Source organism: Pongo abelii, chromosome 18 (genome assembly GCF_028885655.2).
Source record: "Pongo abelii isolate AG06213 chromosome 18, NHGRI_mPonAbe1-v2.0_pri, whole genome shotgun sequence".
In the NCBI taxonomy this organism is placed as follows: domain Eukaryota; kingdom Metazoa; phylum Chordata; class Mammalia; order Primates; family Hominidae; genus Pongo; species Pongo abelii.
Window position 1 is genome coordinate 33,873,672 of NC_072003.2, and position 144,179 is coordinate 34,017,850.

The 144,179-nt window shown below is 41.2% G+C and overlaps 1 protein-coding gene across 22 annotated transcripts; it reads left to right on the plus strand.

Moving 5' to 3' along the window:
- The first annotated feature begins 25,298 nt into the window (after positions 1 to 25,298).
- KRBOX5 (KRAB box domain containing 5) lies at positions 25,299 to 107,122 on the plus strand. Of its 22 annotated transcripts, none has more exons than XR_010137747.1 (13): positions 25,334 to 25,495; positions 26,415 to 26,606; positions 27,305 to 28,134; positions 28,987 to 29,142; positions 30,150 to 30,220; positions 30,472 to 30,592; positions 30,690 to 31,580; positions 31,695 to 38,233; positions 47,315 to 47,441; positions 47,947 to 48,042; positions 78,139 to 78,273; positions 85,862 to 85,977; positions 86,318 to 87,304. XR_010137747.1 is itself a non-coding variant. In XM_063717275.1 (13 exons), the coding sequence occupies exons 10-13, from the start codon at positions 47,408 to 47,410 to the stop codon at positions 80,088 to 80,090; spliced, it is 1,530 nt and encodes a 509-aa protein (XP_063573345.1). In that variant the 5' UTR covers positions 25,334 to 25,495; positions 26,415 to 26,606; positions 27,305 to 28,134; positions 28,987 to 29,142; positions 30,150 to 30,220; positions 30,472 to 30,592; positions 30,690 to 31,580; positions 31,695 to 38,220; positions 39,304 to 43,758; positions 47,315 to 47,407; the 3' UTR covers positions 80,091 to 85,624. The 22 variants fall into 22 exon arrangements, 21 of the variants coding, with proteins under 21 accessions (XP_063573344.1, XP_063573340.1, XP_024089761.1 ...); XM_063717275.1 differs by lacking the exons at positions 85,862 to 85,977; positions 86,318 to 87,304 and adding exons at positions 39,304 to 43,758; positions 78,826 to 85,624 and having other exon boundaries at positions 31,695 to 38,220; XM_063717268.1 differs by lacking the exons at positions 85,862 to 85,977; positions 86,318 to 87,304 and adding an exon at positions 78,826 to 85,624 and having other exon boundaries at positions 30,690 to 30,837; positions 31,114 to 31,580.
- The last annotated feature ends 37,057 nt before the right edge of the window (positions 107,123 to 144,179 follow it).

Here is a 144,179-nt window from a genome sequence, read left to right on the forward strand (position 1 = left end):
TGTAAAAACTGACAGTAGTTTGACAGGAATAGCATTGAATCTGTAAATTCCTTTGGGCAGCATGGCCATTTTGACAATATTGATTCTTCCTATCCATGAGCGTGGAATGTTTTTCCATTTGTTTGCGCCATCTCTGATTTTTTTCCAGCAGTTTTGTAATTCATGTTGTAGAGATATTTCACCTCCCTGTTTTGCTGTATTCCTAGGTACTTTTTCTTTTTGTGGCTATTGTGAATGGCATTGCATTCTTGATTGGGCTCTCTGCTTGGGTGTTATTGGTATATAGAAATTCTAGTAATTTTTGTACATTGATTTTGTATCCTGAAATTTTACTCAAGTTGTTTATCAATTCTATGAGCATTTGGGCAGAGAACATGAGGTTTTCTAGGTATAGAATCATATCATCAGCAGAAAGACATACTTTGACTTTCTTTTTCCATTTGGATGCCTTTTATTTCCTTCTCATGCCTAATTGCTCTGGCTGGGACTTCACGTACTTTTGAATAACACTGGTGAATGGGCAGCCCAGCTCTGGTTCTCAAGGGGAGTTGGTCAGGCTTTTGCCCCTTCAGTATGATGTTGGCTGTGGATTTGTCATAGATGACTCATTATTTTGAAATATGTTCCTTCAATGCCTAGTTTATTGATGGTATTTAACATGAAGAGATATTAAAAGGCTTTTCTGTATCTATTGAGATGATCATGTGGTTTTTGTTTTTAGTTTGGTTTATGTGATGAATCATATTTGTTGATATGCATATGTTGAATCAACCTTGCATCTCAGGAATGAAACTTGCCTGATAATGAATAATTTACTTTTTGATCTGCTGCTGGATTTCATTTTATGAATATTTTACATCTATGTTCATCAGGGATATTGACCTGAAGTTTTTTTGTAATTTTTGATTATGCCTCCACCAGGTTTTGGTGTCATGATGTTGCTGGCCTCATGGAATGAGTTGAGGATGAATCATTCCTCCTCAAATTTTTGGAATTGTTTTAGTAAGATTGGTACCAGCTCTTCTTTATATGCCTGGTAGAATTTGGCTGTGAATTTGTCTGGTCCAGGACTTTTTCTGGTTGATAGGTTTTCTATTACTGATTCCCTTTTGGAAGTTGTTATTGGTCTGTTCAGGTATTCAACATTTTCCTGGTTCAATCTCAGGAGGTTGTATGTTTCCAGGAATTTACTCATTTCTTCTGTTTTCTAGTTTGTGTGCATTCATAGTAGTCTCTGAGGGTTTTTAAAAAATATTTTTGTGAAGTTAATGGTAATGTTACCATTGTTATTTCTGATTGTGTTTATTTGGATCTTTTCTTTTTGTTTATTAGTCTAGCTAGTGCTCCCTCAATATTATTTACTCTTTTAATGAACCAATTTTTTGTTTCATTGATTTTTTGTATGGATTTTCACATCTCAATTTCATTCAGTTTATCTCTGATTTTGGTTATTTCTTTTCTTTTGCTAGCTCTGGGGTTGGGTTACTCTTGTTTTTCAGTTCTTCCAGATGTGATGTTGGGTTTTGAATTTGAGAGCTTTCTGACTTTTTGATGTAAGCATTTAGTATTATAAACTTTCCTCTTAACACCACTTTAGGAGTGTCCCAGTTTTCATTTGTTTCAAATAATTTCTTGATTTCTGCTTTAATTTCATTCTTTACTGAAAAGTCATTCAGGAGCAGATAATTTTCATGTAACTGTATGGTCTTGAGACATCTTCTGGGTATTGATTTCTATTTTATTACACTGTGGTTGGTATGATTTGGGGTTTTTTGAACTCATTGAGAATTGTTTTATAGGCAAGGGTGTGATCAATCTTTGAGTATGTGCTACGTGCTGATGAGAATAATGTATATTCTGTTGTTGTTGCTGGGTGGAGTGTTCTATAGAGGTCTATTAGGTCCATTTGTTCACATTTCAAGTCTAGATCCTGAATATCTTTGTTAGTTTTCTGCCTTGATGATCTTTCTAACACTGTCTGTGGGGTGTTGAAGTCTTACAATTATTGTGTGGTTATTTAAGTCTCTTCATACATCTCTAAGAACTTGTTTTATGAATCTAGGTTTTCCAGTGTTGGGTGTGTGTATATTCAGGATAGTTAAGTCTTCTTGTTTAACTTAATGCTTTATCATTACATAATGTCCCTGTCTTTTTATTGTTGTTGGTTTAAAGTCTGTTTTGTTTGAAATAAGAATAGCAGCCCTTGCTCTCTTTTGTTTTCTGTTTGCTTGACAGATCTCTCTCCATCCCTTTGCTTTGAGCCTATGGTTATCATTGCATGTGAGATGGGTCTCTTGAAGACAGCATACAGTTGAGCCTTGCTTTTTTATTCAACTTGCCACTCTGTTTCTTTTGAGTGAGGCATTTAGTCCATCTATGTTCAGGCTTGATACTGATATGTGAGAATTTGAACCTGTTATCATATTGTTAGATGGTTGTTTTATAGACTTGATTGTATAGTTGCTTTATAGTGTCAGTGGACTATGTACTTAAGTGTGCTTTTGTAGTGGCAGGTAAGAGTCTCCAAGTTTCCTATTTAGCATTCCTTTAAGAGTCTGTTTTTAGGCTGGGCGTGGTGACTCATGCCTGTAATCCCAGCGCTTTGGGAGGCCGAGGTGGGCAGTTCATGAGGTCAGGAGATTGAGACCATCCTGGCTAATGTGGTGAAACCTCATCTCTACTAAAAATACAAAAAAAAATTAGCCAGGTGTGGTGGCAGGTGCCTGTGGTCCCAGCTACTTGGAAGGCTGAGGCAGGAAAATGGCATGAACCCGGGAGGCAGAGCTTGCAGTGAGCCAAGACTGTGCCACTGCACTCCAGCCTGGGTGACAGAGTGAGACTCTGTCTCAAAAAAAAAGAATCTGTTTTCAAAATATTTTTTTCTGTAGCTTTTGGAGTACAAGTGGTTTCTGGTTACATGAATGAACAATACAATGGTGAATTCTGAGATTTTAGTGCACCTATCACCCAAGTAGTATACATTATACCCAATGTGTAAGTTTTTATCCCACACTCCTCTGCCTCCCTCCCCCTTCTAAGTCTCTAAAGTCTATTATATCACTCTGTATGCCTTTGAGTACTCATAGCTTAGCTCCCACTTATAAGTAAAAATATATGATATTTGGTTTTCTACTCCTGAGTTCCTTCACTTAGAAGGATGGCCTCTAACTCCATCCAAGTTGCTGCAAAAGACATTATTTTGTTCCTATTCAACGATAAGTAGTATCCTATGGTGTATATACACAACATTTTCTTGATCCAGTCATGGTCAATGGACACCTAGGTTGGTTCCATATCTTTGTGATTGTGAATTATGCAATAAACATACACGTGCAAGTGTCTTTTTGATATGACTTCACTTCCTATGGGTAGATATCCATCATGGGATTGCTGGATCAAAGAGTAGATCTGCGTTTAGTTCTTTAAGGAATTCCCATACTGTTTTCCATGGAAGTTTTACTAATTTAGATTCTTATCAGCAGCGTATAAGTGTATAAGCAGTTCCTTTTCACCACATCCATGCCAACATCTATTTTTTTTTGTTTTACTTTTTAATAATGGCTATTCTTGTAGGAGTAAAGTGGTATCTTTTTGTGGTTTTAATTTGCATTTCTATGGTGATTAGTGATGTTGAACATTTTTTAATATGATTTTTGGCTATTTATATATTTCCTTTTGAGAAATGTCTATTCATATCATTTGCCTACTTTTTGATGGGATTATTTGGTTTGTTTCCTTGCTGATTTGTCTGAATTCCTTGTAAATCCTAGATACTAGTCCTTTGTTGGATGCATGGTTTGCAAATATTTTCTGCCATTCTGTGGGTTGTTTGTTTACTCTGATGATTATTTCTTTTGCTGTGCAGAAGCTTTTTAATTTAATCAGGTTCCATTTGTTTATTTTAATTTTTGTTGCATTTGTTTTTGGAGCTGCAGTAGACTGGCAACAACACTGTGATGGGGGTGCTGGTGAAAGCACTTTGGCAAGATGGCAGTGAGCATCTGGGTCCCCATGTGCATGTGCACCAGTAGCAGTGGGTAGTGGCAGGTCCTGCATGCACATGCATGGCAGCAAAACAGCAGGAGAGGCTGTGGGTGAGTGTGTGCCAGTTGGAAGACAAATGTGTGCCTACTGGAGAGGACTGTTGGTGAGTGTTTGCTGTTGGAAGCCTGCCTGCAGAAGCTGTGTGACTGTTAGGCAGGGTCTGCTGGTGAAAGATCTGTGGTGGTGGCTGCTGGCAAGCACCTTGGCTAGGCAGCCAAGGCTGCACTACAAGCAGGTGTAGCCAGGCTGGGACCCTGGGATAGGCAGACAGGGTCATGCTCAGATCAGACTGGCCCCATCCTGTGGGCAAGATAGGCCTGCTGTGTCCAGATCCAGCTGCCACCAGAGGCTAAAGTCACCTAGAAGAGCATGGTGAGCCTTGGATGAAGGGCACCCCTGGCTTTGCTCCACTGCAGCCATTCCTGCACCAAATCCTTCAGACTGCATGTCAGCTGGAGTTCTGTATCTGCCAACTCACTGGGAAGTTCTCTCTACCAATTCAAATGTCCATGGGGTCATGGGGTTTCCTGCAGCTAGGATTGTTGAGGTTCATGGTGAGAGTGGGCCACTCCATGTTTATTTCACTCACTCCTTCTCCAGGAGCTGCTCAGGGCCAGGAATGAGTCCTGGTGCTCAACAACCCTGTGCAGGGTTCCCAGCTTTCTCCCTTTTCAGCCCAGGGTCTGCATCCTCCCTTCATCCCCATTCAATGCCTTATTTCCAAAGATCTGTTCAGAGAGTGCCAATCCTCTTGATGGTCTGGTTTCTCTCAGTGGAGAAGCTCTTCCTGGCTGTGTCTAGCTGGCCATCTTGGCTCTCCCTGCAATCCTTTAATCCATTTTAAGTTGAATTTTGTGTATAGTGTAAGAGATGGTTTCAATTTTATGTTTTTTTGTTTTTTTGGTTTTTTTTGCTGGTGGATTTTCCATTTTCCCACAATATATTGATGAATTTATTTCTTTCCCATTGTGAAAATTAGTTGGCTGTATATGCATGCATATATTTTTGGACTCTTTCATGGTTCTCTCATCAAACTATGTGTTTATATGCCATTATCACGCTGTTTTGGTGATTAAGCTTAGTAATATAGTTTAAAACCAGAAAGTTTGATACCTCTAGCTTTTTTCTTCTTGCTCAAGATTGTGTTGTCTATTTGGGGTCTTTTGTGTTTCCATACTAAATTTAGATTTTCTTCTATTTCTATGAAACATGCTATTGGTATCTTGATAGATATTGCTTTGAATCCACAGATCACATTTGGCAGTATGAACATTTTAACAATATTGATTCTTCTGATCCGTAAACCTGGGGCATTTTTTCATTTTAAAAATTTCTTCTATGACTGCTTTCTCAATATTTTATAGTTTTCAGTGTACAAATAGTTCACCTCCTTGGTTTGATTAATTTTTTCCTTTTTGATACTATGGTAAATAAAATTGTTTTCTTGATTTATTTTTCAGAGTTCATTATTAGCATATAGAAACACAACTGATTTTTTAGGTTGATTGTCTATCCTCTAACTTCACTGCATTAGTTTATTAGTTCTAACAGTTTTTGGGGATAATAATGAGCACACTTGACTCTGGTTATACATTAATTCATCATTTCTGTTACCATGTCATAGTGCCTAAAAATGTAATCTGTTTTATTTCTGATCTCATAAAGTCAATGAAATTTTACAGGCCTGATATTTTTCCATGTAAAGTATTTTTGTCTGATATTTGATAATGTGTGTTTTTTGCTCACTGTTCAAAAATGCTACTCATTTATCTCTATGCCTAGTCAAACTTTCTGATAAAGTTATTCAATATTTTTTATGTTTTTAGTTGTCTTAAATCAAAACAGTGAATTTTTATGATGGTTTTTATTTCACCTCATATGACAGAAAATGCCAATTTGTCATTGCCAATGAATCTTTGGGTTTCTCATTTTTAACTCTTAAGTAATGTCTATAAATGTATAATTAGTTAGAATCTTGCCTAACATATTATATGTGCTAAGTAAATACTAACCAATCTGATTCATCAAATTATCTTTTCAGGTGGTTCTTTAAATATGAGATATTTTATATTTGTTCTTATTAAAAGTATTTTTCTGACTTATCTAAATATTGATTAAAATTAGTTATTCTCAGCTTGTTTTCTTAATAAAAGCCAAACTAAATAGAAGTTTCACTAATTTCCTTATATTCAGAGGCTTATTTGCCTCACGATATAAAGATTATTATTAAGGATAACAGTTATACTCATAGTCTCTATCCTACAACAGAAGAACATTTGGATCATTCATTAATTGAGTTAAGGCCTCATTCTATATTATCATCTCATATTAACTAACTATTAAATGCATTACATATGAAAAGGTATAAATGGAAAATTAATATTTTGGTAGGTACAAATTATAAAAGCAAACATAAGAAATATATAAGAATATAGTAATATATGAATATATATAATATGTGAGTGGTCATTTAACAAGTAAAAAATTGGTTAAAATACTTTTACAAAAAAAATTCCAGGATTAAAAAAATGAAAAATTCTATCAGTGTTTAATGAATAATTAATACCAATCCTTCACAAAACCTTTCAACAATTGAAGAGGAAGGAACGTTTTTGTATTTATTTCATGAAGCCGGTATTACCATGATACCAGAGCCAGACAAAAGCATGACAGGGAAAGAAAACTATGGACCAACACGCCATATAAATATAGGCTCATACACCCTCAGGAAATACTAGAAAACTAAATCCAACAACATAATAAATGAATATACACCAAGACCAAGAATAATTGTTTGTTTACAAATGCAACTGTGACTTAATAGCCAAAAGTCAAACAGGCTAATGCCCAATATTACTAAAATAAAGGACAAAAAGTGATAGTTTAAATGCATAAAGAAAATGTCAAAAATCAAACACCCATTTACGACAAAACCTCTTAATAGCAAACTACTAATAGAAGTGAACTTGTGAGACTTGCTAAAAGACATCTATGAAAAACCTGCAGCTAATATCACACTTAATAGTGAAAGGCTGGATGCTTTACCTTTAAGATTGGGAACAAGACAAGAATTCCACTTTTACCACTCTATTCAGCATTGTACTAGAGGTATTAGCCAGAGAAATAATACAATAGAAAGAAATAACATCTTCCAGATTGGAAAATGAAAAGTAGAAGTGTCTTTATTACAGATGACAGAATCTTCTCTATAAAAATGTGGAGATATTCACTAAAATACCACTAGAATTAATAAACAAATTGATCAATGTCACAAGATACAAGATCCACATACAAAATTCAATTGTACTTTGAATGAATGCAACCAACAATGAAAATATAATAAAATGAAGAATACAATTTCATTTATAATAGCATCAAAAAATAAATATTTAGAAAAAAGAATAGAAGTGCAAAGTTTTTACACTCACTTTTTAAAATGCTGAAGTAAGTCACAGAAGATCTGAAATAATTAAAAGATATCCAATTTTCAAGGATAAAAATACTTCATACTAAGATAATACTTTACAGATTAATCTACAGATTCAATGTAATACCTTCCAATTCCCAGCTATGTTTTTTTTTGTAAAAATTGACAAGTCCCCTCTCCAAAAACAAAATAAAACAAAACAATATGGATATGCACAGGAAACCAAATACACAAAACAATATGAATATGCACAGGAAACCAAATACACAAAACAATCTTAAAAAAGAAAAGTGAAATTGAATGACTCACACTTCTCAAGATTAATTCTTATTACCAAGGATAACATTGATTCCCCCATTTTATCTAATTTTTTCTCTGTCCTGATTGAGAACTATAGAGTAACTTGACCACTCTGTGAGGTGGCCAGCTGTATGTTTTCCCCTGATGATTTAAACCCAGGCTGGGGCCTTGAACATTCTCAGGCACTGATAAAGGTGCTTAGGTTGTTGCTCAAAACCCTAAAAGATACCAGCCCTGGTCCTAAGCCAAATTTCTTAAGCCCTCATACAAACTCCATAACCAGACTCCTCATTGTGGACACACCCAGGAAGAACATCTCTAGCTCACTGTCCCTCAGGAGGATACACCATAGCCCCCCTGTGTGTATGTTCTAATACATACTTTGAACTTATCACCCTGAGGTTTAGTGCTTCTTTCTTTGGAATACCAACTGGCCCCATTTCAGGGTGGTTTGGGGCAGTCCCTGTGGGAACTCTGCTGCTACCACTTTGGAGGAAATTTGAGCCTTGGTGTGATCAATAGGATTCCAAGAAATGAGCTGGGGAAAACAGAATCCTACCAGAAAGATCTCAGAGTGCCCACAAGGGACTATGTGGGGCTCTGTCACCCATCTTCCTGATGCCTGCGGGCTGCCCCGGGAAGGCCAAGATGCCGCAAAGCTCTACAGGCTTGAGGGAGCCTCATAGAGGGTTTGTGATGGGTCAGTAGTAAGGAAGCCCAGTGGTTGGTGGGGAGGAAAGGGATAGGCTGTTCTGTGCCATGGGCAGCCTGCTCAGCTTGTGGCTGAGAGCAAGGTCCCGAGTTACAGAAGGAATTGCAACTCCAGAAAGACCTGTACTCTTCCACCATGGGCCACTCTGTTAGCTGCCCACATGGAGGGTAAGGTGAAAAAAGAGGGGCTCTGTGGAGAGGCATGTGGGGAGCCCATGGCCTTCAGTCCTGGCACTAGGGAAGCTTTGGGCAGCAGGTGCTCTGGGTTCCAACTGTTGGAAGCAAAGAGACAGAGAGTTAAAAGAGAACCACAGCCCCAGACACGACATAAAGTCCAAGGTTCCCTTCAATGTAAGGCCACTGAGGGAGATTAGAGGCTCATGTGGGAAGAACGATTCATTTTTCTGCTTTGAACTGCTTGGAATTTGGCTCTAGTGAGACCCAATCCCACAGCCCATGTTGGGTATTGAAACTCTCCTGGGAGTTGTCCTTGAAGCAGGCTTAGGCAAGTTGTGTCTCCAGGTGAGGATGCTCTGAGGGGAAGCCAAAGGGAAGCTGGTGATGTTATTCCACCCAAGAGGGTTGGTGTGTATCAAACAATATTGCCTCTCAGGAGGGCACACAAGATAATAGCTACTATTCAGAAACTGGAGAGGGTGGGATTTGTGTGTCTGCACATAGCCCACAAAATAGCCTGGTGTCATTGGTGCCAAAACATGAAGGGAACTGGAGAATGAAACCTGATTATCAGGAACTGAATAGGGTGACTCTGGCCATATGTGCTGCCATCACAAGTATGGCTCAAATATTTGAAAAACTGACTACTTGTTCAGGGCCATGTCATACTGTCCTGAATTTAGTAAATGTTCTGCAGCATATCCTTAGACCCAAAGTCATAGGACCTCTTTTTCTTCACCTGGAAGGGCCAATAATGTACCTTTTAGAGCTGTCTCCATTTTGTTTTATGTACAATGTCCAGGGATTTTAGTTGTACTTATTGGGAAAAATAGAGACATATTATATGTCTAGTCTTGTCTTCCCCAGAGCTGAAATGCTTGGTTGTGAATGGATTAAACTGAGCTATCTCTACTTTGTCCATTATCCAAGCAGAAATATCAAGTTACTGATACTAGTAACCATCTGAGACTCTACTCCAGGTAGTGGCATCCCTTCCTGGGCACTGCAGCCTTTGCTGCAGCAGCAAGGAGAGATGCTGCCACTCAGGTCTTGAGCTCTGCTCTAGCATAGTGATGTCACTGTCTGTGGTGGAGAATATGATTAACAACAAAGTCTCCGGCAAACCCAGGAAATCTCTCCAGAAAGACAAAGGAGAAAGAAAACAGTTTCATTGAAGAATCATTAAACCACATTGTGATGCACAAAACAGACAATAACTTAGCACATGGCAAGAAAGAAAGAAATCTCACCTTTGTGCATAGGCAGCCGGTTACAACCAGTGCATGTGTGTTCCCGAGATAAACAGTAACCAGTCCTCAAGGAAGAGACTGGAGAGCACTGTTTTTATATGTCCCTCAAGGGTAGCCACAGTGCTCGCTAATCGGATTTATGACAAGAAAAGATCAGTGTCTCACAGTTTATGGCAGGAGTAGGTTAGTAAGTTAGAGCCAGGCACTGCCAGAAGTTGGGCTCCTACCCTCTCACAGGAACTCTCTCCCTTAATGATTCCATTTCAGAGAGATGGCTTCCAGGCCCTTGAGAAAGATAGTCCTGGTTGGAAGCTGGCAAGAGGTTACTTAACTTTTGAAGAGACTTCCATATATCACAAAGGGACAGAGAAGAAACTCATAAGGATAATTTTTCTTTAAAAAATGCTCAGAAAGAAAAAATCAGGGTTCCTATTCCCTTTTCCACTGGGACAAATTTGTTTAATTGGTAATTACCCTTGTATCTGCCAATGATTCAATGACCTCCACCTTCTACTCTCCAGTCTTACCTCTAGTTCAGCCACTGCCTCCTACTCTCTGGTACTCAGCCCTGTGTCTTGCAGAGCTGCCTTTCTCCTTATGTTCTCAACCCTGTTTCCTTAACTCAGGGATCTCCGTGCTCTGCCCAGATCCTGCCTGCCTGCACTCCCTCCTGGATGCTCTTTGCAGGCTCTGAGCTGGGGCAGTCAGGGGGTCCCCTCTCTTGGATTCAGCTTCCAGACCACTATCCTGTGCTCCTGTCAGATACTTTCCAGGGTCTGGACATATTTGGGTCACATAGTGGATCTGACTTTCTATTTGTTTGATGCTGGAGGGAGTCTGAACCTTGTTCTTTCACATACACAGAAAGCAAAGCTCTAAATTGATTTTGAAATTCTTTGTTGTTAATTTTGGACTTAGATAAATTCTCTATTACTTTACAGTGACACAAATATTGTAGCTCAGTTCCTGGTAGTTAGAATATTAGATAATTATTTTCAGTACTATGATTTCCCATATTTAATCAACTCGTAGGCAAGGCGTGAATAGAGATTGTCTTATGTTAGAATACTTTTTTCTTTAATTTTTTGAATTAGCTCTCTTCCCACACCAACCCACAATCTTTCTGTTCTTGCCTCAGTCACTCTTGGTAGCCCTGAGTTTTTATTCTGGGCAACAAAGGCAGCTCCATAGAAGATGGGTCTATGGCTCATTATATATGGGGCTCTTGCTGAGCAACCCCTGGTGACCAGAAGGTGACTCAAGGTCTCTTCTCAGGGCAGATCACTATGCCTGAAACAAAGGAAGAACCCTTACAGGGCAGAAATAGTTAGCCTGAAAATCCTCTCATTCATTCACTTTTCAGGTGTCTTTATCCATTATTGAGCATGATGAATATCCAGACAGGTACTTCCTGACATGTCCATCAGTTTAAGGACTAGACGTTACTTCTCCCAGGGATCCTGGTTCTTGCTCTTCTCATTTAAGGTTTTATCATCTCCCACCAACAGATACGAGAGCATGCTTAGGGCTTGGCAGCATAGAGGGGGTCTTTGGAAACCACTCAACTATATGCTGTGAGTAGTTTCAAGGGCATTCACATTTCTCTGTCCCTTCCAGGCCAGTCCTTGGAGAGATCAGGAAATCCAGAGCTTTCTACAAGAATGGGGATTCCTTGGAAGAGAGTTTCACTTTGGGACAAAAAAGAAGAACCATAGTGTCAAAGGCAATTGCCCAGGGTCTCAAGAACAGGGGCATGAAGAAGAGCTGGGCTGAGGGAGTGTGGCAGTCCTGGCTACCACCTCGAATGCTACCACTGCCTCTAGAACCTCTTGAGATGGTGACATTTCTTGGTTCCAATACCTAAAATAAGCAAAACTGGGAAGATGTAAACTTCTCTATTCTGTGTCTTGGAGAAAACCCATATATCTGAATGACCAAAGAAAAGTGTGAGACAAAATGGAAAATCTATTCCAGGCCATACACAGTGTTTTGCTGATACCCTGGGATCCACATGCATTTCAAGAAGACTGAAGTGTGCCAAGCCTGCAGGACATTGAGGAACATCTGCCAGGCCTGCCTCTTAGTCCTAGAGTATGGCCTGTCCATTCAGGTTCATAATACAGAATTGTCTTTAAAAGATGACTTGGCAAAGTCAGACATCAATGAAGAGTACTATATGCAGAATATAACAGACAGAACTCAGCCAGTTGGCCGGCTGGGGAGAGTCACATACACCAGTGACGTGCTGTACAAACTGGCACAGACCACACCCTACTACCAAAGGAATAAGCACATTTGCTCCTTCTGGGTGAAAGGAGAGTGTGAGGGAGAAGAAGAGGGCCCATACAGACATGGGAAGCCTACAGATCCAGATGACCCCCTTGCTGATAAGAATATTAAAGACTGATATGGAATCAATGACTCTGGAGCAGATAAGCTTCTAAAGCAGGCTTCACCATGCCTTGTCCAGATCCACCAGAAGACAAGGTTATCACCAGACTCTGTATTGGTGATCTGGGTGATGCCATTACTGAGACAGATCTAAATAATCATTTCTAGTTATTTGAAGATCTGAGTGATCACTGTTGTGCAGACCAGAAAGTAGTGTGTTTTCATCCAGGTTTCCACAGGGCAGGCTACAGAAGTGGCTGCAGAGAAATCCTTTAATAAGTTGATTGTTAAGGGCTGCAGACTCACTGTAAAATGGAGAGGATCCCAAGCAGTCAGAGGAAAAGAAAAAGGACAGAACCACAGGCTGGGATCCAGCTAACACCTATTCCAGCACTGCCAGGAACAGGAACTCTTCCTCCTCCTGCAGTAGCAGCAGATGTATCTGCCAACCACAGCAACATACCCCCACGTGCTCCTCCAGCTGTGGTGAGCATTGCCTGGCCACCAGCCCCTGGTGTGTCCTGCTGCTACCCCCAGGATTTCAGCCACCTATGTTCCATCCAATGGGACCATTTTCTTTCGAGAGTACTCTAGGATCAATCCATTGTGTTGGATCCTGTGTTGGACTCCAGGATCAATCCATCTCAGGACCCCCAGAGGATGGGAGCTCGTTCTGGAAACCACAGCAGCCCCTGTCACATTTTCACCACCCTCAGGCTCTATGGAAGAAACATCAATTTAAAATCCCAATTAATGAACATTGGAGTAAATATTTTTTTCTTTCTTTGTGGTTCCCAGAGCATCTGAATGTGGTCAGATATGGGCAGGAAATGACAGTCATGCTTTTTCATATGGATTCAAAGGATCAATGGAAATCAAATAAGCTTTCATTAAAACATCTGTTTACTACTACAACATGACTAATAAAACCTACTGCCTGTTCCTTTCACCTCTATGGGGGAAGAGTGGCTGAGTGAGTTATAGAGTGTCCGATGGAGTTAGCATCCAATCATGTAATCATTTGTCTCTTTTTATGAGGGCAGAAATTGGCTTGAGAGGAAAAAAAAAAACCTTTTGAACATGTTCATGTCCATTGGGTATTTTCTTTTATTATATTAAAGGAATTGCTATTGCTAATTTTTGTAGTGGTGTGTGTGATTTAACTCTTTTGAAGCCACATCCTCAGAAAAACAGGGAGAGACCAGTCCCCATCACAGCCCAGATATTTTCTTTCCTCTCTTTTTCTCATTTGTCACCAAAGAAATCTGTACCCACCAAAAAGAAGGCAAAAATAAAATGTTTTTGTATTTCTATCAGTCAGATGAAAACACGAACTTCATGGAGCATTGTATCATGGGATCAGAAATTATTTTCATTTACCCAAAAATTATGGAAACAATTTTCCTTAGGTTTGACGAGTTTCCCTAAGCTCAAAAGCTGAACACAAGCATTTCCTGACATATCTTCAAGAAGAGAAACAGCCTTAAACAGATTTGAAAAACACATTAATATAGAACCCACACACCTCTCCAGAGTCTATCTCAAGAAGAGCTCCTCGGTCACACCCTAGTCCTCTGCCCCAGGCCCCAAGACATCCATGAAGCTCTCCTCATTATCTCAGGGGAAAAAGCTCCCAGGGCATTGGGGCCCTCTGGGGGTCAGTGGCCCAGCCCTGGCAGTGCATCAGGGCCTCCTGGGAGCTTCAGGCCTGCTGATGCCAGGGCCCTAAGCTGGATCATCCTATTAGAATCTCTGGGATGAGACCTCACAGGATGGTAAAACCCTCTGCAGAGAGTTCTAATCTGCACCTGGGTGTGACTCCCAGTTACTGAAGTCTTCGCCTCCCTGTGGCAAGTTAAGATGAGGAAGGACAGGCCGGGCGCGGTGGCTCAAGCCTGTAATCCCAGCACTTGGGGAGGCTGAGGTGGGTGGATCACGAGGTCAGGAGTTGGACACCAGCCTGGCCAACATGGTGAAACCCCATCTCTACTAAAAATACAAAACTTAGCGGGATGTGGTGGCGTGCGCCTGTAGTCCCAGTGACTCAGGAGGCTGAGGTAGGAGAATCGCTTGAACCCAGGAGGCAGAGGTTGCAGTGAGCTGAGGTCGTGCCACTGCACTCCAGCCTGGGTGACAGAATGAGACTCTGTCTCAAAAAAAAAACAAGATGAGGAAGCACAAAGGTCACCCCTCTCCTCAGAACAGAGCATGACAAAGATAACCCTCTTCTTCTAGGGCTGCAGATGTCAACCCAGGCTGCATGTGAGAACCGCCCAGGGAGATCTTCACAAACACGATGGTCTGCTCCAATAGAACGTGTTTCTTAGACCTGTTTCTCCACATTTCTTGGGATAAGTTTATCAAAACCATTTTACTTCTCCCCTGTAGATGCCAGTTTGACACATCTTTCCCTTGAACAACTTTTGTCATTAATATATACACATCCCCACCTTATTTTTCACTTTTCTAACTCAGAGAGATATAGAAAAAATAAATCAACCAGTGTTTTTCCTTTTTCCTTTTTCCTCACTCGACAATCAATGCAGAATACTTCTGTGACTTCTGTCACCGAAATGTATGGAGATTTCTCTGAATCAATAGCCTGGGAGTTGTATAATTCAGTTCTTTTTTCTTTTTCTTTTTCTTTTTTTTTGAGACGGAGTCTCGCTCTGTTGCCCAGGCTGGAGTGCAATGGCGCGGTCTCGGCTCACTGCAACCTCCTCCTTCTGGGTTCAAGCGATTCTCCTGTCTCTGTCTCCCGAATAGCTGGGATTACAGGCGCCTGCCACCACACCTGGCTAATTTTTGTATTTTTAGTAGAGACGGGGTTTCATCATGTTGGCCAGGCTGGCCTCGAATTCCTGACCTCAGATGATCCGCCCACCTCGGCCTCCCAAAGTGCTGAGATTACAAGCGTGAGTCACCGCGCCCGACCAACGTTGCATTCTTTTGTTTCTAATTAGCCTTTCCAAAGGCGGCAACAAGATACACATTTTTTTTCAGTGAGAAGAGGGATGACTTTGAATAGAATGGAAGGCAGGTTTGCCCTAAGCAGTTTCCACCTTGACTTTTCCCTTTAGATGAGTGATTTTGGGGTCCCAATATTTATTTACCTTTCACTGATTTAACAGACAGAGAGGAACCGGAGAGAATTCGAAAATGAAGTCAGCAGAATTCTTGCACCACAGAATCAGGGTTGCAGCCTGGGAACAGGCGTCCTCTCTCCACATGTAGAAGCAATGCCACTTCTTCACCTGGATGATACAGTCTCTTGCCTGTAGATACAATTTCACTCTAACAGACCATTTCTTAGCCCCACCCCAACCTCTGAGGAGGGAGAGAGCTGAAAGTTATTTTCATATTTTCTACTAAAAATATGAAAATTAGCTGGGCGTGGTGGCAGGCATCTGTAATCCCAGCTACTTGGGAGGCTGAGGCAGGAGAATCGCTTGAACCTGGGAGGCGGAGGTTGCAATAAGCTGAGATGGTGTCATTGCACTCCAGCCTGGGTGACAAGAGCAAGACTTCATCTCAAAAAAAAAAGAATGCAACCGTTTGTCATGCCTTTGCTTTGAGTTGTCCTGCCTTTCGGGACTGAACCAATGTTCATCTTACATAGATTGATTAATATCCCATTTCTCCCTAAAAATGCATAAAACCAAGCTCTGCCCTGACCACCTTGAGCACATGTCATCAGGACCTCCTGAAGCTGTGTCACAGGCACGCATCCTTAACCTTGGCAAAATTAACTTTCTACATTGACTGAGACCCATCTCAGGTACTTGGGGTTCACAAGTTTCACCACTAGCTCCACAGGCATCCCAGCCCTTCTCCTTTGTCTGTTCTGGCTGCAGCTTTCTCCCTGCCCTCCCCACTCCAGGTCATCTCACATGGGACTTTATCATTCTGATGAGTAGTCTGAAATTATGCTAATGATGTGAGAAATCATTTTCAGTGGGAGTTTGAGGCCATTTTTTTTTTTGAGATGGAATTTTGCTCTTGCTGCCCAGACTGGAGTGCAATGGTGCGATCTTGGCTCACTGCAACCTCCACCTCCCAGGTTCAAGTGATTCTCCTGCCTCAGCCTCCTGAATAGCTGGGATTACAGGCGAGCACCACCATGCCCAACTAATTTTGTATTTTTAGTAGAGACTGGGTTTCACCATGTTGGCGAGGCTGGTCTCGAACTCCTGACCTCAGGTGATCCGCCTGCCTCAGCCTCCCAAAGTGCTGGGATTATAGGTGTGAGGCCATTTAAAGACATTAAATACAAAATTCTGACCACTTTTTGAGAAAAAAGGAAAGCAATGTTAATTATATCACCTCAGGCCTGTTAGAATAGTTCTTATCAAAAAGACTAATGATTTCAAGTGTTGGCAAGGATGTGGAGAAAAGGAAACCCTTGTACCTTATTGGTGGGAATGTAAAGTAGTACAGCCATTCTGAAAACGGTATGGATGTTCTTCAAAATACTAGAAATAAAAGTATCCTGGCTTGGCGCGGTGGCTCACGCCTGTAATCCCAGCACTTTGGGAGGCTGAGGCGGGTGGATCACAAGGTCAGGAGATTGAGACCATCCTGGCCAACACAGTGAAACCCCATCTCTACTGAAAATACAAAAATTAGCCAGGCAAGGTGGCGCATGCCTGTAATCCCAGCTACTTGGGAGGCGGAGGCAGGAGAATCCCTTGAACCCGGGAGGCGGAGGTTGCAGTGAGCCGAGATTGCGCCACAGCACTCTAGCCTGTTGACAGAGCGAGACTCCATAAAAAAAAAAAAAAAAAGTATCCTATGATCTAGCAATTCCACTTTTGTGGTATATATCAAAAAGAATTTAAATTAGTATATTGAAGAGAGATATTTACCATCATGGTTATTTTGGCATTACTGACAATAATGAAGATATTGAAGCAACCCAAGTGTCCGTCAATGGATGAATGAATAAAGAAATGTGGGCTGAGCACGGTGGCTCACGCCTGTAATCCCACACTTTGGGAGGCCAAGGCGGGCAGATGGCTTGAAGTCAGGAGTTCAGGACCAGCCTGGCCAACATACTCGTCTCTACTAAAAATACAAAAATTGGCTGGGCATGGTGGTGGGGACCTGTAATCCTGGCTACCCAGGAGGCTGAGGCAGAAGAATTGCTTGAACCCAGGAGGAGGATGTTGCAGTGAGCTGAGATCATGCCATCGCACTCCAGCCTGGGCAACAGAGCAAGACCCTGTCTCAGAAAAAAAAAAAAAAAAAAAAGAAAGAAAAAAGAAAGGAAGAAAGAACAGAAAAGAGAATGTGGTGTATACACATAATGGAGAACTATTTTTCCATAAAAAAGAGGGAAATTATGTCATTTGTGTTATCTTGGATTTAACCGGAGGATATTCTGCCATGTGAAGTAAACCAGGCATAGAAAGACAAATACTGCATGATCTCACCTATATGTGGAATCAAAAAGGTTGATCTCACAGAAACAGAGAATAGAGACTAGAAAGGTGGCGACCAGAGGCTGGGTCTGGGGGACGGGAGGAATACGGAAAAAGAAGATGTTTATGGAAGGATACAAACTTTTATTTAGACTGGAGGAATAAGTGTGTTCTATTGCACTGCATGGTGAACACAGTTAATAATGAATTGTACATTTAAAAATCACAATATTAAATTTTTAATATTCTCACAACAAAAAAGATGCTAAATTGCTGAGTGGATGGCTATGTTAATTGGCTTGATTGAATCTTTCCATAGTGTATATGTATATCAAACATCACATCGTATCTCATAAATATATAATAATTTTTTTCAATTGAAAAGAAAAGACAGCCTGTTCTGTCTAGTGATATTTATCTTTGATCTTCAGCCACCACCTGGTGATCACCTTCAGAGTGGGGAAGAAAGCAGAGGGGTGAGAAGCTACCACTTTGCCTCTGGAGCCCAAATCAGGACTTAGCTCCTGGCTGTGGATGGGAATGCATTCTTTCACAGAATTCTCCCAAATTAGGGCCTGGCCCTCTGGAAAAACCTTGGCATCCTCCACCATGTTCCCCACCCACTGCACCTGGTCTGCTTGGTGGCTGCTCTGAAAGGAACTGAGACTGAAAACTGAGGTTGAAGAGCCACCTCCTAGGTGAGAGGATTCTGGGTTCTGGAGGGTGGTACTTTTTAAACAACTCAGAGCATTTTCTTTAGTTCAAGCAGGGAGCGTTTCTGGTACTCAGTGGCAAACACACCACAGTACACACACACACATGACACATACACAAACACCATACACACATTACACATACACAAACACCATACACACACCACACACACACGCATGCACACCCCCACATACACCCCCCACACAAACCACACACCACACACACATGAACATACACACAAAACACATGCACACAAACACACCACACACATATGCACACAAACATACACGCACACCACATACACACACACACCACACACACACATACACACACCGCACACGTATGTGCACACAGACGCACACACACCACACACCCGAAAACACCACACACCTCATGCCTGCAATCCCAGCACTTTGGGAGGCCGAGGAGGGTGGATCACGAGGTCAGGAGTTCAAGACCAGCCTGGCCAACATGGTGAAACCCCGTCTCTATTAAAAATAAAAAATTAGCTGGGTGTGGTGGTGGATGCCTGTAATCCCAGCTACTTGGGAGGCTGAGGCAGGAGAATCATTTGAACCCGGGAGCCGGAGGTTGCAGTGAGCCGAGATCGCGCCATTGCACTCCAACCTAGGCAACAGGGCGAGACTCTGTCACCAAAAAAAAAAAAAAAACCACACACACCCCACATACACACACACCACACACGTATACCAAACACTACATACACATACTACACATATATTACACACTTACACTTCACACACGCACACACACCACACACATGCACGCACAAAACATACATACCACATACACCACAGTACACGTGCACACCACACACACTACACACATACACAACAAACACACTACACACACCACACGCACATGCATGCAAACCACACACACCACACGTGCTCACACAGCACACAACCCTACACTACACACACACCACATATGCAGACACACCACAAACACCACACACACCAGAGTACACACATCACATGCACCACACAAACAACACACACACTACATACACACTACACACACATGCACGCACACACTACACACACGCACATCACACTACACACATGCCCACAACACACACACAAGCATGCACACATACACACACACACACACACACACACTGCAAGCAACATTTTAATCTATTTGAGTGTATTTCATCCCAGGAGTGATCAGTCTCATCCCCGATTCAATCTGGTTAATTTGTTTTTTTCTCATGGTAATTCACGGAAATTGAGTTTCATATGTCTGGCAAGTGTACACACTATATATGTATTTTTTATTAGTCCATTTCCACACTGCTACAAAGATACCACCTGAGACTGGATAATTTATAAATAAAAGAGGTTTAATTGACTCACAGTTCAATTAACTGTTTCCTGGGGAGGCCTCAGGAAACTTACAATCACGGTGGAAGGTGAAGCAGAAGCAAGCACCTTTTTCACAAGGCAGCAGGAGAGAGAGAGACAGGAAGCACCACACTTTAAAACTATCAACTCTGGTGAGAACTCACTCACTATTGTGAGAACAGCATGGGGGAAAATACCCCCATGATCCAATCACCTCCCACCAGGTCCTTCCCTTGACAAGTGGGGATTGCAATTCCAGATGAGGTTTGGGTAGGGACACAGAGCCAAACCATATCACTTATTTTTCTAGAACCCTGTAGCACAGGGATGTCTAATCTTTTGGCTTCCCTGGGCCATGCTGGAAGAAGAATTGTCTTGGGCCGCACATAAAATATACTAACACTGATAATACCTAGTGAGCTAAATATAAAAGTTGCAAAAAAAAAATCTCATAATGTTTTAAGGAAGCTTATGAATTTGTATTGGGCCACATTGAAAGCCATCCTGGGTCCCATGTGGTCCATGGGCTGTGGGTTGGACAAGCTTGCTGTAGCCAATTGGGACGATGTACTCGCAGCAGATTTCATCCAATCATTGCATGAAAGCAGAGATATGCCATCCACAGTATAATTAGGGTTTGATTATAGATTTTTTTCTTCTTAAAGCGAGTTTTCAAGTTTCTTTTTTCTTCACTGTGAGGAAAGAATGTTCTATGTTTCCATGAGTGGAACTTCCATTTCACTTTACACATTTTGTTTATAGTCTTCTCCTGTCACACCCACTCCAGCTTGTCATGCGGCACAGTCCTTTTCTGAGCTCATGCGCTTCTCAACTCACCCTGACAATGGCAGTCATGAACACATGCACCAACCACTTCTAGCCTGTTCTCGTTTCCCTTGAAGCATAAAGAGGACGTCCCATTTCCTGGCTCTCAGATTTTGTCAGCAGATAGAGCTTTAACGTAGTTTGGGCCGGGTGCGGTGACTCAGACCTGTAATCCCAGCACTTTGAGAGGCCGAGGTGGGTGGATCACCTGAGGTCAGGAGTTCAAGACCAGCCTGGCCAACATGGTGAAATCCTGTCTCTACTAAAAATACAAAAATTAGCTGGACATCATGATGGGTGCCTGCAATCCCAGCCACTCGGGAGGTTGAGGCAGGAAAATCGCTTAAACCTGGGAGGTGGAGGTTGCAGTGAGCTGAGATCACACCACTGCACTCCAGCCTGGGCAGCAGAGTGAGACTCTGTCTCACACACACACACACACACACACACACACACACACACACACACATCTTTACTATAGTTTGCATTTGCATTAGATGTGCTGCCCTCTATCTAGGGTGCAAAGTGGCTTGGTATCACCCATGGACTGAGCCCCAAGCACAATTCACCTGTATAACTTTTCTGGAAGGGTGTCACCCTGGTAGCTTATGGGGACTCTAGGAATACCTTCCAGAGAGTCCTGGGCTAGGGATGTCTGCCTGGGTGTGAGAACGACAACCTCCCACCCTCCATATACCTCCTGGGCCAGGACATGGGAATCTTACAGGGCACCCTGCCCCAGGCAGAAGAGGAGGGGACTAGCTTCAGAGGGTGTGGACAGTTCCCTGGTTCCTAGGAGGACTTCAAATGTATTGCAGACAGAAACTCCTTCTACCTCATTTTGAGTCCAACCAACATAATTGGTGGCTAGAGGAACTTCATGTTTCTATTTATATACATTTTTAAATATATATATTTTACACGAGATGTATGTTTAAACAACCAGAGGCCGGATTTGAAGAGGAACATATCTGGGATTCATTCTGTTCTTGTAAGTGTCACTTAGTCCTGTGTAAGGACAGATTTGCCCTATGTGTAACAGCTACATTTTAAAAAGTTATGAAATTGTCCTTAGTTTTACAATGGAATATTTCAAAAACAAAATTCTCAAATCGAACAATGTATGCAAAGATTATTATGGTTTTTTCTTCTCCCTGCAACAAGCGTTAAGGATCATTATGTTTGTTATGTTGTTAAAGTCCTGGAACATAGAGATAAGAGGTAAGTGAGCATCCCCTGGTGGAGAAAGGGAGTCTTTTTCCAGAATCAGTATTTTCCCTCGCCCTGTGTCCATTGGAAATCACTCAACATAAACTGGTGGCCATTCAGTACAATCAAACAAGCTCATCAATATGCTTGCGCAGCTACACTTGATAATTTATGTACAGTAAAGGAATGAGGAAGGAGAAAGTGAAGAATAGAGAAAGGGATACTGGACCAGTCAGACGTGGTGGAACCATATTGCAGTTTTCCACATGAGAATGTCTGCAGGAACAGAGTTCTGCGGTAAAGCAGTGAGTGTGTTCTCAGTAGACACTCCAGTCTGCTTCTGGAACACATCAACTGAATCTTTGTCCTCCATTTCCAGTTCTGCAGATGTGTCTGTTTCACTGATTGGCCCCAGTCAAAGTGGAATCTGATCTGTGTCATGGACAAACTCCGCCTTTCACCAAAGGCTTCCACTCATTCACTAAGTGGTGTTTGCCTCTTCACCATCAACTGCACCCCGGGACCATCCTACCTGCCACTTTCAAATTCACAGGATTCTGCTCTTGGCCTTTGACTCAGGCTCTTTCTCTGCCATAGCAGAGCCTGAAGGCTCTTCAGCTGCAGCTTCACCAAAGAGGTCCAGAGTGTGCACCAAACTAGTGAGCCAGCAGCCCCCGATGCCACAGGTGGAGGAGGCAGCAGAGCCTTACCTGGTGTTTTTATCACAATCCCTCCAGCAGCAGCAGCAGCAGCAGCAGCAGCAACAACAATCAAAACCACTATTTCTAATCGTGGTAATAATGATCACACTTAGAATAATGATGAATAACAATAATTGTAATTGCTGACATGTTCAGTTTATATGTAGATTTATTATTTGTAATGTTTTAAAATTTACATTTAGTAATATAGACGTTAATTGTGTCATAAATGTCAGGACCCCAAAACACCCCACCTAATGACTGATTCTCACCTATGGACCTATGGCTATCCACCTGCTAGTGTGTGTCCTCTCACTACTACACCCCCAGAACTTTGATATGTCTGGTCAACCTTCTGGGACTATGAAGTACCTGAAGCACTCATATGATCTGATTGAGGTCTTGGTAAACAGCTTGACTTGTTAGAAATCGAAGGCTGAGTTTAAGATGTACTCAGCTGTTTGGCTAAATTGAGGCAGGAGGAAATGTCTTCTTGGCAGATTTACCTTTGTGTCTCTTGTTTTCAGAGTAAAAGGTTGTTTCAGGAACAGTAGTTTAACTTAGTCTGTGTTAAAAATCAAAAACAGCCTACAAATAATGAACGGGGATGAAAATAATTTGCACACATGTTCGTGTATTCTATGTGTTTTCAGATCTCTCCTATGGTAAGAAAAGAAAAAGTTATGCCTTGATTTTTTAAACTCAGCCGTCAGCCATTTTCCCAAGTTAATCTAAATGTTTCCAAGACATTTCAGAAGTATTCTCTGGTGGGGATTACTCCTAATTGTGAAGAATCCTACTAGAAGGATGAGCATCTCAAAAGAACCTTTATTCTATTGCAGAAGAGTCACTCTTCAGGATCTCAAAGGCCTAGGGAAGCTGCTTGAGTTGTGAGGTCTATGGAGGTACATGGGCTTTGGAGTCAGGCAAAGTTGATCCAGAGTCCCAGTCCAGCCACTTAGTAGCTGTAGCGCTTTGGACATGTTCCTTGACTTGGAACAGTTATATAAACCTTGCTGTAAGAAAAGGCAGAATGATACTGATTGCAAAATGGCTCTGGTGTCCATGCCCTTTGGAATATGCTTTTACAGCTGCTCCAACATAGAGGCAGAATCTGTTTCCTGACGCTTGGATCTGGGCTGGCCTTATTTGCTCTGGGCAAAAGCTATCAATATGGCAGTGTGACAGTTTGGGGTCTAGGGACAAAAGGCCTTGAATGCTTCTGCTTTTTCTTTTAGAACCCTGCCATCTCCATGAGAACAAGCACATGTTAGCCTGCTGGAGGATGAGATCCCATTAGGGAGGAAAACCAAGGTGCCCCAGCTGACACCTAGAAGCAGAGCCACATAGTCAACCAGCAGCTGACCACACATGCCTGAAGGAGCCCAGCTGAGACCAGAAGAATGGCCCAGTTGAGTCCAGCCTAAATGACTGACCATCCCAAACATGAGCTAATAAGGTTTAGGATGGTTTTTTTTTGCAGCAATAGCTAACTGATACATACACCTGGCAGTCAGATTGCCAGGATTCCAATGACAGGTTGGTTACTACTTCTTGTTACCCGGCAAACAGAAGGCACTGTATAAGGTATTGATTTGCTTTTCCCTTTATTTAAAGTGGGGCTTCTTGTTGGATAGGGATAAATTATACAGAAATGCATGCTGACATGCTTGGTGCTTAAACTCACACAGTCCCCACACCATAGGAGGAAACAGCCCGCCATAGCCTAACCATCAGGGCCAAGGGCAAATTGCAAAATAAAAAGTTTGCCTTTATTCCCTCCACATCCAAACTTTGGAGGTCAAGGCTGTAGACAGATCTGAAGTCAGGGGTTTCCTCCTGAAGCCTGACACTCTTCATTCACTGTCTGACCTTTGGAAGGGTGAGGGAGCCCTGCCCGGAAGCAGGTGGGCAGCAGTGGTCGACCTGTGGACACCTCCTGCCTGCAGCCCTGGCTCTCTCACTGGGCACTGCCTCTCCTACCCTTGGGCGTGAGGAAAGAGATGGGCAGGATGAGGGTGTTCGCTCTCGTCTGGCAGGAAAGGGGGTCCAGGCCCTCAACTTCCCTGAGGTTAGACACGCAAGTGCCCTCAGATCTGCTCTTCAATGAGGAAGCCACTGCCCACGTGGGACTGCTGAGCTCTTTGGATAGAGCTGGTTGGAACTGAGATGTGCTAGAAGTTTAAATACAGAGTGACTTTACAAGATTTAGTACCCCAAACTTAAGAAGCATTCTCTGGTGGTCTTCATTAATAATTTCATATTGCTCACATATTCCAGTGATAATATTTTGGATATATCGGGTTAAGGTATTACCATCAATTTTACCTGTTTTCCTTTCATGATGCCACTAGACTACTGTAAATGACACATGCGGCTCAATTTTATTCCTATTGGACATTTCTGACTTAGAGGACTCCCTCTCTTTTCAAATCTCATGCGGCCTCCTCAAGGGACCAGAGGCCATGAAGGTTATGAAATCTGAAATTTTAAAAGAATCGTTATTATATAATTTTCAATTTTACATATTACCTATATTACTCATAAATTGATATAATCTTATGAGCAAAGTTAAATACCAATGTCCGGGGCAGCCCCAGGTCCCAGCACAGGGAGTCAGCCCTGCCTGAAAAGGGCTGCAGACAATCATTCATTCCGGCCCCATTCAGCCACACCTGTGATCGCATCGCCTGTCACTCAGGAGGTAAGGGGGCGAGACCTGGAGCCCTATCCATTCAGCGGCGCCGTTGTCGAGCCTGTCCAATCAGGCGCGCAGCCGAAAAAGTGGGCGCACTTCCTGTGTTCTGGGCTGATCTTTTCTTCTCCCAGGTGCGCTTCCCTGCTTTATCTGTGTACCCTGCTCTTTCTCCTTCATTCCGCAGCTTCCTTTGCCCTGTGAGCTGCAGGTACTGGACGGTCCCTAGAGAGGATACCGGGACGCTCCTGAAGCCGCGAGATGGTGAGTCTGCGGGGCTGAGCTTCCCGGGACGCGGCAGGGGTCGGCTGGGAACCGGGCCTCCCCCTGGCGGCTCCGGGGTCGGGGCCCGGAGTCTCCTCGGTCGCACGGTGCGGCTCGGCCGGCAGCTGGGACCCCGGGGGCCTCGTCCCGTCCCTGCGCGACGACCTTGGCCCTGCCCTGAGCCCTCTCTGGGCAGTTCCGCTCCGCAGCCCCGTGTCTCCCCGCGTTGTGCGGTGATGACGGGAGTGGCCTTACGGGAGAACCCCGGCTCGGGGTTCGGGCGTGGGAGGAGCTGTGGTCCGTGGGGTCCATAGTCCTTTCTTTCTTTCGTTAAAAATTAAACTGAGGTTTGGTTGAAACGTTAAAGATTTTATTTGAGCAAATAACGACCCGTGAATCAGGAAGCCATAACCATGGATTGTGGTTTGGGGTCCACCGGAGGGGCTTGAAGGAAAGGGTTTAATAAGGTGCATGAGGAAGCAAAGCCAATTCAGTAATTGGCTACAGTTTTGTAGTCCCCTTATTTGAACTGTCCAGGCGGAAATTCCCTGATTATGTAATCAAAGGTTAATTGGTGGTTTGTGGTTGGTTAAGACTGTTTTGTTTTCCTTTAAGTCATTTCTAAGAAATGCTTGAGTTACATTTTGGTTTTCTTAGCTAGAAACCCAGGGCACTACAGCCACTTCAGTCTAATTGCCTCCCATTTAATTATTTTAACACCCCACAGGGGGACTGATTTTCCCTGCATTTTCCAAATGTATGGCAAGCAGGGTCTCAAATCCACTACCCTGTTCCCCCAACCTAATTCTTCTAAGGCTTTCAGTAAAATTCTAAATTTTCACTTCCTTCCCCTGATTCTCAACTGCCAGCTTCCCCTCTGCAATTCACACCGTTATCAACTATTTGCTCTTTATTGTAGATTTCAAGCAGATGCAGCCTGACCATTAGGGCCAAGGCCAAATTGCAAAAAAAGAAGTTTGCCTTTATTCGACTCCATCCACATCTAAACTTTGGAGGTCAAAGCTGTGGACAGATCAGAAGACATAGTTCCCTCCTTCTGGGGCTCCACATCCTTCATTCACTGATCTCTGGGAAGGAGGATGGGCGGCAGGTAGGCAGCAATAGTCTACCTGTAGACACTTTCACCTAGGCCTTGAAGGATGAGTCAGTGTTTGCCCGACAGACTGAGATGTCAGGGGCAGCATGGAAAAGCAGAGAGGTGGGGAGGCAGGTTTCAGGTATTCTCAGTCCTCTGTGGTTTGGGGAATATAGACCTCCGTGGAGGAGCCGGCAGGAGCTGGGGTTGCCTTTAGGCTGGTGCCTGAGAGCACTGGCTTAAGAAGCTTGATTTTGGCTGGGCGTGGTGGCTCATGCCTGTGATCCCAGCACTTTGGGAGGCTGAGGCAGGCAGATCACCTGAGCTTAGGACCAGCCTGGCCAACATGGCCCCGTCTCTACTAAAAATAGAAAAATTAGCTGGGCGTGGTGGCGCGAGCCTATTCCACCTACTTGGGAGGCTGAGACAGGAGACTCTCTTGAACCCAGGAGGCGGAGGGTTTCAGTGAGCCGAGATCGCACCACTACACTCCAGCCTAGGAGACAGAGCAAGACTCTGTCTCAAAAAAAAAAAAGCAGCTTGGTGCTCAAAAAAAAAAAAAGCTTTGTGAGCAGTGTGTATCTTAGAAGGGTTCCAAGGGGCATTCTTGAAATAGGAGATGGGAGATTGAGGTTGGGTGACTAGATAAGTGGTGGGGGGCCTTCACAAAGCAGAGACCAGTTTGTGGAGGAAGAGGAATTTCATCCCTGCAGGATGGGTCTTCCGTGATACTGGAGGGAGAGCCACATGTTGATGCCCAGGAGACAGCTGTCTCCTTGGTCTGAAAGGCCTGATCGAGGCCAGGATTGGCTATGAGAGCTGGGAAATGGGAGCACCTTTGAAGCCACGGGAGAGAGTGAGGTGAGAATAAGGAGAGGCTGGGGCCCAACACTCCCAGCTCAGGACTGGAGGAAGAGGATGGAGCTGGAGAGGGAGGGACGAGGGTGTGGCATTGATTAGGGAGGAGAGGAAATGAGCGGTGGCCTGGGTGCTGCTGAGTGGACGGATGCACCTGGGCTGCAGAAGCCCCTGGGGGTTGGCCCTGAAGGGGGCCTTGGTGACGTGGGGAGAGTGGTTTGGACAGCGAGCTCAGGTGGAAGCCTGACTGTAGTGGGCCGAGGAGCAGTCGAGGACGGAGGCACAGGATATGAAAGGGAGAAGGCGACAGCCTGCAGGCTCGCCGAGGGTGAGTTGGGACTGTGGAGCCGAGGCTCGGGAGGGCACGCGGACACCCTTCCATACGACTTGTGCCCACCCATGTGGCGTAAGGCGGACAGCCCTCCTTCACCAGCAATGCCCATCCAACTCAGTGCCTTTCTTGTCACCCCCAGAGCCACCATCACTCATGTTCTTGAATGGGAACTGCCTGGAGAGCCTGAAGAAGGAGGAACCTGAAGGAGGAAGGAGGAGGCTGAGCCATCCCGGGAACATGGGCTGGATGAGGCCAAGCCAGGAGATGACACCACTGAATAGAAGTCACCATTCAGGATTTGGGCTTTTCTGTGGAGTTCCTGGCCCTGAGATTGAATCCTTCTCCCTGCAGGTATGATGGAGGAGGGGAGCTGGGGACCAGGGCTTGAGCCTGCTAGGGAGGATGAGGCTGGAAAACCCAACCTTGCCCTGGCTCCTCCTGGCCCCGTGCTGTAGGCAGGGAATGGAGGGCCCTGGGCCCTGCCTGGGGTCACTCTGCTAACGTGGAGGACCTGGGAATGGAGTCTGGGTTCAGTTACTGCCTTATTGCTAGAGGACAGCTACCAGATGGGCCTACCAGCCCTGTTCAGGGAGAGGAGTGGGAGTGGGTGGGTAGTGTCAGGTCCCAGGACGCCCCAGCCTCTTGCTCTGTGCCCTCAGGGAAGTCACCTCTCTCTGGGCCATGACCTTACCATCTGTCACAGGGGCCTAGGGGGTGGTATTGGGTGTTCTCCAAGGACAGAACCAACCTGGAGGACTTGCAAGCTGGTAACTTAGTGGTGAGCTGGGCAAGGCCCTCTCATGTCCTCTCTGCTCACAGGCTTGGGCCCTGGAGCACCCCTTCAGGAAGGGAAAGGCCATTTGCCCTGGGGCACTCAGCCCTTGGCACTAGGCAAGGGCAAGAGCAAGCCTGCCGTTCCCCCTCCCCCCTTTCTTCCATCTCCCTCTCCTCGGCTCGGGGGTTGCTCTTAGGCTGCAGGAAGAGTCAGTGGGGCCAGGCTGTGTCCTGCACTCAGGCACACAGGTGCCGATGGGCATGCTGTATATGGACAGGGCCTGGAATGTAAAAGCCCAAAAGTGGGAAACTGAGTATTTGAGACATTTATTCTCAGGACCCAGGTGTTCCGGGCTGGGGAAAGGGGTATGTCCTTGCTCCCTACCTTGTGGCCTCTCACCGTGGTGGTCCGGGCCTTCTCCCTGGCAGGTGTCCCGCAGGAGATGGTGCTGGAGATCCACCAGGTGTTCAGGGACCATGAATACCCATGTCGCCACATCACTTCTCACTGCATGCTGGACCACATCTCAGAGCTGCGCAGCATAGCAGGGCTGCAGGCGGGCTTGGTGCTCCACGTGGTGGAAGGTTGGTCCGGAAGTTGGGTTGCCTGCCCAGGGAGGGCCCCTGTAAGCAGGGCCAGGCAACACTGCACTGCCCCAGCTGGGGCCTCTATGTCGCAGACGAGCATGTGGAAGTGGGATTGGAGCACAGGTCTGCTTTTCAGGGCATCATACGTGCACTCTCTAACTTCATGGCCCAGGGGTGAAAAAACAGTTGAAATTCTGAAAATAAAGTCAGGCAGTATGAAGCTAGGGCTTGGAATCAGCGCGATTAAATTATGAAAAGATGAATGCTTAGTTTCCTAAAGAAACTAAATAAAGTTTCACAGTCCTTGAGTGGGGAAGTCAGCTCCAAGCAGCACCATCAGCTGGTGTGGTGAGCCTGGCTTGGTTGTCAAATAAAAGCTTCCATAGACTCAAGTTCCCTGGGTGAAGCACTCAGGTTCCCAGGGCCTGACTGCTTACTAAGAGCAATTGTGTAAAAGGTCTGTAGCTCAAGGGGGCCCACAGTTCATCACAACCTCTCCCCTCCTCCAAAACAATGACCATTATAATCCCATGAAACTCAGTGGGGGCATTAAATTTGGCAGCTCTAGAAAGTTCTCAGGTCACCCCTGCATGAAGGCTGCCCCAGGAGAGCAGGGCGAGGCTGCAGAGGCCCCGGAGAACTGAAGTCCCTGCTCACCCGAGACACTAGCGCACAAAAAGCAGGAGGCCTTTTGTGGGCTCCCCCAGGCCTGTGTGTGCTTCAGAAGCAACTGGCAGGAGGTTCTTTGCAATCAAGGATTCTTGCCCTCAGCAAGCCAGGGTGTGTTGTGTGTGGGTTTGTGTGTGTGTGTAGGTGCGCATGCACACGTGTGTATTGAAACCAAACTCTAGCTTATGTGTCCATAGTGAAATTTGAAAATGGAAGCCTAAAGTTGAAAATTAAAATTATCCATGAAGTTTCCTTGCCAACTATTTTCTGAGCTGGGTGGGTTGTTCCAGGGTGCAGGGCCCTGGTAACACCTGCCCCTCTCTTGTTCCTGACAGAGCCCTGCATAGTGCACAAGGCCCACGGTGACGAGTGCTACATCTGAGACTGCTCAGGAGCCTGGACCCAGGTGATGCAGCTCCTTGTCCTTCCTGAGCGTCTTCACTGACAGTGGCCTGGGAGATGCGGAGGCACTGGGGCCAGAGATTGGGCAGGGGGCAGAGGGGCAGGGAGCAAGGAGGCCAGAGGCTGACGAAGGGGGCTCAAGGCCAGGCCTTTCCACCTGAGGGGCCTGGGCCTGAGGAACCCAGACCAGGGCCACAGTTAGAGGCAGCTGGCCCTGGGTGCCCGTGTGCTGACCACCATCCTCGGGTCTCACAGACGGCAGGAGCAGAAAGGCTTGGAGATGGACCCCACTGACTGCACACCACCCAAGTACATCCTGCTAGGGAACCTGGAACAGCCACTGTGTTCCCTGCAGCCCCAGAACGGCGACTAAAAGGTGGGACTCCAGGGAGGAGCAAGGAAGAGGGTCCCTGGGTGGGTGGAGGGTCACACACCAGGAGGCCTGGCCCATTCATGCTTGGCCATTCCTGCAGCCCCTGAAAGTGCTGGCCATGAGCGGCTGGTACCCGTCCCCTGGGAACAACTGCAGGATGCACAGGACCTCGTGTACCTGTTTGTGATCATAGCCGAGGACCAGCGAGGTAGCATCACCACATCCACACAGGGCTTTTACTGTAACTGGTGAGTCCCTGCCAGCCTACCAGGGGCACCCACTCAGGGACCACCCTCTCCTTGTAGGTCCCCAGCCTGTCACTTCAACCCCAAGCCCACCAGCCCCCGCTTCCTAAGCAATTCCCAGGGGATCTGCTCTGCCAGATCTGACTGCCTTTTACAGAACATTGTGCCCTGCGTCAGGGGAAGGGGAGTGCCTTTGCCCCATCTGCTCCTGCCCTGGCTCATGTCACACGGGGGTCTCGGATGATTTGGCTAGCCCAAACTCAATGCTTCTGCCCAAAGAAATTGTCCCTAGGACCCCAGTGCCCAAGTCTCCCTCTAGGGAGCTGTGAGCCAGCTCTGGCGAGAGCAGCCCTGGAAGCGGCACCCATGTGCTTCTGACTCGCCTTTCAGGGCAGCATCTCAGGGTCAGGAGAACCCGGAGCAGGTGAGGGCCTCAATGAAGAGGGAGCCTGTGGCAGGGTCCTGAGATTGGTGGGCGGCCCCATCTGCCTTTCCCCTGCCTGCCATGAGGTCCAGTACCACCCATTAGAGAGGGGGCCACCTCATTCCAGGTGTGCAGCTGGATGGCCCCTGTGATGGAGCACACTGTGGACTGCAGTGTGGACAGGCATCTGCACCTCAAGGCTGGGCTGTGAGGAGCACATTCCTGCATAGGGGCCTGTGACCTGGCCTGGTCCTCAGTGCGAACCCCCTTCCTTCCTGGGTGCCAGGTGGGGTTCTGTGCACTTCCCTGAGGCTCCCTACAGGTCTGTTCATTGGGGAGTCTGGGGCTGTCTGTGCAGAGAGAGGAGAAGGGACTTCCCAGAGCAGGTTGCAGTGCACAGGCTGAGCCCATATCTCCCTCCCTGGTCCCTCTGCAGCCCCAGTACTGGAATGAGGAGCTGCAGATGATGAGGGACCTGCCCAACAAGAACCAACCTGAGCAGCTACTTCAAGAAAAAGCCATGTTCAACGTGCCCGAAGCCCCTGATGAGTGAGTGACAGCCTTACAGCCTCAGGCCCACCTGGCTCCTGCTGGAAGGTTTTCTTGTCCACAGGAGGGAAGTGAGGGAAGCCGGCAGTCTCAGCCCTGTCAGGCGCTCTGAAGGCCAGTAAGGTTTGCCTTGCAAGGCCTTCTAGCCTTCTGCTTCCTGCGAGACCATCCCAGCACCTTTCTCCGGCCTCTGAGACTTTGAGTCCTTGGGAGGAGAAGGCCCTCCCTGCTATCTGGGCTGAGTGGCCAGGGCCATTCAGCTTCCCACCCTCCACTGACTGCCATGGGGCCCTCCCCTGAGCACATGGTACCCAACCATACCCCTTCTAGGGTAGGGGCTCATTGACATAGCACTTGCAGCTTGCTGGGGCTTAAAAGTCACTAGTGTGGTTACTGAGAGAAATGAGGAAAAAATAATTGTTTAAAAAAAAATCTCTCCTAAACTTACTGTGTAACATGGAAGAAGTAACAGCCAAAATTTTTTGGGTACTAACTTTACCAGGATGATTCCAAGTGCCTTATAAGCATTATTTCCTATAATCTTTTGGACCCCTTGTAAATGTCAGTACTTTCCATCATCATCGTTGTGTAGACAAGAAACTGGGTCTGAAGTTACCTACCCAGGTTTGCCTGGCACATAACGGGTAGATCCCAGACCTGCCCCAGCCCTTATACTCCTTGGTAGCCACTAAACTCTGCGCCTCCTTAAGCATAAGTGTTTAGTTTTTTGTAGAAATGATTTTCTTGCTCTTCTCTAAATATAAGGAAACTGAGGCAAGGGTCTCTGGCTCCCAAGGCAGGCCTGGTTGCCTCTCCCATCTTGGTGAGCTGGACCAGGTGGATGTAGCCTGAGGCTTTTGTGGGCGTGGCCTCTCACCCTCCCAGCCTTGGTTCCTCCCAGTTACACGGCAACTTCAGACTGGCAGCTACATGGGGCGCCATGGTAGTCAGGGAGACATCGTCATGGCCATCAGCCCCAGTGAGGAGACAAAGCTGCAGATGTTCACTTGGAGCCGCATCATCTTCAGCCTGGGCTTTGTCGTTAGTGGCCACTACAAGGACTTTGCTGGGGACGTGGCAGCCTCCATAGCATTCACCAATGACCTGAACGGTGAGCACTCGCACAATGCAGTGGACATGGAGGGTCTGTACACGCTGGACACAGCAGAGGTGGGTGACCGCGGCTACTGGGTCAGGTTCCAGTCCTCATCCCTGGCATCCTGGAGTGGGACCAGCAGCAGAGTGTCATCTGTGGCTGCACTGACTTTGTAAGATGGTGGTGTGGCCCCCGTGTTGCCTGGATCTGCTGGAGCATGAGTTAACTGCTCAAGACCGTGCGCCACTGCATGCTCAACCACTGCAACGATGAGGCGGAGCTCTTCTTGGTTGAGGGCAAGGGTGTCACTGGCAATGACAGATACCACTATGTTCTCTACCTGTTGAGCCCCCTCCCCCTGATCTCAGCTTCCTGCCTGTGCCCCACAAGGAGCTGCCAGAGGAGTGCTCCCATGCCGGCTTCCCCTGCACCCACAGGCACGGGTTCTGTTGCCTGCACCAGGAGCTGGTGGACGCCTTTGTGGAGCACAGTTGAGGAGCAGCTCTGTGAGGCTGAGGCTGCAGCCAGCTGCACTCTGCTGCAGGCACGGGTACCCTGGGTTGTTCTGGGGCTGGGTCGTTGAAGAGAGAAGCTCTGGACAGTGAAGAAGAGCTTGTTCTGGCCACACTTACTAGAGTTCCTTTCCCATCCCTACCCACCTGCCATCAGGCTCCCAGATGCAGGATCTGGAGCTTTGTGTTGGTTGCAAGCCAGCGAGCAGTCAAACCAGTGACCCAGCTGAGCTGTGCTATTCTCCTAAGGAGCATTTGGAAGTCACTGGGTGGGTTGTGAAGGTCACAGTCCCCGAGTGTTGGTGCTGCTAGTTTTTAGTGCTTAGGAGTTGGCCATGTTAAATTTCCCACACCACAAGTAACCTTTCCAGAAGCCAGTGGCATTCCTATCTCTGTTGGGAGTCCTGGTCTGAATGTGGACCCTCTCTCCCTGACCTCTATACTCTGGCTGTCTTCTTCCTGTCTGGGGAGATCTGGCAGCCACCAACTTGTTGCTTGGGTCTGTGAGAGCAAAGCTGAGTTCTGGTCCGGCTTGTAGCAGAAGAAGGAATTTGACACCATCTATAAGGCCCAGGTGGGCTGTGGAAGGGCCGTTGGGTTGAGCTGCGCCTGTAGGCTGTAGGCAGCTAATCCTTTCCTGCCTCTGCTCTCTCCCCTGTTTTTGGGTGAGAACCACGAGAAGGAAAGCTCCGAGATCCTCAAGTACCCGGCCCAGCAGCACACCGTGAATGGGATATACTGGTCAGCTGCAGCGCCAGCATCCTGCCCCTCCAGGTATATCCCTGGGTGGAGCTGGGCCCCCACCCGGCCTGGACAGGATGAGCCTCACTCACAGCTCATCCCCCACGGCCCCTCAGTTCACAGCCCCCAGCATGGCCAGCATCTTGGAGCAGTTCCAGGTCATCGGTGACGTCCTCTTCATTGTTCTCATCTGAGGCCCCTCCATGGCTCCCTACTTAGAAGTTGGCCTTTAGTTTTTTAAGATATGTAATAGGCTGGCATGGCTCAAAATTGAAAAGTGTAGCCAGTGACGAGAACTTCCCTGTGAATCCTTCCAGAAATACTCCATGTGATCTTTATCCCCCTCTTTTTTTTCTTTGGAATTGTGGCATGCCACGGATGAAGGTTATTATTGTTTACTTCATTTAACAATGTATCTTGGTGATCTTCCATTTCAGTTCCTAAGGAGTGGCTTTATTCCTTCCCAGGCTGCCTCTGGTTCCAGTGCAGTGTGCCTTAGGAGCAGGCCCTGAGGACTCCTGCGGTGCTGTCACAAGCAGTGCTGCCTTTGGGAGCCCCTAACCTCCTGCCTTTTCTCCCCTCAGTGTGGGAAAGGGGTTTGGTCAGCCAGGGGTGTCAGCAGCCCTGTCCCACACCCATTGTCTACACCTAATCTGGTGGCAGGGAGGCCACAGAGTACAGCGATTGGAACTGGGTGAGAGGCAGCCGGGCCCCACGCCGAGTCAAGTGCATGGAATCCTGACTGTCAGCGGTTAGGGATCTTTCTGCTTTTGGGAGGGAAGTACTTGTTCCACACGTCTCACCAAATATGGCACGGAACCTGATCTGTCGCAAGTGGGAGTTTAACCAAGCTAGAGGGGGACCAGGGCCTTGGCCCAGTCTCTGACACCTACCTTCTCTCCCACCTTCTACTCTGCCAGAAGACTAGGAGAATCTGAAAGCAGAGGTGGTGCAGCGTCACTAGCTCCAGGAGTCCAGAAAAACAGGGATACGGCATTCTGGGAGGTCGAGGTGGATGGATCCCTTGAGCTCAAGAGTTGGAGACCAGCCTAGGAAACACGACGAAACCCCATCTACAAAAAGCAAAAATTAGCCTGGTGTGGTGGCGCGACCTGTAGTCCCAGCTACTCAGCAGGCTGAGGTGGGAGGATTGCTTGAGCCTGAGAGGTCCAGGCTGCGGTGAACCATGATTGTGCCACTGCACTCCAGCCTGGGTGATAGAGTGAGACCCTGTCTCAAAAAAACAAAAACAAAAAAAACAGAGCTAGGGCTGGGGAGCCTATGGCCACTGAATCTGAGCCCCGGGGCCAGAGGAACTGAGCTCCCAGCCCTGTGGCTGCCAAGGATCCTTTTTCTTCGAGCTTGCAGGGATGGAGAGAGAGAGACAGTCAGTGCCCATATGTTAGCAATGCAGACTCCAAGAGAAGGGGGCATGCTCACAGATTAGAGGAAGTGAGCCCCTCTTGCATGTTCCACTCCCACCATCCTCCTGGGACCCCAGCCTGCACGACCCCCAAAAGATGCTTTTGCACTGGTTCAGTGAATATACAATGCAAAGGCCTAATTGAAGACCTGTGAATGGTGTGTACGATCCTCAGTTCCCAGCTGAGGGGCCCCTCGGGCTCCCCATATTCCCCTCAGCCTCCCCATCTTCCAGCAGGGGTGTGGAGTGCATCCATGGCCACGAGTATTGATCTGTCCCAGCCTCTACATTGCCCCGAGGCAGTTCTGAGTGGATGATGTGCAGATGGGATTCCTCAGGTCATTTGCATGGTTGACGTTATGGCTGCTGCTTTTACTGCCACAACTCCCAGGCCCAACCTGGCTTAATGTCTAAGTTTTAAGCCAAAAAAGATGGGGAGCCAGAGCTTTGTGGCAGGGCTGGGGGTTGGGGCCCACTTTAGTTTTGTGGCAGAATGAAGGCTGCAGTGGTTTTATTAATCATGATTGGCCTGGCCATAGCTCCAGGCTGAGAGGGACAGGTTTGTCAGTGGTGGTCCCCCAGATGTCCCTGTTCACAGCCCTGGCCTGTCTGCCCTCAGGCCCAGCAGGAGGCGCTGCCACAGGCTCTGACTGGTGTCCCTACTCCCTGTACCCCAGATGGACATAACCTTGGGGTCTAGAGTCGGAATATATCCTTCTCCCCATTTTAACCTGAGCTGCCTGACACAGGGAGGGTGTGGTGGGTAAGGGGCCTAGGGGACCAGGGTTGAATCATGGATCCTGGGGAAAGGTTGCAGACACAGGAAGGGTTGTCACCTCTCTGTGGAGCCCCGCTGCATGCCACACAGCACCTTCTGCAGAGACTAGCTCTGAGAGTGGTAGGGGACCCCACAGGCCATGGCTGCTCCCTCTCTGCACCTGTCTGTGCCTGCTGTGGAAGCCTGGACTTGGGGAGGAGCTTGCTACCCTGTGAACCTGAGGGAGCCTGTCTGGCTGTGACCTCTACCTGGGGCTTTGCAGAGAGCTGCTAATGGGTACCAGACACCTTGTTTCAGAGGGAATGGGCATGAGCTGGCAAGTGAAGCACCCCCACAGCTTATCAGGAACTTTTTCTCATTTTTAAAGTATCATGTCTTCATTTCACATTGGAATCAAGTGAGGGTTTGAAATCTGCTGCCCCAGTCTCTGGATTGTGAGGGCTATTGTCAAACAGGTTACTAGGAGAGGAATATGTATAAATTAGCTCAAATTCAAGGTTATGCTTGTAATGTCACCTGAGTGGGAAGTAAGAGGGTGGAGTCAGAGGCACTCAGCTGGGATTTACCTGGCCCAGTCACTAGACTCATGGGATTGTGGCACAGGTGAACATCCCCTGTCATTGGAGAAAAAAGGCTAGATTGAAGGCCAGGTGGGGGAGGGGTGCTAGGCTGTGGGGTCAGGCCCTGGGCATGCTGGACCTGTTAGGTCACTGAACATCTGACTGGGCACCTGCCCCTGTCCTTTCAGTTGAGGTGGGATTGGCAGCACCCCCCCAGAAGGCGTGCAGTGCCGGGAGAGTGGAGGAGGGTCTGACTTTTGCCATCCTGTGGTAGGTTTTAGAGCTAACTAGATGCTTGTGGAGGGCTAATAACATGGGAAGAAGGCAGCCCACCTTGATGGACCAGAGGGATGGAGCCTGCGATGTGAGAAGCGGGTGTGTGGAGGTGGCCTGTCTACAAAAGGGCAAGTTTAAGGCTCACTGCAGTGGCACTATCTCAGCTCACTGCAACTGGTGGCTGCTGCAAGGCCATCCCTCTCCAGAGCAGGAAGGCCCTCAGCCTCATGTATAATTGCTTTTTGGGATGCTTGGATAGTCCTTTATGTCTTGGAAATTCAGAAAAGAAAAAAAAAAAATACAATCCTCATGTCTGTTAGTTTCCCTGAGCCAACTGGAAAAAAGATGTCCCTGACCCCAAGATTTTAAGTGACACCCAAGGGAAGCCACCGTTACCTTGGCCATTGAAGCCTCCTGCATGCTCCCCAAAACCCCCAGCAGTTCCCTCTGCAGTCCCACAGTTATGCCCGGAGCAGTGGGGTACCGTGTGATGAGAGAGGTGCTAAGGGATGGGATGAGGGTCTTTCCTGCCTTATTAGAACGGTTAAAAAGTTGTTTTAAAGGTGTCCAAATGCCCTCCTTCTTAAACTTAATTAGCTAATAAGGTGCCTTATACAAGCAAAACCAGGTACGGGAAAGCAAGTGCATTTCAAGTCCAAGCTCACCCCTTAAATTAGCTGTAATATCCTCAGCAGGCGGCCCCACCTCAATGAGCCGGTCTCCCATTCAAAAAACAGAACGAATGAGGGGGCGGGGCCTGGAGCTTTACCCAATCAGTGGCGTTGGGGTGGAAATAGTCCAATCGGGAGCAGCCGGAGAGCAGGGGCGGCTTCCGGGATTTGGCTGGGGCCTTTGTTGGCTGCAGTAAGAGCTCGGGTCTTCTTCACCAGGGCTCCGAGTCCTTCTATCTGGGAGGCCCAGGCGGCTTCGAGTTCTGAGAATAGACAGAACCTCTGTTGCTCTGTGACCTGCAGGCACTGGGAGATCCGTAGCTAAGACGCCAGGACATCCCGGAAGCTGGGAAATGGTGAATGTGCCAGGTCGGGGGTCCCAAGAAGAGGGAGAGGGGCGGTCGGAAGCGGGGGGAACCCACTCTGGGGGCACTCGGGCCTCCCAGAGGTTAGCTCCGGGGTCTGGGCGCCGAGTCCCCGCGGGCGCAACTCGGCCCTTGGTCCCTTCCGCCGCAAGATGGCGGCCCGGCCGGCAGCCGGGACCCCGCGGGTCCAGTGCCGTCCCAACCCCTCAGAGCGACCTCGGCCCTGGCCGGAGCCGTCTCTGGGCCGCCGCAGCCCCGCGTCTCCCCAGATTGTGCGGTGAGGACGGGAGGATCTCAGGGGAAACCCCGGCTCAGCGTGTCATTCGTGTGTGGGAAGATACTGTGCCCCGTGGTGTCCCAGTCTCCTTTTTCCTCTTGCAAATTAAAGGGAGTCACCCTTAAAGCGTTAAAGCGTTTGTTTGGGTAAACAGCGATTGGTGAAATGGGAAGCCTGCCGCCGTGGTTTGTGGTTTAGGGTCCTCTGGAGCAGCGATTTCAAAATCCCAGGGCTTAGCTTTGGAATGCTGCTGGGGAAAAGAAAGAGGGACAATCTCTCTTCCACTATGGCTGTAGAAAACGAATACATTTCCACAGAAAGTGTGCTAGATTAATTGGTCAATTACAAACATTCATTAAAACATCAGGTCCTCTCTTTTGCAGTGGAGGATATGTGACAGTGGATATCTCTGTTCCATATTCTACTGCTATCTGGATGTCCGAGTTTAATGTCAAATGTTATGAGACAGGAGTTGGCACCTCCTAGAAGTGTTCACATATACTAAATGATCTGCTATTATGAAAGTAATTAAATGACATGTTTCTTGCTCGAAAGAGGTATTTTGGCCTTACCTATTGAAGTATAAAGTGTAAGTGCCGTACAGTTTCCTTCCTTTCTATAAAAACTGTGTTTGAGTGATTTTGCCATTTTCCTGAAACCTGTTAGGTCACTGAACATCTAACTGGCTGGGCACCTGCCCCTGTCCCTTCAGTTGAGGTAGGATTGGCAGCAGTCCCCAGAGGGCGTGCAGTGCCAGGAGAGTGGAGGAAGGTCTGACGTTTGCTATCCTGGGGTAGGTTTTAGAGTTCGCTAGATGCTTGTGGAGAGCTGATGAGATGGGAAGAAGGCACCCCACCTCGATGGACCTGAAAGACAGAGCCTGCGAAGTGAGAAGCGGGTGTGTGGAATAACCCTGACTAGGCATAGAAGACCTCAGACTTATTTGAGTCTGCAAAAGGACGTCATTGAAGGCCCAGTTAGTTCTTCCTGGGGAGCGCCCCCTTCAGGTGTCCCTGAGGTTCACAGCAGCCATGGAGGGAGCCCTTTGTACTGGGAGAAGCTGCAGAGTTCTGGAAAGCAGGGGATTCACAGGCAGATGTGGTGGAGGTTGGGCTGGAAGGGAGGTTGGGAGGCTCTTTCTGAGGGTGGAATTGTTAGTGTCCTGGGGCTGTTTCTTGACTTTGTCAAATAAAACATCTGGATATAGGTAAGAAGTGCCTTAATTCTAAAGGAGTATTGCAAGAGGAGGAAAGCACCAACTGTAAGATATTTGTGGATCTCACAGTTGAAGCTGAAAAGGCCTTTCTTTCATAGGGAGGAGCAAACATGATTCAAAGTGGGAGGGGAAGGGCACGACTCTGGGGCAAAATCAGATCCTGATCAGAGAATGTTTCACCCTGAAGTCAGCCTGTTCTTAGGAGGGGCATAAAGAGGGGTTGAATGTTGGCTCAGGCTGTGGGTGGGACAAACTTCAGGGATCTGGAGAAGGAGAGAAATTTAAGCAAGTTTGGTTGACACAGATTTTGTTTTGACCACCGAAGACAAAACTCTTTATTTAATTGCTTGTGAGGGGGGAAAAAAAAGGAAATAGGAGAGTTTGTGGCTTTGTGATACCTAAAACAGGGAGCATCATCTAAGTCATAACGGGAAGAGGATTCTTTGCAGTAAACTGCTCTTGAAGAACACAAAGGAAGGGGGATTTCTTTCATCGCAGCTGTTTGCCAGGGTTAACTACCTACCCCATCTTTTCCCCACTCCTTTCTCTTGCCCTACACATCTCTTCCATTAGGCTGAGTTGTATCTTTTATAATAAATTGGTCAATGCAATTACAGTCTTTGCTGAGTTCTGTGAATCCTTGTATAAAATTAATGAACTTGAGTAGGGTATTACGGGAGGCTCTAACTTATAGGCAGTAGCTCAGAAGTACAGATGGCCCCTGGGGAGTAGTGACTGGCATCTGTAGAGGGGGCGGTGCTGTGGCACTGAACTCTGAACTTGTGGGGTCTGCGCTGCCTCTGGGTGCTGTCAGAATTGAGTTGTTGGACAACCAGTTGGTGTTGGAGAATTGGCTGGTGTTCAGCAAACTCCACACAGTTAGTGTCATAGAAAAGATAGCACAGGGACCTGGGCTGGAGAGAGACTCTGGGTGTCTCCAGGAAGGGAGGCTGTATTCTCCTGCACACAGGCCGTCACCCTCCACATTGTCCCGTGATTCCACGTCTCCTCCCAGGGTGACAGGCGACTGAGGACAGAAAGGGAAGAAGTTCTGAGAACAGACCCCTGCCCCCACTGTGCTGCCACCACATAATTCCCACCCACTCTGAACACACCCACTAGGCACTGGTGTGGCCACACCCCTTTCAGGACAAGACGTGACCCTCAGGAATTGTGCCCATAGCACCTTTGCTCCTAGAGTTTCCAGCCAAAATTCCCATACAAGTGCCTAGAGGACTCCTGGCTTATCCTTGCCCCCAGATCCTGAAACTGCAGTAGCAACCCAGTCCCTCCATCAACCTAGGCTTGTGGACCACCCAATCATAGTGTCATCTGCCTGCATGGACACAGGAATAAGTCAGAGCATAGCCCCGCCTGGGCCAGTATCTGTAGCACAAACCAGTCCTTCCACCAATTCTGCACCGCCCCCCATGCGAGAGTTCTTAGCAGCACCTTCCCTTCTGCCTTTTAACTTCCCCACAAACACTGACAGGGTCTCACTCTGTCACCCAGACTAGAGTGCAGTGGCATGATCATGCAGCCTTGACCTCCCTGGGCTCAGGTGATCCTCCCACCGCAGCCTCCCGAATTGCTGGGACTAGAGGCATGTGCCCCCCACACCTGGCTATTTTTTGTAATTTTTGTAGAGACAGGGAGGATCTCAATATGTTGCCCAGACTCATCACGAACTCCTGGGTTCAAGTGATCCACCCGCCTCTGCCTCCCAAAGTGCTGGGATTACAGGCGTGAGCCACCATGCCTGGCCCACAAACCCCTTTTTATGTGCTGGCAGTATGTCCAAGGCCAATCCTCAGGTGCCTGAATCCAGCGCCTGCTGGAATTCAGATGTCCATTAATTCAAGATTATGGCCCTAGATCTCGCAGTTGTGAGAACAAATACAAATTAAAAATATGAGACTTAACCCTTCTTGAAAATAAGGGGAGACATGTTTCTCTCCTTCCTTTTCTTGAACCATTTACTTTAGAGAATTTTTATATGTAAATTTTTTTCTGCCTTGTGGAAATATGCCTAAATCATTGTAACAGCTAAACAGATCTTTTGTCCTTTGTCATTTTTTTTTTTTTTTTTTGAGTCTTGCTGTGTTGTCCAGGTTGGAATGCAGTGGTGTGATCTTGGCTCACTGCAACCTCTGCCTCTTGGGTTCAAGCGATTCTCCTGCCTAGCCTCCCAAGTAACTGGGGTTATAGGTGCTGCCACCGTGCAGGGCTAGTTTTTGTATTTTTAGTAGAGACAGGGTTTCACCATGTTGTCCAAGCTAGTCTCAAACTCCTGACTTCAGGTGATCTGCCTGCCTTGGCCTCCCAAAGTTCTGGGATTACAGGCATGAGCCACTGTGCCTGGCTGTCAGTCTTTTTGATTCGAGACATTCTTTCTCTAGGAACTGGGAATCATTGATTTGAAATATAGGTAGCAAAGAAGATAGAGCCATATCTTACAGTTTCTCTAGGAGAGCAGGCATCTACCTTCAGGCCCCTGGCTCCAAGTTGCAAATCTACCTGTCACGAAGACATGAAGTTTATTTTTCCTTTAACTATAGCCAATTAAAAAACACACATGGCCTCCCAATTCCCAGGTGAATTTAGGAAGAACTCTATCGACAAATGGTGCTGTCAGGTCTTCTATTGAGGACTAATTATGGTGACTTTCATGAGTGAGTGTTTTTCCAATCTCTTAGCAGATGGCCTGTAATGTCCTTCACATTCTGGTCTGATTGTGTCATAAAACAGTTTGCTTTCTTTTCTACCATTGTGCATCGTTTTTCTTGTGATTCTGTTTTTAATTATATTTCCCAAACACTGAGAAATGTAAGGTGCCACAGGCCTCACTCTAGAAGGGACATTCCCTCTAAGACTTCCCATCACAACCTACAGTTGTGCAGCGAAGTGCCCATTGCTCTGAAAATCTGCAGGCAGAATGGTCTCTCTGCTTATTTGGAATCTTTAATCCCTTCTAGAACAGTTTGGCCAGATTTCTACAAAAATAAGTTCACAGGGCATCAGTTAGCCATTCCAGCTCTGTCTTTCCATGCCCCTGGCATCTTCAGACCTGAAACTGATTCAGAGACCATCGGGGCTGGAAACCAACCAGGCGCACACACATGCATTGAGTAGGCCTGAGAATCTCAACATTCCCTTCATCCTCTTGCCCAAATGCCCATGAATGTGCAGAAGGCGCATGCCACTCTAGTGGCAACTCCTCTAGTTTTCCTCTCTTCACAGCAACACCCAAGAATGCAGAGCCAGGTTGATTCCACATAAAGGCTGGTCTCTTCTGCACATAAAGGCTGGTCTCCACCTGGGATCCACAAGACAGGGCCAGACTTTGGACTGAGGATGTATAGAAAATCCAGGGGACATTTTCTGAGAGATTGACATAGACCTTGTAAAGCCCTACTTTTTGTGTGGGGTCTTTCAGGTTTTCCAGATCTTGTCCAGTGAGCTGCTGCAGTTCTGTGAGGGCCTTCTGGTCTAAGCAGAACAAGGTGGCAGAATCTGTAAGTGTAAAGCAGCACCTTAGCAGAGGGAGGGCAGGGCCACAACTGTCCAGAGCCATGAATGAAGCTACACCTACCCGTGAGCTGTGTTACTGGAATAGGGTAATCTTGTCCTTTCTTGTACCCGAGAGTTAGCTGATCAGGTATAGGTAATATTACACCTGGATCCAGAATCTGTGGCTCCACTGGGGCAGTTCCACTTTGTATCCTGACCCCACAGAGTCAGCCTGAGTCTCTCCTGCCCAAATCACTGGGGCATCAGCACAGGATCACCAGGGACTCCCTCACCAGCACCTGGGAGTCTTTGAGACATTTGGTGATGTCCTGTGCAGACTGAGGTCAGGCTGACAACAGGGTCTAATCTTCTTTCCATCTCAGAAGGAAAGGAATGAGTCATCCAGGATTTGTTCCTCCACTCACAGAAGGAATCTCTTTATTTGGTATCCAAATGGGATTTGCTCCAGTTTTCTAATACGTGGACGAAGAACAAAGAGGAGTTCTGGAGACTCATATACTGATAGGTAAACCAATTGCTTCCATTTCATATAGCCATTAGAAAAACACTTGTAGCAGCCATAGTCCCTACCATCCAGGAACTTTCAGTCTAGAGCAGATGGATAATGGCCAAATTCAGCATCATGTGGTCCTGTGCAAGCACGGAGGTATACAGGGAACTTGGGCTTGATTTGGGACACTGCCCTTATGTTGACATTGTGAGTTCCGATGTCACCACCTGAAGGGCCACCCATGGACAGAAGAATTATTATTATTTCTATTGATTTTCGCTTGATTTGCTTTTTAATATAATTTTCCCAGAAGGCCCTATATGTTTTGATTAAATTGCTTGTTAATGGATTTACAAAATAGTTAAGGATGAAACAAACAGTTAAAATCAGAAAAACTCTGGGAGTCAAGTTCTTGTGGTCAGGCTTAGGAAAGACAGGACTTAAATCAGCAACATAGAGATGGGAAGCCTAGGGCCTGCCCTGTGTCCCTAGTCTTACTCTGCCCCAACCCTGCCCAAATGCGCCCTCTTCTGAGCTTCGTTCAGGTCTGGCCCCACCTTGGAGCCTACCTTCACATAACTGTTTGTTGGAGATCAGACTTCTGAGTGGTTGCTCTTGCTGGTTCTCCAGAGCTGGTGCTCACAATTTCCCCAAACCCAAATGCAGTTAAATTGGAGCAAAGGACAATATGGGGGCCTAAATTTTTTTCTTCATTGAAAACAGTGTTTCTAGAGACATCCCACCTGGCAATCTTTTTCCATTCCTGCACCAGTAGTTGCTCCACAAGTAGTAACAAAGTCAATGTAAAGACTACAGTGAGAAATCCTTATGAACTAAACTTCACCCTTCTTTTCCGTATCCCTCCCATCTGTCTATAGTTAGCTTTTATAGTGACAGGGAAACAGAAGGAGAGAGAGAAAGGCTGGGCCATTATCTAAATCCTGCTGGGAATTATGGGATACTCAGGACCCACATCCCAGGGGTTTATGTGGCTTCACTCACACCATGTGATGTTCCCAGCACAGTGCATACTGTGAGCACATAGTACAAGCTCAGAAACACTGCTTTAATGCATGTATCCATGCTGTTTTCCAAATGCTGACTTAGATGTTACTGTCCTCTCCAGCCTCTGTGGACTTTAAATGGCTGGCAAAGGATGTGATTTTTCAGGACAGTGGTTGGTGGTCCTCGCTGTGAATGAAAAGTATTTGCGTTTTGATTAGAGTATTGGGTGTAAGGGACCCTGTGTGCTGTGCCTGCTTCCTCTAGCTGTGTGCTACTGATAATGGGTCTTAAGCCAATTCATGGAACTTTTCCAAACCTCAGAATCACAGTACTTAGCACGGGCCCCAGAATACCAAATGATGTGTACGCATATTGAAGCTTGAGAGGGAATGCTTAGCTAAGTGATTCTCAACTTGGGCTTCTAAGTAGGATCACATGGCCAGTTTGAAGAAATATGGCCACCTGTATGTTCCTCCACAGATTCTGTTTATTATTATACCCAGATTATGATTTACTTTTTTCCCCCGCTAATATACAACAGTTATGGGTCCATCTGTGCGTCAGCACTGATACCAATTCGTCTCATTACAGCCGATGCTAACTTCATTCACCTGGTTCAGGTGCTCTCTGCTAGATTCCTTCACTAGTTACTTTTCTCTTTGTTGTTAATGGGTATCTAGGAGGGAGGATTTACTGAGTGATGCGTATAAACCATCACATTTAATCCAGAGACTCCCATTTCTTTTCAGTTTCCCTTTGCTTGTGGGTTGCTTTGGAGAGTGAAGGCTCTCACATTTGTTGACCGTAAATACTGGTTTTTGAAACTGGAAATTCTGAAACAAGCCTCACTTCTGTAGGTTTCCATTTTAATTTACTAATTTCACAAGCATACACTCCTTTATTCTCTGTATTTTCAGAGAAAGATAACAACAATTAACATATAATTAATATATCTGCTGTCTTAAAATTCTAAAATATAACACAGCACTTAGAATAAATAAAAACTTGGGGGAAAAAAACTAGACTCAGAAACACAAGCTCTTATTTTAGTTTATATCATTGTATGTATTAGTCTTCATAGTTTGTTAAAAAACAGGAAAAGGCATCATCCATAAAGAGTTTTATAGTTTTAACACAATTTAAAATATTTCTTAATTAAGAAATGTTCTGTCACTTTTCATGTATGTATAGTTACCATTTCTATGTACGTATGTGCATGTGACATAAGCATCATTTGATCAGTTTTGTTGCTGCCTTCCTGTTTTCATCATTCTTCTCAGTTGTGACACCTGCTCTGAACATTCTTTTATACTTATCTCTGCATATCGGCCTGTATGTCCCTTTAAAATGAATTCTAAGTTAGATACTGGGGTAAAATAATAAATAAATAATAAATAAATAATAAATAAATAAAAATAAATAAATAAATAATAAAATAAACTCTCCTATATACTAGATATTTGGCAAAAAATTTTTTTTCAGGCTTGAGACAGTGAGGGGAAGGGTTAGCAAAATATTTTTACTAAAGAGGAAGAATATTATTTCTCATATAGATTATTTTTATGGTTTTTATCAATACATGAAAAACTGCTAGGATGACATCTAGTAAATAGTAAATGTTCAAAAAGGATTCTACTGTTCTTTCTATTATGTTATAACCTGTAAATTTCATAAAACTCTCAATTTCATATCATCCCTGAATTCTTCCCTCAGTGTTCTACCTCTCTGCTATTCAAAAGTGTGGCCTCTGGACCTGAGGCATTGGCATCACTGGTGAGCTTGTTAAAAATGCTGAAACGTAACCCCAGCCCCAGCCCCAGCCCCAGATCTCCTGAATCAGAATCTGCATTTGAACTAGTTCTGCAGTTTATTGTTGAATACAATAAAATTTGAGAAGTATGCCTCTAAGTCACCATGACTTTTCCCCCTGAGAATTATACACAACTGATTGTGGATGATGTAAATATAGACTCAAAAATGTATACTCCTATGTTGATGCCTTAGGTTTTTTTTTGTTGTTTTTTGTTTTTTTGTTTTTTAAGACGGAATTTCGCTCTTGTTGCTCAGGCTGGAGTTCAGTGGCGCAATCTTGGCTCACTGCAACCTCCGCCTCCTGGTTCGAGTGATTCTCCTGCCTCAGGTTCCTGAGTAGCTGGGATTACAGGCATGTGCCACCATGCCCAGCTAAGTTTCTGTATTTTTAGTAGAGATGGGGTTTCATCATGTTGGCCAGGCTAGTCTCAAACTTCAGGTGATCCACCCACCTCGGCATCCCAAAGTGCTGAGATTACAGGTATGAGCTACCACACCCGGCCTTGATGCCTTAGTTTTATACTTTATATTCTATATAGGCATACTATCTACACTGGTTTTGTGGATCTTATATCATTCTCTTTCACAGAGTTAGAGAATACATTAGAAAATATTATTGTGTTTAAAAGTATCTTATTCAGGTCACTCATATAAATCAGTCAGTTTTCTTAGCTCTCTTATTTCATCTTGGTTTGTCAAATGATGAACTCTGCCCATGGCCACATGGTCAATGTGCTATTTATTTTTATTTCAGGGACTGTTGACATTCAGGGATGTGGCCATAGAATTCTCTCGGGAGGAGTGGGAACACCTGGACTCAGATCAGAAGCTTTTATATGGGGATGTGATGTTAGAGAACTACAGAAACCTGGTCTCTCTGGGTGAGGATAACTTGCCTTTGGAATATCTAATATCTGATAACTAAGGGTTTTATTTCTTTCCTTTGTAGAATGTCACTTGGGAGCTTATGCTTTATATGAATGAATTCAGATTCCTGCTTCCAGGAAAAAAAAATTGTGGGTTTGTTGTAGAAAAAACTTCGTAATGTTTGATCTTGACATTTGCCTTCTTTCTTGAGGTGATGTAGAAGCTTCACTCTAGTTTAGTGGTGATTCTAGAAATTGAATGACATAAACTATCATTGCCCACACTTTAAAATCCAATTCCTTCTCCTTATTTTTGATTTAGTCATACTTGGAAGTGAAGCTCAGGATTCCCGTGTTTAAAATGCTTCCTAAATATTCTAAAGAAGCTGACAGGAAACAGTTATTTGGGGAAGTAATTTTCTAGGGTCCTCTATAATGTTCCCTCTTTACTGAGTATCCTACTGAGCTGGCAATTAAAGAACTCCCAGCAAGAGTCATGTGACTTTTTCTAATAAAACAGGTCTTGTTGTCTCTAAGCCGGACCTGATCACCTTTTTGGAGCAAAGGAAAGAGCCCTGGAATGTGAAGAGTGAGGAGACAGTAGCCATCCAGCCAGGTAGGTGGGAGCGAATGAAGTAGACGACATGGGCAAGAGGTCCAGCGGTCGAGAAAGAACCAGACCTTGAAGTGTGGATTGGGGAATTCTCCAATGGAAATGATTTTTGAGACACCTGGGTTTATTTCTTTCTCTTGCTGCTGTCACAGAGGGACATCTTCTGTCTCATATTCTTAATTTATCTGATGATTCTCCTTCCCCTTCTGTGATCCACCATCCTACTCACAGTGACAGCCAAAGTGCTCCTCTTGGCCTGTGAGGGCCTGCGTCATCTGACTGTTCTTCCATTGATTTGGGGGCTCTGGGAAAGTCTGTGCATGTTTCTACCTCTATGTGAAACCACTTCCAAAGTTCTGATTTTGCCTCATGTCAGAAATGTGTGAGGTGAGTGATGGACAGTGGGATGTTTTTCAAAAGTCCCAGGAATTCTGTGGATAGATGTCACATATTTTCTGGTATATTAATTTCTAATCCTATGGTGGTTTCCAAGATGATCCTGCAAAAATTGAGACTCAGTAATTCATCAGAGTGGAAAACATCTTCCTAAATATAAAAAAAAATCTGATCCTGTATTTCACTTCAACTTTTCATCTTTCCTAGCCTAAACTAAGATTAGAAATATAATCTCTGTATGCACAAATTCCACAGATTTAAAATCATTTAATGTATTACTTACTATGTAGAATTCTTAACTAAATGAATGTCTAAGGGGAGCTTAGAACATTGTCCAGTACATAGTAAACTTTCAACTCTTACCTGATATATTCATAACATTTTATAATTTTGGCTGGTTAACTGTGAAGCTTAATGAGAATGTGTTCTTTATGTTTGTTTTCTTTCTTTTCCTTTTCTTTTTTCTTTTCCTTCCTTCTTTCATGTGGATTTTTTCCTACACTTGTAAATTATATATATTTAAGAGGTGCATCCTGATCATTTGATTTTATATATGTATACATTGTGTATTGATTAATAGAAATCAATTAATTAACATATTAATCATCTCACATAGTTGCCAGGTTTTTTGTGGAGAGAATATTAAAGATCTACTGTGTTAGCAAATCTCAAGTATATATGAGTATTGTGAACTATATTCACAGTGCTGTACATTAGGTCCCCAGATTTTATCTTTTAAATGAAAGTTTGTACTCTTTGACCAGTATCTCCCCAGTTTTACCACCTGTCAGCTCTTGGGACCCGTTCTACACTTTACTTCTATGAGCTCAACTTTTTTTTGATTTCCACAAATAACTGATATTATACAGTATTTGTATTTCTCTATCTTATTCAGTTACCATAGCGTCCACCTGGTTCATTCATCCATGTCGTCAGAAATGGCAGGATTACCTTCTTCATTATGCTGAACAATATTCCACTATATATTGTGAATAATCAGCTTGAACATAGGGGTGCAGATATCTCTTTAACATACTGATTTTATTTATTTATTTATTTATTTTTGAGATGGAGTCTCACTTTGTCGCCCAGGCTAGAGTGCAGTGGCGCCATCTTGGCTTACTACAACCTCCGCTTCCCGGGTTGAAGCTGTTCTGCTGCCTCAGCCTCCCAAGTAGCTGAGATTACATGCTTGTGCCACCCTGCCTGGCTAATTTTTTTGTGTTTTTAGTAGAGACGGGGTTTTGCCATGTTGGCCAGTCTGGTCTCATATTCCTGGCCTCAAGTGATCCGCCCACCTCGGCCTCCCAAAGTGCTGGGATTACAGGCGTGAGCCACTGCTCCTGCCAGATTGTATTTCTTTTAGGTATATACTTAGAAGCGGAATTGAGGTTCATATGGTACTTCTATTTTTAATTTTTGAGGAGCCTCCATGCTTTTTCCCATAATGGCTGGATCAATTTACATTTCCACCAACGGTGTACAATGTTTCCTTTTCTCCACACTGTCACCAACATTTGTGTCTCTTCTCTCTTTGATAGTAGCCATTCTAACGGTATGAGGTGATATCTCATGATTTGATATCTCATTGTGGTATCTCTCTGTAAATGTGAGGTGATGGCTGATTGAGGTTTGATGTGCATTTCCCTGATGATTAATTATGTTGAGCACCTTTTCTTAAACCTGTTTGCTACTTTTATGTCATCCCTGGAAAAATTTCTAGTCAGGTCCTTTGCATATTTTTAAGTCAGATTTACTTTTACTGGCAATTGAGTTGTGTGCGATTCTTACATCTTTTGGATATGAAACTCGTATCAGACAATATTTTCTCCCAGTCCTTAGGCCAGTCCTTAGGTTGCCTTTTCATGTTGTTCTTTGCTTCCTTTGCTGTGCAGACACTTTTTAGTTTGATGTAGTCCCACTTGTTTTTGTTTTTTAATTTTGTTGATTGTGCTTTTTTGGTGTGAAATCTAAAAAATCTGTACCATGGCTGATGTCAAAGAGTTTGTTCCCTGTGTTTCTTCTGAAAGTTATCCAGTTTCTGGTTTTACATTTAAGTGTTAATTCTTTTTGAGTTCATTTTTCTATATGGTATAAATGTTCAATTTCATCCTTTTGCTCATAAATATCCACCTTTTCCAGCATCATTTATTGAAGAGACCATCCTTTTCCCTTTATGTATCTTGGTGCCCTTGTCAAAGATTGCTAACTCTATACACGTGGGGTTATTTTTGGTTTCCTTGTTCTGTCCCATTGGTCTATGTGTCTTTTTAGGTCAGTATAATACTCACTATTAGTATAGTTTTGTAATAGTTTGGAATGAAGAAGTGTGATGCCTTCACTTTCATTCTTATTTCTTATGATTGTGTTGGCTATTTGTGATCATTTGTGGTTTTATAGAAATTTGAAGGCCAGATACAGTGGCTCACACCTGTAATCCCAGCACTTTGGGAGACCAAAGCAGGTGGATCACTTGAGGCCAGGAGTTCAAGACCAGCCTGGCCAACATGGCAAAACCCTGTCTCTACTAAAAATACAAAAATTAGCCAGATGTGGTGGTGCATACCTGTAATCTCAGCTGTTGAGGAGGCTGAGGCAAGAGAATTGCTTGAATCCAGGAGGTGGAGGTTGCAGTGAGCCAAGATCACGCCACTGCACTCCATCCTGAGCAACAGCAAGACTCTGTCTCAAAAAATATATATAAAATAAAATAAAATAAATTTTAGAATTTATTTCTATTTCTGTGAAAACTGACATTGGGATTTTAATAGGGATTACATTGTATCTGTAGATCACTTTGTGTAGTGTGGACATTTTATCAGTATTAATTTTTCCAGTCCACGAACAAGGGATATCTTTCCATTTATTTGTGTCTTTTTCAATTACATTCATCAATGTCTTATAGATTTTGCTGAGCAGATCTTTCACCTCCTTCGTTAAATGGAGTCATAAGAATTTTATAGTTTTGATGCTATTATAAATTGCATTGTTTGCCTAACTTTTTTTCTCAGATCGTTTATTGTTAGTATATAGAAATGCAACTAATTTTTGTATGGTAATTTTGCGACCTCAGCTTTACTGAATGAGTATTAGCTCTAACTCTTTTTGTATACTTTTTAGGGTTTTCTGTATATAAAGTCACCTAATCTGCAAGCAGAGAAAATTACAATTCTTCGTTGCTGATGTGAGTGCCTTTTATTTCTTTTTTTTTACCTAATTGCTCTTGTTGCAGAGCAGGTGAGCCCCCAAATTGGGGCTTATCCTGGGAAGGTTCATGGCTTCACTCAGGAAGAATTCAAGTGCAAGGTAGTGGTGGAAGAAAACAGCTTTATTGAGCTGGCAGTGTTGCAGCTCTATGACTGCTCCTGTGCAGTGAGGCTCCCCTGTAGGCAGTGTGCTGAGAGGAGCAGTTCTGCTGTCATGTACTTATATACCCACTTTTCATTACATGCAAACTAAGGGGCAGTGTTTTTTCCCTTCAATTTTTTGGAAGAACTTGAGAAGGATGGACATTAATTCATCTTTAAATGTGTAATACAATTCACCCATGAGTTCATTTGGTCATGGGCTTTTTCTCATTGGATTTTTTATTACTGCTTCAATCTCCTTTCTTATTATTGGTCTGCTCAGTATTTCTGTTTCTTTGTGATTTAATCTTGGTGAGTCATTCATTTCTAAGAATATATTTCTTCTAAGTTATCCAATTTGTTGTCATATAATTGTTCATAGTAGTCTTATTATTCTTTGTATTTGTGTGTTGTCAGTTGTAATGACTCATCTTTCTTTTATGTATTAATTAATTAATTTATTTATTTATTTGAGACAGGGTCTCACTCCGATGTCCAAACCAAAGTGCAGTGGCATGATCATGACTCACTGCAGCCTCAACCTCCCAGGCTCAGGTTATTCTCCCATCTCCCAAGTAGCTGGGACTACAGGGGCGTACCACCATGCTCAGCTAATTTTTGTATTTTTTAGAGAGAGGGGTTTCATCATGTTGCCCAAGCTGGTCTCCAAATCCTGGGCTCAAGTGATTTACCTGCCATGGCCTCCCAAAGCGCTGGGATTACAAGCATGAGGAAGTGCACCCAGCCCATTTATAATTTTTTGAGTCCTCTCTCTTTTTGTTCCTTTGCTTAATCTGGCCGAAAGTTTCTCAGTTTTGTTTTCTTTGAAAAACTCAACTCAGTTTCTTTTATCTTTTCTATTGCCTTTCTAGTCTTTATTTAGTCTCTTTTTGTTCTAATTCTTACTATTTCCATAATTATGCTAACATTGGGATTATTTTGTTCTAGTTCAAGTTTCTTGAGGAATTGAGTTAGATTGCTTATTCAACATCTTTTTTTTTCTTAATGTAGAACTTTATTATTATGAACTTCTGTACTAGAACCGTTTTGGTTGCATCACAGAAGTTTTGGTTTCTTGTGTTTCCAATTTCATTTGTCTCAGGATATGTTTAGATTTTTCTTTTGATTTCTTCTTTATCCTATTGATTTTTCAGGAGTGTGTTGTTTATTTAATATTTACATATTTGTGAATTTCCAGTTTTCTTTCTGCTATCGATTTTCAGTTTTATATCAGTGCAATCAGAAAAAAAAAACTTGATATAATTTTAATCTTTATAAATTTGAAAAGACTTACTGTTTTTTACTTTTGGTTTAACATGTGATCTGTCCTGGAAAATATTTCATGTATTCTTAGAAGACTGTGTATTCTCATATTGTTGGATGGCATGTTATATGTACATTTAGTCTATAGTGTTATAGGAGTACACTGTTTTCTTAATTTTGTGCCTGAATGATCTATCCATTTTAAGTAGGGTCCTAACATTCTCTTTTGTTGTATTTCTGTGTATTTCTCTTTCCAGTTCTATTAATGTTTGCTTTATATATTTAGGTATTCCAGTGTTGGGTGCATATATCTATTTAATTGCTCTATCCTCTAGACAAATTAACCTCTCTATTATTATATAGTTAACTCCTTTGTCTCTTGTGACAGATTTGTCAGACAGCCTGTTTTATCTAATGTAAGTATAACTACCCCGCCTGCACTCTTTTGTTTATCATTTGTATGGAATATCCTTTCCAGTTCTTTCACTGTTAGCCTATGTTTGTCCTTAAATCAAAAGTGAGTCTCTTGTAAGCAACCCATCACTGGATTTTTAAAAATTCATTCAGCCACTCTCTGTTTTGAATCTGTTTTGTGCTGCTATATCAGAATATCACAGGGTATTTTATAATGAAATGGGTGATTTATAAGGAATACAAGTTAATTTAGCCTGTGGTTCTGGAGGCAGGGAAGGCAGAGAGCATGACACTGGCATCTGGTGAAGACCTTTTTGCTGCATAATAACATGGCCTAAGGCATGAGGGGGAGAGAGCTCCCTTTTATAACAAACGCATACTTGTGATAATTAACCCACTGCTGTGATAAGGACATTAATACATTCATGCAGGCAGATCTCTCATGGCCTAATCACTTATTAGAAGTCCCACTTCTTAATTCTATCACAGTGGCTATTAAATTTTAACCTAAATTTTGGAAGTGACATTCAGTCTTTATCAATGTCTGTTTATTGGATAATTTAATCTCTTTATATGTAATTATTGATAGGTAACTTTATAAGTTTGTTTTCTATTTTATACTTTGTTTATTTTTTCCTCTTATGCTTCGGTCATGTTAATTTTTTGTCTTGTTTTTGTTGTTTTTATATACTTTGATTACTTCCTCTTTTTCTTGTATCTACTACAGTTTGTTTTTTTTCTCCAGTGGTTATAAGACTTACATAAAACATAAACATCATATAACATAAAACATCATATAACAGTCTAGTTTGAGATGATAATAATTCAACTTTTATGCATAGAAAAACTCTATACTTTTCCTCCCCTTCACACATTTTATACTATATGTGTCACATTTTAAAACTTTTTATATTTTGTATTCATTAACAAATTATCATAGCTGTACTTTTAAAAAATACTTTTGTTTTATAGTTCTTATACTAGAATTAAAAGTGACTTATGTACCACCATTACAATATTCGAGTATTCTGAATTTCACTATTTACCATTTCCAGTGATATTTGTAGTTTTAATGTTTTCATATTTAGTTAGCATTTCATCATTTCAACTTGAGTAATTCCCTTTAGTCCTTTAGCATTTCTAGACAGGTCTAGTGGTGATGAATTCCTTTAACTTTTTTTTTTGGTGGGGGGTGTCTTGAAATGTCTTCATCTCTCTTTTATTTCTAAAAGATGCTTTGTTGTGTATAGCCTACTTAGTTATCTTTTTTGTTTGTTTGTTTGTTTAATTTTCCTTCTTTCAGCACTTTTAATATATGGTATCACTCCCATTTGGCCTGTAAGTTTTCTGCTAAAAAATCTACTGATAACATTATAAAGTTTCCCTTGTATGTGAAGAATCTCTTATCTCGTGCTGCTTTCATGATTCTTGCTTTGTGTTTGAATTTTGACAGTTTAATTATGATATGCCCAGGGGAATCTTCATTAGGTTCTTCTTGCCATGGGTATTTTGAGCTTTATGAAACTTCTTGTTCATATCCTTTTCCAGATTTGGGGAATTTTAAGACATTATATCTTTAATCTTTTTTTCCTTTCTTTCTTCTTCTGAAAATCCTAAAATATGTATATTTGTTCATTTTATGATATACTATACAGGCTATATGCTTCCTTCATGCTTTCATATTTTTTTTCTAATTGATTACTTTCAAATGACCTGTCTTTAAGTTTGCTGATTTTTTTTTTCTTTCATGATTGAATCTCTTGTTAAAACTGTTACATTTTTTCAGTTCTTTCATTGTTCGCTTTAGTTCCAAGATTTCTATCTGGTTCCATTTAATGGTTTCTATTTCTCTATTAAAACTCTCATTTTGTTCAAGTATTGTATTATAAAACTTTTTAGTTATCTATCTGTGTTCTTTTGCATCTCATTGAAATTCTTTAAGATGATTATTTTGAATTCTTCATCAGCCAACTTTCAGATCTCCATTTCTTTGGAGATGATTACTAGGGCTTTTTAGTTTCCTCTGGTGGTGGTGGTTTGCCTGATTCTTTATAATCTGTGTAGGCTTATGTTTATGTCCCTGAATGTGAAGGAGCAAACCTCTCTTCCAGTCATTATAGACTAGTTTTGGGAAATAAATACGTTCTTCTTTCAGCTCCTGAGCCGATGAGATTTTGACTAAGATTGCACTTGAGTGTGTTGGAGCCGTGTCACATGACTGCTTCTGGGTCTGCAGTGGGTTTTATGGTTGACAGACCTATTAGCAGGGCATAGATAGTCATGGATCCCGTCTGTTCTCTGGGAAGACAACTTTCTTCAGGATCTTGAGCATTGGGGCTGGTTCTAAGATAAGGAATTGTAGTTGTTTCTGCAGAGTGGGGGCGCTGATAGAATAGATGTGGACAGGTGCGGCTCCTGCTGAGTCTCTGGGAGTGCTTTCATCCAGTCATGGAACCAGTCACTGATGGACATGACTGACCCCTGAGAGGGTCTGGAACTGATTCAATAGGGCTGCTACAGGATACACAGCTGAGACCAAAATCTCAGCTGTCTGTCGGACCATGACATGTCTCCCTCCAGGTTTCTGGGTGAGCAGGACTGCTCCCAGACCCTGGCTGACAGAAAGTAGACCTAGGTTACAAGGCTGCTTTAAGATTCATAGTGAGACTAATGTCAGCAAGTCGAGCTCCAGGGGCAGAGATGTGTGTGCTTTCATGCAGGTCCCAGGTTGAGCAAAACTCCTGACCTGTGGCTGCATGAAACTGGAGCAAAGTTTCAGTGCCACTTCAGGATTCCCATTTGAGTCAGTGTTGACAGTTCTACATCCAGGGGCACAGATGGATATTTTTTCCTGAGGGTCTCTGTGTGGACAGGATTTTTTCCAGACCATGACTGAGAGTTGACGGAGATAGATTTTGCCTTATTCAGGGAGCACAGACAAGACCAGGATCTTCAGGCCTGTCACCTGAATCTCAAGTGGGAATGAATCCTCCTGGATTCTTGGAAGATTTTTTGAGTGGCAGGACCAAGGCCAAGTGAGCTATATCTAAATCTACAGTCGGATATAGCAATTTTTTTGTTTTGTGTCCAGAACCACGATCAATAAGCCTACCCTTCGGTTAAGGACTTGTCCTCAAATTGTCCTCCTTGATCTTGGGCTCCAGCTGGGTGTCAGAAATTGTGACCTGGATCGCAAAGCTGCCATAAAGGCAGTTGTGTTTGGCATGGCTGCCACATTATATATATGTTGTGAGAAATATGCATGGGGGCCTCCTATTCTGTCATCTTCCTTGTGTTTCTAATCCTGTATGTTTCCCTTTCTGAAATATATATCAAATTTGTCTGATTTTTAGATTCAAAAGTTCTGAAATAAAATGCTCAAATGTACACATTGTATAAGATGTAAATTAGATTACTAGTGGGTACCACATATTTATTAATATGTTTGATTATAAGTTTAAGTTTACTGCAAGCAAAAAAGAATTGTTAAGATTTATATTTTTTTAGCCTGTATTTAAATGATGTATAATGTAATCCCAAATACTGACTTTACATTTCAGTAATTCTCACCGTATTTTGCAACATTTATGTTGTTCCTGTATTTGGAAATAGAAAGCTTTTTTTTTTTTTTTAGCTTCTAAAGACTTTATTATAGCCATTATATTTTATGTAAGAATAGCACCAATATATTGATAACATGATAAAGAAGTCTTCCTAGTGTCTTTTAAATATTTATTCATTAAAATTTTCTCATTAGAGCTAATTATTAATGATTGTAATGCATTTCCTGTGACATTTGACTGCCATTCATTGAATGGCATTGATTCAAAATGCCTGTTCTTCATGGGTGCACACAGTTGATAGTTGTAAATATCTAAAGCATTATTTTTTAATAGAATATCTATGATGTATTTATTATTTTATGCACTAAAATTTCTCGTATTCTTGTTATTGATTCCATATGATTGTGTTTCTTTTTTTTCAGATAGGTTTCCTTAGATCAGTTAATTGTATTTTTGCTTTTCAACCTTGATATTATGAGTTGGATGATAATTTTCAACTCTGTACACTTTAAGACAATAAGATGTTTAATTTATATATGAATTAGCTATATGCCTGTTGCTTATAAAATACTATGTGTTATTCATCTGTATAAATATTGCCTCTACTTTGTTCATGACTTACCTTGTATATTTTTTTTTTCTTAGCTGTTAATGATTGCTTTATTCTCTCTAGATGAGTAGTTAAAGAAATAATCTTAAATTCACAATCTGTTGTTTGGATCTATATAATTATGTGACAGGAACACTTTTGTTATTTGAAGGTGATTTTTGAAACATTTTATAACTATCTCTTTTAGGTAGTCAAATTTTTAATGGTGAAAACATATAATTGTCATCTCAAACATTTTTAAGTGTACAGTTTATTAGTGTTAAGTATAGTCATATTGTTTTACAAGAGGTTTGTAGATCATTTTTATTTTACAGAAGTCAAAGTGAATACCCATTAAACAACAAATTGTCCTTTCCACACTTCTCTCCAGCTCCTGAAGAGCACCATTCTGCTTAATGTTTCTATGAGTTTGGCTACTGTAGATACTTTATGTTAAGTTTAATCAAACAGTGTCTCTTTCTTTTTGACTATCTTATTTCCCCTGACATAATGTCCTCAAGGTTTGTCCTTATTAATACTTGTCAAAATGTCTCTGATTTTTAAGGCTAAGTAATGTTCTGTTGTGTATGTGTGCCACATTTGTTTAATCTGCTCATCCATAAAGGGACATTTTGATTGCTTCCAGGTATTGTCTTTTGGGAGTAATGCTGCAGGGTACATGGGTGTGCAAACATCTATTCCACGTTCTGTTTTGAATATGTTTGGAATATTTTGGATACACGAATGTAGTACCATGTGTATGTTCTTGCTTTTTGTTGTCTCACCCTTTGATATTATATCCAAAAAATCATTGCCAAGACCAATTTTCATGACTAAGCTTTCCCCTTCTGTATTTTTCTAGGAGTTTTATATTTATAGGTTTTATGTTTAAGTTTTAGTTTGCTTTTTAAATTGATACAATGTTAATTGTACATATTTACGGGGTACAATTATATGTATGTGTGTGTGTTGTATAATGATCATATCAGGGTATTTAGTGCATTACCTCATGTATTTGGTAATTCTTAGTGGTGAGAACATTCAAAAGTCTCTCTTCTAGCTGTTTTTTTTTTTTTTTTTTTAATTTTTATTGTTTGTAGAGACAGGATCTCACTCTGTCACCCAGACTGAAGTGCAGTGGCACGATTGTAGTTCACCATAACTTCAAACTCTTGGGCTCAAGTGATCCTCCTGCCTCAGCTCCCCAAGTGGCTAGGACTACAGGCATGTGCCACCATGCCTGGCTAATTTTTAAAAATGTTTGCAGAGGTAGGGTCTCACTACATTGTCCAGGCTGGCCTTGAACTCCTGACCTTAAGTGGTCCTCCTGCTTCCACCTCCCAAAGTACAGAGATTATAGGCATGTAACACTGTGACTGGCCTTTTATAGCTATTTTGTAATATGCAATACCCTTCTATTAACCATTGTTACTGTACTGTGTAATAGAACACCAGAACTTACTTCTCCTATGTAATTGTAACTTTACACCTGTTAACCAACCTCTTTCTATTCCTCCCCCTTCAGTCTCTGGTAACCACTGTTATACTCTGCTTATATCAACTTTTTTTCCTTTTCTTTTTTTTTTTTTTTTTTTTTTTTTTTTAAGACAGAGTCTTTCTCGGTTGCCCAGGCTGCAGTCCAGTGGCGTGGTCTCAGCTCACTGCAACCTCTGCCTCCTGGGTTCAAGGTATTCTGCCTCAGCCTCCTGAGTAGCTGGGATTACAGGCATGCACCACCATGCCCAGCTAATTTTTTTGTATTTTTAGTAGAGACGGGGTTTCACCATATTGGCCAGACTGGTCTTGAACTCTTGAACTAAAATGATCTGCCCCTCTTGGCCTCCCAAAGTGCTGGGATTAGAGGTATGAGCCGCTATGCCCTGCCCACCTGCCTGCCCTTTCTTTTTTCTTTTCTTTTCTTTTTCTCTCTTTCTCTTTCTTTCTTTTCAGGTTACTCATTTGAGTAAGATAATGAAGGGTTTATCTTTCTGTGTATGGCTTATTCACTTAACATGATAGCTCATGGTTCATCCATGTTATTGCAAAGGACAGGATTTTATTCTTTTTAAATGGCTGAATAGTAATTCATTGTGCATTTACACCACATTATCCATTTATCTCTTGGTGTACATTTGGATTGATTTCATATCTTGGCTGTTATAAAGAGTGCTGCCATAAACATGGGAATGCAGCTATGTTTTTGACACATTGATTTCCTCTCTTTTGGATATATACCCAATAGTGGAATTGCTGAATCATATGACAGCTGTATTTTTAATTTTTCAGGAACCTCCATACTCTTTTATAGTGGCCATACTACTTTACAATCCCATCAACAGTATATATGTGTTCCTTTTTCTTCACATCTTCACCAATACTTGTTTTAGTTATATTTTTTGTCTTTTTGATTATAGTCATTTTAACTGGAATGTGGTGGTATCTCATTGTGGTTTATATTTGCATTCCGTTGATGATTAGTGATGTTGAGCATTTTTTATGTACCTTTTGGCCATTTGTATGTCTTCTTTTCACTAATGTCTATGAAGGTCTGTGGCACATTTTTAAATTGGATTGTATGTTTGTTTTATTTTGAGATTTCAAATTTTTTATATACTCGATATTAACCTCTTGTCATATGTGTAGTTTGCGAATGTTTTCTCCCATTGTCTAGGCTGCCTCTTCGCTCTGTTATTTCATTTCATATGCAAAAGTCTTTTAGGTTGATGTAATCTCATTTGCCTATTTTTGCTTAGGTTGCCTTTGCTTTGAAATCGGAATTTCCAAGTCCGATGTTGTAAAGTATTTGCCCTGTTTTTATCTAATAGTTTCATAGTTTAGGGCATTACATTTAAGTCTATAATCCATTTTGAGTTGGTTTTTGTATATGTTGAGGGTTAGGGGTCTAGTCTTACTCTTCTGCATATGGATATTTAATTTTTCCTGTACCATTTATTAAAGAGATTGTCTTTTCCCCAAAGTGTGTTCTTGGCATCTTTGTTGAAAATCAGTCAGCTTTAAGTGCATGAATTTATTTGTGGACTCATTGGGCATATTGGTCTATGTGTTTGTTTTAATGCCAGTATAATGCTGTTTGGGATACTGTAGCTTTGTAGTAAATTTTGAAGTCAGGTAGTGTGATGCCTTGAGCCTGCTTTGTTCCTTTTGCTCAGGATTGCTTTGGCTATTCAGGGTATTTTGTGGTTCCATGTACATTTAGTTTTTTGTTTTTTTTTTTCTATTTGTGTGAAGAATGTCATTGATATTCTGATAGAAATTGCATTAAATCTATAGGTCACTTTGGGTAACATGTCCATTTTAATAATATTCTTTTTTTTTTTTTTTTTAAGACGGAGTCTTGCTCTTATCACCCAGGTTGGAGTGCAATGGCGTAATTTTGGCTTACTGCAACCTCTGCCTCCTGGATTCAAATGATTCTCCTGCCTCAGCCTCCCAAGTAGCTGGGATTACAGGCATCCACCACCACGCCCAGCTAATTTTTGTATTTTTTTGGTAGAGATGGGGTTTCACCATGTTGACCAGGCTGGTCTTGAACTCCTGACCTCAGGTGATCCACCCTTCTCAGCTTCGCAAAGTGCTGGGATTACAGGTGTGAGTCACTGCGCCTGGCCCATTTTAATAATATTCTTCCAATATATGAACACAATATATTTTTGTCTATTCACATGTATTTCATTTTTTCATCCATGTTTTATGATTTTCAGTGTTGAGATCTTCCACTTTTTTATTTAAGTTTATTGCTGGGTATGTTAATTTTTTGTAGTTATTTGTATACACAGAAAAAGTATTTGACAAAATTTAACTTTCTTTATAGTGAAAACTCTAAGCAAATTATGTGTAGAAGGTATGTATCTCAACACAGTAAATATGACAAACCAGTGTTAATATACCAAACAGGGAAAAGATGAAAGCTTTTTCTCTGAGATCTGTAACATGATAAGAATACTCATTTTCACCACTCCTATTCAACATAGTACTAGAAGTTCTAGCCAGAGCAATCAGTCAAGAGAAAGAAGTAAAAGGCATCCAAATTGGAATGGAAAAATGAAATCGTCCTTGTTTACAGACAATATGACCTTGTATATAATAAAAACATAAACATGACACCAAAAACCTGTTAGAACTAATGAACAAGTTCTGTAAAGTCGCAGGATACAAAATCTACATAGAAATCTCGGTGGCATCTCTGTGTGCTGATAGAAAACCATCTGAAAAAGAAAATAAAAAATGCGAGTTACAGTAGCTACAAAAAATAAGTCAGTCCATTTTGAGTTCATGTTTGTAAATGTGCAAGGTAAGGTCCAACTTTATTTTTTCCCTTGTGGATTTCCAATATTCCCAATCCTATTTGTTGAAGAGACTGTCCCTTTTCTCATCGTGAATTCTTGGAACCCTTGTTGAATATAAGTTTACTATATACATGAGTGTTTATTTCTGGACTCTCCAATCTGTTTCATCTTTTATTTATCTTTATGTCAGTAGCAGACTGTTTTGAGTACAATAGCTTTGTAGTATATTTTGAAATCAGAAAGTATGATGCCTTTGTTTTTCTTTCCCAAGATTGTTTATCCATCTGTGGAAGATTGTTTATCCATTTGTGGTCTCTTGAAATTCCGTAGACATTTTAGACTATTTTAATACTTGTGCAAAAAGTTCCATTAATATTTTGATGGAGAGTACATTGAATCTGTAGATCACTTTAGGTAGTATTGACATCTTAACAGTATTGTCTTCAAACTCTTGAACAAGAGTGTGTTTGAGAGTTAATTTAATTTCCACATATTCATGGACATGCCATTTTTCTTTCTGTTTTTAATTTCTAGTTTTATTCTGTTGTAGTAAGAATTGATGCTTTGTGTGATTGTCATCTGCTTAAATTTGGTAAAACTTTTTTTGCAGCTTAACAGGTTGTCTGTCAGTGATCATGTGCCATATATGGTTATGGATATTGTGTATTCTGCTGTTGAATGGTTAGTTCTTTATATGACTATTAGGTCTAATGGTCTATAGTGTTGTTCAAGTCCTCTGTTTCCTTATTGATCTTTTGTCTCTTATTCTTTCCATTACTGAAAGTGTAGTATGGAAGTCTCCTACTACTATTGTACTGCTGGCTACTTATTGCTTCAATTCTGTAAAAGTTTGCTAGTTGCTGCATATATTTGAGAGGTGTGATGTTAGGTGCATATATTTGAGAGGTGTGATGTTAGGTGCATATGTGTTAATATTTATTATAGCTTCCTAGACAGTGAACCCGTTTATAATTATATAAGGCTCTTTCTTGTCTCTTGTAACATGTTTTGATGTAACATGTATTTTAACTAATATGACAGTATTTTACTTTGCACACTATTTTTTTTCCATTCTTTCATGTTCAGCTTATGTGTGTTCTTAGATCTAAAATTGGGCTTCCCTAGAAAGCATGGAGTTAGATCTTGTTTCTTGAATTTATTCAGCCAAATTATGTCTTTTGAATTTATTTATTTATATATAATTACTGAAAGGTATGACTCACCATTGCATTTTGTTCAATTTTTTGTTTTGGGTCTTGTATCTATTTTGGTCCTGTTTTCCTCTCTTGCTATCTTCCTTAGTGTTCTGTTGATTTTTGTAATGACATGTTTTAATTCCTTTCCCACTTCTATGTATCTATTATAGGTACTTGCTTTGTGGTTACCATAGATATTATGTAAAACATCTTAAAGTTGTAACAGTTTACCTCAAGCTGCTAACCTTAATTGCATACAAAAATCCTGCCTCTTTATGAACTCTCCATTGTATTTTATTGATATCACAAATTATATCACTTTATATTGTGAATCCATTAGCACAGATTTGTGGTTATTTTAAAGTATTTGACTTTTCAAATCTATAGCAGAATTAAAAGTATTCTATGCACCATCATTATAATACAGAATATTTTACTTGTGTATATAATTGCTGTTACCAGAACACTTTATATTTTTATTTAATTTTGTGTTACTACTCACCATCATTTTATTTTTCAATGTGAAGAACTGCCTCTATTTAGCAGTTCTTTTAGAACAGATCTAGTGGATATGAATTCATTTGGCTTTTGTGGATTTTGAATATTCCTTATTTCAAAATTTTTAAAGGATAGTTTTGGCAGAAAACATTTTCTTGATTGGTAGTTGTCATTATTCAGCACTTTGAATATATCATTCTTCAAGTTTCTGACCTGTGAGAATTTTTTGCTGAGACATCTGCCGGTCATCCTAGGAATGGGCCTTGCATATGCCAAGTCACGGTTTTTTTTTTTTCTGGCTTCTAAATTCTCTTTGTTCGTAACTTTTGAATCTCTGATTATAATGTGTCTTGTTGTGGGTCTCTTTGTGTTGCTACTTGTTAGAGTTGGTAGAGTTTCATTAAATTTTAGGCCATTTTCTCCCTCAAATTTGGAAAATTCTCAGCCATCATTTCTTAAAATAAAGTTTCTACTCTTTTCTCTCTCTTTGCATTTTAGAATTCCCATTATGAGTAAATTGGCATATTGGGAACAGCCCCCGAATCTGGCCATAAACTGGCCCCAAAACTGACCATAAACAAAATCTCTGCAGCACTATGACATGTTCGTGATGGCCATAACGCCCATGCTGAAGGTTGTGGGTTTACCGGAATGAGGGCGAGGAACACCTGGCCCACCCAGGGTGGAAAACTGCTTAAAGGCATTCTTAAACCACAAACAATAGCATGAGCGATCTGTGCCTTAAGGACATGCTCCTGCTACAGATAACTAGCCAGAGGCCATCCCTTTATTTCGGCCCATCCCTTTGTTTCCTGTAAGGAATACTTTCAGTTGGTCTATAATCTATAGAAACAATGCTTATCACTGGCTTGCTGTCAATAAATATGTGGGTAAATCTCTGTTCGGGGCTGTCAGCTCTGAAGGCTGTGAGACCCCTGATTTCCCACTCCACATGCTATATTTCTGTGTGTGTGTCTTTAATTCCTCTAGCGCTGCTGGGTTAGGGTCTCCACGACTGAGCTGGTCTCAGCATTGGCCTACTTGATAGTTCCCCATTAGTCCCTTAGACACTCTGTTTTATTCTTTTTGCTGTCCTGACCATATACTTTCAAATAACCTGTTATCAAGCTTATTGGGTTCTTTTTCTGCTAGATCAAGTCTGCTGTTGAACCCTCTAGTGAATCCTTAAATTTAGTTATTTTTCAGCTCCATACTTTGTGTTTTTACAGTTTTAATCTCTGTTCATAACCTTATTTTCTTCATGCATTTTTGTCTTCTTTTGTTAATTTGTCTGTGTTCTCCTTTAACTGGTTGAGCATCTTTAAAATAGATATTTTGCTAGGCAGAGTGGTGTGTGCATGTAATCCCAGCTACTTTGGAGGCTAAGGCAGGAGGATCGCTTGAGGCCAGCCTGGGCAGTATTGCAAGCCCCTGTGTCTAATATATTTTTTTTTAAATTAGTTGTGGCATGTGCTTGTAGTCTCAGTGACTCAGGAGGCTGTGTCAGGAGGATTGCTTTACCCCAGGAATTTGAGGCTAGGCTACATTGAGCTATGATTGTACCAGTGTACTCCAGTCTGAGTGACAGAGTAAGACCCCATTTTTTTCTATTTCTTTTTTCTCTTAATATACTTTTGACTTTTATTTTAGATTCAAGGTGTACATGTGTTGGTTCATTACATGGGTATATTGCATTACACTGGTTTGATGTCTGAATGATCCCATCATCCAGATAATGAGCATAGTGCCTAATAGGTAGTTTTTCAGCCCTTGCTTCCTTCCTTTACTGCCCCGATGAGTCCCCATTGTCTCTTTTCCCCATCTTTATGTCCATATGTACCCAATGTTTAGTTCCCACGTATAAGAACATGGTCTTTGGTTTTCTGTTCCTGTGTTAATTTACTTAGGATAACAGCTGCATCCATGTTGTTGCAAAGGACATGATTTTATTCTTTTTTTTATGGCTGCATAGTATTCCATGGTGTATATGTACCACATTTTCTTTAGCCAGTCCACCATTGATGGGCACCTAGGCTGATTCCATGTTTTCGCTATTGTGAATAGTGCTGTGATGAACATATGAGTGCATGTGACTTTTTGGTAGAACAATTCATTTTCCATTGGGTATATACTGAGTAATAGAATTGTTGGGTCAAATGGTAGTTCTGAGTTCTTTCAGAAATCTCCAAACTGTTTTTCACAGTGACTGAGCTAATTTAATTACATTCCCATCAGCAGTGTATAAGTATTATCTTTACTGCTGGCACTTGCCAGCATCTGTTTTTTGACTTTTCAATAATCACTATTCTGAGTGGTGTAAATAGTATCTCAGTGTGGTTTTGATTTGCATTTTTCTGATGGGTAGTGATGTGTAACATTTTTTCGTATGCTTGTTGGCTGCTTGTATGTCTTCTTTTGAGAAGTATCTGCTCTTGCCGTTTGCCCACTTTTTAATGGGGTTATTTTTTTCTTGTTAATTTAAATTTCATATGGATTCTGGAATTAGGCCTTTGTCAGGTACATAGTTTGTGAATATCTTCTCCCATTCTGTAGGTTATTGATTCTTTTCACAGTTTGTTTTGCTGTGCAGAAACTCTTTAATTAGGTCCCATTTGTCAATTTTTGTTTTTGTTACAATTGCTTTTGAGAATTTAGCCATAAATTCTTTGCCAAAGTCAATGTCTAGAACGGTATTTGCCAGATTTTCTTCTAGTATTTTTATTGTTTTAAGTTTCTGAATTTAAATCTTTAATCATCTTGAGTTAATTTTTATATATGGTGAAATGTAGGAGTCTATGTTCATTCGTATGCATGTGGTTAGTCAGTCATCCCAGAACCATTTATTAAATAGGGAGTCCTTTCACTATTGCTTATTTTTGTTGACTTTGTGGAACATCAGATGATTGTAAGTGTGTGCCTCTATTTATTTCTGGGTACTCTATTCTGTTCCATCAGTCTATGTGTCCTTTTTTAAAAAAATTTGTTTGTTTTTGTTTCCTCAAAAAAAAAAAAGATGGGGGATACATTTGCAGAACATGCAGGTTTGTTACATAGGTATAAGTGTGCCATGGTGGTTTGCTGCACCTATTGACCCATCCTCTATGTTCCTTCCCCTCACCCACCCAGCCCCCACCAGGCCCTGGTATGTGTTGTTCTCCTCTCTGTGCCCATGTGTTCTCATTGTTCAACTCCCACTTATAAGCGAGAACATGCAGTGTTTTGGTTTTCTGTCCCTGTGTTAGTTTGCTGAGGATGATGGCTTCCAGCTTCATTCATGTCCCTGCAAAGGACATGATCTCATTCCTTTTTATGGCTTCATAGTATTCCATGGTGTTTATGTACCACATTTTCTTTATCCAGTCTATCATTGATGGGTATTTGGGTTGGTTCCACGTCTTTGCTATTGTAAATAGTTCTGCAGCAAACATAACGTGTGCATGTGTCTTTATAGTAGAATGATTTATATTCCTTTGGGTATATACCCAGTAATGGGATTGCTGGGTCAAATAGTATTTCTGATTCTCAATCTTTGAGGAATCACCACACTGTCTTCCACAGTGGTTGAACTAATTTACATTCCCACTAACATTGTAAAAGCGTTTCCATTTCTCCACAGCCTGGCCAGCAGCTGTTGTTTCTTGACTTTTTAATGATTGCTGTTCTGACTGGCATGAGATGGTGTCTCATTATGGTTTTGATTTGCATTTATCTGATGATCAGTCATGTTGAGATGTTTTTCTTATGTTTGTTGGCTGTGTAAATGTCTTCCTTTAAGAAGTGTCTGCTCATATCCTTTGCCCACTTTTTGATGGGGTTGTTTTTTTCTTGTAAATTTGTTTAAGTTTCTTATAAATTCTGGATATTAGACCTTTGTCAGATGGGTGGATTGTAAACATTTTCTCCTATTCTGTAGGTAACCAGGCTTTTAGTTTAATTAGATCCCATTTATCAATTTTGGTTTTTGTTGCATTTGCTTTTGGTGTTTTAGTCATGAAGTCTTTGCCCATATCTATGTCCTCAATAGTATTGCCAAGATTTTCTTCTAGGGTTTTTATGGTTTTGGTTTTTACATTTAAGTCTTTAGTCCATCTTGAGTTAGTTTTTGTATAAGGTGCAAGAAAAGGGTCTAGTTTCTGTTTTCTGCATATGGCTAGTCAGTTTTCCCAGCACCATTTATTCAATAGGGAATCCTTTCCCCATTGCTTGTTTTTGTCAGGTTTGTTGAAAATCAGATGGTTGTAGATGTGTGGTGTTATTTCTGAGGTCTTTGTTCTGTTCCATTGGTCTATATATCTCTTTTTGTACCAGTACCATGCTGTTTTGGTTACTGTGGCCTTTTAGTGTAATATGAAGTCAGGTAGCATGATGCCTCCAGCTTTGTTCTTTTTGCTTAGGACTGTCTTGGCTATATGCGGTCTTCTTTGATTCCATATGAAATAAAAGTAGTGTTTTTCTAATTCTGTGAAGAATGTCAATGGTAGTTTGATGGGAATAGTATTTAATCTATAAATTACTTTGGGCAGTATGACCATTTCCACAATGTTGATTCTTCCTATCCATGAGGATGGAATATTTTTCCATTTGCTTGTGTCCTCTCTTGTTTTCTTGAGCAGTGGTTTGTAGTTCTTCTTGAAGAGTTCTTTCACATCCCTTGTTAGCTGTATTCCTAGGTATTTTATTCTCTTTGTAGCAATTGTGAATGGGAGTTTATTCATGATTTAACTCTCTGCTTGTCTATTCTTGTTGTAAACGAATGCTTGTAATTTTTGCACATTGATTTTGTATCCTGAGACTTTTCTGAAGTTGCTTATCAGTTTAAGGAGATTTTTTTGGCTGAGATGACTGGGTTTTCTAAATATAAAATTATGTCATCTGCAAACAGAGACAAATTGACCTCCTCTCTTCCTATTTGAATACCCTTTATTTCTTTCTCTTGCCTGATTGCCCTGGCCAGAACTTTCAATACTATGTTGAATAGCAGTGGTAATAAATGGCATTCTTGTCTTGTACTGATTTTCAAAGGGAATACTTCCAGCTTTTGCTCATTCAATATGATATTGGCTATGGGTCTGTCATAAATAGCTCTTATTATTTTCAGATATGTTCCATCAATACCTAGTTTATTGAGAGTTTTTAACATGAAGGAATGTTAAATTTTATCAAAGGCCTTTTCTGTATCTATTGAGATAATCATATGGTTTTTGTCTTTGGTTCTGTTTATGTGATGGATTACATTTATTGATTTGCATATGTTGAACCAACCTCACATCCCAGGGATGAAGCCAACTTGATCATGGTGGATAAGTTTTTTGATGTGCTGCTGGATTCAGTTTGCTAGTATTTTATTGAGGATTTTCACATCAATGTTCATCAGGGATATTAGCCTGAAGTTTTCTTTTTTTGTTGTCTCTCTTCCCAGTTTTGGTACCAGGATGATGCTGGCTTCATAAACTGAGTTACTGAGGAGTCTCTCCTTTTCAGTTGTTTGGAATAGTTTCAGAAGGAATTTTACCAGCTCCTCATTGTACTTCTGGTAGAATTCGGCTGTGAATCCATCTGGTCCTGGGCATTTTTTGGTTGGTAGGCTATTATTGCCTCAATTTCAGAACTTGTTATTGGTCTATTCAGGGATTCGACTTCTTCCTGGTTTAGTATTGGGAGGGTGTATGTGTCCAGGAATTTATCCATTTCTTCTGGATTTTCTAGTTTACTTGTGTAGAGATATTTATGGTATTCTCTGGTGGTAGTTTGTATTTCTGTGAGATCAGTGGTGGTATCCCCTTTATCATTTTTTATTGTGTCTATTTGATTCTTTTCTCTTTTCTTCTTATTAGTCTAGCTAGTGGTCAATCTATTTTGTTAACTTTTTCAAAAAACTAGCTCCTGGGTTCATTTATTTCTTGGAGGGTTTTTCATGTCTCTATCTCCTTCAAGTCTGCTCTGATCTTGGTTATTTCTTGTCTTCTGCTAACTCTTGGATTAGTTTGCTCTTGCCTCTGTAGCTCTTTTAATTGTAATGTTAGGGTGTTGATTTGAGATTTTTCTAGCTTTCTGTTGTGGGCATTTAGTACTATAAATTTCCCTCTTAACACTGCTTTACCTGCATCCCAGAGATTCTGGTACGTTGTCTCTTTGTTCTCATTGGTGTCAAAGAACTTCTTGATTTCTGCCTTAATTTCATTATTTTCCCAGGAGTCATGCAGGAGCAGGTTCTTCAATTTCCATGTAATTGTATGGTTTTGAGTGAGTTTCTTAATGGTGAGTTCTAATTTGGTTGCAATGTGGTCTGTGAGACTGTTTGTTATGATTTCAGTTATTTTGTATTTGCTGAAGAGTGTTATACTTCCAATTATGTGGTTGATTTTAGAATAAGTGCCATCTGGCACCGAGAAGAGTGTATATTCTGTTGATTTGGAATGGAGAGTTCTGTAGATGTCTATTAGGTCCACTTGATCCAGGGCTGAGTTTAAGTCTTGAATATCCTTGTTAATTTTCTGTCTTGTTGATCTGTCTAATATTGACAGTGGAGTGTTAAAGTCTTCCACTGTTATTTATGGGAGTCTACGTCTCTTTGTAAGTCTCTAAGAACTTGTTTTATGAATATGGGTGCTCCTGTATTGGGTGCATAAATATTTAGAATATTTAGCTCTTCTTGTTGAGTTTTCCCTTTACCATTATGTAATACTCTTCTTTGCCTTTTTTGATGTTTGTTGGTTTAAAGTCTATTTTGTCAGAAACTAGGATTGCAACCCCTGCTTTTTTTTTTTTTTTCTTTCCATTTGCTTGGTAAATTTTCCTTTATCCCTTTATTTTGAGCCTATGTGTGTCTTTGCACGTGAGATGGGTGTCCTGACAGCAAACCAATTGGTCTTGACTCTTTATCCAATTTGCAAGTCTATGTCTTTTAATTGAGACATTTAGCCCATTTATATTTAAGGTTAGTATCGTTATGTGTGAATTTGATCCCATCATCATGATGCTATTTGGCTGTTTTGCGCACTAGTTGATGCAGTTATGTTTTTATGTCATTCCAGTGGCTGGTACCAGTTTTTCCTTTCCATATTTAGTACTTCTTTCAGTAGCTCTTGCAAGGCAGGCATGGTGGTAATGAAATCCCTCAGCATTTGCTTGTCTGGAAAGGATTTTATTTCTCCTTCGCTTATGTAGCTTAGTTTGGCTGGATATGAAATTCTGGGTTGAAAATTCTTTTCTTTAAGAATGTTGAATATTGGACCCCAATCTCTTCTGACTTACAGAGTTTCTGCTGAGAGGCCTACTGTTAGTCTGATAGACTTCCCTTTTTAGGTGATCTGGCCTTTATTTCTGGCTGCCCTTAACATTGTTTCCTTCATTTCGACCTTGGAGCATCTGATGATAATGTGTCTTGGGGTTGATGTTCTCATGGAGTATCTTAGTAGTGGTCTCTGTATTTCCTGAATTTGCATATTGGCCTGACTTCTAGGTTAGGGAAGTTCACCAGCTACTCCAATCAATCGTAGGTTCGGTCTTTTTGTGAAGTTACGTATTTCTTGGAGGCTTTGTTCATTCCTTTTTATTATTTTTTTCCTCTAGTCTTGTCTGCATGCCTTATTTCAGCAAGGTGGTCTTCAAACGCTGATGTCCTTTCTTCTGCCTGGTTGGGTTGGCCATTGATACTTGTGTGTGCTTCATGAAGTTCTCATGCTGTGTTTCTCAGCTCCATCAGGTCATTTATGTTCCTCTTTTTTTTATTATTATTATTATTATACTTTAAGTTTTAGGGTACATATGCACAATGTGCAGATTTGTTACATATGTATACATGTGCCATGTTGGTGTGCTGTACCCATTAACTTGTCATTTAGCATTAGGTATATCTCTTAATGCTATCTCTCCCCTCTCCCCCCACCCCACAACAGGCCCTGGTGTGTGATGTTCCCCTTCCTGTGTCCATGTGTTCTCATTGTTCAGTTCCCACCTGTGAGTGAGAACATGTGGTGTTTGGTGTTTGGTTTTTTGTCCTTGCGATAGTTTGCTGAGAATGATGGTTTCCAGCTTCATCCATGTCCCTACAAAGGACATGAACTCATCCTTTTTTATGGCTGCATAGTATTCCATGGTGTATATGTGCCACATTTTCTTAATCCAGTCTATCATTGTTGGACATTTGGGTTTGTTTCAAGTCTTTGCTATTGTGAATAGTGCCACTATAAACATACGTGTGCATGTGTCTTTATAGCAGCATGATTTATAATCCTTTGGGTATATACCCAGTAATGGGATGGCTGGATCAAATGGTATTTCTAGTTCTAGATCCCTGAGGAATCACCGCACTGACTTCCACAATGGTTGAACTAGTTTACAGTCCCACCAACAGTGTAAAAGTGTTCCTATTTCTCCACATCCTCTCCAGCACCTGTTGTTTCCTGACTTTTTAATGATCACCATTCTAACTGGTGTGAGATGGTATCTCATTGTGATTTTGATTTGCAGTTCTCTGATGGCCAGTGATGATGAGCATTTTTTCATGTGTCTTTTGGCTGCATAAATGTCTTCTTTTGAGAAGTGTCTGTTTATATCCTTTGACCACTTTTTGATGGGGTTGTTTGTTTTTTTCTTGTAAATTTGTTGGAGTTCATTGTAGATTCTGGATATTAGCTCTTTGTCAGATGAGTAGATTGCAAAAATTTTCTCCCATTTTGTAGGTTGCCTGTTCACTCTGATTGTAGTTTCTTTTGCTGTGCAGAAGCTCTTTAGTTTAATTAGATCCCATTTGTCAATTTTGGCTTTTGTTGCCATTGCTTTTGGTGTTTTGCACATGAAGTCCTTGCCCATGCCTATGTCCTGAATGGTAATGCCTAGGTTTTCTTCTAGGGTTTTTATGGTTTTAGGTCTAACATGTAAGTCTTTAATCCATCTTGAATTAATTTTTGTATAAGGTGTGCGTAAGGAAGGGATCCAGTTTCAGCTTTCTACATATGGCTAGCCAGTTTTCCCAACACCATTTATTAAATAGGGAATCCTTTCCCCATTGCTTCTTTTTGTCAGGTTTGTCAAAGATCAGATAGTTGTAGATATGCGGCGTTATTTCTGAGGGCTCTGTTCTGTTCCATTGGTCTATATCTCTGTTTGGTACCAGTACCATGCTGTTTTGATTACTGTAGCCTTGTAGTATAGTTTGAAGTCAGGTAGCGTGATGCCTCCAGTTTTGTTCTTTTGGCTTATGTTCCTCTCTAAACTATTTATTCTAGTTAGCAGCTCCTCTAACCTTTTATCAAGGTTTTTAGCTTTTTTGCATTGGGTTAGAACATGCTCCTTTAGCTCAGTGTAGTTTTTTATTACCCATCTTGTGAGGCCTACTTCTGTCAATTCTTCTGTCTCATCTTCTGTCCACTTCTATGCCCTTGATGGAGAGATGTTGCAATCATTTGGAGAAGAGGCACTCTGGCTTTTTGGGTTTTCAGCTTTTTTTAGTTGATTCTTTCTCATCTCTGTGAGTTTGTTTAGTTTCAATCTTTAAGGCTGCTGACCCTTGGATGGGGTTTTTGTGGGGGCTTTTTGTTGTTGTTGATGCTATTGTTGTTGCTTTCTGTTTGTTTTTCTTTCAATGGTCAGGTCCCACTCTGAACTCGTGGGGCACCAACCTGATGCTAGTAGGATTGCTCTTGTATAGGGTGTCTGACAACCCCTGTTGGAGGGTTTCACCCAGTTGGGTGGCACATGGAATAGGACCCATTTAATGAAGCACTTTGTCCCTTGGTGGAGGGGGTGTGCTTCGCTGGGGAAACACCCACTTGTCTGGGCTGCCTGGATTCCTCAGAACTACCAGGAGGAAAGGTTAAGTCTGTTGGTCCACAGAAACTGCTGTCACCCCTCTCCCTAGGGGCTCAGGCCCAGTGAGATCTGGGTTCTTTCCCTGAACCTCTGGCTGGAGTTATTGGAGTTCCTGCAGGGAAGCCCTCCTCAGTGAGAAAGGATGGCCTGGGTCAGGCCTGAAGAGGCACTCTGGCTGCAGTCTGCCACAGCCAGTGTGTTGGGTTGTCAGGGACACATCTTGGGACCAAGCCATGCAGTCTTCCTGACTCCAGAAGGGGAAAAGCACAGCCTGGAGCTATAGAGGTGGATGTTGCCCTTCCCTCACCCTGTGAGCTTAGCGCGTTATGCAGTTGTGAGTCCCAGTGCTGGCTACTGCCCCTCTGCCAAGGAGCTCAAATGGCTTAGACAGCAGGCAGATGCAGCTGTGGTGCTTGTCGCCCCTCCCTGCAGGTGCTCTGTAGGCTTAAGCAGATTCCAGCTGAGAGGCTGTTGAGAATCTGTGCAGCCACAGGGTTGGGATGCTAAGCCCCAGTGGCATGAGTTCACAAATGGGATCTTCCGATCCGTGGGTTGCACAGTTCCCTGGAAGAAGCATGATTTTCCTGGCTGGGTAGCACACTCACTCACTGACTCCTTTAGCTGGCAGGACAGGGCTCTCCTCCCTTATGTGGCTCTCAAGTGGGCTGCCGCACCACACTGTTATTACTTTCTCTGTGGATCATGCCAGCCTCCTAGTCAGTTCTGATGGGAGAACCTGGATACCTTGGTTGCTGGTGAAAGATTCACACACTTATTATGGTTCTTTTCGATGGGAACCTCTGAACTCTACTGTTTCTAGTCAGCCATATTGGCCCCGCCCCTGTGTTTATTTTTGTGCCAGTACCATGCTGTTTTGGTGACTGTAGGCTTATAGTATAGTTTGAAGTTGGATAATGTGAAGCCTTTGGTTTTGTTCTTTTGTTTAGGATTGCTTTGGCTATTTGGACTCTTACTTAGTTCCATATGAATTTTAGAATAGTTTTTTTCTAATTCTGTGAAAAATGACATTGGTAGTTTGATAGGAATAGTATGGAATGTCTAGATTTCTTTGGGCAGTATGGCCATTTTAATGATGTTGATTCTTCTTTGAGCATGGAATGTTTTTCCAATTGTTTGTATTGTCTATCATTTTTTTCAACAGTGTTTTATAGTTCCCCTTGTAGAGATCTTTAACTTCATTGGTTAGATCTATTCCTAGGTATTCGGTTTTTTCTTTGTGTGTGTGGCTATTGTAAATGGAATTGTGTTCTTGATTTGGCTCTCAGCTTGCATGTTATTGGTGTATAGAAATGCTATTGATTTTTGTACTTTGATTTTATATCTTGAAACTTTACTAGAGTTCCTTATCAGTTTTAGGAGCCTTTTGGCACAGTCTTTCCAGGTGTAGAATCATATCAGCAGAGATGATGTCACTTTCTTCTTTTCCTCTTTGGATGCCTTTTATTTCATTTTCTTGACTGATCTTTCTGGCTAGTACTTCCATTACTATGTTGAATAGAAGTGGTGAGAGTGGGTGTTCTTCTCTCATTCTTGTTTTTAAGGGGAATGCCTCCAGCTTTTGCTTGGTCAGTCTGTTGGCTGTGGGTTTCTCATAGATGGCTCTCATTTTGAAGTATGTTTCTTCAATGCTTAGTTTGTTGAGGGTTTTTTTTTTTTTATCATTAAGGGATGTTAAGTTTTATCAAAAGCTTATCTCATATATATTGAAATGGTGATTTTTTTTGGAGCCAGAGTCCCACTCTATCCCCTAGGCTGGAGTGTTCACTGCAACCTCCGCCTCCCGGGTTCAAATTATTCTCATGCCTCAGTCACCAGAGTACCTGTGACTACAGGAATGTGCCACCACACCCAGCTAATTTTTGTATTTTTAGTAGAGACAGGGTTTCGCCATGTTGGCCAAGCTGGTCTCGAACTCCTGGCCTCAGGTGATCCACTGGCCTCGGCCTTCCAGAGTGCTGGGATTACAGGCATGAGCCACTGCGCCTAGCTTTTACATTTTGATTCTATGTGGTGAATCACATTTTTAAATTTCTATATGTTAGACTAACGTTGCATTCTAGGAATAAAGCCTAGTTAATTGTGGTAAATTAACTTTGAGTGTGCTGCCGGATTTGGCTTGCTACTATTTTGTTGAAGATTTTTCTGTCTATGTTCATTAGAGATATTGTCCTGTAGTTTCCTTTGTTCATTGTGTCTTTGCCAGATTTTGGTAACAGAGTGATGTTGGCCTCATAGAATGAGAGGGGAGGAGTCCCTTCTTATATTTTGGAATAGTTTCAGTAGAATTGATACCAGCTCTTCCTTGTACTTCTGGTATAATATAGCTGTGAATCCATCTTGTCCAGGGCTTTTTTGGTTGGTAAATTTTTTATTACTGATTCAGTATCAGAACTTGATATTGGTTTGTCAGGGTTTCAGTTTCTTCCATATTCAATCTTTGGAATTTGTGTGTTTCTAGGAATTTATCCATTTCCTCTAGATGTTCTAATTTATGTGCATAGAAGTCTCTGAGAATCTTTTGTATACCTGTGGGATCGATTGCAGCGTCCCCTTTGTTGTTTCTGATTGTGCTTATCTGGATCTTCTGTTTTTCTTTGTTAACCTAGCTAGTGGTCTATCAATCTTGTTTACCCTTTCAAAGAACCAACTTTTGGTTTTGCTGATGCTTTGTATGGAATTTGGGGTCTCAGTTAATTCAGTTATCTGATTTTAGTTATTTCTATTCTTCTACATTTGTGCTCAGCTTATTTTTCTTTTTCTAGTTTCTTTACAAGTGATGTTATATCATTAATTTGAGATCTGACTTCTTGAAGTAGGCATTTCATGTTATAAGCTTCTTTTAATGTGGCTTTAGCTGTGTCCCAAAATTTTGGTATGTGTTTTCTCTGTTTTCACTTATTTCAAAGAACTTTTAAATTTCTGCCTTGATATAATTGTTTACTCAAAAGTTGTTGAGGACCCAGTTGTTTCATTTCTATGCATTTCTGTGGTTTTGAGAGATCTTCTTGGTATTGTTTTCTGTTTTTATTCTATTTTAGTCCAAGAGTATGACTGGTATGATTTTTTTCTTTTTAATATATTGAGACTTGCTTTCTGGCTGAGTGTATAGGGTCAATCTTCAAGTATGTCCTGTGTGCATATGAAGGATGTATGTGTTCTGTGGTTGATGGGTGGAATATTCTATAGATGTCTATTAGTTCCAATTGGTCTATTCTGTAGATGCCTATTAGGTTATGTGGAATTTATGTCTAAAATTTCTTTGTGAATTTTCTGCCTCAGTGATCTAATGATGTCCATGGGATGTTGAAATACATCACTGTTATTATGTGACTAATTCTTTTCTCAGGACTAGAAGCACTTGTTTTATGAATCTCAGTGCTCCAAAGTTTGGTGCATAGGTGTTTAGCATATGTAAGTATTCTCATTGAATTGAACCCTTTATCATTATGTAATACATCCTTATCCTTTTGTATGGTTGTTGGGTTAATATTCTCATTTCTTAAAGAAGTCATAAAATGCCAGGTTCAGTTGCTGGTTTCATCCCAGCACTTTGAGAATCTGAGGCTATAGGATTCCTTGAGGCCAGGAATTTTTGACCAGCCTAAATGACCTAGGAAGACCCTGTTTGTACAAAGAATTTAAAAAATTATTCAGATGTGATGGTGTGTTCTTGTAGTCATAGCCACTTGGGAAAGTGAGGTAGGGTGACTGCTTTAGGCCAGGAATTCGAGGTTCCAGTGAATTATGATTGTACTCTGGCCTGGTGACAGTGCAAGACCTTGTCTATAAGACAAAGGTAGATATTTTAAATTATTTTAAAATTAGTTAATAGATTTCTACTTCTCTAGCTTCACTTGGATATTAATATGTCAGTTAATAGATTTCTGCTTCTTTAGATTCACTTTCATTTTGGTCCTTTTATTGAGCCATGTGTTTTGGTTACTTTGATGTCTTGTGATTTTGTTGATATTTTGATCAAGTAAGAGACAGCTACCTATTCCATCTATTATGGAATGAATTTTTACAGGTGAAAACTGATACCCATCAGGCACTCTAGTCATTCTGGGAGATTCTTCCTACTGTTGTCAGGATGTTGCTTCTCTGGACTACTGTGTGTATTTTCCTATTAAAAAGGTTTGCTTTTTTCTTTTTCTCTTAGGAGCCTTTAATCTCCCCCTTTGGTGAGTGTCATAGGCACTACTGTCTCTCTGTTCTTGTAACAAGCATTCATGTTTGTTCTCAGTTGACCCGACATGTCATTTCAACTATATCACCATTTTCTTAAGTGCCACATATTAAAGGAAGCAATGGCCAGTCTTAGATAGCCCCAGAATAACCCAGAACTTTGGACATATGTTTTACTCATTTTATTTTTCTTTCCTGAGAGCGAAACAGAATGCAAAAAGTTTTTGTGTAACTGCACTGTGCTGTGGTGCACAAATACAACAAACTTTCTTCCTTCTATATGCGATCATTCTTGGCTTTGTGTTCACCTAGGTGCTGCAAACTGAACTGGCTTTAGTCACTCTATTATATTTAAGTTCATATATCAATTGAGAAGACAAAGGGGCCTCAAGTTTCTGATGCAACTATCATGGTGTTCTCAACGTGGTATAATTTGTGTATTAGATTTATAAAGTATTTTCACCTGAATTTAGTAATTGGAATTTTTAAAACTTTGGTATCTTTCAGATATCTTTTCTCATGATTCTCAAGGCCTCTTAAGAAAGAAGCTTATAGAAGCATCATTCCAAAAAGTGATATTGGATGGATATGGCAGCTGTGGCCCTCAGAATTTAAACTTAAGGAAAGAGTGGGAAAATGAGGGTAAGTGTGAAGGTCACAATGGATATTATGATGGACATACAAAATGTAAGACAACTACCTATAACAAAAACATCAGTGTTACAGGAGGTCAAAAACATGAAAAAACTCAATTTATGTCAGTTGTTTTTTCTAAACCATGTGTTTCTGTAAGTAAGTGTTGACATCAATTTTTGAAACTTAACTTCTTTAAAAGGAAATTTGGATAATCCGAATAGTGACTTAGTCCATGTTTCAAATAATCATTTAAACCAATTGAAATATAGAACTGGAGTAAATGTTCAGTCAAATATTTCTGAAAAGGAGAGATTTAAAAATGAGGAGGTGATTTCTAAATATGATCAATTTGATGGGTCTTTGTTAAAAGTTTGTTTCACCAACAAATAACACCTCGTTCTGCCTGTGATCAATATAGAAAGGTCTTCATTCATTCATCATTGCTTAATCAATGTCAAGGAATAGATAATTTGGGAAAACATCACACACATAATAAAACTTTGACAGCCTTTAGGCAGGACTCTACCCTAAATAATTACCAGTATATTTGTGTTGCAGAGAAAAATCAGTACAATAAATCTGATACAACATTAAGCCAAGGCATAAGCCCCAGAAGACATCAGAAAACTCATTTTCTACAGAGCCATTACAAATGTAAAAAATGTGAGAAAGCCTTTCATGAATGCACCAACCATGTCCATCAGAGTATCTTTATTCAAGAGAAGTCTGCCAAATGTAATAAGTGTGTAGAAACTTTTATCCAGTCATCAAAACATACTCAGCCTCAGAGAATCCATATTGGAGAAAAGTCACACAGATGTAATAATGGTGAGAAAATCCTTAGTAAATTGTCAAGTCTAAGAAAACATAAGATAATCCATAATAAAGAGAAACCTTACAAATGTAAAGAATGTGACAAAGCCTTTAACCATCGTTCACACCTTACTCAACATCAAATAATTCATACTGGAGAGAAACCATACAAATGTAAAGAATGTGGCAAAGCCTTCAATTCTAGTTCATATTTTACTAGACATCAGAGAATTCACACTGGAGAAAAACTTTACAAATGTAAAGCGTGTAGCAAATGTTTTACTCATTCTTCAAATCTTCTTGTGCATCAGAGAATTCATACTGGAGAGAAACCTTACAAATGTAAAGAATGTGGTAAATCATTTAAAGTGTCTTCAGCACTTACTCAGCACGAGAGAATTCATACTGGAGAGAAACCCTATAAATGTAAGGAATGCAGCAAAGCCTTTAACTGTAGGTCATACCTAACTAAACATCAGAGAATTCATACGGGAGAAAAACTTTACAAATGTAAATCATGTAGCAAATCTTTTTCTCGTTCCTCAAGTCTTATTGTCCACCAGAGAATTCATACTGGAGAAAAACCCTATAAATGCAAAGAATGTGGCAAAGCCTTTAATTGTAGTTCACGCCTTACTCAACATCAAAGAATTCATACTGGAGAGAAACCCTACATATGTAAAGAATGTGGCAAAGCCTTTAACTGTAGTTCATCCCTTACTAAACATCAGAGAATTCATACTGGAGTAAAACTTTACAAATGTAAAGCATGTAGCAAATCTTTCTCTCATTCCTCATGTCTTTCTGTGCATCAGATAACTCATACTGGAATGAAACCATATATATGTAAGGATTGTGGCATCTCCTTTAACCGGTCTTCAAACCTTAGACGACATCAGATGATTCATACTGGAGAGAAACCCTACAAATGTAAAGAATGTGGCAAATTATTTAATCGATGCTCAACCCTTACTCGACATAAGAGTATTCATACTAGAGAATTTCTATAGTTGTAGTAAATGTGAAAAGAGTTTTATCCAAAATTTAGAACTTAAAAATCACCATAGCATTTATAGGGAAACAGACTTTACAGATTGAATAAATGGGAGGAAGTATTTAATCAGAACTCAAATCTGAATGTGTCAGGACTTACACAAAAAAGGACTAAAGCACAGATCCCCAGACTTTAAAATTAAATAAGAGTATTTGTTATGGAGGATTACTCTGAAGCCAAAGCAGTTATTTATTTTGTTATGTGTTTCAAATGAGCAAAAGCATTGATGTTTGGACAAGTAATTATTAGGTGAGCACATTATTTATATTGAAAACATTTGAAATTTGTATAAAGCAAATCATAATTCAATTCTCAAATTAGTTGTTATACCTTAATGCTTAGTGTTTTTATAAAAACATATAGTCTATGTTTTCTGCATCAGAGCTATAAGAGGTCGTTCTATAGTAGGTGAACATCATTAATATCAGCTTATTTTCATGGAAGTTTAATGGCAAATGTAAAATACACGAAGAAAATCTAAAAGAGGCTCTTTGTGTTTGAATCATAGAACAGTAATATGTGTAAGCATATAGTACATATTTAGGGCATTAGTATTCTATACTAAAGTAAAAGAGGAATATTCTGAATTTATTTATTACATCAGTTGCTCCTTAAGTAGAAAAACACTAGTCAGTTATTTAAAATACTGGCATACCTTTATAGTACAATGAAGTAGTAATCGTGAATATTATTTGATGTGTTAAAAATAAAAACATCTTCACAGATATCAGAGAAAAGTGAAAACTCATATCTGAAAGATTGTAAATATACTTTATATCAATTTTCCAGAGAACTTAAACTTCTAATAATATTGGTAATATTCTCATGGTTACTATTTTATAGTCTTTCCTGCTTTTTGTAGCTACTGGTGTACTATGACAGTTATAATAAAGATTGTATGGGCGTATACTTAAATGCTATACTTTTAAAATCCTGAATCATTGTTTATAAAATTTTATTCCATATTTTTCTTTGCACATGCCCTTTTTCTGTTCAATTGAACACTTAGAGATTTTTCTTTGCTTTCACTTGCATTAAATGGAATATACAGATGTACTAAGATAGAAAGAAAAAGGTGTAAGAGAACTATACAGGCAGAAATGCATGTGTGTGTACCTATCTTCAAATGGAAAAGAAAATGATGGATCACAACAGGAAATTTGAGAACTGTTGATTTATTACCAAACTAGAAACCTCCCAAATTCTTAAAGCTAAATTAGTTTTTCATTGCACACTGAATTTTTCTCTCATAAATCTAATGTCTTCTGGGTTCAGACTTTATCCCATACAAACCCTTTTTTCTTGCCTATGATTCATGTGAGAAGAATTATATGATTTTCTTATTTCAAAGCTTATAAACTATTACTTTATAAGTTCTCATGGATTTTAAGAATGTTTTTATAAAATTTAATGGTGCTGTCCAGGTGTGGTGGCTCACGCCGGTAATCCCAGCATTTCGGGAGGCTGAGGCAGGTAGATCACCTGAGGTTGGGAGTTCGAGACAAGCCTAGCCAACATGGTGAAACCCCGTCTCCACTAAAAATGCAAATATTAGCTGGGCGTCGTGGCCCATGTCTGTAATCCCAGCTACTCGGGAGGCTGAGGCGCTTGGGAGGCAGAAGTTGCAGTAAGCCAAGATCACACCACTGCACTCCAGCCTGAGTGACAGAGTGAGACTCCATCTCAAAAAAAAAAAAAAAAAAAGATTTAATGGTGCTTAGAAATTAATCTGAAGACATGAGTAACACTACAGTGATCTATTTAGTTACAATACAAAATTCTGACCAATTAGTTGAAGTAAAAGTAGTGCCAAAGATAAATTAAAAATCTTGAAAACAGCCAGGACAAAGTAACAAATTACATAAAAGGAAGAAATAATAAAAGTGCAGTATAATATGTCATAAAAAGTAATCGTTGCAAATGACAATGGAATTACAGTTTTTAAGTTCAGATAGGAAAACCTAGTATCAACACAAAATTCTGTATTCAGCAGAATTCTTTAAAAAATGAAACCAAGCCACAGTGAGATATACACCTATGAGAATGGTAAACAAAACAAAACAAAACAAAACAAAACAAAACATTAATGTGAATACCAAGTGCTGGTTAGGATTTGGAGCTACTCAAATTAGGAATACAAAATGACATATAGTAACTTTGGAAAATAGTTTAACCATTTTTTATAGTTAGTCATATACTTATTATTTGAACTAGATGTCCCACCCCAGCCATTTATTATACAAAACTGAAAACTAGTGATTAAAACCTGTTTGTAGATATTTGTTGCCACTATATTCGTATTTGCAAAAAGCTAGAAATAAATCTTATGTCCCTCAGTAGGTGAATGGGTAATAAACTGTGATATGTCTATACAAAAGAAGTATGTTGTTAACAAAAAGGAAAAAACTATCAATCTTCACTACTACATGTATGAATCTTAAATACATTTCCCTAAATTAAGACTGTCGGATCAGCAAGGCTATATATTACATGATTCTATTTTATCACATTGCATGAAAGATTAGAGGGATGGAAAATGATTAGTGGTTGCCAAAGAATGGGAGGAGGACAGGCATTGATTACAAAGGGGCAACAAGAAAAAATTTGGAGGATGATTAAACAGTTTAGTGTGGTACTGTGGAAATAGATATGTGACTACACAGTTGTCAAAACCCAATAAACTGTACACCACAAAGAGTAAATTTTACTCCATGCAGATTTTAAAAAATTAACCAGGATGTCAGGGAAATTCAGATGTAATGCAGACAGTGGCAAATGAGTCTCATTGTATTACAAATTATCTGTCATCTGGCTGGGTGCAGTGGCTCACACCTGTAATCCAAGCACTTTGGGGGGCTGAGGCAGGAGGATCATTTGCGGTCAGGAGTTTGAGACCAGCCTGGCCAACATGGCGATACCTCGTCTCTACTGAAAATACAAAAATTAGCTGGATGTGGTGGCACACACCTGTAATCCCAGCTACTCAGGAGGCAAAGGCAGGAGAATTGCTTGAACTGAGGAGATCAAGGTTACAGTGAGCCAAGTTTGTGCCACGCACTCCAGCCTGGGTAGCAGAGTGAGACTCTGTCTGTAAACAAACAAATTATCTGTCATCTACCTATAGACATAACCCTACTGAAGAGGGTCTGCATCTAAGTCACTTTGAAAAACAGTATTTTGATTGAATGCTGTAAGACTACACAAATGCTGTATTCTACTGAGTAATATTTTATTTTCCTACAAAGATATGTGTTAGCAATTCTGAAACAATTTTACATGTTATTATATAATATATGGAGGCTGTTTCTCAGTGTAGTTCACAAAAGTTAAATGGTGAATGCTAGCATGAATCTTGTGGTCCTAGCCCAAAGTTGGAAATATCAGGATGAACCCATGACTAATATATCTGGATGGATGAATGGATGAATGGATGGATGGATGGATGGATGGATGAATAGATATAAAGATAGGTAGGTAGGTAGATAGATGAAGCAATGTCTAAGATATCTGGAAGGATGAATGGATGGATGGATGGATAGATAGATAGATGATAGATAGATAGATAGATAGATAGATAGATGATTCATAGATAGATAATGTTCCAAACTCTTGAGGGCCAAGAACCAGTGACATCTCGTATTAACACACCTAGGTCTACAATCTTGGTTTCTAAACAACATTAATTAAAAGGACCCAAGGGTTGAAGTTAGAAAATACAAGTTGAGCTAGAGTATCTTGTAAAGCCACAAAGAAAAATGTGCTTAATAAAAATGATGGGGACTTTTCAAAGGGAGCCAACCTGAAAGACCTCCCAATGGTCCAAGCTCCAACAATATGAGCAATAAGTTATGATAGCTTTGGATTATGACCCAGAGAATAAAATAATACTCATCTCTACTGTGTGAATAAAAGAGACTAAATAAGGAAAGAAGAAATGAAATCTACAATATTCAAAATACAAATCAATGTAGTTGGATAGTGCAAAATAAATCAACATTAGAACATCACAGTAATAATTACTGTAGGGAAGATTCCCTGAGGAATTCAAAAATTTCAGGAAAAACTTAAACACTAAAGAGTGTATTTGGGCCAGTCTCAGTGGCACATGCCTGTAATCCTAGCACTTTGGGAGGCCTGGGCGGGTGGATCACCTGGGGTCAGGAGTTCAAGACCAGCCTAGCCAACATGGTGAAACCCCGTCTCTATTAAAAATGCAAAAATTAGTCGGGCATGGTGGTGGGCACCTATATTCCCAGCTACTTGGGAGGCTGAAGCAAGAGAGTCACTTGAACCTGGGAAGCAGAAGTTGTTTTGAGTCAAGATCATGCCATTGCACTCCAGCCTGGGCGACAAGAGCGGAACTCTGTCTCCAAAAAAAAAGAAAAAAAAAGAAAAGTGTATTTGCATATTTTAAGTATCTGCCATCTAATATTTATTAATACCATTTTTTCTTAATTTCTTAGACTTGTGACTATTTGAAACAAATTATAACACTGCATTGTAGGATTTATAATTTGTAGTTGTAAAATTTATAACATATGGAATAAGAAGATAAATGGAACTGTTCTGTAGCATATTTTTCATGTTTTATATTTAAGACAGTATAGTATTAACTCTAAAAGTAGATTTGGTTGATATGTTAAAGATTCATATTGTATTCCCTGCAGCAACCACTAAAAAATGCAAAGAAGTGTAATGTAAATGCTAAAAAAGGAGTTAAATATAAAATATTTATTTGCACAATATATATGTATCTTTTAGTCATAATAGCCCAAAACAGGAAACAACCAAAATGTCCATCAATAAGAAAATGAACTAATTGTATAGCTTTTAGAACAAAATACAGCTCAGGAATATGAAAAACCAAGCACACATCCTGGATAAAATTCATCAACCTGCTCAATGAGAGAAAAGTTGGACACAAAATTGTACTTTATGTATTTGTGTATTTTATTCCAGGCAAAATAATCCTATGGTGAAAAAAATCAACACAGATAATCTCTGCTTGAGAAAAAGGATCAAAGACAAGTGAATTTTCTGAGGGTGATGAAAGTATTACTTTGAAAAGGGGTGAAGTTTATACGGGTCTATTTATTTGTCTAACATGTACAGTTAAGGTTTATGCCTTGCAGTGTATGTACATCTTCACAAAAAAAATCTTAAAAAAATTAAATGAGTGGGGGTAGGGAAAGGGTTGAAGTACAGATGAAGCAGAAGTGGTACATGATTAGTAGTTGAAGCTGGGGGCAGGTCTATGTATTTTATTTTTATGTCTTTAATAGCATTTGTATAAATGTACAATATTCATTTACAATGTTAGCTCAGGATCTTGTTTACCTTTGGACAGGGAGGGAGGGAGAAATTTATTTTCTGGGCAGGAGTAAAGCTGGTTCTATTCCTCAGTTATGTAAATTATCTGTTATAATCCAAAAAGCTTTACATGAATGTTTCTGTATGTAATGTTGTATATCAATAAAAAATTAAATATTACATATTTGCACCAAAATCCTAACTCACGATCTCAGAATATTAGCAGTGCTTTCTTTTGTTGTGAAGTGGAACACAATCTCATGTCATTAGCAGATGGGTTTGAATATTCTAAAGTATCAATGTCCTAATCTTATGGGCACCTCTTGGGTCTTTCCATTTTTGCCTTCATTTGGTAAGTGGCATGGTTTTGATTTTTTGAGATGAAACTTTTTCCCAGCAAAGTCTTTTCCCCCACAGTGATTCTCTGAAAGCCAGGACACCTAGCACAGGACCCTGGGCATAGTATGCACTCAGTACATGTGGAGCGTGTTGATCAGGAACAAAAGAAGTAGCAAAGGTCAGTTCCTGCAAAGGTAAGTGGATAATACAGGTATGACTGAAAGGCTGCAACCAACTCAGGAGTAAACATTTTACATTCATTCAAGAGACAATTTGCAACTAGTACACCAAAAAATTTTGGCTGAAAGCAGTATTTTGGGGGTTTGGCTAAACTCTGTAATCACCTGGAGAACTTTAAATAATACTGATGTCTGGCCCCTACTCCAGGGATTTTGATTTTATTGGTCTGTTGCAATTTGGGTTTTGGGAATTGTAGGGCCTCTGCATGTGACTGTAATGTGGAGCCAGGGGTGAGACCCACTGTTTCAGGGTGAGGGATGCATTAGCTGTGTGTGATTTCCATGTGTGCTGCAGGTATTTGCCCTGTGAACATTCCTGCATTTGGAGTCTTGGAAATTGCAGCAGGAAGAAGTGTCTCTCTACAGATCTATTTTTTATGTCACTTGCTTTTAGACTAAGAGGTTATTTCAGGCACAGTAATTTGATTTAATCTGTTTTCAAATACTAAATGTGAAAATACTAAAATGAAAAGAATTTGCAAACATGAGAATTTGCAAATATGTGGAGTGTGTTCTTATGTGCTTTCCAATTTCTCTGATGATAAGAAATGAGTAATGTTGGGCCTTAATTTCCTAAGCTAAGCCCTTAGACACTTTCTCAAATTATTTGAAGACCTTCCAAGTTGCTTCAGAAGCATTGTCCAAAGGAGATTATTCCCAATAGTGAAGAATAATAGATGGATGGGAATGTCTAAGGAATCCAACTTCTGTCACAGAAGTGGCACTCTCCAGAACCTCAAGGGCCCATGGAGTTCATGGGCTTTGGAGTCAGGCAGAGTTGACCCTGAGTCCCATCCCAGCCTCTTAATAGACTAGTTACTTGACTTGGAACAGTTATGCAAGACAAAGCATGATACTGATTGCAGTAATGGGAACAATTAATTCCTCTCTGTATCCATGCCCTTTGCAATGCATGTTTTTAGCTACTCCCATGGAGGGAAAGATTCTGTTTATCCAATCCTTGGATCTGACTGACCTTATTTGCTGTGGCCAATTCGTACTCATTGTTCTAGTGAAACAATTAGGCATGTTTTGCTCCTCATTCTAGTGTTTAAAATGATATTTTATGAAATTGTATTTCTACTGTATTTGGCTATATTCATTCTGCTCAATATTCTAATTCACTAGTCCTCTTATCGTCTCTGTTTAATTTAGTGGTGCGCCTGTACATTGTCTGGTAACTTAATTTTGTATTCTTTATATTCTATTGGGCTGTTGTTCAAATGTGGCTTTTAAACTTTAGTTGCTTGTTCTTTCTATAAAAATAAACATTGATTTTCTACTTTTCATTGTATTCATTTAAACATTTTAAATATAATTCCAATGTGCAAAGCTGTTGCATATTTTTTCTTCAGACATTTCTTCCTTATTATGTCACTCAGTTTTTCCTTTGGTTCTCACTTTTGGGAGATACCATATTTGGGGTGTCTATAGTCATATTATTTCCAGTGTTTCTTTCATTTTCCCTGGGAACAAGATGAAAAACACACATAGATTTGACATCCTTGTGATGAGTCAGTATCTGAAGGGAGCATTTTTTTCTTAGTTTGACTACTCTGGATCATTATCTTGATTTACTTCTGCTCCTGTGAAGTTCTTATATTTTCCTTTAACTCCATTCAGCAACTTAAAGGTTCTTGTAACTTCTTGAGGATTTTTTAGTTGTCTATATTAAAATATTTAATAATAGATAGCATTTTTCCTAAAAGCACAAATATCTATGGTGTACATGAGTAAAATATTTCAATAGACATTATGCAGCATACAGCAGAATCTTATGAGATATCCCGTTTCTTCATTCAGAACATTCCTCTCGAATATACCATGTGGTAATAGTAATTTGTAAACAGTAGTTTTTTGATACTTAAAAATTTGTTTTTTATACATTTCTGAAACTATATACTTCATGCCAATGAACAGAACTGATCTAGATACAGCCAGAATTACTGTTTCTCTATAATATTAAAATAATATTGATAAAATTATTTACCTGAATTCAGGTCTTTTGGCTTTAATCACTCTGCTTCCTTTTTAGCATGTTTCTGAATTTACAAAAGAATCTGTTTGGATTTCTACTTGTTCTATAAACTAATTAAAAGAGACAAGGGAAATTTGTGTGTGGCTAGATAGTACTTGTTGGTTACAATTGATAATTTCTAGTGTCATTTTAGTTGCCTTGAAAATAGTGACCTCTTGAATTTCTGCTATCATAAAATTCATGTCATTGTTAGGCCTACACTTTGCCATTCAGTTTTTTTCACCTCTGGTACTAGAATGTAATGTGTATCTTCTCTTTACTGGTGAAAAATGCTACGCATTTGTCTCTACCTAATTAGTGAAACTATATGTAGCATGTTTATGTTCATTTAGTTACTGTATACCAAAACATTTTATTTCTGTGATGGTCTTAATTTTACCTAACAGGATTGTAAATGGCTTAGTTTGTCATTTTTCATGAATTTCTGTATTATACATTTCAGGTATTAAGTCCATGTGTAATTGGCTTAGAATAATCCCTAACACATTGTAGGGGCTAATACATACTAACCACTCTGCTTCCTCAAATTTCTATTTGTTCATACCATTCTTCATTTACTAAATTATTTTGTGTACAGTAGTCACATTTATTTTTCTGTCCTCTCTAAATATTTATTAAAAAGAGGAGGTAGACTAATGTGTCATGTTGATAAAATTCAATGTCAAATGGTATGCTTCACTGTTTTTTGTTAGATATAATAGCTTTTTTGACTCAATGAAGTTTTAGTCATATTCTCAATCCTAAAACAGAGGAAGCTTTTCTATAGCTGATTGAAATTTATCATTTAAATTTTAAAAATTATGGGTAAAGAATTTTACCCTTTAACTTGTGCTAGTAGTATTGCAGGGTCTTTACTCATATTCCCCTTTTTTGTTTTCTGAGCATATTTTTGAGAGTGGAATGGACACATTCTACTATGGCCTGCCCTTGGGGGTTATACAGGATGCCTGTGGAATGTTGGATGTTCCATGTGTGAGAAAATTGTTGAAATTGTGAGCTGGCATAAGCCAGACTATTATCAGTTTTAATTTTTGTGAGCTGCCCCATAAATGCAAAAGCTAACAGGAGAGGTTTAATAACATATCGGATGGAGTTTCCAGGAAGAGCATGTGCGCTAATTAGCTGAGAATTGGTATCAATGGATACAAGTACGTATCTTAGTTTTCCAAATTCAGGGATGTGTGTAACATCTGTTTGCCATAACTGATTAGGTTCTAGTTTTCTAGGGTTAACACCTGTTGAAGGAGAGGACATGCCTGTGAGCTGGCAATCTGGGCATTGCAGGGTAATATGTTTAGCTAGTCTTTGAGTAAGTTGAAATTGTTTAGTTAACTTCCCCCAACTTTGGTGGAAAAATTGATGTGATTTGGTGGCTTGGTCAAGCAGTGATGTCATGACTTGCAGGTCATGAGTGATTATTGCCATAAACCAGTGGGCTAGGCAGTGAGCTGTGGGCTCGAATATGTGTGATAAAAATAGGATGTGTACGTTGATCCAGCAATTGCTGAAGTCAAAGAAAAGGTGCACACAGGGTGGGCTTGAGAGTAGACTTAATGAGGGCTGTTTCAGGGTTCTGCAATAGAGTAAAAAGAGTCAGTAACAATATTCATGCGCTGAGCAGAAAAGGTCTCCAGGGCCAGTATTATGGCTCCAACCTCAGCTCTCTGAGTGCTAGTAAATCCAGAACGAGTTAGGGAATTATGTGGTCTCCACCAAATAGCCGCTTTTCCATCTTTACCAGAGCTGTCAGTAAAAAGCGTTAAAATGTTAGTTATGGGGGAGTGAACTACTTTTGTAGGCACAACTACTGGAGTATGAGATAAGAATTGAAGTAGTTTGTCAGCAGGAAGGGCGTGCTCTATATGACCTGCATAATCAGAGAGTGCTATCTGAAGAGCTAGAGATAGGGGCAATACTCCTTTGAATTGCTTTTTACTCAAAGGAATTCTTATGACATCAGGGTCATAACCTAGCAACTGATTGCATCATCTATGGCATGTATAGATGACTTTACTAACTAGCTGGATATAGGGAGATACTGTTTTAGTCCCAGTATGTGAGCAAAAAATCCATTCTAGGAAGCATAGCCCTGGAGCTATCCTGTTGGGGAATGTTTAGTAGGAAAAACAAACAATTTAACTGAATGTTTTGGGTCTATGCAATCTAGTTGCCTCTGAGAAATAGCTTGCTCTATTTCCTCAATTTCCCTTTTTGCTGCAGGAGTTAAATACCTGGGAGAGTCTAGGGCTGTATTGCCCTTTAGGATAGAAAACAGGTTTTGTAACTTATCAGTAGTTATGCCCAAGGTGGGATGAAGCCAATTAATATCGCCCAGTAATTTTTGATAATCATTTAGGGTGTGTAAGTCACTAGTATTTAATTTAACCTTTTGAGGTCTTACTGACTGGGAAGTTAGTAAGTATCCAAGATATTTCCAAGGGAAGACAATTGTGCCTTTTTAGGGATTAAACCTATTAACTGTGTATTCTTTACGACAGAGGCATATAAACTTAAAAGGACTGGCTCTGTTGGGGCTGTTAGTAAAATATCCATAAAATGAATAACCTTGCAATTAGGAAATTTGTTTCTACTGGAGAGCAAAGCCTGATTTACATGATACTGACACAGGGTAGGACTGTTCAGCATTCCTTGAGGAAGTACTTTCCAATGAAATTGGTGAGCTGGCCTTTCATTATTGATAGCTGGTATTTGTAAACACAAATTTTCCCCTCTTCTGTTCTACAAGGGGAATAGTATAAAAGCAGTCTTTTAAGTCAATAATGACTATAGGTCAATCTTGAGGAATCACCACGGGGGAAGGGAGGCCCTGTTGAAGGGGCCCCATAGGTTGTAAATTAGCATTGATAGCCTGTGAACCATGCAAAAGTCTTCATTTGCCAGAACTTTTGGGAATGATGAAAATGGGTGAATTCCAAGAGCTGTTTGATGGTTCTGTATGGCTGGCTTTTAATTGCTCCTCATTTAATTCATGGGCTCATTGTAATTTCTCTCCCTTTAAAAGCCACTGTTCTACCCCAGTTGGATCTTGAGAGAGCCACATCAGGGGTAGGGGAGGGATAATAACAGTGGCCATTATTAGAAAGGGGTCTGCAGAGTGACCCCCCCCATTGAGCTAATAGGTCCCATCCCCAAAGATTAACAGGGATGGGCATGATTAGAGGCTGTATAACTGCCTTTCTTCCCTCCAAATTGCAACATGTTAGGGGGCGTGTGCTCTACTTCGCTGTGTGCACTTCCCCGATGATGACAATTTTTTGTTTCTGAGTGACCCAAGCCCAAGTTTCTGGCCAGTTTTGATCATTAATGATTGAAATATCTGCCCCTGTGTCCAATAAGCCAGTACAATTTTTATTTCCAATTTTTAAGGTAATCATGGGTCTCTGATCAGTGATTAATTGGTTCTGATATACTCCTGTGGCTCCCATGCTTCCAAAACTTCCCTTTCCCCTTTCCTTTCCCTGGCCGTTGGGGACCCAGTCTGGTAAGAGTAGTAACTGAGCTATCTTTGATCCAGGAGGAAGAATATGCAGACCTTTACATTCCATCATAACTAATATCTCACTTTGATAATCACTATCAGTTACCCTGGTGAGCACATTAATTCTTTTACTGGATAGGCTTGATTGCCCTAGGACTACTCCCACTGTTCCGAGAGGCAGTGGGCCCCAGATCTTGGTTGCAACCCTTTTAGGGTCTTCTCCTTTTAGCACTAATTCATTGGGGCAGACTAAGTCCAGTCCTGTGCTCCCAGTGGTGGCTGCTCTGAGAGAGAGGACTGTGGGCTTTCCATCGACCGAGGAAAGCTGCTGGCATTAAAATTTGGACCTGCATTGATTTGCCCAATGTTTCCCCTTTTTAAATTGGTGGCATATAGAAGGGGATTCTTTTCCTGAGTTACCTTGGTCTCTATTATTGGGGCATTCCCTCTTAATATGACCTGGCTTTCCACATAGAAAACAATTTGGGTTTTTCTCCCTTTTCAATTTAGGAGGTCTTAATGCCATAGCCAATATTTTGGCTTTGTGTGTTTCAGTCCCCACCAGTTTATATGCTTGTGTAAGTTTCCTGACTGTGGCTGCCTTTCCTCTGCTTGCCTGCATTGCTTGCTGGCAGTCGACGTTAGCATTTTCATAAGCCAATTGCAGCAATAAGATATCAGTGGCCTGGGCATGACTAATTTATCTCTTAATTGCCTGGGTTAACTGATTGATAAATTCAACAAATGCCTCCTGAGGCCCTTGTGGAACAATTACAAAAGATCCCTGTTGAACACTGCTTTCGGGAATTCGGTCCCAAGCCCTGAGAGCACACAAAGACATTTGTGCATAGGCTTGGGTATCAAAATGTAGTTGTACATTGGTATGGGAACCCCTACCCTGGAGCATAGCAGTTGTTATGTCTCACCTGGCCAATTGATTCTGGTTGGCTTGTTGTTCACATAACTCATCATATTCTGCCTTCCAGAGGAGGTATTGGCTGGGCTCTAAAGGTTTTTTAGCTAGCACTGACCAGTCCCATGGACTCATACAGAAGTTGTCTGCTATGGCTTCAATTAATCCTTTCATAAATCGGCTAGCAGCTCCATTTTCTTTAGTGCTTTTTCTTATCTCTTTATAAGCATCAAAAGAAATGGGTTCAGATTCTTGATTGCCTGTTGATCTTGCATTACTGGGCAGGTTAAGAGCTCCCCTTCTAATGCCACTTGCCCAAGACAGGGTCCCATAGCTGTAGTGTGCTCCATGTCTTTTTCCAATTTATTGGAGGAGGGGGCTCAGGAAAAACCTCCGTTTCCTCTTTGGTATTTTTGCCTGTTAATGGTGGGGCTGAGGGAGAGGAGGTGGTGGTAAGGTAGGTGACGGTTCCTCCTCCCTTACCTTTTAGGCTCTTCTGTGTAGAGCGGGACCAAAGCAGCGCTAACTAAAGCACATAATGTTAGAGATGCTACTGGGACCCGTTGCCCTTGTTCATGATGTTGTTTAAAACTTTTACCCACTTGTTCCCAGAGCTGTACGTCTAGCATACCTTCTTCCAGGAACCATGGGTTATGGGAAACAACAGGTTGCATTAGGTCCCTTAATTGAGCCTGCAAAACTGAGGCTCCACTAGCTTTAAGCAGCTGTTTCAATACTTTTATATACTGTTGCTGTTGAGCTGATAACTGTTGTAGCATGATGCAACCGTAGCCTAAACAATTCTCTCGAACTTGGAAATCCCAAGGGGGCACCAATGACTTATTGCGCAATCTCTTCACCTTCATTTTTGAGGGTTCCATCACGATCCATTGTAGCATTCCTCACATGGGGCACAACCTGCCGAGTTTGTCCTGCAGACTCTGGCTGAGTGACGGATGAAAGAAGTATGCTGACACAGGTATTTTGCCTGACAGCGCGGCTAGGGGGACTACACCCCTTAGAACCACTGATGAGAGTGCAGCTCAGCCAAGAGTGCTTATCGCCCTATAAGCCAGTGATGCTCACATTTATTTAGCACAGATTTAATGACAAAGGCTTGGAGCAAACACAATTTGTTGATAATAAACATTGTCAAACCCACGAGTAGAGAGCAATCCTGTGCACGAATTATCAAAGATTGGTTTCTGGAGACAGGAGTAAACAAATTTATCTAGATAAGTTCATTTACATTCCCTTTTTATCTACCCTTTGCTCTCAGGCTCCAGAGAAGGGAATTTGGCTGCCTTCAGCCAAATTTTATTTAGAAGCTTTTGCAAAATCTCCCAGCCTTCCCAGAAGGTTTGCATTTTTACTTATAATTTTCCCCACCACCCTGACCAATCTTCTATACCACAGGGGGTAGGGGAAGGAAGGAAGGAATTAAGGGCACCAGAGAGAGAAAGTAAAAGGTAAAAGACAATATTTTAGTAAGGAAGTGACATTCCATAGCTTCAGTTGTATTCTTTTCCCAAGATGTGAGTCACTAACCACTTACTGGTTACACTAGGATGTGTATACTGGGAAATGGGGATCTTTGTGAACCCTCATGGAGGCTGCTTACCACAGAGGCCAAGGTGAGACAAAAGGACCTCATTCTAAATAGAATGAGAAGACGTTGGAAGGTCTATTGCCTCAGGATGACATTATCGAAATTTTATTTAATTTCAGTTCCCTTATAGTGGATCTTGGGAAATGAGACCAGGAGAGGAAGTGACTTTCCCAACATGCAACTTATAAAACCCAGGCATGTTTGAGTTGTTCCACCCATGTAATTCTTCCATCTCTTTTTATATTAGCTGCATGTGATACCAACTCATGACCATTGTATTGTTTCACATGCTCCTGATGAGTTCCCTTAGAATTAGGTAACTCCTGATGAGTTCTCTTAGAATTGGGTAACTAGCATGATCTCTATTGTGCAGGTTGGGAGACTGTGGAGCCCCCGAGAAGCACATTGACATATCTAGGATGACATAACTCATGAATTTATTAAAAGGAGGTTCTGACCTAGCTTTCCTCAACCTGTGGTCCTGGCTTCACTGAGTCTTCTCAGAGTCTGGGGGAGAGGGATCTGTGTTTGCATAATTGTGTGCAGGTAATAAAATAACATGGAGAAGGAAGATGAGCAGTCAGCATCCTAGAGGAGCCTATGGGTAGGTCTTAGTAAAAGCATGAAACCTTGAAGAAGTGACCTCACTTCCTTGGTGAAAGACCCCAAAGAACTTAGAACTTTGGTAACCAGGCACTCACATTTCTGAAGACAGTCTGCTATCAAGCTTAGTTAGCCAGAGACTGTCAAGAGAGCAAGATGTTCTGCTGTATCCCAACTTTTCAAAGCTCTTGCTTCAGTGAGAGCCTTTTCTAAAGATGCAGAATTTGGCTCAGCTCTCAATCCCCAACCTCCGTGCTTCAGGTCATTTGGCAAGAGGTACCCCAAAGTAACCACAGGGTAGCCCTTTCCAGACCAATCCTCACTTGAAATCCCATCTGGACAACCTCATATCCTCTTCTCATCACCATATATGTGTGTAGGGGTGGGGAGCAGAAGGAGAGGTGAGGCTCTTCCTGGGAAGAAGCAGGTTGTTAGGTGCTGGAACTCTACTGTGTTCATACCCCAGGCCATGGCTGGCAGGATGGGAAGGTGAGTGTTGGGGATTAAGCTTGTTTACTCAGATTTGATTTTGAGACCTCAAGCTGTCATGTGGCTTTTGCCCTGGCTGGAGGTTCATGGAGATGCTCCTCTGTGCCTAATCTAGGATGCAGAACTTTAATCAGAGTATCTCCTTGTGGGAACAGCCAAGCAGGCTACTAACACCTCTCAGTCAATTTGCTGGGTACTCTATTTGCAGAATTCCATGCAGGAGATCAGTGAAGAGCTGTTTGATAGGTCCAACTGTATCTCCTTGGAAAAAAGACAGTTGCGCCACATCACCAACCATGTTCATTGCTGGGCAAGCATGAGAGTGAGCACAAAACGTTCATCACAGACAAGGACCTGAGACGACCAGAGTGGGCCTAGGGCCTAAACCTGAATATACAGACTCCCCTGGGCTCTGTCCTATATTTTTGCCAATTTACTGGCCGATAGTCCCATTCCCAAAGGAACCTGGCCTCCATTAGTCCCCAGTGGCAGCTTGGCTAGATGCAAATTCCCTGTTCACATACTTCTAGAAATATCAGAGAAAACACTTTGGCATTGTTTTTACTTTAAAATAGGCCATGAATATCTTTGCATGTTGTTGCTGTTTTTATTGTTTTCACAACTTGCCCCAAGTATTCCATGTAGCAGGCAGCTCCACTACTCTTCCAGACCTCCAATCTTAACCATCACTCTAAATTGGGTGGTTTATATAGGAAAGGGAGGGGTTTAGGCTATTCTAACATTTGTCTATAACTTTTAATCTTATAAAACATATCATCATAACCCTGCCAGGTCAGAACCTGTGCCCTCACTTGTCTTCATAATATTCCATAAGGGAAGCTGTTTCCCACAATGGTGCAGCCTTTCCGTGCTGGAGAAGACTGAGATGATTCAATTCTGTGGTCATCTCAGACACACCATAGTGGGCATCCTGTGTGTGTTCTAATAGACTATCAGTTTGCTGGGGCTGCCATACCACATTACCAGATTATCACATGCTGGGTGGCTTTAGAAACAAACATGTACTCAATTATGGAGACTAAAAATCCTATATCGAAGTGTCAGCTAGGGTGATTTCTCTCAATCAGTGACTTCCATTTTTATATTTTCATGTTTTATATTTAAAACATTTTAAATTTGGTGAAGTATAGTTTTCCCTTTTTGATTGTCCTTTGGTGTAAAATCTAAAATATCATTGTCTAATGCAAGGTTGCAAAACTTTAATATTCCTCCTAAGAATTTTTTAGTTTCAGCACTTACATTTAAGTGTATGATCTTTTTAACTTTTGTTTGTTGCTTGATTGGCTTGTTTTTTGCTTTTTGATGTGTGATTTGAGTTAGGAGTGCAGTGTCATTATTTTGCAGGCCAATATCCAATTTTCCAGTATCATTTGTTGAAAAGACTTTTCTTTCCTCAGAAATTTCTTGGCCCCTTTGTTAAAATCACTTTACCATAAATGCATGTTTATTAATGAAACTTCCTGTCTATTTCATTGTTCTATATGAATCTATCCCTGTGCTACCACCACAGGCTTGATTATTGTTACTTTGTAGTGAATAAAAATTAGTTTTATTGAGTTTAAGTTATAGACTTTTGTTATTCCTTTTTTTTTTTTTTTTTTGAGTTGGAGTTTTGCTCTTCTTGCCCAGGCTGGAGTGCAATGGCGTGATCTTGGCTCACTGCAACCTCCGCCTCCCAGGTTTAAGCAATTCTCCTGCCTCAGCCTCCCGAGTAGCTGGGATTACAGGCATGGGTGATCACACCTGGCTAATTTTATATTTCTAATAGAGACGGGGTTTCTTCATGTTGATCAGGCTGGTCTTGAACTCCTGACCTCAGGTGATCCACCCACCTCGGTCTCCCAAAGTGCTGGGATTACAGACGTGAGCCACCATGCCCGGATGAATTTTGTTATTCCTTTTAAGGATTGTGTTTATGTTTTTGGTTTACTTTGCATATATATGTGGATTTTGAGAAAGCTTGTCAGTTTCTATAAAAACTGTGGAAATATAGGAAAATTTGAGAAACTTTGTCAATTTCTATAAAAACTATAGAAGCTATAGTTTAAATTTGAAGAGACTCCATTTAATTTGTAGGTCAATTTGTGGGGTATTGTATTCTGTACAATATTATCATTTAATATTGGATTTTTTCCATTTATCTGCTCTTGGATTTATTTTAGCATAAGATAATCTTCCAGTGTAAAGTCCTTGCATTTCTTTCATTAAATTTATCCATGGGAGGAAGGGACCAAGATAGCCGACTAGAAACAGCTGCAGTTGAAGGTTCCCAGTGAAAAGAATGAAAATGGCAAGTGAATCCTGCACCAGCAACTGAGGTATCCAGATTCTCTCAATGGACTGACTACACAGTTGGCATGACCAACTGTGTAGGAAAAGTAGGGTGATGCTATGGCTTACCTGGGAACCACACAGGTCAAGGGGAGTGCCCAACCCCGTCCAAGGGAGGCAGTGACTGATCCTTCTACCCTGCCTGGGAAACCATTGCTTTTTCCATGGATCTATACAACCTACGGATCAAAAGATCCCCCTCATGAGCCCACACCACCAGAGCCTTGGGTCCCAAGCACAGAGCTGTACAGATTTTCAGCAGCCACTTGGCTGGAGACTGCATAAGACTACCTAGTTCTCAGGAGAGGGGTGGCCATTATCACTGCAACTGCCTGCTGCCTAAGATGACTGAGCTCCCGGGGGGAGGGGTTCCAGGCTGCCATTTTTCTCCTGCTGGTGCCAGGGAGATTGGACAGTTTGGACCCAGAAGGAATTCCCCACAGTGCAGGACAGCAGCTGTTGCAGATTGTGGCCAGACTGCCTCTTTAGGCCAGACCCTGACCCAACCCTCCTCACTGAGGGTGAGGGGCCTCCCTAAAGGAATTTTAGGAACTCCAGCCAGGTGTTTAGGGACAGAACTCTGATCCCCCTGGGACTGAACCCCTGAGGGGAGGGGCAGCCACAGTCTCTTTGGATTAGCCGTATCCCCCTGCTTGCTCTGAGGAATTCGGGCAGTCCAGATGAGTGGGATTCCCCTCGGGGCAGCACACTGACTCTGCCAAGGGGCAGCCAGAACGCTTCATTAAGTGGGTCCCAGATCTCATGCCTCCTGACTGGGTGAGACACCCCCAAACAGAAATTGCCAGGCAACTTATACAGGAGAGTTCCTTCTGGCATCAGATCAGTGCCCCTCTGGGACAGATCCCAGAGAAAGGAGCAGGCAGCTATCTTTGCTGTTCTGCAGCCTCCACTGGTGACACCTCCATGTGTGGGAGGAATCCAGGCAAATAGTGTCTGGAGGCGGACCCCCAGCAAACCATAGCAGCCCTATAGAAGAAGGCCCTGACTGTTTAAAACAGAAAGCAACAACAACAATAGCATCAACAAAAAAGTCACCACAAAAACCCCATCCAAAGGTCAGCGCCTTCAAAGTTTGAAGGCAGATAAATTCATGAAGATGAGAAGGAATCAATGAAAAACCTCTAAAAACTCAAAAAGCCAGAGGGCTTCTTCTCCTCCAAATGATCACAACACCTCTCCAGTAAGAGGGAGAAGGCTGAGATGGATGAATTGACAGAAGTAGGCTTCAGAAGGTGGGTAATAGTGAACTTCGCTGAGATAAAGGAGCGTGTTCTAACCCAGTGCAAACAAGCTAAGAACCATGGTAAAACATAAGGAACTTAACCAGAGCAACCAGTTTAGAGAGGAACATAAAAGACCTGATGGACAACATGAGAATGTCAAAATTTATCACGAGTATCACAAGTATCACTAACCAAATAGACCAGGCAGAGGGAAGAATTTCAGAACTTGAAAACTGTCTTGCTGAAATAAGATAAGATTAGAGAAAAAAGAATGAGAAGGATGAACAAAACCTCCAAGAACTATGGGATTATGTAAAAAGAACAAACCTACAACTAATTGGGGCACCTGAAAGAGACAGGGAGAATGGAACCAAGTTGCAAAACATAATTCAGGATATCATCCAGGAGAACTTCCCCAACTCAACAAGACAAGCCAACATTCAAATTAAGGAAATCCAGAGAACCTCAGTAAGATTGTTTATGAGAAGATCAATCCCAAGACACATACTCTTCAGATTCTCCAAGGTCAAAACGAAGGAAAAAATGTTAAGGGCAGCCAGAGAAAAAAGCCAGGTCACCTACAAAGGGAAGGCCATTGGAATAATAGCAAACATCTCAGCAAAAACACCACAATCCATAAGAGATTGGGGGCCAATATTCAACATTCTTAAGGGAAAGAATTTTCAACTGAGAATTTCATATCCAGCCAAACTAAGCTTCATAAGCAAAGGAGAAATAAAATCTTTTTTAGACAAGCAAATGCTGAGGGAATTTGTCACCACTAGGCCTGTCTTTCAAGAGCTCCTGAAGGAAGCACTAAATATGGAAAGGAAAAACTATTACTAGCCACTGCAAAAGCAGAAGTACAAAGACCAATGGCACTAAGAAGCACCTATATCAACAAGTCTTCAAAGTAACCAGCTGACATCATTTGACAGGATCAAATTCACACATAACAATATTAACCTTAAGTGTAAAGAGGCTGAATGCCCCAATTAAAAGATACACAATGGCAAGCTGGATAGAGTCAATCAAGATCCATCAGTGGGCTGTATTCAAGACACTCATCTCACCTGCAAAGACACATATAGGCTCAAAATAAAGGGATGGAGGAAAATTTACCAAGCAAATGGAAAGCAGAAAAAAGCAGGGGTTGCAATCCTAGTTTCTGACAAAACAGACCTCAAACCAACAAAGATCAAAGAAGACAAAGAAGGACATTACATAATCATAAAGGAATCAATTCAGCAAGAAGAGCTAAGAATCCGAAATATATATGAACCCAATACGGGAGCACCTAGATTTATAAAACAAGCTCTTAGAGACTTACAAAGAGATGTAAACTTCCACACAATAATAGTTTGGAGACTTTAGCACCCCACTGTCAATATTAGACGGATCAAGACAGAAAATTGACAAGAATATTCAGGACTTGAACTCAGCTTTGGATCAAGTGGACCTGATAGATATCTACAGAACTTTCCACCCCAAAATATAGAATATACATTCTTCTCAGTGCCACATGATACTTACTCTAAAATCAATTACATAATTGGAAGTAAAACACTCCTCATCAAATGCAAAATAACTGAACTCACAAGAAACAGTCTCTCAGACTACAGCACAACCAAATTAGAACTCAAGATTAAGAACCTCACTGAAAATCACACAACTATATGGAAATTGAACAACCTGCTCCTGAATGACTCCTGGGTAAATAATGAAGTTAAAGCAGAAATCAACAAGTTCTTTGAAACTAATGAGAAAAAAGAGACAAGGTACCAGAATCTCTGGGATACAGCTAAAACAGTGTTAATGGAAAATTTTCTAGCACTAAATGCCCACATCAAAAAGCTAGAAAGATCTCAAATCGACACCTTAACATCACAACAAAAAGATCTAGAGATATAAGAGCAAACAAACCCAAAGCTAGCAGGAGACAAGAAATAACCAAGATCAGAGTGGATCTGAAGGAGATAGAGACATGAAAAACTCTAAAAAGTCAATGAATCCAGGAGCTGGTTTTTTGAAATAAATAAATAAATAAATAAAATAGACAAACCACTAACTAGACTAATAAAGAAGAAATGAGAGAAACATCCAATAGACACAATAAAAAATGATAAAGTGGGTATTACCACTGACCCCACAGAAATACAAGCAACGATCAGAGAATGCTATAAACACTTGTATGCAAATAAACTAGAAAATTTAGAAGAAATAGATAAATAAATTCCTGGACACATACAGCTTCTCAAGACTGAACCTGGCAGAAGTTGAATTCCTGAATAGACCAATAACAAGTTCTGAAATTGAGGCAGTAATAAATAGCCTACCAACCAAAAAAAGCCCAGAACCAGTTGGATTTACAGCTGAATTCTATCAGAGGTACAAAAAAGAGCTCGTACCATTTCTTCTGAAACTATTCCAAAAACTTGAAAAGGATGGACTTTTATCTAACTCATTTTATGAGGCCAGCATCATCTGGATACCAAAACCTGGCAGAGAAACAATGAAAAAACAAAAAAGAAAGAAACTTCAGGCCAATATCCCTGGTGAATATTGATGCAAAAATCCTCAATAAAATATGGCAAACCGAATTCAGCCACACATCAAAAGCTTATTCACCATGATCAAGTCAGCTTCATCCCTAGGATGCAAAGCTAGTTCAACGTATGCAAATCAATAAATGTAATTCATCACATAAACAGAACTAAAGACAAAAACTACATGATTATCTCAATAGATGCAGAAAAGTCCTTCAATAACATTCAACATCTTTTCATGTTAAAAACTCTCAGTAAAGTAGGTATTGATGAAGCATACCTCAAAATAATAAGAGCCATTTATGACAAACACACAGCTAAGATCATACTGAATGGGCAAAACCTGGAAGCATTCCCCTTGAAAACCAGCGCAAGACAAGGATGCCCTCTCTTACCACTCCTATTCAACATAGTATTGGAAGTTCTGGCCAGGGCAATCAGGGAAGATAAGGAAATAAAGAGTATTTGAATAAAAAGAGAGGAAGTCAAGCCATCTCTGTTTGCTGATGACATGATCCTATATCTAGAAAACCCCATCATCTCAGCCCAAAAGCTTCTTAAGCTGATAAGCAACTTCAGCAAAGTCTCAGGATACAAAATCAATGTGCAAAAATTACAAGCATTCCTATACACCAACAATAGACAAGTAGAGAGCCAAATCATGAATTAACTCCCATTCACAATTGCTACAAAGAGAATAAAATACTTAGGAATACAGCTAACAAGGGAAGTGAATGACCTCTTCAAGGAGAACTACAAATCACTGCTCAAAGAAATCAGAGAGGACACAAGGAAATGGAAAAACATTCCATGCTCATGGATAGAAAGAATCAGTATAGTGAAAAAGGCCATTCTACCCGAAGTAATTTATAGATTCAATGCTATTCCCATTAAACTACCATTGACATTCTTCACAGAATTAGAAAAAAAAACTGCTTTAAAATTCACATGGAACCTTGGCCAGGCGGGGTGGCTCACGCCTGTAATCCCAGCACTTTGGGAGGCTGAGGTGAGCAGATCACGAGGTCAGGAGTTCAAGACCAGTCTGGCCAGCATAGTGAAACCTTGTCTCTACTAAAGATACACAAAAAATTAGCCGGGTGTGGTGGTGTGTGCCTATAATCCCAGCTACTCAGGAGGCTGAGGCAGGAGAATCACATGAACCCAGGAGGCATAGGTTGCAGTGAGCCAAGATCATGCCACTGCACTCCAGCCTGGATGACAGAATGAGACTCCATCTCAATAAAATAAAATAAAATTCACATGGAAACCAAAAAAGAGCCTGTATAGCCAAGATAATCCTAAGCAAAAAGAACAAAGCTGGAGTCATGTTACCAGATTTAAAACTATACAACAAGGTTACAGAAACCAAAACAGCATGATACTGATACAAAAACAGACGTATAGACCAGTGGAACAGAATAGAGACGTTAGAAATCGACCCCACATCTACGACCATCTGTTCTTTGACAAACCTGACAAAAACAAGCAATGGGAATAGGATTCCCTATTTAATAAATAGTGCTGGGAAAACTGGCCAGCCACATGCAGAAAATTGAAACTGGACCTCTTCCTTACACCTATACAAAAATTAACTCAAGATGGATTAAAGACTTAAATATAAACCCAAAAGTATAAAAACCCTAGAAGAAAATGTAGGCAATACCATTCAGGACATAGGCATGACAAAGATTTTTTGATGAAAATATCAAAAGAAATTGCAACAAAAGCAAAACTTGACAAATGGGGTCTCATTACACTAAAGAGTTTATGCACAGAAAAAGAAACTATCATCAGATTGAACAGACAACCTACAGAATGGGAGAAAATTTTTGCAATCTATCCATCTGACAAGGTCTAGTAGCCAGGATCTACAAGGAAGTTAAACAAATTTAGAAGAAAAGAGCAATCCCATTAAGAAGTAGGCAAAAGACATGAACAGATACTTCTCAAAAGATGACTTTTCAGCCAACAAACATTTTAGAAAGCTCAACATCACTGATCATTAGAGAAATGCAAATCAAAACCACAATGAGATACTATATCATGCCAGTCAGAATGGTGATTATTAAAAAGTCAAGGAACAACAGATGCTGGCAAGGCTGTCAAAAATAGGAATGCTTTTACACTGTTGGTGGGAATGTAAATTGGTTCAACCATTATGGAAGACAGTGTGGCAATTCCTCAAAGACCTAGAACCAGAAATACCATTTCACCCAGCAATCCCATTAGTGGGTATGTACCCAAAGGAATATAAATCATTCTATTATAAAGATACATCCATGTATATGTTCACTGCAGCACTATTCCCAATAGCAAAAATGTGGAATCAACCCAAATGCCCATCAATGATAGACTGGATAAAGAAAATGTGGTACATATACACCATGTAATACTATAAAAAGGAATGAGATTATATCGTTGGCAGGGACGTGGATGGAGCTGGAAGCCATTATGCATGTCTAGCAAACTAAAACAGGAACAGAAAACCAAACACCACTTGTTCTCACTTATAAGCGGGAGCTGAACAGTGAGAACACATGCACACAGGGAGGGGAACAACACACACTGGGGCCTGTCGAGGGGGATGGGAGGAGGGAGAACATTAGGATAAATAGCTAATGCATGTGGGGCTTAATATCTAGGTGATGGGTTGAGAGGTGCAGCAAACCACTATGGCACACATTTACCTGTGAAAAAAACCTGCACATCCTGCACGTGTATCCTGGAACTTTAATTTAAAAAAAAATCCATGAATATTTCTTTCTTTTTGATCTGTTGTAAATAGAATTTTTTCAGTGACTGATAATTACATTCAAAGTGAGAGAACCCTGTATGGAAACATAAAGTTTCACTTTTGCAAATAAAGTCCACTATTGTCCACTTACCATTGTTTCCAACTTAGACATTTTCTTATTAGACCCTGTTTTTTAAATAAGAGTTTTGCTCTAAAAAGAATATATGCATCCCCATGAGAAGAGTACTATATTAGTGTTTTACATATAACTTTTACAATAATTCTGTGGTATAAGTGCTTTACTATTTCCATTTTACAGGTAAGAAGATCTTACACAAGGAAGCTTAATGAATTTTCTAAAGTAACTCCTTTGTAAGAGGCAGAATCAAAATCGGACAATGAGTTTAATCACTGTGTGTCTCACCCTCGGACATAGTATGTGTTTTTAATGCTTCACACATTTTATGTTGTATATATTGTCACTTTCTTTAAACCTGGATGTAGTTTTTTCTTAATTTTTGATTGTGGCAATTTCTCATTTAAATCTAAGTGCTTATGTTATGAGCAAATATCACCTATAATGATTCAGAAATCCAGGTAGAATATAGATGCACTGATTTAGTATAATCCTAAAAGAATAATCATACAGGACCAAATGATATTTATTGAATGCATTAATGATTTCATGTTGAAATTAAAAAAGAAGATTCTTTCTCATCTTAACCAAGAAGGATACAGAAATAACTGTTGCTAAGCAAGGGGTCAAGGGACATGAGTAGGAGATAAAACAGTGCAAAGGAGAAACAGATTGTTATGAATTACAGATAAATTTAGTATTTGTTTATGAATACAAAAATATTAAATGAAATTCTTTCAGGCTGGGCACCGTGGCTCTCATCTGTAATCCCAGCACTTTGGGAAGCCAAGGTGGGCAAATCATTTGAGGTCAGGAGTTCGAGACCAGCCTGGCCAACATGATGAAGCTCCGTCTCTACTAAAAATACAAAAATTAGCTGGGCGTGGTGGTACATGCACCTGTGGTCCCAGCTACTTGGGAGGCTGAGGCAGGAGAATTGCTTGAACCCTGGAGGTAGAGGCTGCAGTGAGCCGAGATCCCACCACTGTACTCCAGCATGGGTGACAGAGAAAGACTCCATCTCAAAAAAATAAAATTATTTCAATGTCAGAATTGTTAGATATATTAAAATATAAGTCTATTATGTAAAAGGAAAACTCGAGGTAGAGAAAATTATTCACTGAATTAAGTGTTACTAAGATGAGTATTGAGCCTAAGAATGGCTTTAGAACATTTTTGAAGACAGAATAAATATTACCAAATAATTTACTTCAGAAAACTACTGAAGTATATGATTTTTGTTCTAATATGAAAACCTAGGTCAAGATACCTTTCCTTGACGACTCCTCCCCTGACTTCATGAAAGAATACAGTCTTTTCATCATTCTCAGAGACCAGATGTTTCCTGTCACCACACATCACAGTCTCCATTAGGTACTTTACATATCCAGAGTAGGTTAAAGCCCTATGTTTAATACTTTTGAGAAGGATAAGATAATTTAATCAGCTACATCTTATACATTATCAAAGGCATGAAGGAATTGTAGAAATGCTTCCACTCATCCTAGAAGTCTTTCTGATTCTTGTGGAATTGATAGAACAACTAGCGGTTAATTTGCAAATTATTCTAGGAAACTTTTTTAAAAAATGCATTATTCCCATTTAACAGGTAAGGAGATCTTAGACAAGAAGGATCAACAAAAACAGATTTTGGGGGCCAGGCGTGGTGGCTCAGGCCTGTAATCCTCACACTTTGGGAGGCCGAGGCTGGCGGATCACCTGAGATCAGGGCTTCAGGACCATCTTGACCAACATGGCGAAACCCCATCTCTACTAGAAATACAAAAAATTAGCTGGGCGTGGTGGCAGGCGCCTGTAATCCCAGCTATTCAGGAGTCTGAGGCAGGAGAATTTCTTGAACTTGGGAGGTTGCGGTTGCGGTTGCGGTGAGCTGAGATGCACCATTGCATTCCAGCCTGGGTGACAGTGCAAGACTCCATCTCAAATTAAAAAAAAAAAAAAAATTAAAAACAGATTTTTGGCTTCTTGCATCAAAAACCAACAATGACAAGCATGAGGATTTTGTTAGTTTAATGAGCTGCAGCTAGGGACTGGCTCATGTTCTTAGAACTTTGCTCCCTCTCCACAACTTAGCCCATGACCCAGTAATTATTTCCTTTCCCCACATGGCCTTGACACTGGTCAGTTTCTGGCCCAGTGGAGTCCTCTTTCTACACCAGAGCATTTACCCCACCTCCTGACAACTTCCTAACCTTGCAGGTGCTCTCTCATAGATCAAAATGTAACACACCCACTAGACGCCTCCCTGCTGCCGGGCTGCAGAACCCAGTGACTGTCAGGATGGCCAGGGAGTGTGTGGAGGGAGGCAGCCAGGTCTGAGATACAGGCTCGGGACCCTGTGACCTCCCCTCCCCACCAAACTGCAGTTATACTTTACCTGTGGCAGCAATGACAGTACACACTTGGGGAATTGAAAATATTTTTGAAAACCTTTGTCCCAGTTACAGTTACCAAAAACAATGACAACTTCCCTGCAGCACCTCCAGAGAGATGGCAGTCCCTGGAGAGGCTCTGCTTTTCCATGATCCTTTGAGGCAGACAAGGGCTCTCCTGGAGGAAGCAGAAAATGTGGAGTCTGAGACAGAAGGGGATGACAATGAAGCGCGGTGGGTGCTGGATTCTGTGCCTCCTGGGATGTGTTTTTGCTGAAACTCTCATTTTCTGTTACTCCCCAAATTCTTTAAATGAACAATCATTGAATTATAAATGGAGAAATGGGATCACACAAGTAACTTGAGAAGTATTTGTCAACAGATTACAGTGCCAGGTAAGAACCTGAGGTTCAATTATTGACCAAGAAAATAGAGACATCTGTGTAATTCAATGCAAGTTGATACGCACATGTAGATTGCATATGTACGTGTGTGTGTGTGTGTGTGTGTGTGTGTGTGTGTGTTTGGAATATATGTTTTATCAAAATGTAACTCAATAGAGATAGACTCTAAACTGAGCAATATTCATAGAAGAAACAAAGACATTTAATAAGGAATTTCCTCACACACATACAAACATCAAGTTTATGTAGTTGAAAGGGAAATTCTACCAATAAAGTAATCCATAAACCAATGCTACTTAAACTTCTCAAGAGTTATAGCATGGTCAATCTTTCCTGAAATAGTTTTTAGGAAGGGTTTATAAAGGTGATACTCGAACCTTGCCTAGATTTAGCCATATGGAATACTATAGACAAAAAGAACATGCAAATTTAAGAGTGAAAATATTAAATATTAGAAACCATTGCATCAGTATATTGATGCATAATCAATCGCCCTTTATCTTATAAAGGGAAGTATGATTCAATATTAAGAAATTCATTGATGAAATTAATCACATTAATTGAATGAGAATGTCATGTGACTATGTTCATCAATGCAAAAAAAAATTGGAAGAATTCTACAGAAAATTGTGTTTAGTAAGAAATTGGTGGAAAGATTTCTGAAAAACATGAAAATAGATTTATACAAATGAAAAATAATGCCACCAAATGTTTGGGTAGGAGAATTCAACAGTATTGGGAAGTCAATAATCTTTAAAGAAATGTATATGTTGAGTTTGACCCCAATATAATACTATGTGCTTGTGTTCTGAAGATCTTAAAAATGTATTGCTATGAAAAATATACCAAAAAAAATCCATGAACAATTTGAAATGAAAAAAGAAAAAGGCCAGGGGTGGTGGCTCATGCCTATAATCCCAGCATTTTGGGAGGCTGAGGTGGGCAGATCACATGAGGTCAGGAGTTCAAGACCAGCCTGTCCAACATGGTGAAACCCCATCTGTGGGGAAAAGCAAGAGATCAGATTGTTAAAGTAGATATAAGAGACTCCATTTTGTTCTGTACTAAGAAAAATTCTTCTGCCTCGAGATGCTGTTAATCTGTGACCTTACCCCCAACCCCATGCTCTCTGAAACATGTGCTGTGTCAAACTCAGGGTTAAATGGATTAAGGGTTGTGCAAGATGTGCTTTGTTAAACAAATGTTCGAAGGCAGCATGCTCCTTAAGAGTCATCACCACTCCCTAATCTCAAGTACCCAGGGACACAAAAACTGCGGAAGTCCGCAGGGACCTCTGCCTAGGAAAGCCAGGTATTGTCCAAGGTTTCTCCCCATGTGATAGTCTGAAATATGGCCTCGTGGGAAGGGAAAGACCTGACCGTCCCCCAGCCTGACACCCATAAAGGGTCTGTGCTGAGGAGGATTAGTATAAGAGGAAGGCATGCCTCTTGCAGTTGAGACAAGAGGAAGGCATCTGTCTCCTGCCCGTCCCTGGGCAATGGAATGTCTTGGTATAAAACCCGATTGTACGTTCCATCTACTGAGATAAGGAAAAACAGCCTTAGGGCTGGAGATGAGACATGTGGGCAGCAAAACTGCTTAGCAAAGCATTGAGATGTTTACGTGTATGCATATCTAAAGCACAGCACTTGATTCTTTACCTTGTCTATGATGCAAAGACCTCTGTTCACATGTTTGTCTGCTGACCCTCTCCCCACTATTGTCTTTTGACCATGACACATCCCCCTCTCTGAGAAACACCGACAAATAATCAATAAATACTAAGGGAACTCAGAAGCCAGTGGGATCCTCCATATGCTGAATGCTGGTCCCCTGGGTCACCTTATTTCTTTCTCTATACTTTGTCTCTGTGTCTTTTTCTTTTCCAAGTCTCTCGTTCCACCTAACGAGAAACACCCACAGATTTGGAGGGGTGACCCACCCTTTCACCCATCTCTACTAAAAATAAAAAATTAGCCAGGCGTAGTGGCACATGCCTGTAGTCCCAGCTAATCGGGAGGCTGAGGCAGGAGAATCACTTGAACCTGGGAACCCGGGAGGCAGAGGTTGCAGTGAGCAGAGATCGTGCCACTGCACTCCAGCCTGGGCGATAGAGCAAAACTCTGTCTCAAAAAAAAGGAACAAGAAAAATAAAGAGTGACTTCTCCCTGCCATATATTATTTAAATGTGGGAATTAAAATAGTGTACTCTTGATTCCTGAATAGAAACAGAAATCAGCAGAATAGAAATTTTAAAACAGAATGAAATATATGAACATGTTCTTTACAGTAAGACAGCAGTGACTACAGTAGAAATGTGGACTTGGGGTGTCTCACTGGAGACAACAGCCCATAAATATGTAGCTGAGCCTTTGTCTCCACATGTGTTTTGTTGCACAGACAGAGATGGTGTTTCCACAAGTGCAGGGAGCATATTCAACCTTTGAATAGAGTAACTTTGGCTATTGTCTGATGAATAACATTTTTACTGGCTCAGTACACATTGTAACCTGTTCTAAGGGCCCACAGTATGTTTGCTAGTGAGCTGAGATGTGACTGCCTTCAGTAACACATTATCACCAGCATCTGACCCACTTTCTCTGGGTCTCTTAAAAACAGTCACATACTGTTTTAGTAATTCCTCAGTTGGTGACATGCGTGGTGTGAGACTACCTGAGGACCCCTCCTATCCAGGCCCACAGGGGATAACAGTCTGTGAACAGTCCAGGGAAAAACTGCTTGAAGATGCTGGAACAGGCTACCCCAACGTGTGTTACTCTTCACCTATACTCCAAATTGGCACAATCAGAAGTTGCCACAGGCCATTAGAAGGGAAAAAAACAAATTTGGAAAGAATAAACATCTTTGCTTATGAGACACAAAGATCATCTTCAGAAGATATGCTAAAATGAAATGAATAGATGGTCTACGCCTTGAGTGAAACTTTATTTGCGAGAAATTTTATCCAAATAATGAAGACATTTATGGCAGACACCAAAAGGCAGAACCAGAAGAAAGGCTGAGGATGACCAGAAGTACTGGTATCCTTGGAAGGAATGTGCTGCCAGTTGTCAGCTAGGTAGCTAATATATGTAATTAAAACTGCTAGATATAAGAAAAACAATTCTGTATACAGAGTGTATAAAAAGCAAAGTATAGTATTCCATGTGTATATATGCCACATTTCCTTAAACCAGTCTATCATTGTTGGACATTTGGCTTGTATGCAGCCATAAAAAATGATGAGTTCATGTCCTTTGCAGGGACATGGATGAAGCTGGAAACCATCATTCTCAGCAAACTATTGCAAGGACAAAAAACCAAACACCACATGTTCTCACTCATAGGTGGGAATTGAACAATGAGAACACATGGACACAGGAAGGGGAACATCACACACCGGAGCCTGCTGTGGGGTGGGGGGAGGGGGGAGGGATAGCATTAGGAGATATACCTAATGTTAAATGGCGAGTTGATGGGTGCAGCACACCAACATGGCACATGTATACATATGTAACAAACCTGCATGTTGTGCACATGTACCCTAAAACTTAAAGTATATATATAAAACAAAGTATGTTTTGGGTGAATATAAAGGCATGAAAACGTGTGTTTTTAGAGAAAAAGCAATTTTATCTAGTTTAAATGTTACTTAAAGATAGTTTCAAATTGAAGAAAAAAAAAATAAAACAGTGAATATAAAAAGTTGTAAAGAAAAAGAATAGCCAGGCACAGTAGTTCATGCCTGTAATCCCAGCACTTTGGGAGGGCAAGGCCGGTGGATCACCTTAGGTCAAGAGTTGGAGACTAGCCTGACCAACATGGTGAAAACCTGTATGTACTAAATGTACAAAATTAGCTGGGGGTGGTGGCGCATGCCTGTAATCCCAGCTGGAGGCTGAGGCAGGAGAATCACTTGAACGCAGGAAGTGGAGCTTGCAGTGAGCTGAGATCATGCCATTGCACTCCAGCCTGGGCAACAAGAGCAAAACTCCATCTCAAAAAAGAAAAAGAGAATAGAAAAAAATGTAAGATATTGTAAAAGGTTATGAAAAACTGTGGTCAAAAGCTGACTGAGATTGGATGAATTTGTTTATGCAGCTTTATTAAAGTTAGCTTTGTATTGGTAATACACTAATATAAAAGTAAAAGTTTTTTTCTTTTGAACAAGACTTTCATGTAGTATTAGTAAGAGTCAATAAAATATTTTTGCATACTCTTCTAATAATCTGCCAAAAAAAAAAAAAAGGAAGGAAGAGGAGAGAGATTCTGTCTCATGCTGTCTTTATTAAGTCTTTCAGCTGTGCAGAAAACTGAGTCTCCTCTCTGTTAAAAACAGGTTTCTGCTTTTCAAAACCTTTTAATTATCACTTTGTCTAAATGAATGACTATTATTTTACAGTGACCTGTGATTCTATTTTGACCTAGTGTTTTAAACCTTTAATATATTTCACATCCTTCCCAAAAATCATATTTTAAATTTAAAATTAAGTCTTTTGGACCCCAAATTAACTCTGGGATGTTATAGAAGTTCCTTGAAGCATCCAAAAGAGAGATAATAAACAGGCTTATTTGTTATTTTAAATTATGTGGGAAACACTAATAAGATACAATGTTTAACCTTATTCTAATTATATTTTATGGATATGTTATTAATATATGTCCCAAATTTGTATGAGATTTCTAAACTTCTGATTCCTAACATATGTCTTGGTAGCTTATAAGTCATAATTGTGGTTACTATGTAAAATAATTGTAGGCCACAGAAATAATCAAATTTTCTTATCTATTGTGTCTTTATGACTATTTTAAGTCATTTCAACAGCGAATTGCTTAAGTCATACGAAATTTTTGAAAAGTCTTCACAAGCCAGTAAAATCTTAGAATATTTTGTCTTCAAGGAGGTTCATGGGAGGATAGAAAGGACCCTGATAAGCCCTCCTGAATACAAGTTTCTGATAATTTTAGAGTCATTTCATTTGGACCAGACGAGAAGTCCCAGAACTCTAATGAAGAGATTTGACTATTTTATAAAACTGCTAACCCAAGCAGGATGAGAATTAATTGAATATCAAGGAAATACTCTGCCAGATTTTCATATTAAATTGGCCAGTGTTGAAATCATTTACTTACACAATTTGAATGAACTTCATGACCCAAGTCAAATGGTAACCTACTTAATAAATGGTGCAATATACTTGATTTGGGGAAACGAAACTGGCATTTAAGAGAATATGAATTCAGTGTTAAGTGTGGACTCATGGAGAGCATGGACAGCTGCCCAGTCTTTCCTGAGTCCTTAAAGCTTCCCTTATTATAGCTCTACACTCCAGGACTCTTCCATGGAAGAAATAAAATAATCCAAAACAAATATATATGTCCAATGTTTGGTGCGTTAAACCCATAATCCTGAGAAGACAATCAAAACTGTAGATACATTTCTGCTACCTTTGGGCCATTTGAACACTTATAGAGGAATGTCCTTCAATTGTCATTTTCAATGTTTTCTGGCTGTATAAAGGGTTTTCCATGCAAGAAGGCTGATGCTACAACAGTAGCGAAACGGTCCTTAGGAAATGTGTTTCTCTCATGGGACATTTCTGGAGAAATCTCCAGTGATAGAAGTACTCATTTCACTGGACAAGTTGTAGAACAGATAAGCTATTACAGACCCAATAGCATAGTCAGAGCTAACTGAATTAATTGGATTGCCTTGATCAAAGATATTGCAGATTAATGACAATCAGATCCACTTCCAATGGAAAACATAAGTTGACCCCTTATGAAATACTCACTGGAAGGTCTGTGCCCCTAATAATAGAACCTCATGTATCTTTCATTCCTAAACTCTGATATGACTAAATGCTGCAAAACTTTAATGTATTATGCCAGACTGTTTTCACCAGGCAAAGGAAGCTCTTATGAGCCACTAGCTGAGGACAATCAAGCCCTTCACAATCTAAAACCTAGACATTGGGTCTTCTGAAAACAACATCAGAGAAAGGCTGTCTTTGCCACCATTCTGCAGCAAAACTTGGGACCTTGAATCTTGGGTCCATAATCTCACAACTCAGAAGAACACTTCCATACTCTTGGAGCTGCACACCCAATACAGAACTAAGGTAAAGCCAACCAGGGAAGTTTCTCTCCAGAAGCAGATGATATTGTAGATGTGGACAGCTTTCTCAAGATCACAGATCAAGACTTCTCTGCTATCATAAGACTCTTCCTTCTCCTAATTTTTTTCCTTGCTTGTACCTATATGAACATTAGAAATAGAAAAGGGGCTTTGTGTAAACCCATATGGCATACTGTTATTTATGGGGTATTTTGTTTTTTGTTTTGTTTTTGAGATAGAATCTCACTCTGTTTTCCACGCTGGAGTGCAATGGCACAATCTCAGATCACTGCCACCTCTGCCACCTGGGTTCAAGCAATTCTCCTGCCTCAGCCTCCCAAGTAGCTGGGATTACTGGTGCCTGCCACCACGCCAGGCTAATTTTTTGTATTTTGAATAGGGATGGGGTTTCACCATGTTGGCCATACTGGTTTCAAACTCTTGACCTCAGATGATCCACCCGCCTCGGCCTTTCAAAGTGCTGGGATTACAGGTGTGAGCCACCGTGCCTGGTCTATTTGTGTGGTATTTTGAAGCCAACCTTATACATGGGCAACCTTATGCCTTGAAGGATAGAAGATGAAGGGCCAATGTGGATGAGGAATTTTAATGGTAGTTTTGTTGCTCCATAATCAGTCAGAGACAGAACATTGGTTCACTCTTGTTAACCTACAGCATAGGGTGAAGAGAATATTGCCAGGAGGCCTTCACCATTGTGGATGGGCATCATTTCTTAGGTCTCTTTTTCTATGCTTTGGAGTAAATATAAATGAGGCATTGATTAGAAATTTGTCCCTCATAGTGGGCTCTGTAGCAGCTTCTACTGCAAAGGCTTTGGTTGTACAGCAGGCTTCTTTAAGTTTCCTTTTGAAAGTTGTGCTAGACAATAGAATTACTCAAGATTACCTATTGGCTGAATGCGGTAGAATCTGCACATGTTTGAATACGTAGGTACGAGAGAGATTTAGTTGTTGGGAATTAACAAACAGCCTTCTGGGTTAAAACAAGCACTTTATATAGCTCACTCCTTGGTCTATTTGATTTTAGTTGGTTTGGTTTGGACCCTGGCTAAGGCGCACACTCCAAACTCTTGGTATTATCCTCTGGATACTCACAACAGTAGTCTCCCAACTACATTGTATTCTCTCAAAAGTATTAAATGTTTGTGTGCAGTCATCTATGGAATGTCAAATGATCTCTTTGACTGGAATGACAAAAACTCAAAGAAATGTTTGATCATGAAAATACCACAACCTATGAATGATTTGCTGAGACCAGAAGCCCAACATAACAGTGACTCAGAGTAGCACAAAAGCCCTAAGTTTTGGTCACAAGCAAAATTGAGAGGTTGACCAAAAGAGGAGATTGTTAAATTAAGTTTAGCCTAAAGCTGTCTTCTTATATATTTTAAGTTTGGCCTAAAAGTTTCTCTGTACCTAGTTAACTGTAACTTAACTGGATGTATAGACAGACTATAGCCTGCTCATATACCAATCATTGAGCTTTGGCCAATCAAAGGTGGCCAATTGTTCACATCATGTTCAAATAAGATAAATGCCAAGCTACAACCAATGCAGCTGTTTCTGTACCTCATTTCTGTAGTTTTTTCTGTATGTCACTTTCTTTATTCTGTTCATAAATCCTTTCTGACCACACAGCAGCTTGGAGTCTCTCTGAACCTATTCTGGTTAAGGGAGCTGCCTGGTTTGCAAGTCATTCTTTGCTCAGTTAAAACCTGTTCAACTTAATTTGCCTAAAGTTTTTTTTTTTTTTTTTAAACATGACCAAGGTGAACAAGAGCTTGGAATACCTTAGGTGGGAGGAACATGGTAGGCAATGTTGTTGGGAGGATGAGATGAGGCCAGAATGGGGTTTGAGGGCCAGAGACCTGTCTGTGAGACTGATGAAGGTGCTATTAGTAACTGTGCCTGTTACATGGGGATAGGGTTATTACGCCTATCAAAGATGAAAGAAGAGGAAAAGTTCTCAAAACACAAGCAGGAGGTATTTCCCTACCATTTTTTACATTTCCACAAAGAGCCAAGAGCCAAGTACATGGCTTCTGTCCTTCATCCTCACAGTGTCCAGAATAACCAGCAATGTCCCGTGATGAAGCGGCTCAAGTGCACACAGCAGTCTTCTAAATACTGACTGAAACAAATTAGGTTTAAACATCATCTACATCGGCCAGGTGCGGTGGCTCATGCCTGTAATCCCAGCACTTTGGGAGGCCGAGGCGGGCGGATCTGAGGTCAGGAGATCGAGACCACGCCACTGCACTCCATCCTGGGCGACAGAGCGAGATTTGTCTCAAAAAAAAAAAAAAATCTACGTCTTTCTCCATCACAAAATTTTTATCAAGTTAATTTAAAAAGTTTTGTTTGATTTAACAAAATTTAAATATATAAGCATTACTTTCAAAATTCTGGTTGGTAAAACAACTATGTCAAGTTCACAAAGTATAGGGGAAGTTCTAAGGAAGTTTCAGAGCTGGAGCTACTCCTAGAGCGTGCTTTGGGGCTGCTGTCTCGTCCTCAGGGTGCCCCCAAATCCTCCAGCCTGGATGCTGCCTCCAGGGTCCACCCTTGTGGGATTTCCCACTGAGACCCCCCCTCACCAGGGCCCAGAAAGAGCCAAGTCAAGCTCAGTCCACAGTTGCTGCTCACCCCGGATGACCTGTCTGCTCTGCCGTCAGTTACACCACTGCTGTCTACTCTCAACCAAGTCCACACCAAGAGATGTGGGCGGCACATCCCCGATCATGCCTTTGGTAACAAAATCCCTGCATCTCACCTGTCTCCAGCTCTGCATATCCCTTGAAGCTTGATTTCCTTGATCAGGATTAGGGGTTTTCAGTGTGGCAGGGACTCCTGATGGTAGCAGAATGGCATCTATGAGGCCAAACCATGTCTGAATTGACACTCCATGTTATCTAACTTTTTCACTGTTCTCTGCTCTGCAGTCTGGGGTGGAGTTCCCCAAAACAGAAGCAGTTGTGAGAATTCAGCTGTCTCCTATTAATCCAGGTATTTCAGAGACCCCTGCAGTCAGAACACTATGGTCCTGAGATAACCAGGAAGAACACTTCCAGTGGGTATGCTGTCCTGGGAAGCTTTAGAGAATCAAATTCCAGATCTTTGAAGTCCATACTCAGTCATTCTCAAAATCAACTAGACCCGGAAACTGTGTCCAGGGGAGTCCCTGCCCTTGGGCCCTTCTCACGCTTCCTTCCTTCTCCCACTTCCTTCCTTCTCACACTTCCTTTCTTCTCCCACTTCCTTCCTTCTCCCACTTCCTTCCTTCTCCCACTTCCTTTTTCCACTTTCGAATCTCACCTGCCTGAAATTTACAAGGGGCATTGTCCCAGACCATCAGAATAGGGACCCTTCAACAATTCCCTCAATTCTGTGTCATCCATCTGATTAGAGGATTTATTTCCAATACAACTGGAATTTCTGTTTCATAAATATTTATTAAAATTTGAAACATTCACTTTGGTAAACTGCATTTTACTAAATAAGTGTCTATATATGTTTTATATATAAATTTCCTCTTTAATATATATGTATATGTCAGAGCTATCTATCCATATATCTATACAGAGTGAGTGAGACAGAGAGACCAAAAGATAGAAAGAGACAGCAAATGAGAGAAGTTGCAAGTAAGTGGAATGGGACTGAACAAAACCCTCATAAGCATAAAAGCATGTGAGTTATCTTAGGATAAAGTTAAGTGAGGGTGATGGAATAGAAATACAAGTTCAAGAAGTAAAAGATAGGTTGTAAAACTCCCAGCTGCCAAGGAAGAAATTGTTTGGTTTTTAAAAAAATATACAGTGGTTGGCTGGGTGCGGTGGCTCATGCCTATAATCCCAGCACCTTGGGAGGCTGAGGCAGGGGGATCACGAGGTCAGGAGATCAAGACCATCCTGACTAACATGGTGAAAGCCCTTCTCTACTAAAAATACAAAAAAATTAGCCAGGTGTGGTGGTGGGCGCCTGTAGTCCCAGCTACTCCAGAGGCTGAGGCAGGAGAATGGTGTGAACCTGGGAGGCGCAGCTTGCAGTCAGCGGAGATCACACCACTGCACTCCAGCCTGGGCGACAGAGCGAGACTCTGCCTGAAAAAAAAAAATATATATATATATAAAAAATATATGTGTATGTATACACATATGTATACACATGTATACATACATGTGTGTATATACACATATATGTATACATATATGTGTGTATATATATTTATAAATGTATGGTGGTCAGGGCCAAATCACCACCCCATTGATACTGTGTTGGACACATTCAAAAGAGTGATGTGCAGTTTTTTTGTTTTTGTTTTTTTTTGAGACGGAGTCTTGCTCTGTCCCCAGGCTGGAGTGCAGTGGCGTGATAGCTCACTGCAATCTCTGCCTCCCGGGTTCAAGTGATTCTCCTGCCTCAGCCTCCCAAGTAGCTGGGATTACAGGCATACGCCACCATGCCCAGCTAATTTTTGTATTTTTAGTAATGTTTGAAATGCTTGTTCCCCAGTGCCATAAAGAAATAGCACTTGAACATAAATTTAATTTATTTAGTAAGGCCATTTTTATTTGTTGCAGAAAAAGTACACTCGCCAGCAGTTTTGCCATGAGAGTGCACTGAACAAAGGAGACAAAGTCATTTATAACCTGACACGTCCACCCTACTGCTGTGTCCGGTTTTCACTGGCTGGAACGGGACCTCACATTCTGTATTTGTCCCGATTGGCTAGAAACTTAGAACTTTTTAAAAGAGGCAAAGGTAGAGGAGAACAAAGGAAGGAGGAAGTAACTTGTGGAATGCTGAGAAAGGTAAAAACACTCTTAAATAAGGAAGAGGAACAGGCTATGACCTAATGCTTGAACCAGTATAAGCATGCCAGGACAAATATTTAGGCTAAATTGTGGGAGCTAAGAACATAAAGTACATTGATTTCCTTATTACGGCTAGCACATATTTAAGAATGTTAGCAAAGGTCTTTGAATAAATTTTGCTTCTAAGAGAAGTTACTATTTATTCCTAATTAGATGAGGAGGAAAGTCTTTGAAGAGGAACCTCTACTTTACTTTTTACAGTAGAGATGGGGTTTCACCATGTTGGCCAGGATGGTCTCAATCTCCTGACTTCATGATCTGCCCGCCTTGGCCTCCCAAAGTGCTGGGATTACAGGCGTGAGCCACTGCGCCTGGCCGTGCGGTGTTTTAATGTGTTTGAATCCCGCCACAATTAAAATCCTTTGCTATGATTTAAATGTATGATGCAAAAATAAGTGTCTACAAAACCTGTGTGGGGGTATACACAAAGATTCTTTAGGGGGATGGGACAAAGAATTTGAAGACAATTAGTTTAAAGGAAAGAATATCTGAAAGTCTAATCCCTAGCTAATGTTACTTTTCCTCCTGAAACATGCAATGGGGCTGCCCAGGGCTTTGTTTCCATTTGTTTCATTTACCTGTAGGAAAATAAGACTTGGTTCTCATCATAATTTTACCAGTAATGACCTACATGGCCTCAAGGCAGTTCCAGAGGATGTTTTAGGCTCCAGGAGCCACTTACAGGATGTTTCTTTCCAAGGAAAATGTTCATGTCATGAATTTTATTCTACTAACATAATTTGAACATACAGGTCTACCTTTAGATAATGAGCCAGATGACCCCAGTTTATCTACTGGGATATACCTGTATTTGCTTAAAGGAGTGCAGTCTTCTCTTAGGGCAGATGTCCTTTCTACTGTGGAGAATTGCATTCTGAAACCCTATGAGTCTGAGCATGTCTGTAAGGGGCTGCAGCTGTCTATTATTAGGGCGGCCTCTTTAACTTTGGCTCTACACCATGTGGCTGGAAGATTTTCCCTGAATTTGACCTGAGGCCCCCGACCCCACCCACATTGCTGGGGAGGAGGGACTGTTTCGGACTCTGGCAGCTGTAAGTCCTGAACCCCAGTTTTGCTTGCAGTGAAAAAAGAGAGACAGAAGAGGAGGTGCACACTCAGCCACTCTGGGCATCATTCCTGGGTGGGCTGGGTCCCCTGCAGGGCCTGCTCTCGCCTATTTAGGAGCACAGCTGATCTCGGCTGGGTCTCCCTCAGCACCCTCAGGATGTGTGGGGCAGGTGTCTGCGAGTCCCCAGGGTACTCAGGTTCCTGGCCAGTCTCACTGCCCCCTGCCCCAGCATTGGGACCCTCATGTGGCTGCAGATGTGGCTGGTAGTGCCAATCAAGGGAGCCTCTGTCTTCCCAAACTTAAATTCCCCCTCCAATAACCAATAACTTCAGCCCTCTCCATTTTCTGAGCTAAGCTCCAATCAGTGAAAACAAAGTCAAGTGGGAGTCAGGGACAGGAAAGTGGCCCATGTGGTGGGGCAGAAGAGGGGGAAAGGAAAGTCTCTCCCGAATGGATCCAGAGCAAGCTCCTCCCTCCTGCAAGTAGCCACGCTGCCGAGACGCTGACCTTCAGATGCGCAAGGCCCCTGTCTCCTCCTCAGCCCTGGGACCCTCTGGAGGCTGCCGGTCCTGATTGCTGTGCCAGTCACAGCAGGAACAGGCCCCCAAAATGTCACATCTCCAGGAAATAAGACCAAGGTTCCACCTAACCAGTTCAGCACCTAACCAGTTCCACCTAACCAGTTCACCTCTCTTCCAAAGTATTGGCAGTGGAAACCATGGGCCAAACTATGTAATGTGAAACGTACAGCCTGCTTTTTGCCATGATTCTAAACTGGTACCATGAGCAAGTCAGGGTCCCACTTTGACTGATGGTGGTATTTGTGTCATCATTTCCAATCAGATTTCTGGGGAAGACTCTTCTTTCACTGATGGTTGAGTTCTTCATTGTAGTCCTCTTGGTGGAAGAAACATGAGAGCTTTTGGCCTTCCTGGAAGTCCAAACAGTTACCACGTCAGTTCTCTTTTCCTCCATCTGGCTCTGGCTAATTTATTCCTCAGCTGAAGCAGAGCCTGCCTCGATGAGGGAGTTCCTATTAAGTTTCTTAATTTAAGAGACATCACCAATTGTGAATTCCTCTGTAAATCAGTGGTGCTTTATTTTTCTGTTACAGAATGAGTTTGTGATCCTGGTTTTCTACAATTCTTTAGGAAATGTGTTTTTGTAATCTCACAGTCAACCCTTCCTTCATTGACTCATCTAGCATGCTAAATGGGAATCAGTTTCCCCTGCTATTCTCAAGACACTGGGTTGAGAGAAAAGACTTCAATTCTTCACTACATCTCACTACTTGTTACCCTGAAATTCATTATAGTCCAGGTAGCTGGATTAGTTCTAACTGTGCCAAAAGGTTTTGAGGAATCAACAAAATTAGATGTTTTTTGTTTTCTTTTTTTAAGAGATGGGGTCTCACTATGTTGCCCAGGCTGGTCTTGAACTTCTGGGCTCAAAGGATCCTCTAGTTCCTGCCTCCCAAAGTGCTGGAATTACAGGCATGAGCCACTGTGCATGGCTTCAACGCTAGATGTGTTCTTGGCAGCATTGCCTTCTAAGGCATCGGAGGCAGCACCATCTCCTGTGAGTTTCCTGGCATGTACCAGAGGCCTTCATAAAACTTTTCCTTAATGAGCTTTGAAAGGGCATTGGAATATTGATCTTTCCCATCTGGTAATGAATTATTTTTTAAGAAACATTAAGTGTAAGAAATAAATGCCTACATACTGGCCATGCGGTTTGGCAACTTTGTGAGCCTCAGTTTCCAAGTGAGTAATATCCCTCTAATTAAAAGTTCTCACAACTTAAAGTGCTTGTTAATTGTCCATGTCATTACAGGTTAAATTATGGTTCTATTCAGCTGACTGTGCGATGGAGAGATTATCCTTTGACTATGCTGGTGGATGCAGCAAAATCACAAGGGTCCTTAGAAGTGAAAGGATGCAGGATAGAGTCGGCCTGGTGTGATGTGAGAAAGACTGGACCTGGTGGTCACTGCTGGCTTTCAAGCTGGAAAGGGACCAGGAGTGAAAGGATGTGGGTTCTTCTATAGAATGAAAGAGGAAAGAGAACTCTTTTCCAGAGACTCCAAGGGGAACACAGCCTAGAGGACAACTTAATTTTAGCCTAGTGAGTCTCATTTCAGGTTTCTGACCTGTAAGTCCATAAGATCATAAATTTGTTTGCTTATTTATTTATTTATTTATTTTGAGACAAAGTCTTGCTGTGTTGTCCAGGCTGGAGTGCAGTGGTGCGATCCTGGCTCACTGCAAACTCTGCCTCCAAGGTTCCAGCGACTTTCCCACCTCCACCTCTCTAGTAGCTGGGACTACAGGTGCCCACCACCACACCTGGCTAATTTTTGTATTTTTAGTAGAGATGGGGTTTCACCATGTTGGCCAGGCTGGTCTTGAACTCCTGGCCTCAGGTGATCTGCCTGCTTTGGCCTCCCAAAGTGCTGGGACTACAGGCATGAGCCACTGCACCCAGACCACAAGATAATAAATTGATGATGTTCTAAGCTACCAAGTTTGCAGTCATTTGTAATGACAGTCATGGGAAACCACACCACAGATATGGAAAGATGTTCACCTTCATTTACCATGAAAGTCATGGAAAAAACTAGATCATCCTTTTTTTTTTTCTTTTTTGCCAACTAGGTTAGCATTAATTAAATATTTTTTGTTAAAAAAGAGTTAATAACCTTGAGCCAGTCCATGGAAAAAATGAGAAAGAAAAAAATTCTTATTGGAGGAAGAAAAAAAAGCAGCTCAAACACTTAAGGTGATAATTTGGAAATATACCTAACTAGTTTACATGGTCTTGTCCTCTGACCCAATATACTAATGGCTAGGAAGTACAGTCCTGTATTTCGTGAAGTCTGCCAAACAACATGCACAGAATTTTTTTAAAGCAGCTTTATTGAGGTAAAATGGAATACCAATAACCGCATATATTCAACGTGCAAAATGTGATGAAGTTGAATACCTCTTGAAGCCATCACCAGAATCAACAGCGTGACCTTCCCATGACCCCCAGAGGTGTCCTCAGGTTCCGGAATCGGAGTCTCCTTAATTTGCATTGAGCTGTGGCGGTGTGCGGCCCTCCGGGGAAGCGCAGCCCCGGTCACGCAGCGAGCTAGGGCAGCGCGCCGGGGTCCCCGAGGGGCGGCGGTGGAGGAGCAGGGTCTGGGTGGGTCCCAGCCAGCGAGGCCCGGGGGCACGTCCCAGGAGTCCGGCGGCTGCGGGCCGGACGTGTCTGTCGCCTGTTTCTCTTGCGGGAATTTGGGGGCGGCTGGGCGAGGGGTGGCTCCACGGGCGGCTGGTCCCAGGTGAGCTGCGGCCGGGGGTCCTGGGGCACCGGGGCTGTCCGGGGACGGGGCCTGGGCCTTGGGGACGCTATGACCTCCGCGGGAACGCGCAGGAGACGCGGCCTGGGCCTGGCTGCTCCTGGGCTCCGGCCAGGGAGTCGCGGAGCGGGAACTCCCGAGAGGGGTGGGCCCTGGTGACAGCCTCCTGGCTGGGGGACTTTGGGGCAATGGACTATGGGGGCGCCCTTGGGTGCCGCCCGGGACATGCTGGAGTTCCCACAGGTGAGTTAAAGTGCGCTCGGCGTCATCGAGGTTGGTGAATTGTACAGACCACCCTAAATTGTCACATAACGTCACGACTTCGCTCCTTTGCTCTCAAAAGGATACCCCCCCGATTCTTCTTTTTGTTATTTAGGGGCATGCTTCTGAAGCGGAAGAGTTTGTAGCTTTGCTTTGGAAAACCTTTTGAACCCGACCTTTCTAGTGGGATTGAACTCACATCTCGGAACAGAAAACGAGGCCTAGGGAGGCCACGCTTCCATCCAGGAGCAGCGCCAGCCCCCACCTTGCCTTGGGAAGGCAGCCTTTGTGCAGCCCTGGGAGCCCTGAAAGGCCACAGCCCGAGGACAGGACCGCAGCCCAGGAACGCGCTGTGAATGGCTCCTGCGCTCAAATCCTGGGACTTCCCATACCCATTGCAATCTTGACGTCCTTGTATTTTACCTACTACAATTTTGAAACTCTTGTTTTTGGACTTAAAAGGGTTTTTTTTTTTTTTTTTTTTAATCAAACAAAAATTCTTAAATAGATTTGATAAAAATCTTGTGATAGAAAATGACATGATAATTCTCAACCCTAATGGACTTCTGGCCGTCTTTAGAAGAGGATGTGCGCACCTGAGTCACTCCTGGCCAGGCTCACTAACCGCTCAGGACCGCGGGCAAACACGGGAAGGAAGCCATGCACCTGGCTCCTGGCTCCCTTTAGAAAATTGATTCTGAGGGCCAGGCGCGGTAGCTCACTCCTATAATCCCAGCACTTTGGGAAGCTGAGGCAGGTGGATCACGAGGCCAGGAGATTGAGACCATCCTGGCCAACATCGTGAAACCCCGTCTCTACTAAAAGTACAAAAATTAGATGGGCCTGGTGGCGCGCCACTGTAGTCCCAGCTACTTGGGAGGCTGAGGCAGGGGAATCGCTTGAACCCAGGAGATGGAGGTTGCAGTGAGCGGAGATCATGCCACTTGCACTCCAGCCTGGCAAAAGGGCGAGACTCTGTCTCAAAAAAAAAAAAAAGAAAAATGATACTGAGAAGCAAAGTCCTCCTCCTTGTAGACTTTGAGGATCAGATTTTTTTTTTTTTTTGAGATGGAGTCGCGCTCTGTCACCCAGGCTGGAGTGCAGTGGTGCGACCTCGGCTCACTGCAACCTCTGCCTCCTGTGCTTAAGCGATTCTTTTGCCTCAGCCTCCGAAGAAACTGGGATTATAGGCACATGCCACCATACCCAGCTAATTTTTGTATTTTTAGTAGAGACAGGGTTCCACCATGTTGGTCAGGCTTGTCTCGAACTCCTGATCTCAAGTGATCCACACACCTCCGCCCCACAAAGTGCTAGGATTACAGGCCTGAGCTACTACACCCGGCGAGGCTCAGATTTTAATTACAGAATTTCCATGGCTCGATGATGTCACATAGGACTTACTTTTAAACCTTGTTGGGAAAAAAGATTAATACGACTTCTCCCTGCTCGTTCTGTGGAGTCCTATAAGTAAAACATAGCCTAGAAGAGCAGGTCCCCACTCTCAGTGTTTTAGCTCTGGAGTATGATTGTTCCTACCAATGATAGCTACACAGACATTTGAAGGTTTTGCCTTCTTTTAGGTAAATTCAAGGAAGATGATCTCTAAACTATCAGTGTCATATTTCTACTTTTTTTTTTTTTTTTTTTTTTGACAGAGTCTTGTTCTGTTGCCCAGGCTGGAGTGCAGTGGCACGATCTTGGCTCACTGCAACCTCCGTTTCCCAGGTTCAAGCAATTCTCCTGCCTCAGCCTCCCAAGAAGCTGGGATTACAGGCGCCTACCATCATGTCTGGCTAATTTTTGTATTTTTAGTAAAGACAGGGTTTCACCATGTTGTCCATGCTGGTCTTGAACTCCCGACCTCAGGTGATCTGCTGGCCTCAGCCTCCCAAAGTGCTAGGATTACAGGCATGAGCCACCACTCCTGGCCTACATTTCTACTTCTTTAGTGGAACTTGATAGCTGTGGGAGCTCCAGGAGAGAATTCCATGTGATTATTTATACTCCTCTTGTGTACCACAACAGCCTCTCTACTGGTACCCTGATGCTATCTTCATCTACAATCTGTTTCCTTACTGCAACCAGAGCATTTTTTTTCTTAACATGGTATTTCCTTGTTTAGAACTGTTCGGCAGTTTTTGTTGATGATTAAATTCCAACATACCCTGGTGTTAGAATATCTTAACAGTTAGGAGTCGTGAGTGGGGGCCTCAGAATTCAGAGCACCTGAGTAGATCCCATGTTCACTGAGCTCAGTGAGAAGTCACATTACTTCTCATTGTTTGCCTCTTCAGTTTGTCTAACTTAAAAAAAAAAAAAAAAAAGGAAAATCACAAATTTCCTGATATATTTCTTTTTCTTTTTTTTTTTTTTTTAAGATGCCCAGGCTGAAGTGAAGTGACACTCAGTCACCCAGGCTGGAGTGTAGTGGCGCAATCTTAGCTCACTGCTACAGCCTCTTCCTCAGGGGTTCCAGCAGTTCTCCTGCCTCAGCCTCCCGTGTTGCTGGGATTATAAGTGTCCGCCACCACGCTTACCTAATTTTTGTATTTTTAGTAGAGATGGGGTTTCACCATGTTGGTCAGGCTGGTCTCGAACTCCTGACCTCAGGTGACCCACCCGTTTTGGTCTCCCAAAGTGCTGGGATAACAGGCATGAGCCAGCACGCCCAGCCCTCGATACATTTAATACAAACTCCTTGTTCTGCTATTTTGATATATTAAATATCCAGCAATAAATTTCTAGGTTCATACATCTACAAAAATAAAATTAATCCTATTGCTGAAGACAAATTTTGTATTGCAGTTTTATGAGCTTTCATTCCCTCTCCACTTGCAGATAAATGTTATTTAGTGGTATGGAGATATTTCGCTTCTGTAAAAGGTATTAGAAACAATATAGCAGTAATAGAATTTATAACTACAAAACTTGTGCATCCTTAAGATTGAAAATTCAAGCACATCTCTCCCAAAACATTTGTTAAGAATAATGTGTCAACAAAAAATATATGGTCATTATAATCAACTCAATTTATACACTAAAGTCTTTGTTTTGGGGGTTTTTTTGAAACGGAGTTTTGCTCTTGTTGCCTAGGCTGGAGTGCAATGGCCCAATCTCAGCTCACTGCAACCTCCACCTCCTGGGTTCAAGCGATTCTCCTGCTTCAGCCTCCCAAGTAGCTGGGATTACAGGTGGCCACCAACACACCCAGCTAATTTTTTGTATTATTATTATTTTTTAATAGAGATGGGGTTTCACCATGTTAGTCAGCTGGTCTCAAACTCCTGACCTCAGGTGATCTACCCACCTCGGCTTCCCAAAGTGCTGGGATTACAGGCATGAGCCACTGCGGCTGGCCTAATTTATACACTAAAGTCTTTTGTATTTTAATTTTGAGCACTAATTCCATTATGTGGCACTCCTTCTGTTTCTGTTTGTTTATGGTATCAGCAAAAACTTTAAGTTGTAGGAGGGAAGAAAGTGTAAAAAACCAAAATATTCATGAAAAATGTAATTAATTCTCATGAGTGCACGAACTCTGGAGGTTACAATCGAAATTTTATATGGAAAATCCAATCAATACAGTAACTTGCAAGGTTGGGAGAGGGGATGCTCATGGACAGATGTGCCTCTGACATCTGTAAAATCTTTAATTTGGTTCATCTATCTTCAGAAAACCTTTCACAAAAACATAACATTTGCTATAGAAAGACCAAGTAGTTTCTTCCCTCACACATACAAAAGTATGAAACTGAGGCTTACAGAACCTAGATTACTTACCTTGAAATTTTTTTTTTTTTTTTTTGAGATGAAGTCTCGTGCTGTCTGCCAGGCTGGAGTGCAGTGGTGCGATCTCTGCTCACTGCAACCTCCACCTCCTGGGATCAAGCAATTTTCCTGCCTCAGCCTCCCAAGTAGCTGGAAGTACAGGTGTGCACCACCACGCCTGGCTATTTTTTGTAATTTTAGTAGAGACGGGGTTTCACCATGTTGGCCAGGCTGGTCTCAAACTCCCAACCTCAGGTGATCTGCCTGCCTTGGCCTCTCAAAGTGCTGGGATTACAGGCGTGAGCCACCGTGCCCAGCCACCTTGAAAATATTTTGTTCCACAAATCAAACCACATCTAGGTAATCGGACTGCTAATACCTTAAAATCGGTGCATTTGTTACTATAATGCATTAATTGCTAAACATTATACCAAACTTTTGCTAATTTTGATCAGGCAAAATTGCACAGAAGTGTTATTCAAGATCATCTGCTCATCATGCACTCTGGCCTCTGGTCATTTCTACAATACAGTCTTGCTCAGGACATTGCTCACTGTGTTCCTGGGCCAACACCCTGGCAGCCCATACACATTCTCTGCTTGAACTAATCCTCATTTTCCCCAGGCTCAAATTCCGTGGGCAAGGAGGGATACTTACAGATGTGAATATTGAAAGTCACTTTTATGCTAGGCAGAAAGTAACACATATATGCCAGCTTCACTTACATTCTGGCAAATTGTGAAGGATACCAAAATACTTTGCAAAGCACCATGCAGATGAGAGATACTAACACAAAATAAATAGAAAAAAGTGAGCTTCTACTCTCAGCCAAGACAAAACAAGGACCTAATTAACACTTCCTACCTAAAACATGAAAGGAAGGAAAGAAGGGAGGGAGGGAGGGAGGCAGGGAGGTGCCAGGCAGGCAGGCAGGAAGGAAGGAAGGAAGGAAAAAAAGAAAATGAAACAAAGGTTTTTGTGATACTGGATATGAGGCAGTGAAGGAAAGTAATCCTTCAAGATTGGAAACAAACAAGGTGACCTCTCCAATTGCCCCAGCTTATGATCAGAGAAAAATCTAAGTTGGAATGAATGTAGGGTAGTGGAACCCAGACAGAGCTCAGGAAACTCCTTGAGTTGAGAAGATGGAACTGAGAGTTTGGAGAGAAGAAGGTGGTTAGAGTTTCAAGGAAAGACTATTGGAGAGGAAAGAGCTACACAGAAAGAGAACTTCTTAATAAGAACCCTAATTTTTAACAACTAGACACATTGCCACCCAGCTAAACACTGTATTCTCTAATCTCTTTTTCAGCCAGGTGTGACTGTGTTGCTGCTTGTGACTGTGTTGCTGCTTTGGCCAGTGTAAGGAGATGTAAGGAAATGAGGTATGTGGAAGTTAACAGAAAAGATGCACCTTTTTCCTATGGGTTAGAATGCAGTGTGATTGTGCAAGTTTAAACTACCTTTTTGTTTTTTTTTTTTTGAGACAGAGTCTCATTCTGTTGCCCAGGCTGGAGTGCAGTGGCACAATCTGGGCTCACTGCAACCTCTGCCTTGGTTCAAGCAATTCTCCTGCCTCAGTCTCCTGAGTAGCTGGGATTACAGGCAAGCACCACCATGCCTGGCTAATTTTTGTATTTTTAATAGAGGCAGGGTTTCACCAAATTGTCCTGGTTGGTCTTCAACTCCTGACCTCAGGTGATCCACCCACCTCGGCCTCCCAAAGTGCTGGGATTACAGACATGAGCCACTGTGCCCAGCCTAAACTACCTATTAAAAATGAAGCATACGTGCAAAGCCATAGACATCAAACTGAACTGTTAGAGCTGAAAAAGTCACTACAATAATTTCATAACACAATTGGAAATATTAATAGCAGAATAGGCCAAGCTGAGGAAAGAATCTCAGAGCTCAAAGACTGGTTCTTTAAATTAATTTAGTCAGACAAAAATAAAAAGAATTTCTAAAAATGAATAAATGTCCAGAAAATATGGGATTATGTAAAGACACTAAATACTGACTGGTGTCCCTAAAAGAAGGGAGAGAGAGCAAAAACTTGGAAAACATAATTGCATATATTGTCCATGAAAATTTCTCCCAACCTTGCTAGAGAGATCAACATGCAAATTCAGGATATGCAGAGAACCCCTGTGAGATCCTATACAAGAGGACCATCTACAAGACACATAGTCATCAGATTCTCCAAGGTCAATGTAAAAGGAAAAATGTTAAAGGCAGCTAGAGAGAAGGGACAGGTCACTAACAAAGTAAACATCATCAGGCTAATAGTGGACCTTTCAGCAGAAACCCTATGAACCAGAAGAGATGGGGGGGGCTATATTTAGCATCTTCAAAAAAAGAGAAATTCCAATCAAGAATTTCATATTGAGCCAAATTAAGCTTCATAAGCAAAGGAGAAATAAAATCCTTTTCAGACAAGCAAATGCTAAGGGACTTCATTACCACCAGGTCTGCCTTACAAGAGGTCCTTATGGGAGTGTTAAACATGGAAATAAAAGACTGTTAACAACCACCAAAAAAACACACTCAAGTACATAGACTATTGACACTGTAAAGCAAATATACAATCAAATCTTCATAACAACCAACTAACAACAGGATGACAAAATTAAATACATACATATTAATAGTAACCTTGAACATAAATGGGCTAAACACTCCCACTTAAAAGATACATACTGGCAAGTTGGATAAAGAAACAAAACCCAACTGTTTTCTGTCTTCAAGAGACTGATCTCGCATGCAAGGTCACTCACAGGCTCAAAGTAAAAATATGGAGAAAGATCTATCAAGCAGATGGAAAACAGAAAAGAGCAGGGGTTGCTATTCTTATTTCAGACAAAGCTGACTTTAATAACGATGAAAAAAGACAAGGAAGGGCATGAATAATGATAAAGAGTTCCATTTGACAAGAAGACTTAACTATCCTAAATATATATCCACCCAACACAGAAGCACCCAGATTCATAAAACAAGTTCTTAGAGACTTAATTAATCACACAATAATAGTGGGAGACTTTAACACCCACCCTACTGACATTATTGGACAGATCATTGAAGCAGAATACTAAGAAGGATATTCAAGACCTTAACCTGACACTTGACCAAATAGACCTAATAGACATATAAAGAACAGTCTAACCAACAAAAGCAGAATATACATTCTTCTCCTCTGCACGTGGCACATACTCTAAAATTGACCACACACTTGGTCATGAAGCAATTTTCAACCAATTCAAAAAGACCAAAATCATACCAATCACACTCTCAGACCACAGCACAACAAACATGGAAATCAATACCAAGAAGATCTCTCAAAACCATAAAATTACATGGAAATTAACCAATCTGCTCCTGAATAACTTCTGAATAAACAATGAAATTAAGGCAGAAATCAAGAAATTATTTGAAACTAATGAAAACAAAGATACAACATACCAGAGTCTCTGGGATGAAGCTAAAGCAGTGTCAAGAGGAAAATTTATAGTGCTTAATGATCTCAAATTAACAACCTAACATCACACCTAGAGGAACAAGAGGAACTCAAAAGACAAGAACAAACCAACCCCAAAGCTAACAGAAGACAAAAAAAAAAACAAAATCAGAGCTAAACTGAATGAAATGGAAATGAGAAAACCCACATATAAATTTTTAAAAGAAGAAAAATAATTAATGTGAATAAATAATAAAAAAGAAAAACCATACAAAAGACCAACAAAATCACTGGTGTTTTGAAAGAATAAATAAGATTGATAGATTGCTAGCTAGACTAATAAAGGAAAAAAAGAGAAGATCCAAATAAACACAATAAAAAATGACAAAGGGGACATTACCCCTGACTCCACAGAAATACAAAAACTCTCAGAGGCCACTATGAACTCTTCTATGCACACAAACTAGAAAACTTAGAAGAAATAGATAAATTCCCAGAAACATACAACTTCCCAAGATTGAACCAGGAAGAAACTGAAACCCTGAACACATCAATAACAAGTTACAAAACTAAATCTGTAATAAAAATCCTACCAACCAGAAAAAGCCCTGGACCAGATTGATTCACAGCCAAATTCTACCAAATGTACAAAGAGCTGGTACCAATCCTGCTGAAACTATTCCAAAAAATTGAGGAGGAGGGATTCCTCCCTAATTTATTCTATGAGGCCAGCATCATTCTGATACCAAAACCTGGCAGATACACAATGAAAAAAAAATCTTGCCAATATCCCTGATGAACACAGATGCACATATCCTCAACAAAACACTGGCAAACTGAATCCAGCAGCACATCAAAAAGCTAATCCATCACGATTGGGTAGGCTTTATTCCTGGCATGCAGGGTCAGTTCAACACATACAAATAAAAAAAATGTAATTCATCACATAAACAGAACTAAAAACAAACACCATATTATTATCTCAATATATGCAGCAAGGCTTTTGATAAAATTCAACACCTCTTCATGTTAAAACCCTCAAAAAGCTAGGCATCAAAGGGACATACCTCAAAATACTAACAGCCATCTAACAAACTCACAGCCAACATTATACTGAACAAGCAAAAGCTGGGAACATTCTCTGAGAATTGGAACAAGACAAGCTCACACTCACCACTCCTGCTCAACACAGTACTGGAAGTCCTAGCCAGAGCAATCAGGCAAGAGAAAGAAATAAAAGGCATCCAAATAGGAAGAGAGGAAGTCAAAATATCTCTTCACAGATGGTAGGATAGTATACCTAGATAACCCCATAGTCTCATCTCCTAGATCTGATAAACAACTTCAAGAAAGCTTCAGGATACAAAATCAATGTACAAAAATAAGTAGCATTTCTATATAGCAATAATGTCAATAGAACTGAAAAAAGAAATAAATAACAAAGCAATAATAATAAGGGACTTTAGTACCTTGTTTTCAACAAAGAGTAGAATATCTAAATATAAAATCAATAAGGAAGCTGAAGATTTGAACAACACTGTAGACAAATAGACCCAGTAAACATATGCACAAATCCAATAGCAGCAGAATACACATTTTTCTCAAGTGCACATGGAACATTCTCTAGGATAGATCATACATTAGGCTACAAAACAAGTCTTAACAAATTCAAGAAGACTGAAATTATAATCAATATCTGTTCCTACCACAAAGGTATGAAACTAGAAATGTGAAAATTAAGCAACACTTTCCTAAACAACCAAGGGTCAAAGAAGAAACCAAAAAAATACGTTGAGACAAATGAAAATGGAAACACAACATACCAAATCTTAGGAGATGCACCAAAAGCAGTTCTAAGGAGAAAGTTAAAAAATAAAAAATAAACCTCTACATTAAGAAAAATGATGGAATTGACCTCAGCAACATGGTGGAATAGGAGGCTCCTGACTAGCCCTCCTCCCGTGGATGCACCAAATAAACATTTAGACGTGGATAAATTCCCTCTGAGAAAAAGTCAGAAACTAGTTGAGAGATGCCTGCACAATGGGCAACTGAGAAAATGTCCACATTGAAACAGGTAGGAAAAGTGGAGACACACTTACACACAACCCACTCCTGAGCACAAAGCCTTAAAATGTGAAGGAAGGTCAAACTCCCAGCTTCTTCGTGAACAGTGGAGGGTTTATGCCACACATATAGTGCCCCAACATTTGAGGTTGCTGCTTGAGGGTTTGGCTCTTGTATTACCTAGCTCAGGGAGTGGCAGGGACTCAAGCACTCGAGAGTTTCCCTGGAGCAACTGGGCATGGTGGTTCACACCTGTAATCCCAGCACTTTGCGGGGCTGATGTGGGTGGGTCACCTGAGGTTGGGAGTTCGAGACCAGCCTGGCCAACATGGTGAAACTGCATCTCTACTAAAAATACAAAAATTAGTTGGGTGTGGTGGCGCATACCTGTAGCCCCAGCTACTCAGGAGGCTGAGGCACAAGAATCGCTTGAACCCGGAGACAGAGGTTGCAGTGAGCAGAGATCGCACCACTGCACTCCAGTCTGGGTCACAGAGTGAGATTCCATCTCAAACCAAAAAAAAAAAAAAAAAAAAAAAAAGAAAAAAACGACTTTCCCTGGGGCACTGAAACAAAGAGGCAGCTTTAAGTAGACACATGAGTGACTCTGGTAACCGTGGCCCCCCAGGATCAGTCCAGCTTTCAGCTTCTCTCTGCAAGAGGTTAGTACAAAACACGTTTTCATTTGCTGCCTAAGTTTCTGGATTATACCTCGCCTGCATGTTGGAGACTATGGGACAGATTAAGAACAGACCTCAAGCCTGAACAGGAGGGAGGATACTTTCCAATCCTTCTCCCCGGCTCCCTCCAGCCATAAAACCAGGTTTGCAGATTTTCCCTGGAAAGAGTTTGCGCAAACATCCAAACTTTTGCAGCTTTTGCTCAGGGGTCTGGCTCCTAAATCACTTCACTTGGGGGTGGCAGAGACTTGGCATTCAAGAGTTCTCCTGGAACAACGAGAATAAAAAGGTCATTATAAGTGGGCACATAAAAACTTCCAATGACAGTAGTCTTTGGAATAAGCTCAGCTTCCTGTTTTTCCCTGGAAGGAGTTTGTCTGCACTTTTCTAAATGCCTCCTGAGGGTCTTGATTCTAATTAGCCTACATCTGGAACTGACAAGGCAGATAAACAATAGACCTCCCCAAGCCTGAACAGGAGGCGGGGCCCTTCCTCAGCCTTCTCTACCAGCTTACTACAGCCAAAAATTCAGATCTTCAGATCCTCCATGGAAGGAGATTGTGAGACCTCTGCAAACCTTTACAGGAAGGTCATTATATTATAATAAAAGGGTCAATTCAACAGGAAGTTATAAAAACCATTAATATACATGCACCACACATCAGAGCACCTAATTATATAAAGCAAATATTGACAGATATGAAAAGGTAAATTGAGAGCAATATGATAATCGTAGGAGACTGACTTCAATATCCCACTTTCAATAGTAGATAGAAAATCTAGACAAAAAATTAATAAAGAAACAGGAAACATGAATAACACTATACACCAAATAAACTTAACAGACATATACAAAATTTTCACCCAACAGCAGAAGAATACACATTCTTCTCAAGCACACATGCAACATTCTCCAGGATAGATCACATGTTAGGTCACAAATAATGTCTTAACAAACTTCCCCTTTTCCTGTTTGTCCTGAGAATACTCTCTGGTGGTGCTTGCAGCTGCAGCGTTTACCCAGAGATAACTTTGCCACAAAATATCTCGCTTTTATTATTATTTTCTCATCACTCTAGTATATCAACTTCGGAAACAAAAGATATCATTCTATTTATGGCATTCTGTTTTTAGTAGTGGTATTTCCATTTACAAAATATAGTAATTCTCGATCACTGAAAATGTCAAATCCTAGAAACCGTAGCATTCCTATGCGGATGTTAATATCATTCTTGAACAGTTGTTGACCAAAGATTCATTTGATGTATCCTATTTTTCTAAAATAGATTATTCTGATGATTCAGATGATTCTGATGTTAGTTCTGTTTAGAAATAACTCCAAGAATAGTTTTTATATTTTATTTTGACATTGAAAATCAGTCAGATTTGCTTCAGTCTCAAAGAGCATGTTTATGTAAAATTAAATGAGCGCTGGAAGTGACCTGCACTTTTTTTTTCTAAATGGGAAAAGGGTTAAGAGGATTGAAATTATATCAAATGTCTTAGTCTGTTTCATGCTACTATAACAGAATGCCTGAAACTGGGTAATTTATAAAGAACGGAAATTTATTTTCTCACAGTCTGGATCTGGGAAGTCCAAGATAAAGGCACCAGTATATGGTAAGGGTGTTCTTTCCATGCTATTCCATGGTGAAAGGCAGAAAGACAAGAGACTACACACATGGGCCAGGCATGGTGGCTCATACCTGTAATCTCAGCACTTTGGGAGGCCGAGATGGGTGGATCCCTTGAGTTCAGGTGTTTGAGGCCAGCCTGGGCAACATGGGGAAACCCTGTCTCTTCAAAAAATATAAAAATTAGCCGGGCACGGTGGCACACACCTGTAGTCTCAGCTACTTGGGGGGCTGAGACAGGAGGATCACTTGAGTCCAGGAGGTTGAAGGTGCAGTGAGCCAAGATCACACCACTGCACTTCAACCTGGGTGACAGAGCAAGACCTTGTCTCAAAAAAATAAAAAAATAAATAAAATAAAATAAATTTAAAAAAGAGTACACACAGTCATGTGTGAGAGAGACAGAGAGAAAAAGAGAGAAAAAGGAGGACTGAATTCATCCTCATATAAGGAACTCATTTCCATGCTAACAGCTTTAATCCATTCATGACAGTGGAGTCCTCATGACCTAATTACCTTTTATTAGGCCCCAACTCCCAACACTGTTGCATTGGGGATTAAGTTTCTAACACATGCTCCTTGAGGGACACATTCAAACCGTAGCACCAAGTACTTTTCTGACCAAAATGGTATAAAACTGGAAATCAATAATAGTAAGAAATAAGATAATTCACAAATACGTGGAAACTAAGTAACACGTGCTTGAACAACTACTGATTCAAAGAGGAAATAAAAGGGAATTGAAATATCTAGTGGTGAACAAAAGTGAAAACACACATATCAAAACTCAAAGTATGCCATGAAAGCGTGATAAGAGGGAAGTTTATGTAGATAAATGCCTACATTTAAAAAGGGAAAGATATCAAAATGACAACATAACATTACACCCCAAAGAACTCAAAAAAAAAAAAAAATAGCAGAAAGAAGGAAATGACAAAGATCAAAACAGAAACAAACCAAATACAGAATGGAAAAACTATAGAAAAATGAACAAAACTGAGTTGTTTTTTAAAAAACTAAAATCAACAAACACTTACCAAGACTAATAAAGAAAAAATAGACAAGACATAAATAAATAAAATCAGAAATGAAAGTGGAGACATTATCTCCACTAGTAATGTATCAGATATAAAAAGAATCATAAGGGACTATTATAAACATCTGTATACCAACCAATTGGATAGCTTAGGGAAAATATAAAAATTCCAGTACACATTCAACATGGTACTGGAAGTCCTAGCTAGAGTAATCAAATAAGAGAAAAAAATTAAAGATCCAAATTGGAAAAGAAGTCAAATTATCCCCATTCATTGATTATATAACCTTATATCTAGAAAAACCTGGACTCGACCAAAAAAACTCTTAGATTTGATAAATGAATTCAGTAGTTTCAGAATACAAAATCAATATACAAAAATCAGCAGCATTTCTATACACCAATAACGATCAAGCTGATAATCAAATCAAGAAGGCAATCCCATTTCCAATAGGTACAAAAAATAATAAAATACTAGGAACATACATAACTGAGGAGGTGAAAGATCTATGGAAGGAAAACTACAAAACACTGATGACAGCAATTGTAGCTGACATAAACAAATGGAAAAAATCCCATGCTTGTGAATTAGAAAAATGTATAGAGGCAAAATGACCAAACTGCCCAAAGCGACCTACAGACTCAATGCAATTCCTATCAAACTACCAATGTCATTTTTCACAGAATTAGAAGAAACAATACTAAAACTCATATGAAACCGAAAAGAGTCAAAGTAATCAAAGCAATCCTGAGCAAAAAGAACAAAGCTGGGCACAACACATTGCCTGACTTCAAATTATACAATAAGGCTAAGGTAACCAAAACAGCATGGTACTGGTATGAAAATGAACACACAGATCAATGGAACAGAATAGAGAGCTCAGAAATAAAACCACTTGTTCATAACCAACTGATCTTTGACAAAGTTGGCAAGAAAATACACTGAGGAAAGGACACCCTATTCAATAAATGGTGCTGGGAAAATAGATTGCCATATACACAAAAATGAAACAGGACCCCTACTTATCTATCTATCTATCTATCACTATATGCAAAATCAACTCAAGATGGATTAAAGACTTAATGTAAGAATTAAAACTATAAAAATACTAGAAGAAAAACTGGGGAAAACTCTTCCAGACATTGATCTAAGCAAAGAATTCATGACTAACAGCTCAAAAGCACAGGCAAGGCTGGGCATGGTGGCTCACACCTGTAATCCCAGCACTTTGGGAGGCTGAGGTGGGTGGATCACCTGAGGTCAGGAGTTCAAGACTAGCCTGGCCAACATGGCGAAACCCAGTCTCTACTAAAAATACAAAAATTAGCTGGGCATGGTGGCACATGCCTGTAATCCCAGCTACATGGGAGGGAATTGCTTGAACCTGGGAGATGGAGGTTCCAGTGAGCCAAGATCATGCAGCTGCACTCCAGCCTGGGTGACAGAGTGAAACTCTGTCAAAAACAAACAAACAAACAAAAACCACACACAAAAAACCATAAATAATGAAAAGAAAAACAGACAAACTGAACTTAATTAAACTGAAAGCTTCTGCACTGCAAAATTATCAACAGAGTGAAGAGACAACTTGAATAATGGGAGGAAATACTTATGTTTCAGGGGACTAATATCCAGAATTTACAAGGAACTCAAACAATCCAACAAAAAATTAATAAATGGTCCTGTTTAAAAGTGGAAAAAGTCTGGGCATGGTGGCTCATGCCTGTAATCCTAGCACTTTGGGAGCCTGGGGCGGGTGGATCACCTGAGGCCAGGAGTTCGAGACCAGCCTGAAAAACATGGAGAAACCCCGTCTCTATGAAAAATGCAAAAATCAGCTGGGCATAGTGGTGCATGCCTATAATCCCAGCTACTCAAGAGGCTGAGGCAGGAGAATCGCCTGAACCCGGGAGGTGGTTGCAGTGAGCCAAGATTATGCCAATGTACTCCAGGCCGGGCAACAAGAGCAAAACTCTATCTTGGGAAAAAAAAAAAGGGGAAAAAGGACATGAATAGACATTTTTCAAAAGAAGATATTCAGATAGCCAGCAGACATATGAAAAAATGCTTAACATTACTGATCATCAGAAAAATGTGAGTTAAAACCACAATGAGAAATCATCTTACACTAGCCAGAATAGCTATCATTAAAAAGACAAGACGGGTGTGGTGACTCACGCCTGTAATCTCAGCACTTTCAGGGGCTGATGCAGGCAGATTACGAGGTCCGGAGATCGAGACCATCCTGGCTAACATGGTGGTCATCTCTAATAAAAATACAAAAATACATCTCTAATACATCTCTAATAAAAATACAAAAAAATTAGCCAGGCGTGGTGGCACGCACCTGTAGTCCCAACTACTCAGGAGGCTGAGGCAGGAGAATTGCTTGAACCTGGAAGGCGGAGGTTGCAGTGAGCTGAGATTGTGCCACTGCACTCCAGCCTGGGCGACAGAGTGAGACTCCATCTCAAAAAAAAAAAAAAAAAAAAAAAAGACAAAAAATAACAGCTGTTGGTGAGGATATAGAGAAAAAAGAACCCTTACACATTGTTGGTGGGAATGTAAATTAGTACCACCTCTGTGGAAAACAGTATGGAGATTTCTCAAAGAACTAAAAATAGAACTACAATTCAATCCAGCAATCCCACTATCTTGTATCTACATAAAAGAAAATAAATTGTTATATCAAAAAGATACCTGCCCTTATATGTTTATTGCAGCACTATTCACAATAGCAAAGATATGGAATCAACCTAAGTGGCCATCAATAGATGACTGGATAAAGAAAATGTCACATATACACACACCATGGAATACTACTTGCGGAAGACAAAAAATTAATAAAGAAATGGGAAATTTGAATAACACTATACACCAAATAAACTTAACAGATATATACAAAACTTTTCACCCAACAGCAGAAGAATACACATTCTTAAGCATACATGCCACATTCTGCAGCATAGTCTGGCAAGAGACACCCCCACCAGGTGGGAGAGGGAAGTGAACACTGGACCCTCCCTTGGACCCCAGCACCAGCCCTGTACCTGACCCCAGTGAAACCCAGCACCAAGAAGGCCCCCATGACACCAAATTCCAGGCTGGCAGCAGCAGACTGAGCCTCCAGGTCCACCAAGGCACTGGGTTGGATTCTGCATCCTCAAGCTCCAGGCCTTCCTGGAAGGCTTGGTCTCCAGGCCAGCCCCACCACCAGGCCAGCCCCAGTGGCCACGGGCCTCAGGCCTGCCCTAGCACAGGCCAGCCTCTACAAACCCAGGCTGTCTGCCTCTCCTCACATTCTCAGGCTCCAAGCTAGCCTCACAGACTGTCTCTGGGCCTTCCCCAGTATCAGGCCAGCCCCAATTGACCCAGACTTTGGGCCACTCCTAGCACTAGGCTTCAATCCGCCCCAGCACCAGGCTGGCTCCACAGCCCTACATCATCAAGCCAGTACCCATGGACCAGCTTCCTGGACTACTCCAGGGTCCAGCCAAGCCCAGAGCCAGGTTCGCCCCTTCAGCCCCAGGCTTCAGCCTGCCCCAGCCCTAAGTTGGCACCCTGTCATCACGCACCAACCTGGCATCCATGGACACAGGCTTCAGGACTGCCTCCATGGCCCCAGGACCCAGGCCACCCCTTGAAGACCTAGCCTCCAGGCCAGCACTGCATACCCAGCTTCCACACTATCCCCTGTGGACCAGGCTCCAGGCCAGTATCCACAATCCCAGGCTCCAGACACACCCCTGCAAACCCAGGCTCTATGCCTGCCCCAGCACCAGGCTAGCCTTAGGCTTCAGTCTAGTTCCAGGAACTTCAGACTCCAGTGAACCCAGGATCCATGCTCACCAGAGTGAACTCCAGTTCCAGGTCAGTCACTGCATCCTGAGGCTCCAGGACTACCCCTGCAGACACAAGCTCTGGCTATCCCTGGTAGACCCAGGCCCCAGGCCCCTGCAGACCTAGGGCCACCCCAGCATTAGACCAGCTCCTTTGTATTCAGGCTCCAGGCCTATCCCAGTTAATCCAGTTTCCAGATGGCTTCACTGAAGAATTTTACCAACATCTTAAAAACTAAACCTTCTTAAACTCTTCAAATAAATTAAAGAAAAAGGAATACTTTCAAATTCATTTTATGAGGCTAGCATTACCCTGATGCCAAAGCCAGACAAGGATACTACAAGAAAAGAAAATTACAGGCCAATATCTCTGATGAACATAGATGCAAAAATCCTCAGCAAAATACTAGCAAACAAAATTCAACAGCACATTAAAAAGATTATTCACCATGATCACATGGAATTTATCACAGAGATGCAAGGATGATTCAACACACACAAATCTATAAATGTGATACACACTACAGTAACAGAATGAAGGACAAAAACCATATGATCATCTCCATAAATGTATAAAAAGCATTTAACAAGGTTTAACATCCTTTATGATAAAAGCTCTCAACAAATTAGGTATAGAAGCAATGTACCTCAACACAATAAAAGTCATATATGACAAACCCATAGCTAATATCATACTTTATGGTGAAAAGTTGAAAGCTTTCCTTCTAGAAGCAGGAATGAAGAAAGAATGCTTACTCTTGCCACTTCCATTCAACATAGCACTGGAATTTCTTTTTTTTTTATTTTTTATTTTATTTATTTATTTTTTTTCTTTTTATTATTATTATTATTATTATTATTATACTTTAGGCTCTATGGTACATGTGCCCAACGTGCAGGTAAGTTACATATGTATACATGTGCCATGCTGGTGCGCTGCACCCACCAACTCGTAATCTAGCATTAGGTGTATCTCCCAATGCTATCCCTCCCCCCTCCCCCCACCCCACAACAGTCCCCGAAGTGTGATGTTCCCCTTCCTGTGTCCATGTGTTCTCATTGTTCAATTCCCACCTATGAGTGAGAATATGCGGTGTTTGGTTTTTTGTTCTTGCGATAGTTTACTGAGAATGATGATTTCCAATTTCATCCATGTCCCTACAAAGGACGTGAACTCATCATTTTTTATGGCTGCATAGTATTCCATGGTGTATATGTGCCACATTTTCTTAATCCAGTCTGTCATTGTTGGACATTTGGGTTGGTTCCAAGTCTTTGCTATTGTGAATAATGCCGCAATAAACATACGTGTGCATGTGTCTTTATAGCAGCATGATTTATAGTCCTTTGGGTATATACCCAGTAATGGGATGGCTGGGTCAAATGGAATTTCTAGTTCTAGATCCCTGAGGAATCGCCACACTGACTTCCACAATGGTTGAACTAGTTCACAGTCCCACCAACAGTGTAAAAGTGTTCCTATTTCTCCACATCCTCTCCAGCACCTGTTGTTTCCTGACTTTTTAATGAATGCCATTCTAACTGGTGTGAGATGGTATCTCATCGTGGTTTTGATTTGCATTTCTCTGATGGCCAGTGATGGTGAGCATTTTTTCATGTGTTTTTTGGCTGCATAAATGTCTTCTTTTGAGAAGTGTCTGTTCATGTCCTTCGCCCACTTTTTGATGGGGTTGTTCGTTTTTTTCTTGTAAATTTGTTGGAGTTCATTGTAGATTCTGGATATTAGCCCTTTGTCAGATGAGTAGGTTGTGAAAATTTTCTCCCATTTTGTAGGTTGCCTGTTCACTCTGATGGTAGTTTCCTTTGCTGTGCAGAAGTAGAAAGCTGAAACTGGATCCCTTCCTTACACCTTATACAAAAATCAATTCAAGATGGATTAAAGACTTAAATGTTAGACCTAAAACCATAAAAACCCTAGAAGAAAACCTAGGCAATACCATTCAGGACATAGGCATGGGCAAGGACTTCATGTCTAAAACACCAAAAGCAATGGCAACAAAAGCCAAAATTGACAAATGAGCACTGGAATTTCTAGCCAGAGCAGTTAAGCAAGAGAAAGAGATAAACGGCATCCAAGTTAGAAAGGTAGAAGTGAAATTGTTGCTATTTGCAGATGACATGCTATTATACATAGAAAACCTTAAATTCTCTACCAAAAAAACTGTTAGCTTTTTGAGATATATAATACCTTATTGTTGGCATCATACATCCTGTATGTTTCTACTATAAATAAATGATAAATGTGTGAGGCATGCTAGTTCGTTTGATTTTATGATTAACACTGCATTCTACCCCATAAGTAAGTACATTCATTAGGTGTCCACTTAAGAAAGAATTTCAAGAAATCTGTCAGAACTAACAGGTATATTCAGTAAAGCTGCAGGGTACAAAATAAACATACAATAATCAGTAAAGTTCCACATTAACAATGAACTATCTAAGGGAAAAAAATCAGGAAAATGATCCCATTTATGATAGTTAGCATTAAAAAAAAATACTTAGAAACAAATATTACCCAGGAAGTGAAAGACTCATACATTGAAAACCATAAAACACTGATGAAAGAAATTAAAGAAGACGCAAATAAATGGAAAGATATCCCATATTCATGGGTTGGAAGAATTAATATTGTTAAAATGTCTACACCACCCGAAATGATCCACAGGCTCTATGCAATCCTTATCAAAACTCCAATGACATTTTTTTTCACAGAAACAGAAAAAGCAATTCTAAATTTATATGGAGCCACAAAAGACCCTAAATAGTCAAGGCTATCTTGAGCAAAAAGAATAAAGTTGGAGGCCTCACACTACCTATTTCAAAATATACTACAAATCCATACTAATCAAAACAGTATTTTATAGTTATAAAAACAGACACATAGACCAATGAAACAGAATAGATAGCCCAGAAATAAACCCACCCATTTATGGTTAATTGATTTTCAACACAGTTGCCAAGAATGCACAGTGGGGAAAGAACAGTTTCTACAACAAATGCTGTCAGGAAAACTAGATATTCACATGCAGAAGAATGAAATTTCACTCTTTTTTCACACCATCTGCAAAAATAAATTCAAAGTTGATCAAAGAGTTAAATGTAAGAACTAAAACTGTAAAATCACTAGAAGAAAACAAAGTAGAAAAGCTCCATGACATTGGTCTAAGCAATGGTTTTTTGGATATGAGCCTAAAAGCCCAGGCAATAAAAACAAAAATCAACAAATGGGATTACACCAAACTGTTTCTACATAGCAATGGCAACAATCAAAAGCATGAAGAGACAACGTACGGAACAGGAGAAAATATTTGCCAACCATACATCTGATGAGGGGAAAATATCTAAAATATGTAAGGAATTTAAACAACTCAATAGCAGGCAAACAAATGACCCAGTTAAAGAATGGGCAAAGTATGGCTGGGCACGGTAATCCCAGGTGGCTCACACCTGTAATCCCAGCACTTTGGGAGGCTGAGGTGGGCAGATCAGGAGTTCGAGACCAGCCTGGCCAACATGGTGACACCCCGGCTCTACTAAAAATACAAAAATTAGCCAGGCATTGTGGTGGGCACCTGCAGTCCCAGCTACTCAGAAGGCTGAGCAGGAGAAACACTTGAACCTCGGAGGTGGAGGTTGCAGTGAGTCAAGATTTCACCACTGCACTCCAGCCTGGGTGGCAAAGCGAGACTCCATCTAAAAAAAAAAAAAGAGTGGACAAAGTACAAGAAAAGACATTTCTCAAAAGAATATATACAAGGGGAAAGGGAGATAGATAGGGAGAGATTTGTTAAAGGATGGAACATATAGTGTTCTATAGCACTGTACAACGACTAAGGATAACAATAATATGCTATGTAGTGTGGGGATCTGTCCTGCTGACCCTGACCCAACGAAGAATGAATAACGTACACTGACACAGATATTATGCTTGTCAGTCCAGCTGAGGCTCTGGGCCACTTACAGACTCCAAGGAGAGTCTGTAAGGAGTTGCAGCCATGGCCTAGACTTGCTGGTCCTGCGCAAATTTATTCAGCACACATTAAATGACAAAGGTCTCAAGTAAACACCACTAGAAGGTAATTACTGATACCGACCCACTGAGTAGAGAGCAATCATGCACTCGCAGATGGTCAAAGGTTAGTCAGGACCACCTGAGTAAACAAGCTATTTAGATAGACTCCTCTACATTCTTATGTTAATTACCCTTGCTATAGCTCAAAGAGGATTAGGCTGCCTTCAGCCATAACTCTATGCCGAGGCTTTTGCAAAAACCTTCTGGCCTTCCAAGAAGGTTTGTATTTATTTTACAATTTCTCCCACCATCCTGACTGAACCCCTACAATGTAGTTTCAAATAGCTAGAAGGAGGATATTGAATGCTTCCAACACAAAGAGATGATAAATGTTCAAGATGATGGATATGCTAATGATCCTGATCTGATCACTATACATTGTATATATTGAAACATCACTATATGCCCCATGAATATGTATGGTTATTATATGTCAACTTAAAAAAAAAGAAGATATATAAATGCCCAACAGGTATATGAAAAATGCTTAACATCATTAATCATCAGAGAAATGCAAATCAAAACTACAGTGAGACATCACCTCACACCTGTTGAATAGCTATTATCAAAAAGACAAAAGAAAACAATTGTTGACAAGAATGTGGAGAACAAGGAACCCTTGCACACTGTTAGTGGGAATGTAAACTGGTAGAGCCATTACAGAAAACAGTATGAAGTTTCCTCAGAAAAATAAAAATAGAACTATCATCTGAATCATCAATCCTACTATTGAGTATATATCCAAAGGAAATGAAGTCAGTATGCCAAAGAGATCTCTGCATTCCATGTTCATTGCAGCACTATTTGCAATAGCCAACATATGGAATCAACCTGAGTGTCTGCTGACAGATGAATGGATAAAGGAAAAGTGGGCTGGGCGTGGTGGCTCACGCCTGTAATCCCAGCACTTTGGGAGGCAGAGCCAGGCAGATCA

Bases quoted from the DNA above. Each gene is read 5' to 3' on its own strand.
- KRBOX5 (XM_063717274.1), top strand. The intron at 47,442-47,946 runs GTGAGGATAACT...CTAATAAAACAG, and splicing joins CAGAAACCTGGTCTCTCTGG to GTCTTGTTGTCTCTAAGCCG. The intron at 48,043-78,138 runs GTAGGTGGGAGC...GGTATCTTTCAG, and splicing joins GACAGTAGCCATCCAGCCAG to ATATCTTTTCTCATGATTCT.